The 138,356-nt window shown below is 43.8% G+C and overlaps 8 protein-coding genes across 14 annotated transcripts; 4 read left to right on the top strand and 4 right to left on the bottom strand.

Moving 5' to 3' along the window:
* Nucleotides 1–10,748: 10,748 nt before the first annotated feature.
* On the bottom strand, nucleotides 10,749–16,866 carry c8a (complement component 8, alpha polypeptide). Its single transcript, XM_029643005.2, has 11 exons — nucleotides 16,675–16,866; nucleotides 15,238–15,352; nucleotides 14,951–15,098; nucleotides 14,629–14,776; nucleotides 14,273–14,462; nucleotides 13,971–14,153; nucleotides 13,449–13,692; nucleotides 13,078–13,215; nucleotides 12,069–12,226; nucleotides 11,223–11,448; nucleotides 10,749–11,068 (listed from the first exon to the last, which is right to left on the bottom strand). The coding sequence occupies exons 1-11, from the start codon at nucleotides 16,821–16,823 to the stop codon at nucleotides 10,920–10,922; spliced, it is 1,848 nt and encodes a 615-aa protein (XP_029498865.2). The 5' UTR covers nucleotides 16,824–16,866; the 3' UTR covers nucleotides 10,749–10,919.
* A 5,846-nt stretch (nucleotides 16,867–22,712) lies between these two features.
* si:ch211-188c16.1 (uncharacterized protein LOC562677 homolog) lies at nucleotides 22,713–32,322 on the top strand. Of its 3 annotated transcripts, none has more exons than XM_029643004.2 (19): nucleotides 22,713–22,964; nucleotides 23,330–24,344; nucleotides 24,573–24,683; nucleotides 24,864–25,353; nucleotides 25,531–25,634; nucleotides 25,813–25,838; nucleotides 25,940–25,980; nucleotides 27,531–27,663; nucleotides 28,023–28,182; nucleotides 28,475–28,595; nucleotides 28,818–28,852; nucleotides 29,163–29,226; nucleotides 30,359–30,393; nucleotides 30,630–30,693; nucleotides 30,794–30,892; nucleotides 30,991–31,004; nucleotides 31,146–31,176; nucleotides 31,293–31,365; nucleotides 31,484–32,322. In XM_029643004.2, the coding sequence occupies exons 1-18, from the start codon at nucleotides 22,956–22,958 to the stop codon at nucleotides 31,360–31,362; spliced, it is 2,622 nt and encodes an 873-aa protein (XP_029498864.1). In that variant the 5' UTR covers nucleotides 22,713–22,955; the 3' UTR covers nucleotides 31,363–31,365; nucleotides 31,484–32,322. The 3 variants fall into 3 exon arrangements, with proteins under 3 accessions (XP_029498864.1, XP_029498861.1, XP_029498862.1); XM_029643001.2 differs by having other exon boundaries at nucleotides 22,715–22,964; nucleotides 24,483–24,683; XM_029643002.2 differs by lacking the exon at nucleotides 30,991–31,004 and having other exon boundaries at nucleotides 22,716–22,964; nucleotides 24,483–24,683.
* Nucleotides 32,323–34,696: 2,374 nt separating this feature from the next.
* On the top strand, nucleotides 34,697–48,182 carry LOC115114605 (phospholipid phosphatase 3-like). Of its 2 annotated transcripts, none has more exons than XM_029643000.2 (6): nucleotides 34,697–35,171; nucleotides 41,332–41,486; nucleotides 45,473–45,753; nucleotides 46,022–46,079; nucleotides 46,222–46,398; nucleotides 46,569–48,182. In XM_029643000.2, the coding sequence occupies exons 1-6, from the start codon at nucleotides 35,030–35,032 to the stop codon at nucleotides 46,695–46,697; spliced, it is 942 nt and encodes a 313-aa protein (XP_029498860.1). In that variant the 5' UTR covers nucleotides 34,697–35,029; the 3' UTR covers nucleotides 46,698–48,182. The 2 variants fall into 2 exon arrangements, with proteins under 2 accessions (XP_029498860.1, XP_029498859.1); XM_029642999.2 differs by lacking the exon at nucleotides 41,332–41,486 and adding an exon at nucleotides 41,868–42,025 and having other exon boundaries at nucleotides 34,699–35,171.
* A 19,234-nt stretch (nucleotides 48,183–67,416) lies between these two features.
* LOC115114602 (ciliary microtubule-associated protein 2-like) lies at nucleotides 67,417–77,160 on the bottom strand. The gene is made up of 10 exons (XM_065013613.1): nucleotides 77,111–77,160; nucleotides 76,867–76,954; nucleotides 76,458–76,628; nucleotides 75,555–75,698; nucleotides 73,597–73,740; nucleotides 72,977–73,150; nucleotides 72,607–72,738; nucleotides 72,324–72,469; nucleotides 70,545–70,639; nucleotides 67,417–67,581 (listed from the first exon to the last, which is right to left on the bottom strand). Exons 1-10 carry the CDS (start codon nucleotides 77,158–77,160, stop codon nucleotides 67,535–67,537), a joined length of 1,191 nt encoding a protein of 396 aa, XP_064869685.1. The 3' UTR covers nucleotides 67,417–67,534.
* On the bottom strand, nucleotides 76,867–91,256 carry LOC115113984 (tripartite motif-containing protein 75-like). Of its 2 annotated transcripts, XR_010461801.1 has the most exons (7): nucleotides 90,529–91,256; nucleotides 90,268–90,363; nucleotides 83,416–83,649; nucleotides 83,119–83,138; nucleotides 82,738–82,865; nucleotides 81,352–82,533; nucleotides 76,867–76,954 (listed from the first exon to the last, which is right to left on the bottom strand). XR_010461801.1 is itself a non-coding variant. In XM_065013526.1 (6 exons), exons 1-6 carry the CDS (start codon nucleotides 91,123–91,125, stop codon nucleotides 81,950–81,952), a joined length of 1,659 nt encoding a protein of 552 aa, XP_064869598.1. In that variant the 5' UTR covers nucleotides 91,126–91,256; the 3' UTR covers nucleotides 79,863–81,949. The 2 variants fall into 2 exon arrangements, 1 of the variants encoding a protein (XP_064869598.1); XM_065013526.1 differs by lacking the exon at nucleotides 76,867–76,954 and having other exon boundaries at nucleotides 79,863–82,533.
* Nucleotides 77,614–79,559, top strand: LOC115114603 (leucine rich adaptor protein 1-like). The gene is made up of 2 exons (XM_029642998.2): nucleotides 77,614–78,203; nucleotides 78,512–79,559. Exons 1-2 carry the CDS (start codon nucleotides 77,997–77,999, stop codon nucleotides 79,034–79,036), a joined length of 732 nt encoding a protein of 243 aa, XP_029498858.1. The 5' UTR covers nucleotides 77,614–77,996; the 3' UTR covers nucleotides 79,037–79,559.
* Nucleotides 91,257–91,352: 96 nt separating the features above from the next.
* Nucleotides 91,353–114,808, top strand: LOC115114600 (outer dense fiber protein 2-like). 3 transcript variants are annotated; one of them, XM_029642993.2, is made up of 17 exons: nucleotides 91,353–91,659; nucleotides 92,216–92,351; nucleotides 95,722–95,851; nucleotides 95,995–96,126; nucleotides 96,316–96,390; nucleotides 96,826–96,897; nucleotides 97,035–97,151; nucleotides 97,477–97,662; nucleotides 97,807–97,916; nucleotides 98,525–98,660; nucleotides 104,747–104,857; nucleotides 104,985–105,089; nucleotides 105,466–105,624; nucleotides 110,590–110,690; nucleotides 110,988–111,150; nucleotides 114,065–114,190; nucleotides 114,376–114,808. In XM_029642993.2, exons 2-17 carry the CDS (start codon nucleotides 92,218–92,220, stop codon nucleotides 114,553–114,555), a joined length of 2,037 nt encoding a protein of 678 aa, XP_029498853.1. In that variant the 5' UTR covers nucleotides 91,353–91,659; nucleotides 92,216–92,217; the 3' UTR covers nucleotides 114,556–114,808. The 3 variants fall into 3 exon arrangements, with proteins under 3 accessions (XP_029498853.1, XP_029498855.1, XP_029498854.1); XM_029642995.2 differs by lacking the exon at nucleotides 92,216–92,351 and having other exon boundaries at nucleotides 91,354–91,659; XM_029642994.2 differs by lacking the exon at nucleotides 105,466–105,624 and having other exon boundaries at nucleotides 91,354–91,659.
* Nucleotides 114,809–120,381: 5,573 nt separating this feature from the next.
* Nucleotides 120,382–125,867, bottom strand: LOC115114869 (CCN family member 1-like). Its single transcript, XM_065013612.1, has 5 exons — nucleotides 125,679–125,867; nucleotides 122,738–122,951; nucleotides 121,971–122,318; nucleotides 121,549–121,757; nucleotides 120,382–121,361 (listed from the first exon to the last, which is right to left on the bottom strand). Exons 1-5 carry the CDS (start codon nucleotides 125,865–125,867, stop codon nucleotides 121,068–121,070), a joined length of 1,254 nt encoding a protein of 417 aa, XP_064869684.1. The 3' UTR covers nucleotides 120,382–121,067.
* Between the last annotated feature and the right edge of the window lie 12,489 nt (nucleotides 125,868–138,356).

Genomic DNA, 138,356 nt, shown 5'->3' with positions numbered 1-138,356 from the left:
CTCCCTCTCTGTCTCCCTCTGTCTGTCTATCTCCTCTCTCTCTGACTCCCTCCCTCTGTCTCCCTCTGTCTGCCTGTCTCTCTCTCTCTCTCTGTCTCCCTCTCTGTCTATCTCCTCTCTCTTTACCTCCTTCGCTCTGTCTATAGGTGTCCTCTACCTGTCTGTCAGACTCCAGTCCTGAGTTGGTTGTGATGTTGTGGCCTGTGTGACAGACGCGACTGCGATATAAGCTGGTGACCTCCAGAGACTTCTCCCACGATATCTTCCTGAAGAAGAACCTGATGAGACAGCTCCTGCCGCTATGCTAAACACCGTCCCTCCTGCCTGCTTCAAAAACAGATGGGCTTTTCTTAAAAGACTCCCTCCCTCAATCCAACTATACTTTATATTTATAAACTTATGAGAGATGGTGATGATGATGATGCTGAGGATGATGATCATCACAATGATAACAATGTCTTCATCTCTCTCATTAGGCTCTAGATGTGAGTGTGTGTCCATCTGGCTACAGTGGGCTGGAAGGTGAGTTCACCCAACGACCAGGTCAGCCTCTTAATAAAAACACAAAACTACATGAAAATACCTTCACCTGTAGCTTAAACATCTCTATTTAATTTCCACAGTATTGCCATTTCCATGCTATTATGGAGGTTTAACCGTTTAAACTTTGACCCTAACAGATATAGCCATAGCTGGAGCCTGCTGGGGTTCGTGGCCGCCCTGCAAGGAGAGGGCTAAGACAAGGAGCCGCCAGTGTAACAACCCTACAACAGAGGCATGGCCTGCAGAGGACTCCAGGTGGAATTGACTGTTTCTGATATTGTCCCAGACTCTTAATTGAAATAAAGCTAATAGGGGCGGCAGGTAGCCTAGTGGTTAGAGTGTTGGGCCAGTAACCAGCAGGTAGCCTAGTGGTTAAAGTGTTGGGCCAGTAACCAGCAGGTAGCCTAGTGGTTAGAGCGTTGGGCCAGTAACCAGCAGGTAGCCTAGTGGTTAGAGCGTTGGGCCAGTAACCAGCAGGGTGCCTAGTGGTTAAAACGTTGGCCCAGTAACCAGCAGGGTGCCTAGTGGTTAGAGCGTTGGGCCAGTAACCAGCAGGGTGCCTAGTGGTTAAAGTGTTGGGCCAGTAACCAGCAGAGTGCCTAGTGGTTAGAGCGTTGGGCCAGTAACCAGCAGGGTGCCTAGTGGTTAGAGCGTTGGGCCAGTAACCAGCAGGGTGCCTAGTGGTTAGAGCGTTGGGCCAGTAACCAGCAGGGTGCCTAGTGGTTAAAGTGTTGGGCCAGTAACCAGCAGGGTGCCTAGTGGTTAGAGCGTTGGGCCAGTAACCAGCAAGGTGCCTAGTGGTTAAAGTGTTGGGCCAGTAACCAGCAGGTAGCCTAGTGGTTAGAGTGTTGGGCCAGTAACCAGCAAGTAGCCTAGTGGTTAGAGTGTTGGGTCAGTAACCAGCAGGTAGCCTAGTGGTTAGAGCGTTGGGCCAGTAACTAGCAGGTAGCCTAGTGGTTAGAGCGTTGGGCCAATAACCAGCAGGTAGCCTAGTGGTTAGAGCGTTGGACCAGTAACCAGCAGGTAGCCTAGTGGTTAGAGCGATGGACCAGTAACCAGCAGGGTGCCTAGTGGTTAGAGCGTTGGGCCAGTAACCAGCAGGAAGCCCAGTGGTTTGAGCGTTGGGCCAGTAACCAGCAGGGTGCCTAGTGGTTAGAGCGTTGGGCCAGTAACCAGCAAGTAGCCTAGTGGTTAGAGCGTTGGGTCAGTAACCAGCAGGGTGCCTAGTGGTTAGAGCGTTGGGCCGGTAACCAGCAGGTAGCCTAGTGGTTAGAGCGTTGGGTCAGTAACCAGCAGGAAGCCTAGTAGTTAGAGTGTTGGGCCAGTAACCAGCAGGTAGCCTAGTGCTTAAAGTGCTGGGCCAGTAAAAAGCAGGTAGCCTAGTGGTTAAAGTGTTGGGCCAGTAACCAGCAGGGTGCCTAGTGGTTAAAGTGTTGGGCCAGTAACCAGCAGGTAGCCTAGTGGTTAGAGTGTTGGGCCAGTAACCAGCAGGTAGCTTAGTGGTTAGAGTGTTGGGTCAGTAACCAGCAGGGTGTTTAGTGGTTAAAGTGTGTTGGGCCAGTAACCAGCAGGTAGCCTAGTGGTTAGAGTGTTGGGCCAGTAACCAGCAAGTAGCCTAGTGGTTAGAGTGTTGGGCCAGTAACCAGCAGGTAGCCTAGTGGTTAGAGCGTTGGGCCAGTAACTAGCAGGTAGCCTAGTGGTTAGAGCGTTGGGCCAGTAACCCGCAGGTAGCCTGTGGTTAGAGCGTTGGGCCAGTAACCAGCAGGTAGCCTAGTGGTTAGAGTGTTGGGCCAGTAACCAGCAAGTAGCCTAGTGGTTAGAGTGTTGGGTCAGTAACCAGCAGGTAGCCTAGTGGTTAGAGCGTTGGGCCAGTAACTAGCAGGTAGCCTAGTGGTTAGAGCGTTGGGCCAATAACCAGCAGGTAGCCTAGTGATTAGAGCGTTGGGCCAGTAACCAGCAGGTAGCCTAGTGGTTAGAGCGTTGGACCAGTAACCAGCAGGGTGCCTAGTGGTTAGAGCGTTGGGCCAGTAACCAGCAGGAAGCCCAGTGGTTTGAGCGTTGGGCCAGTAACCAGCAGGGTGCCTAGTGGTTAGAGCGTTGGGCCAGTAACCAGCAAGTAGCCTAGTGGTTAGAGCGTTGGGTCAGTAACCAGCAGGGTGCCTAGTGGTTAGAGCGTTGGGCCGGTAACCAGCAGGTAGCCTAGTGGTTAGAGCGTTGGGTCAGTAACCAGCAGGAAGCCTAGTAGTTAGAGTGTTGGGCCAGTAACCAGCAGGTAGCCTAGTGGTTAAAGTGTTGGGCCAGTAAAAAGCAGGTAGCCTAGTGGTTAAAGTGTTGGGCCAGTAACCAGCAGGGTGCCTAGTGGTTAAAGTGTTGGGCCAGTAACCAGCAGGTAGCCTAGTGGTTAGAGTGTTGGGCCAGTAACCAGCAGGTAGCTTAGTGGTTAGAGTGTTGGGTCAGTAACCAGCAGGGTGTTTAGTGGTTAAAGTGTTGGGCCAGTAACCAGCAGGTAGGCTAGTGGTTAGAGTGTTGGGCCAGTAACCAGCAGTAGCCTAGTGGTTAGAGTGTTGGGTCAGTAACCAGCAGGGTGTTTAGTGGTTAAAGTGTTGGGCCAGTAACCAGCAGGTAGGCTAGTGGTTAGAGTGTTGGGCCAGTAACCAGCAGGTAGCCTAGTGCTTAAAGTGCTGGGCCAGTAAAAAGCAGGTAGCCTAGTGGTTAAAGTGTTGGGCCAGTAACCAGCAGGGTGCCTAGTGGTTAAAGTGTTGGGCCAGTAACCAGCAGGTAGCCTAGTGGTTAGAGTGTTGGGCCAGTAACCAGCAGGTAGCTTAGTGGTTAGAGTGTTGGGTCAGTAACCAGCAGGGTGTTTAGTGGTTAAAGTGTTGGGCCAGTAACCAGCAGGTAGCCTAGTGGTTAGAGTGTTGGGCCAGTAACCAGCAAGTAGCCTAGTGGTTAGAGTGTTGGGCCAGTAACCAGCAGGTAGCCTAGTGGTTAGAGCGTTGGGCCAGTAACTAGCAGGTAGCCTAGTGGTTAGAGCGTTGGGCCAGTAACCCGCAGGTAGCCTGTGGTTAGAGCGTTGGGCCAGTAACCAGCAGGTAGCCTAGTGGTTAGAGTGTTGGGCCAGTAACCAGCAAGTAGCCTAGTGGTTAGAGTGTTGGGTCAGTAACCAGCAGGTAGCCTAGTGGTTAGAGCGTTGGGCCAGTAACTAGCAGGTAGCCTAGTGGTTAGAGCGTTGGGCCAATAACCAGCAGGTAGCCTAGTGATTAGAGCGTTGGGCCAGTAACCAGCAGGTAGCCTAGTGGTTAGAGCGTTGGACCAGTAACCAGCAGGGTGCCTAGTGGTTAGAGCGTTGGGCCAGTAACCAGCAGGAAGCCCAGTGGTTTGAGCGTTGGGCCAGTAACCAGCAGGAAGCCCAGTGGTTTGAGCGTTGGGCCAGTAACCAGCAGGGTGCCTAGTGGTTAGAGCGTTGGGCCAGTAACCAGCAAGTAGCCTAGTGGTTAGAGCGTTGGGTCAGTAACCAGCAGGGTGCCTAGTGGTTAGAGCGTTGGGCCGGTAACCAGCAGGTAGCCTAGTGGTTAGAGCGTTGGGTCAGTAACCAGCAGGAAGCCTAGTAGTTAGAGTGTTGGGCCAGTAACCAGCAGGTAGCCTAGTGGTTAAAGTGTTGGGCCAGTAAAAAGCAGGTAGCCTAGTGGTTAAAGTGTTGGGCCAGTAACCAGCAGGGTGCCTAGTGGTTAAAGTGTTGGGCCAGTAACCAGCAGGTAGCCTAGTGGTTAGAGTGTTGGGCCAGTAACCAGCAGGTAGCTTAGTGGTTAGAGTGTTGGGTCAGTAACCAGCAGGGTGTTTAGTGGTTAAAGTGTTGGGCCAGTAACCAGCAGGTAGGCTAGTGGTTAGAGTGTTGGGCCAGTAACCAGCAAGTAGCCTAGTGGTTAGAGTGTTGGGTCAGTAACCAGCAGGGTGTTTAGTGGTTAAAGTGTTGGGCCAGTAACCAGCAGGTAGGCTAGAGGTTAGAGTGTTGGGCCAGTAACCAGCAAGTAGCCTAGTGGTTAGAGTGTTGGGCCAGTAACCAGCAGGTAGCCTAGTGGTTAGAGCGTTGGGCCAGTAACTAGCAGGTAGCCTAGTGGTTAGAGCGTTGGGCCAGTAACCCGCAGGTAGCCTGTGGTTAGAGCGTTGGGCCAGTAACCAGCAGGTAGCCTAGTGGTTAGAGCGTTGGGTCAGTAACCAGCAGGAAGCCTAGTGGTTAGAGCGTTGGGCCAGTAACCAGCAGGTAGCCTAGTGGTTAGAGCGTTGGGTCAGTAACCAGCAGGTAGCCTAGTGGTTAGAGCGTTGGGCCAGTAACCAGCAGGTAGCCTAGTGGTTAGAGCGTTGGGCCAGTAACCAGCAGGTAACCTAGTGGTTAGAGTGTTGGGCCAGTAACCAGCAAGTAGCCTAGTGGTTAGAGTGTTGGGCCAGTAACCAGCAGGTAGCCTAGTGGTTAGAGCGTTGGGCCAGTAACTAGCAGGTAGCCTAGTGGTTAGAGCGTTGGGCCAGTAACCCGCAGGTAGCCTGTGGTTAGAGCGTTGGGCCAGTAACCAGCAGGTAGCCTAGTGGTTAGAGCGTTGGGTCAGTAACCAGCAGGAAGCCTAGTGGTTAGAGCGTTGGGCCAGTAACCAGCAGGTAGCCTAGTGGTTAGAGCGTTGGGTCAGTAACCAGCAGGTAGCCTAGTGGTTAGAGCGTTGGACCAGTAACCAGCAGGGTGCCTAGTGGTTAGAGCGTTGGGCCAGTAACCAGCAGGAAGCCCAGTGGTTTGAGCGTTGGGCCAGTAACCAGCAGGGTGCCTAGTGGTTAGAGCGTTGGGCCAGTAACCAGCAAGTAGCCTAGTGGTTAGAGCGTTGGGTCAGTAACCAGCAGGATGCCTAGTGGTTAGAGCGTTGGGCCGGTAACCAGCAGGTAGCCTAGTGGTTAGAGCGTTGGGTCAGTAACCAGCAGGAAGCCTAGTAGTTAGAGTGTTGGGCCAGTAACCAGCAGGTAGCCTAGTGCTTAAAGTGTTGGGCCAGTAAAAAGCAGGTAGCCTAGTGGTTAAAGTGTTGGGCCAGTAACCAGCAGGGTGCCTAGTGGTTAAAGTGTTGGGCCAGTAACCAGCAGGTAGCCTAGTGGTTAGAGTGTTGGGCCAGTAACCAGCAGGTAGCTTAGTGGTTAGAGTGTTGGGTCAGTAACCAGCAGGGTGTTTAGTGGTTAAAGTGTTGGGCCAGTAACCAGCAGGTAGCCTAGTGGTTAGAGTGTTGGGCCAGTAACCAGCAAGTAGCCTAGTGGTTAGAGTGTTGGGCCAGTAACCAGCAGGTAGCCTAGTGGTTAGAGCGTTGGGCCAGTAACTAGCAGGTAGCCTAGTGGTTAGAGCGTTGGGCCAGTAACCCGCAGGTAGCCTGTGGTTAGAGCGTTGGGCCAGTAACCAGCAGGTAGCCTAGTGGTTAGAGTGTTGGGCCAGTAACCAGCAAGTAGCCTAGTGGTTAGAGTGTTGGGTCAGTAACCAGCAGGTAGCCTAGTGGTTAGAGCGTTGGGCCAGTAACTAGCAGGTAGCCTAGTGGTTAGAGCGTTGGGCCAATAACCAGCAGGTAGCCTAGTGATTAGAGCGTTGGGCCAGTAACCAGCAGGTAGCCTAGTGGTTAGAGCGTTGGACCAGTAACCAGCAGGGTGCCTAGTGGTTAGAGCGTTGGGCCAGTAACCAGCAGGAAGCCCAGTGGTTTGAGCGTTGGGCCAGTAACCAGCAGGGTGCCTAGTGGTTAGAGCGTTGGGCCAGTAACCAGCAAGTAGCCTAGTGGTTAGAGCGTTGGGTCAGTAACCAGCAGGGTGCCTAGTGGTTAGAGCGTTGGGCCGGTAACCAGCAGGTAGCCTAGTGGTTAGAGCGTTGGGTCAGTAACCAGCAGGAAGCCTAGTAGTTAGAGTGTTGGGCCAGTAACCAGCAGGTAGCCTAGTGGTTAAAGTGTTGGGCCAGTAAAAAGCAGGTAGCCTAGTGGTTAAAGTGTTGGGCCAGTAACCAGCAGGGTGCCTAGTGGTTAAAGTGTTGGGCCAGTAACCAGCAGGTAGCCTAGTGGTTAGAGTGTTGGGCCAGTAACCAGCTGGTAGCTTAGTGGTTAGAGTGTTGGGTCAGTAACCAGCAGGGTGTTTAGTGGTTAAAGTGTTGGGCCAGTAACCAGCAGGTAGGCTAGTGGTTAGAGTGTTGGGCCAGTAACCAGCAAGTAGCCTAGTGGTTAGAGTGTTGGGTCAGTAACCAGCAGGGTGTTTAGTGGTTAAAGTGTTGGGCCAGTAACCAGCAGGTAGGCTAGTGGTTAGAGTGTTGGGCCAGTAACCAGCAGGTAGCCTAGTGCTTAAAGTGCTGGGCCAGTAAAAAGCAGGTAGCCTAGTGGTTAAAGTGTTGGGCCAGTAACCAGCAGGGTGCCTAGTGGTTAAAGTGTTGGGCCAGTAACCAGCAGGTAGCCTAGTGGTTAGAGTGTTGGGCCAGTAACCAGCAGGTAGCTTAGTGGTTAGAGTGTTGGGTCAGTAACCAGCAGGGTGTTTAGTGGTTAAAGTGTTGGGCCAGTAACCAGCAGGTAGCCTAGTGGTTAGAGTGTTGGGCCAGTAACCAGCAAGTAGCCTAGTGGTTAGAGTGTTGGGCCAGTAACCAGCAGGTAGCCTAGTGGTTAGAGCGTTGGGCCAGTAACTAGCAGGTAGCCTAGTGGTTAGAGCGTTGGGCCAGTAACCCGCAGGTAGCCTGTGGTTAGAGCGTTGGGCCAGTAACCAGCAGGTAGCCTAGTGGTTAGAGTGTTGGGCCAGTAACCAGCAAGTAGCCTAGTGGTTAGAGTGTTGGGTCAGTAACCAGCAGGTAGCCTAGTGGTTAGAGTGTTGGGCCAGTAACTAGCAGGTAGCCTAGTGGTTAGAGCGTTGGGCCAATAACCAGCAGGTAGCCTAGTGATTAGAGCGTTGGGCCAGTAACCAGCAGGTAGCCTAGTGGTTAGAGCGTTGGACCAGTAACCAGCAGGGTGCCTAGTGGTTAGAGCGTTGGGCCAGTAACCAGCAGGAAGCCCAGTGGTTTGAGCGTTGGGCCAGTAACCAGCAGGGTGCCTAGTGGTTAGAGCGTTGGGCCAGTAACCAGCAAGTAGCCTAGTGGTTAGAGCGTTGGGTCAGTAACCAGCAGGGTGCCTAGTGGTTAGAGCGTTGGGCCGGTAACCAGCAGGTAGCCTAGTGGTTAGAGCGTTGGGTCAGTAACCAGCAGGAAGCCTAGTAGTTAGAGTGTTGGGCCAGTAACCAGCAGGGTGCCTAGTGGTTAAAGTGTTGGGCCAGTAACCAGCAGGTAGCCTAGTGGTTAGAGTGTTGGGCCAGTAACCAGCAGGTAGCTTAGTGGTTAGAGTGTTGGGTCAGTAACCAGCAGGGTGTTTAGTGGTTAAAGTGTTGGGCCAGTAACCAGCAGGTAGGCTAGTGGTTAGAGTGTTGGGCCAGTAACCAGCAAGTAGCCTAGTGGTTAGAGTGTTGGGTCAGTAACCAGCAGGGTGTTTAGTGGTTAAAGTGTTGGGCCAGTAACCAGCAGGTAGGCTAGTGGTTAGAGTGTTGGGCCAGTAACCAGCAAGTAGCCTAGTGGTTAGAGTGTTGGGCCAGTAACCAGCAGGTAGCCTAGTGGTTAGAGCGTTGGGCCAGTAACTAGCAGGTAGCCTAGTGGTTAGAGCGTTGGGCCAGTAACCCGCAGGTAGCCTGTGGTTAGAGCGTTGGGCCAGTAACCAGCAGGTAGCCTAGTGGTTAGAGCGTTGGGTCAGTAACCAGCAGGAAGCCTAGTGGTTAGAGCGTTGGGCCAGTAACCAGCAGGTAGCCTAGTGGTTAGAGCGTTGGGTCAGTAACCAGCAGGTAGCCTAGTGGTTAGAGCGTTGGGCCAGTAACCAGCAGGTAGCCTAGTGGTTAGAGCGTTGGGCCAGTAACCAGCAGGTAACCTAGTGGTTAGAGTGTTGGGCCAGTAACCAGCAAGTAGCCTAGTGGTTAGAGTGTTGGGCCAGTAACCAGCAGGTAGCCTAGTGGTTAGAGCGTTGGGCCAGTAACTAGCAGGTAGCCTAGTGGTTAGAGCGTTGGGCCAGTAACCCGCAGGTAGCCTGTGGTTAGAGCGTTGGGCCAGTAACCAGCAGGTAGCCTAGTGGTTAGAGCGTTGGGTCAGTAACCAGCAGGAAGCCTAGTGGTTAGAGCGTTGGGCCAGTAACCAGCAGGTAGCCTAGTGGTTAGAGCGTTGGGTCAGTAACCAGCAGGTAGCCTAGTGGTTAGAGCGTTGGACCAGTAACCAGCAGGGTGCCTAGTGGTTAGAGCGTTGGGCCAGTAACCAGCAGGAAGCCCAGTGGTTTGAGCGTTGGGCCAGTAACCAGCAGGGTGCCTAGTGGTTAGAGCGTTGGGCCAGTAACCAGCAAGTAGCCTAGTGGTTAGAGCGTTGGGTCAGTAACCAGCAGGGTGCCTAGTGGTTAGAGCGTTGGGCCGGTAACCAGCAGGTAGCCTAGTGGTTAGAGCGTTGGGTCAGTAACCAGCAGGAAGCCTAGTAGTTAGAGTGTTGGGCCAGTAACCAGCAGGTAGCCTAGTGCTTAAAGTGTTGGGCCAGTAAAAAGCAGGTAGCCTAGTGGTTAAAGTGTTGGGCCAGTAACCAGCAGGGTGCCTAGTGGTTAAAGTGTTGGGCCAGTAACCAGCAGGTAGCCTAGTGGTTAGAGTGTTGGGCCAGTAACCAGCAGGTAGCTTAGTGGTTAGAGTGTTGGGTCAGTAACCAGCAGGGTGTTTAGTGGTTAAAGTGTTGGGCCAGTAACCAGCAGGTAGCCTAGTGGTTAGAGTGTTGGGCCAGTAACCAGCAAGTAGCCTAGTGGTTAGAGTGTTGGGCCAGTAACCAGCAGGTAGCCTAGTGGTTAGAGCGTTGGGCCAGTAACTAGCAGGTAGCCTAGTGGTTAGAGCGTTGGGCCAGTAACCCGCAGGTAGCCTGTGGTTAGAGCGTTGGGCCAGTAACCAGCAGGTAGCCTAGTGGTTAGAGTGTTGGGCCAGTAACCAGCAAGTAGCCTAGTGGTTAGAGTGTTGGGTCAGTAACCAGCAGGTAGCCTAGTGGTTAGAGCGTTGGGCCAGTAACTAGCAGGTAGCCTAGTGGTTAGAGCGTTGGGCCAGTAACCAGCAGGTAGGCTAGTGGTTAGAGCGTTGGGCCAGTAACCAGCAGGTAGGCTAGTGGTTAGAGTGTTGGGCCAGTAACCAGCAAGTAGCCTAGTGGTTAGAGTGTTGGGTCAGTAACCAGCAGGGTGTTTAGTGGTTAAAGTGTTGGGCCAGTAACCAGCAGGTAGGCTAGTGGTTAGAGTGTTGGGCCAGTAACCAGCAAGTAGCCTAGTGGTTAGAGTGTTGGGCCAGTAACCAGCAGGTAGCCTAGTGGTTAGAGCGTTGGGCCAGTAACTAGCAGGTAGCCTAGTGGTTAGAGCGTTGGGCCAGTAACCCGCAGGTAGCCTGTGGTTAGAGCGTTGGGCCAGTAACCAGCAGGTAGCCTAGTGGTTAGAGCGTTGGGTCAGTAACCAGCAGGAAGCCTAGTGGTTAGAGCGTTGGGCCAGTAACCAGCAGGTAGCCTAGTGGTTAGAGCGTTGGGTCAGTAACCAGCAGGTAGCCTAGTGGTTAGAGCGTTGGGCCAGTAACCAGCAGGTAGCCTAGTGGTTAGAGCGTTGGGCCAGTAACCAGCAGGTAACCTAGTGGTTAGAGCGTTGGGCCAGTAACCAGCAGGGTGGTTAGAGCGTTGGGCCAGTAACCAGCAGGGTGCCTAGTGGTTAGAGTGTTGGGCCAGTAACCAGCAGGGTGCCTAGTGGTTAACGTGTTGGGCCAGTAACCAGCAGGGTGCCTAGTGGTTAGAGTGTTGGGCCAGTAACCAGCAGGGTGCCTAGTGGTTAAAGTGTTGGGCCAGTAACCAGCAGGTAGCCTAGTGGTTAGAGTGTTGGGCCAGTAACTGAAAGGTTGTTACATCGAATCCCTGAGCTGACAAAGTATAAATATGTTGTTCTGCCCCTGAACAATGCAGTTAACCCACTGTTCCTAAGCCATCATTGTAAATAAGAATTTGGTCTTAACTGACTTGCCTAGTAAAATAATTGGAAGTGTTGTGCCTGTGTTACAGTATGTTTTCATTGTTGAGTCTTTTATAGTGACAGTGAGATAACTGAGGAGATAAAACATATTCTGCGCATGTGACAAATAAAACAAAATGATTTGATAATCGAGAATATCTTTAACTGTTTTTATTTCTGAACAAACTTTTTGACCCTCATCTTTCTGTCCAGATAAAAATACAGAGTTGGTAACATAATGAACATCATTGGTATTCACTCCTATTTCCTGATGTAGTTTTGAAATCTGTGCCCCCTGCCGCGCTGTGACCCGTCTGGCTGGTGACATCAACAGCGTTGGTTCTGGGAGGAGGAGCCAAGGCAGGCGGCTCCCCCATCTGGCTGGGGGTTGTCACATGACCGTCGGCGCGTCTTACTTCCTGACTGACAGGAAGACCACGTTCCCCAGCAACTCCAGGCCCCGTCCGTCGTGGAACCTTTCAGGCGACAGAATGCCAGGCTGTGTTACCCACTCATCTAAGTCTCTACACATACTAACTGAATAGCATAGTTACTGTAGTAAGGTGTGGCACTTGCTGTCATCTGAGGGCAGATATAAGTAACTGCATATAATAGCACTGTTACGCCCACCTTTCCTGAGGGTTTCCTCGCAGGCTTCCCCTCCGAAACCCTGCTTGCAGATGCAGTGGCAGGAGGTCTGGGAGAGGACAGGGATGCCGTCATGCCTGCAGGGGGCACAGCGACAGGAGTTGAACTGGAGCAGATACTCCTCCCACGCCCTCCTCAGGTGGGCCGGCCGTGCCCCCACGTGGTCCCCCGCTGTGCTCAGACGCACCAGCTCAAATATGGGCAGGGTCTGGGGAGAGGGGGGAGAGGAGGGAAGAGGCGACCATGCTTGATGAGTTACTTAATGTGTTTGTGCATATTGAATGTACTATGTTTGAATGCACTGTAGATAAAGTAAACACGTAAAAGTACCATGTTTCAAGTAGCATGCACAGATGTAATGTCCAGCACCATCTGTGTGCTGAATACACAATGTATATATACACTGGTTGACTGGCACTCCCCCACCATTGTAAAAAATATTCTGGAAGCTATAGAAATGCATTTATGAATGTCTACATTTGTTTTTGTCATGTTTATTTTATTACAGACTTTTAAATAATGTTATGTGAGCTAAACATACAGTATATACACAAACATTTCTTAAAGTAACATTTTCTGAAAGTTCTAATGTTACTGTACCCACTACAACAACAACAACAAATTGTCCTTGAAACATTTAATTGAAATACTGTAGAATTCTATTCATTCCTATGGAGGACTGCTTCTACTGGGGAGTGCCAATATGGCTGACTGCTGGCTTCAAAGCCTCTCAATGGCCAATACATCGCATCAGCAATCCAGGGTTTATATACATCATTGGCTATATACAGTGTGTTTAGGTATATCTGTAAGTAAATGCTATTATACCTCAAACTCGATGAGCGTTGGGTTGTACTTGAGAGAAAGGCCCCACTTCCTGTATGTGTCAGGGTCCTTGATGGCCAGCAGACCCCCACTACTTCCTGTACTGCCCCCCTTCACCAGCGTCACAATGTCCTTGATCATACTGGAGCTGCCATACATCTCTGGGTTACAGAGGGAAATCCTCAATTATCCACCTGGGTCCATCTCAATTCAGTAAACTCTGGAAGTAAACTGCAATTCCAGTATACTTACTGAATGAACTCTTTTGAAATGGAATAGACCCTATCCCTGTTACCCACAATTGCTCTAACTGAATGCTACTACCAGAAAGTCAGAAAGTTGAACAACAATATACATTTGAAATGAGCTAGAAATGTGGTGTTGTTAGAAAAAGTAGGAAATGTTAACCAAGCTGTCCTTTGGTATCTGGTGTTGGTAGAAAAAGTAGGAAATGTTAACTAAGCTGTCCTTTGGTATCTGGTGTTGGTAGAAAAAGTAGGAAATGTTACCCAAGGTGTCCTTTGGTATCTGGTGTTGGTAGAAAATAGGAAATGTTAATTAAGGTGTCCTTTGGTATCTGGTGTTGGTAGAAAAAGTAGGAAATGTTACCCAAGGTGTCCTTTGGTATCTGGTGTTGATAGAAAAAGTAGGAAATGTTAACTAAGCTGTCCTTTGGTATCTGGTGTTGGTAGAAAAAGTAGGAAATGTTACCCAAGGTGTCCTTTGGTATCTGGTGTTGGTAGAAAAAGTAGGAAATGTTAACTAAGCTGTCCTTTGGTATCTGGTGTTGGTAGAAAAAGTAGGAAATGTTACCCAAGGTGTCCTTTGGTATCTGGTGTTGGTAGAAAAAGTAGGAAATGTTAACTAAGGTGTCCTTTGGTATCTGGTGTTGGTAGAAAAAGTAGGAAATGTTACCCAAGGTGTCCTTTGGTATCTGGTGTTGGTAGAAAAAGTAGGAAATGTTACCCAAGGTGTCCTTTGCTAGATAAGGTCGGTTGGGACGATCACACACCTTTTTCATAAGAGCCGGTGCCTTTGCAACCTTTGATTTCAAGTTTGCCTCCAACTTCTACCTGCTTCGTCTTGCCTATAGGACTGCTTATGCCAATGGATCCACCCAAACACCCTTTAAGTTGTTCCGCATCAATCTCTGTTAAAAGTCAAGAGCAAAAACAAGTTTTGGAATAAGCATTAAATTCACACAGAAATGGACTCTTCAAATATACCGTTGACTATAATAACTCACATGATAATATTATATGGTTCCTTCCAAAATATAGAAAGGTCTAAAAATCCTTCACACTTTTTCCACCACTGACCCAGTCTGAAACCTCGCTCACTCATTCAACGACAGCATCACAGAAATAAAAAAAGACACCATACTAGATGTTTTCATGGCGGTTGTGTTGACGACCGCCACATACTCCAGGGTCCCTCCCATGATGCCCTGGGTGACGTAGTGCGTTCCGTATGTGTTGAGGAAGCGGGAGTACAGGCCAAAGTCATACTTCTCCTCAGGAAGCTCCATGAGGGACAGGTACATGTCTTCATGAAGCATCAGCCCCTCGCTCCTCATCTTAAACTGGGCCGTCTGAACCTTAGACTGCAACCTGATGAAGCCAAGTTCCTGAGGGACAAAGGAGAACACATAACCAGAACTATATTTGTATAGCGCTTTTCAGCTTCATACATGCTCAAATGAGAAATATAGGACTCAGGGGTTTCATTTCAGGATGGATGTTTACGTCCCATCTGTTCTCGTTAACTACCCTTCGTGGATCTGAGAAAACAAGGTTGTAGGCAATAGCCTCCTGGAATAAAACGCAGCCAGGGACTAACTACAGTTGTGTTCCCTGGGTATAAAGAGGCTGTTTCGGGGGTATTATTTAAGACGTATTCTCTTACCTGATCGGTGTATTTTGTTAGATTTGTTAGTAACTCAGACTCCACATTCCCTGATACTCCAAACTCCACGTACTGAATCCCAACAGTAACACCCAGATTAAAAGAATCTTCCGTCTTTCTGGCTTTCAGTAATGTGGCCATATCTTCATAATACTCTGAGGAGCCTTCAGAAGTGGCCTGGGCCTAGAATAACGCAAGAATAACAAAACACATATGACTTTTTTCAAATGTCATTGATAAATTGAGCATTGTAAAAAGTGTACATTTTGTGTCATGACGATGCATACAGTACAGTACCGTACCATGAAGCGGTATGTATGGAAGTTGTAGGGTTTACGATAGTTTTTCTCATCCTCGTTATAATGTAAATTCTCACAGAAGGGATCATAGATGAGTTTTCTCCATTCTCCATTGTAGACATATTCACACTGTCCTCCATAGTATTGTGGGTCAAGAACGTGGTCCACAAATTCTCCTGTCAGTATGTTAAAGCTAGGAACATAAAGAGCAATACTTTGTTGTTGTTTCAAATGAGGTGTGTGTGTGTGTGTGTGTGTGTGCAGCACAAACAGCAACATGTCTTTTGTGTGTCAGATGCATCCTGTTGTTCCCACTTATTATGACTGTTGATGACCCCTGTCCTCTGACCCCTGCTTACCCCTGAGTGCCTCGGCCAGCTCCAGGGATGGGTAGCAGTGTGGAACACTTGTCCTGTCTGTCGTCCACCTGCTCACAGTCCGTCTCATCAGACTCGTCGTCACAGTCGACCTCACCGTTACAGCGAAGCGCCTGGCTCACACAACGACCTAAGTACGGATGGATGCACGCACACACGCACACACACACACACACGCTCGTTACAAGCACGTATGCACACACACACCCATATGAAAACCACATGAAACATTTGGAGACAAAAGAAGACTCAACACATTGTACGCTTGGCTTGAGGTTGGAGGTGATGTAAATTGTGTACTTACCTGTGGCATTGCAGGTGAATCTTTCTCCACAGATGTCTGGTTCCCAACACACTGCCTGTGCTGTGGGGCATGCCAGCTCTTCCCACTGACTATCCAAACATGGTCTCCCACCAAACTGGGACGCTTTCTCCATGTAACGGAAACGAAACTGGGCAATATAAATAATGAACACAAATATGAGAATTGTTTTAGTGGAACAACAGATCATTGTGTATCATAGAAACTATAGTTTACTATTTAGTCCCAAGCCTTGAACATGAACCATATAATGAGAAGCAACCCTTTACCTTCTTGTCTGTGCAGGAGTCACAAGGGGTCCATGACGACCACATTTTCATCTTACAGTTGATAGGAGCTGGTTTGTTGACACTTCTGACCCTCCTAATAGCAGATTGCCCTGTTCTTCAGTCAAATACAAATACCATTACAGTTTCAAGCTTCACGGACATTTTAGATTGAAGTAGAGCGATTCCACAACAGCGGGAGCAGAAAATATTTTTGTTATCTTAGAATTTCTGTCAATTCTCCCATAGAAATGTAATTGGGAGGAGGTATGTGTGATATGCTTTACATATTTACATCACAATTTTTTATTTTTTTTATCATGGTGAAAGTTGCCATTATTGGTGTTTTTAGACCTATACATGCCTATACGTGATCTGTGAACCGTACACGATACTGACAACATCTGGGTGTCATTATACCCCTGATAAGTGTGCTCTAACATATGGACTATGTCTAGATTCTGAAATACACATTTTCACACAAATTTATTCTACATAAAAAAAATATTCATATAAATATCTCAAAACTATTATTTTGGATTTTGTTCATTTTAAGTACAAGTAGATCACATTTCCAAAGTGGGCTCTGCTAATTCTGAAATTGTGACCAATTTTATGAACACCAGCAATACTGTAAATGGTAAATGATTTCTAAGGGCACGCCCTCTGCTGGTGATTTGCTGAATATGCAATCCTAAAGGAGGGCTGTGATTGGTTATATGTATAAAATGGGTCATATCATTAAAAGTACCAGAGCCACTCTGGAAATGTGATGGGTTTGAAGAGTGTATTGTTTCAAAAAAAGCTTCATCAAAAAAGGGTAAATAAATTCATGTGAACGTGTATTTCAGTATCTAGACATACTCCATATGATAGAGTACATTATAAGGAGTATAATGACACCCAGATGTTGTCTGTATCATGTACGGGTCACATATTATATGGTCTGACAGGAGGCATAACCCGAAAGGTCGCTGGTTCAAATCGCAGACTAGTCTAACGATGTGCCCATGAGCAAGGCTCTTTACCCTAGTTGCTCTGGATAAGCGTGTCTGTAAAATGCATGCACACCGCATCAAGCCAGCTCTGAAATGTACACAAATACCTGCACTATACTGCATTTAAATATATTCATACTGATAATACACATCAGCTGTATACAGTACCCATTCTCTTATAGCTCTATGCTCATTCTACCTAGTTGTACATAATGTGTGTAAACTGTCTGTATTCTGTCTCTAAATGATCATGATTTTCTCAAAAATGTTTTGTGATACAAATGTAAAAAGTGTTTCAGTCATTCTACCTCCCAATGAAGTTTCAGTGTGAGAATTGCCAGAACAATCTGAGATACCGGTAATAGTTTCTGCTCCTGCTGGAATCACCCAGTAGTAGTAAATAAAAGTAGTAGTATTTGTGGTAAAAACTACAGAAATCTACCTGGTTTCAGCCATATTCCACGAGTACTCCGTTGCATCTACAGTGAGAGATTTGTTTAAAACCAGCAGCAGAAGGCAGGAGCCCAATAATACACATATCAGTCTATTCATATTAGAAATAAAAGAGCTCCTTGATGAAAATGAGCTCATGTTAAGCTTTGTTTAGATGACTGATAGTTGTCATCCTGGGGTAAGTACACTCATGTCATAAGAGGCCACAGTAAATGATTGATCAAGGGTAAACATGCTCCAACAGTTGGGAAATATATTTTTCGTAATATCACACACATAGGCCTACACAAGCACACCACATCCTGGCCCACTCACTTCCAAAATTCGTAGTACAAAACACACACACAGGTCGTTCCATGAATAGAGCATATTTTGAGAAGTGTAACTTGGTCCAACTAACTTCACCTCATTTTAATGTTCTGTCACAAAGAGCACATGTTCAACTTTACACAAAAAAACATGTTTGGGGGAATGTAAGCGTGTTATGTGCAGCGTGGAGGGGAAATTGATGTGTTAAAACATTTGTAGACTTTATGGGTAACAGGGTTGACGTGATATTATGTTGTACACGCTCAGTCAATCAAAAAACAACATTTAAAGAACTATTTCACTTTGTCAAAGCAACAATAACTAGGGCTTTACAATGATGGTGAAAATGTTTGAGGGCATGCATTTCCATTGTTAGAGCGGTCACTCGACTATTTTGTCAATATAATAGGCAACGTTTGAGCCATGGATAACTGCCTGCATAAAGCGTGTCTGAAGTGGGCGTGTCAACAGAAGTGGGAGGCTCAACAGTGGGTGTATGGAACGCAGATCAGCTAACTGTGCAGATTTATTGTCACGCAAGACTATTTTGCATGGCTCTTCTCCAGGTACGCCGACAGTGGCGGACGAACATCTGAGCCCAAGGTATGCTGACTTCCTGCTCTTGTTCTGGGAAGAGTGGAGGCTGATACACATGGAGCACTCGAAAGGGGAGAGTCCCGTGGTCAAACAGGGAAGAGTGTCCAGTCGTACTCCACCCAGACCAGTTGTCAGCTCCAGGTAGTGGGGTTGGTTGAGACGAGGCATATTAAACTTGTTTCCAGAGCTTGGTTCGCTCACTCCGACTGGCCGTTGGATTGGGGATGGAATCCGGAGGACAGGCTGGCCGACGACCCAATAAGGGTGCAGAACGCCTTCCAGAACCGAGACGAGAACTGAGGACCCCGGACGGAGACCATGTCCACCGGGAGTCCATAGATCCGGAAGACATGCTGCACCATGAGCTGGGGTGTCTCTTTGGCAGAGAGTAGTTTGGGGAGAGGAATGAAATGGGCAGCCTTGGAAAACCAATCCACTACCGTCAGAATGACAGTGTTGCCATCAGACGGAGGGAGCCCAGTGACAAAGTCCAGGGAAATATGGGACCAGGGACAGGTAGTGGGTGAAGAAGGCCAGACGGAGCTTGCTGCAATGTCTTATTCTGAGCACAAACAGTGCATGCGGCGTCAAAGGCAGAGGCGTCAGGAACCATGGGCCACCAGAAATGTTGTCGGAGGAAGGCCAGGGTTCGACGGGAACCCGGATGACAGGTAAGCCTGGAGGAATGAGCCCATTCCATACCTGGGACTGGACTGAATTAAGGACGAACAACCGGTTAGCCGGGCCCCCCCAGGGTCAGGCTGGGAACGTTGTGCCTTACAGACCAGGGTCTCAATATCCCAGCCCACTGAAGCCACAAGGCATGAGGTAGGGAGGATGGTGTCGGGGTCAGAGGGTGTGGCAGCAGAACTGTGTAGGCGAGAGAGGGCGTCAGGTTTGACATTCTTGGACCCTGGGCGGTTGGAAATGGTGACGTTGAATCTGGTGAATAACAGAGCCCACCGGGCCTGCCTGGAGTTAAGGCACTTGGCTGTGCGGAGATGTTCCAAATTCTTATTGTCGGTCCAAACCAAAAATGGATGTTCTGCTCCTTCCAGCCAGTGCCTCCACTCTTCCAGTGCCATCTTGACCATCAGGAGTTCTCGGTCACCTACGTTGTAGCTTCTTTCTGCAGAATTGAGACAATGGGACAGGAAGGCACAGGGATGGAGCTTTTGGTCCTGGGCAGACCGATGGGACAGGATGGCCCCCACTCCAACATCAGAAGCATCGACCTCAACCACAAACTAACGGGATGGGTCCGGATGGACGAGGATTGGGGCTGTAGTGAACCGATGCTTCAGGTCCACAAAGGCTCTGTCAAAAGCTGGGGACCATGTGAACGGCACCTTGGGAGAGGTGAGTACAGAGAAGGGGGCCGCCAGGGTGCTGTAGCCTTGAATGAAACAGCGGTAGAAATTGGCAAAGACCAGGAGAAATTGCAGCTGCACCCTGGATGTAGGTTGGGGGCAATCCACTACTGCTTTCACCTTTTCATGGTCCATCTGGACATTTCCTACAGCTATGACATATCCCAGAAAGGAGATTGTAGAACGGTGGAACTCGCACTCCTCTGCTTTCACAAATAACTATTTCTCCAGGAGGCACTGAAGGACTTGTCGAACATGGAGGACGTGTTCTTGGGCAGAATGGGGGGAAAAAACAGGACATCGTCGAGGTAGACGAACACAAAACGATTTAACATGTCCCGGAGCACATCGTTTACCGGGGCCTGGAAGACACCTGGTGAGACCAAAAGGCATGACCAGGTACTCATCATGTCTACTGGCAGTGTTTAAAGCTGCCTTCCACTCATCTCCTTTGCGTATACGAACCAGGTGGTAGGCATTCCCGAAGGTCCAGCTTGGAAAAGATGTTAGCCCCCTGGAGAGGTTCGAAAACCGAGGAGAGGAGTGGTAGGGGGTAACGATTCTTGATAGTTATGTCATTAAGACCCAGGTAGTCAATGCACAGACGCAGGGTCTTGTCCTTTTCCACAAAGAAAAACCGTGTGCTGGCAGGGGATGCAGAAGAATGGATGCTTCCAGCAGCCAGAGTCCTCAATATGCTACGTCACTTTAAGGCAATGGGAATTAAAGAATGGACTAAAACCCAGGCTTAAACTCGTGGTCCAATCAATACCGGGTTTGTGTTTTTGGAACCAGGAAAATCCCAAAACAGGAACATGGAGGGGGGGGGATAATAATAATACATAAATAAATGAAAGCTTTTTTGACTCAATATGAAACCCGCAGATTAACGGGAACAGTGCTGTGGGTAACTCTTCCAATGGAGCGACCATCCAGTGCTCTAGCGTCCATGGGAACAGAGAGGAGTTGAGTGGGGATACCTAATTCAGAAACTAGGGTAGCATCCATAAAGCTCTCATCTGCCCCAGAGTGACTTAGACTGGTCTCCCCACAGGAGTATCACACAAACAAAGGAGTGCGGATGATGGGAATTAGAGAATTCTTGTACTTACTTAAATAGGTCTCTTAACAGGGCAGGTGGCTATATAATGTCCCACAGCCACACAGTACAGACAACAGTTGGAGCTCACACTGTGAGAACATTCCCTAGGTGACAATTTAGCTCTGCCCAGTTGCATAGGCTCAGGAGTAACCGACTCAGCCGTCGCCGGTGATTCGAGGGAACTCAGGTGGCTTTGGCGCTTCTCGGAAATGCACACTTAGGGGATTTCTGGATTCCTTCGGAGGTGAGCAAGCAGCGGATGGACGAATGTTCTCGAGACCTGACCTCCTTTCACGCTAGCATTCTCGTAGACATCCATCAATCCTAATCGTGAGGGCGATGAGGGAATCGAGGTCCAATGGTAACTCCCGAGCTGCGAGCTTGTCCTTTATTTCCTCGGGCAGTCCGTGAAAGAAGGTATCGAACAGAGCCTCCGAATTCCAGGCACTCTCGGCGGCCAATGTGCGAACATATACTGTGTAGTCTGTCACACTACGGAGCTCTGATGTACCTTCAGTCGTTTCCTCCGCCATGAAATCTTCCAAGTTATGGCAAACGGCGGATTGTTGTTCCCAAACCCCAGGAGAGCGCCCTTCCGGACATTAGCATAATTAGATATGCTATCTTCGATCAATCCAAAGGGAATGAATATGGCTGAAGCTCAAAAATGAGGGAGCACTGGGAAAGAAACGCCAGGCAGGTTCCAGGATCGCCAGAATATCGCTCCGGAGGAGGTAGGCGGGGTTCTCGGAGAGCCGGGGTAGGCTGAACAAACCCTCCACTAGTAGGGAAGTTACTTAGTGGCTGGGAGGTCTCAGATGTGGAATGCTGTCTGCGAGCTAATTCACGGAATTGCTCCGTTAATGCCTTGAACCCCTGGACGTGGCGTTCCGCCAGAGATTGGAACGCCTCCATCAGGTTCTGAAGTAGCTCCTCCTGTTTCTTAATGGTAGCTCCCTGCAGGGAGACAGCGTGACGGAGCTGGTCCAAGTCTGCTGGGTCTGTCATGGCCAGTTCGTTTGATAACGACACATTGGAGGCAGATGGTTTGAGTTCTGATATTTATTATAATCCAAGGCGTAGGCAAAAGGCAGGTCAGGACAGGCCGCAGGCAGCTTCGAGGTCAGGGGCAGGCAGAATGGTCAGGCAGGCGAGAACAGAGTCAGGACAGGCAAAGGTCAGACCCAGGAGGACGAGAAAAACAGAGACTGGGGAAAACCAGGAGCTAGTAGAAAAATGCTGGTTGACTTGGCAAACAAGACGAACTGGCACAGACAGAAAACACAGGTATAAATACACAGAGGATAATGGGGAAGATGGGCGACACCTGGATGGGGGTGGAGACGAGTACAGGTGAAACAGAACAGGATGTGGCAATATGTTGCACTAAAATACTAAATAAGTCATTGCTAACCAGAATAATGTCATACATCGATACAAATGAATGATTCGATCTAGTTGACATTGATAAAGTGGTCGCTGTCATCTCTGCTTCTTTCGCGGTGCAAAGAGGTTTAGGAGAAAATGCAATAACAAAACAAACAACAAACAGAAAGATTTTCTGTGCAAAATGTTCAAATGATATCAGTTTTACCAGTTGTAAGAAAATACAAACCTGTGAAAACGACCCAAAATCATGTTTTTGATAAGATCTCAGTTCCGCTTGGATGCATGCATATTTTATGTGGTTGAAATAACTCGGCGGTTGAAATAGGCTACTATCAGCTTTTATTACTCAGATAAAGATAGCACCTCTACAGACAGACGTGAGCATTTGCATTCTCTCAAGTTGCTGAAAGAAATAAATCACATTTCTCCACTCTTGTTCCCAAGTAAAACATTTGGTGTATCATTTTATCCTGCTGCAAGAAATGTTGATTTCTGCAGGAGGTAATATTAAGGCTATGTGAGAGGTTATAGACCTACAGTGTCCAGATTTCAGTTTCTATTTAACCCGTCCGAAAATTAGCCTACAGTTCCCTTGACGTGGCATAGGTTTATTTGAAGGTCCGTTCGGTGACTCAACATTTTATAGTGCCTCACAACCATCACGTAGGCTATAACAACCTGCACTGCTATCATCCTTTTACCATTACACCAAATCTTTCCAAAACATTACTTTTCTGGCCCTCCCTTCTCTTTTTTTTCAACTCGACATTTCGCAAGTTAACTTGTTCTGCCCGTTCTCAAAAGCATTTGGCGATAAACGTGTTGGCTATTTGGCACGGTATAGTTTGGCCCTAATGCCACATTGCCTAAAATAATGAAATAAGAGGTATTGTTTCTCTTTATTCAACCCGAACTTTATCCAGACAATATTTCATAACCCTAAACCCACCCTCCCCGCTGGCACTGCGGGTTACGAGTCAACCCGCTGTTGATCTACCCACTTGTTTTGCAATGCACACTTTCTGACACACTCCCAAGTATGCAGTTCCCATACTTCCAAGCTTTGGCTATAAAGGCCCAGATTTCTGTAGAGGAGGTATTGTTCCTATGGCACTAAACCTTGTATTTAGCCTATAATATAACTATAATACCATACAATTGGCATTTATCCTACAATCAATACACTAGATATCATTGCGACTAATTAAAACACAGGTCCTTATAGAACACTAAAATCTGATAAAATCTACGTTTGAAGAAAATTACACTTTCTTCGCGTGCACACGTGACATCATTCAATAAGGTCATGCGCACATCTGCGCAGGATTATTGCGGTATCTCTCTATTTGTTTGCAACTTCAGAGAGTTCAGAAATCAGTTTATCAGAGAATGCGTTCTATTTTTGGCGGCTACGTCGACATAATGAGACAGTGAACTGGAACGTGTCCAATTGCGTAAAATAACTACATTTGGATTGACAGTTGATGAAAGTAACGAGGAACAATGGAACAGGTAATGAAATTCGAGATGATCTATTGCTGCCCCTATTGATCTGTTTGCATATCTGTTGGATGTTGTTATCTTTGCTCTTTGCAAGGTCAACTCGCGATTTATCTGAAACTGATTGCACTTGGTTTTCTGTCTGCACAACAAACAGTATTTTAGTATACTATGAAACAACTGAGTTGTACATGTTATCTGTTGTACCATCCATGAACAACTGGTGCCTTATAATAATTATCCTTGTGTTATCCATATAATTAGTTGAACGCACACACTGTTATATGCTGAGGTAGAAACGATTATTACTTTCAAACAATTGTAGCCTGTTTTTAAGCATTGTTAACTAATCACTATAGTGATCTCATTGATCCTAGGAGGGACCAATCAATGTCAAAGCTCTGAGGGCCAAGTTTCAGGAGGAAGCCAGAGCCCAGGCTCAAGCCCAGGACCAACACCGACCTGCCATTGCTGAGAAGCCCAGACGGCTCCCATCCACTGTTCCTGGGGAGCAGGAACAAACCTGTCATCCCCAGGATGGAGCCCTGATGAGCTCCATCCACTCTGCTGTGGAGAACAAACCTGTCATCCCCAGGGTCATCTTCAGGGATGGGACCAGGGTGTCTGGGGGCAAATGGCCTGTCTCCTTCCCTGCACTTGTACTGCAGGCCATCCCACCAAAACCACCAACACCACCACACCAGAACCGTCTCCACAATGGTGCAAGGGACTGCACAGCGACAGCCAAGAAGTCCTTCAAAGACCGCCACCTGCCTCTCGTACTGCCTGGCCTGCCTTTGAAGGAGCAGAAAACCCATTTGCCACCTCATAAAGAGGTCCCGCCTCCAACAAAATGCAAGAAAAAGGGTTTGCTGCTCCACCACCCCTTCAAGTCAACCAAAGTCTCCAAGGTTGGCGGCGAACCTGCAGACGAGCCTGCATATGCTGGTTTGACCACCAACAGACATTCAGGAGCTCCAGTAGAGGGGCTTGTGATGGACAGGAATAAGGCTGAAGATAGGCTGCCACTCCAGATGGAACATTCTAGCACAGAGTGCCCAACCTCCAGCCCAGACATCACCATCACCACTCCGTTAGAAGGCCCAGGTGAAGACTTATCCTCTATGGTTAGTATCTTCAGCACGTTGGAGAAAGGCAAGAAACGGTTCTCACCTAAGCACCTGTTGGTGTACGCCAGGCCCAAGAGCCTGCGTTCCAATGGGGTCCATCTCTCAGACCATAGCTTTACCATGGACAAGGGAGTTCATCTGCCCTCTACAGATTATGAGAGTCATGCCCCAGAACATGACCTTCCAGCCCCTTTGCCTGTCTGTCTCCCGCACCTCCCTTGTGTTTCAGCTCTGCCGTTCAAGATGAATGACTCTTCCCGCAGTAAGTCATCTCAGATTCAGAACAATTTTGTGATGTGGTCATTTTGTATGGTCATTCTCATGTTCTGCTACAATAGTGTTCGAGTTAATGAGGTATGATTGCATAGTTGAGATACAATTGCTCTCTTCATTTTCTTAGGACTAGAGACTGCATCAGAGAAACAGTTTGGCCGGGATAGAGCAGAGCTTCTGCTTGTAAAATCTGATGGACTTCCCCCTCCTCATCCAGCCAGGAAACTTCTACCTGACCGGGGGTCTCTGGGACCTTTGCCGATGAAACCTCCAAGACCTCCAAGGGTAGATCTCAGATGTTACCACCCAACCACAAAACATCACAGAGGTACTTTCACTTCTATTTTCGACCAGTTGTGGTCAATTCCACTGTAAGTGACACTGACTCAGATTTTTCACTTAAACTTAAAGAATGTATGTTGATGTAATGCAATTTACTTCAAAGATCATTTGATGTGTGCTGTTTATTGAGCTTAAGTCAAAGTCTGTTTTGTTGTTTTGCTTGCAGAGTTGACTTCAGCGGTTGAACCTGAGACATGTGAGGATCCACACTCTGAGCCTCCATCCATTGCTAATCCTGAACTGGTTGTTCCAGAGTTTCCAGACTTTGAGTTGAATTCAGAACTGGAAACTGCAGAAGGCAATGCATTTGACCTTGCAGCTCTAGAACTAGAAGCTACAGAATTTGGAACCCCTGAATATCCAGTAGATCTAGACTTGGGGGTTCCAGATTTTCTATCCCCTGAATGCGAGTTACCATCTTGTGAGCCTCCAAAAATTCCCAGCTTTGACCAACGAGCCCTGACCCTCAGCAGTCATCATGATCTAGTTATTTCAGAGTTCTTGGCTCAAACATGGGAGTTTCCAGCTTCAGTTCTAAAACCTCAAGTTGTTTCTGAGCTATCTGCTGAAATGGTGCCTGTTGAACCCTCATTCACAGAGGACACTGACCATGACTCCGCTTCGGTTGAATTTCCTCATTCAGGACTGACGTTGAGGTGAACTGCTTGAAAACTATCTTATTTTTGCAAAATACTATAGTCTGCTGAAGTGTCTCACCAGGGATTGTGTGGGGACAGAAACTACTGAGTATTTGGTGTAGTGAACTTAAGTTTAGCTCTGGGAAGTCCGTTACTCCTCTTTACACCTAACCTCTGAAATGTCCTCTCTTCTAGTGTCTGTCAACAGGAGAACTATTATGAAACCTGTGATAATGTGTATGAAGTTGTTGAGAACACTGTCAGTCAAAACTCACACAAACGTAAAGGCCCACCAAAGAGTAAGACACTACATATGTTTAATTTATTTAATTGAGAGCCCATATCATTATACCAGTATCTATAACATTTAGCCATTTTTTTGATGAGCTATTTACCCTTTGTCAAGGCCTACTCTAATTCAAAGAGGGTGTGTTTATGATTTGTTCCAAACGTTATGTTTTTCAAATTCTCTTCTAGATCCTTATGGGGACCCCCATCCAGTGGTAAGTGACACAATTTTACTGCAGAGTTTATTTCGGTAACTGAATGGTTGGTGCTGTTGTGTATAAAAAAATGTTTCTTTGTTTTCTGTTTGTATCTGAAGAAGGAGGAGCCTCGAATGCACATATGGCCCCGGAATCCATGGTATGTCGGCTCTAAACGATGGCCCAATTATTCAAATATTGTAGTTGTTGCACAGGCAAATTAACCATAAGTAAGCCAAAAAGAGATTGTATTTGAAAATACCAATTTCATACCTTAGTTACATTGATACACAATGACGCATCTCTTTTTATTTGTGGGTATACTTGGGAACAAATTTCCTTCACAATAATTTTAGCTGAATTCCTGGTGATTTAAAAAAATATATATATTCTCTTTTTTTTTGTGAGTTTACTTAACTTTGGGGGCCAAATCGCTAGTGGGTTGATTTTTGCCAAATCACTAGCGGGCCTGTTGCTGACCCCTGGTGTACATCCCCTCCATATGTATTTGGACAGTGAAGCAACCTTTTTGGGGGGGGGGGGGCTCTATACTCCAGCATTTAAAACATACACATGTTTTAAATGCTGCAGCTAACCGATCGCTGCAGCTGTACATAGTCCATCTGTAAATAGCCCACCCAATCTACCTACCTCATCCCCATATTGTTTTTATTTACTTTGCTGCTCTTTTGCACACCAGTATCACTACTTGCACACCATCATCTGCTCATCTATCACTCCAGTGTTAATCTGCTAAATTGTAATTACTTTGCTACTATGGCCTATTTATTGCCACACCTCCTCATGCCATTTGCACACACTGTATATAGACTTTCTTTTTTTCTATTGTGTTATTGACTGTACGCTTGTTTATTCCATGTAACTCTGTTGTTTCTGTCGCACTGCTTTGCTTTATCTTGGTCAGGTCGCAGTTGTAAATGAGAACTTGTTCTCAACTAGCTTACCTGGTTAAATAAAGGTGAAATATTTTTTAAGAATATGGAGGATCATGAGTAAGTTGTGAAAAGGTTATGGAGGCACAAAGATCATAATGCCCATAAAATCCTAAACTCCCCTCCCCATTATTGGTAATGGTTAGAGGTTCGCATGATTTGTTGTAACCTTCTCACACATCAGACATTATTCATGATTTTTCTTAATTTAGGAGTGTTTAGAATCATCCCATCTACTCACTTGTAAAGAAAGTTGTTGGTCATCGCCGTTCAGTTATTATTGGGCAAAATATAACACAACCAACACAAACTGAAAATGCATCAATGAGTTTGTAGTCACAAACTTGATGTAATATTGGTCCAAACATTAAACCTTTGACTACTTTAACACCATATAAGTGAATTTGTACAAATACTTATGACACCTTCAAATGGGGGAACTAGATACATAAAGTGCTTTAATTTCGAAATGGTAAAACAGATGTATGAAAACACCCTCAAATAAAAGGTGACATTCTGTACTGTCGCCTCATAGGAAACTTCATCTAAAAGTATAGAGCCACATTAAAATGTTGGCTTCACTGTCCAAATGCATCTGGAGGAGAGTGTACATCATGTGCACAGGTGTTTTTGTCATCTCATGTCTCACTGTTGCTTCAATTAAAGGGATTCATCAATACCTCTAATATTTGGTTCCACTTCATAGCATGTTGTCAGTTAGATTCATGTTAATAGAATAATTATATATTGTTCTCAGTAAGGAAAAACAGAGCCCTGAGAACCACGAGGACAAAGATCAGAAGAAGAGGGAGAAGCACCGCCTCGAGAAGGAGAAGAAAGAGCAAAAGGAGAGAGAGAAAAAGGAGAATGAAATGAAGAAAAAATTCAAAGTAATTCTGAGCTTGTCACATGTAGCCTTACTGAGAAATTATCTTACTAGCTATCAGTTTAAAAGTTGCTGTGTCATGGGTATCAGGCTCATAGGTCAGTCTTGTTTTGGTATTTTGAGGGTCCAGCTTTATTTTCCCATAGATCAACACGTTGACAAAACAATATTTCAACAAGCCATCTACCATGTTGACCTAAAATGTTCCAGGATAATAGCATTCAAATTTGCATTCCAACTACTCAATTGTGAAATTTGAACTTTTGGATCCAATATGGCACCCATTAACATTCCCAAAACACTCCACACCAAACAAAGTTTGCCAAACTATGGCTGTGGTTACTGTGTAATGTCTGTGTTCAGGTGACAGGCCAGGAGGAGGCGATGTACCATGCCAGGGTGACAGTGGCCAGTAAAGTGCGTAAGAATGACCTGCCAGTGAAGAGTGGTGACACGGTTAGCATCATCCGAACCACCAACTGCCCCAAAGGAAAATGGCTGGCCCGTGACGCCAACCACAAATGTGAGTTTATCAATGTTGTGTTTAATGGCCTTGGGGGTCAGAAAGAGTCTCAGAGTAGGAGTTCTGAATTTTTTTATAAATACATTTTTTAAGAAGAATACAAAAATGAGGGAATGCTGATATAACATTAGAATTAGTTTTTCCCTTAAGGTCATCAGAGTAGATGCTTTTTGAATATGTCACAGGTCAGGAAAAACTCTGGCTAAACTGTGGCCCAAGTTATTATCAAGCTTCAATTCTTCACTGCTCTGTTGCTGAGTGTTTTTCCCTGTTTGATTGTTGACTTTTCCAGATGGCTATATCTCTGTAATGAATGTGGAGCTGAATATCAAAGAGATGCTGGAGCTCGGGAAGAAGGCTCAGGCTGCTGGCCGAGGAGGCACAGAGGGAGATACCATCAGCATTGGGAGCAGGTACACAACAGAATGCAACAGTCTATTGTTCAGTACTATACATCAATTCCAAACATATTTTGTTGTACAGATAAATATTCACTGTTCTTAGGAATAAATAAAAAAAGGGAATGCAAAATGAACATTTAAGCATGTTGCCATAATCAGGGTATTTGTATATTTTATTTACTCACTCCCTTTGGGTCCGTGCCCTTCCTATTCTGTCTCCATTCTATTTTACAGATCATCTAATCATCATCCCATGCTACACAGCAGCTGTAAGTCATCTTCAACATGCTTACAGCCAGTTCTGTGTAAAAACTGCATGATTGATAATCAACTGACACATTGATAAAGTATCGTCTGAGGCACGTTGAAAAATCTGCCTACATCTACAGAGGCTTGGAGTTCTGCAGAAGCACACCTGATTGATATAACCCAGAGTATTTTTATCAGTTGGCTTTATGATAGTAAAGGAATTCCATGCATTTTAGGCAGCAGGCCTGCAGTGTGGTGTTGTGCCAAAGCCCTTCCCATTGGCTATGGTGGTTTTGGTGGTTTTGCAGCCTATCATGCTCTCTCTCTCAGTCACAGATGACGATGAGGAGTGGACATTAGACGAAGATACCCTGTCCCCCTACATGGAGAACCGGTGAGACTTTCTACACTGTTTGGGAAGCAGTCAAGCAAATCCCATTTGTATTTGTAAAGCCCTTTTTTTTAATTGTCAAGTGCTTAACAGCAGTGGTTCTTCATTGATTTTGCCTCGGGATGTGTGTGATACATATATATGTGTGTGTGTGTGTGTGTGTGTGTGTGTGTGTGTACACACACAACATTTTTGTCAAAATGCAATCTGGAAAACAATTGACATTCAAATATGGCATTCAATGTAGCAATTAAATGGCCAGAGAAGAACATTTCCACCTTTTTTTTTCATTGTCAATAATTCCATTTTGCCCATATTCTTGTAAAATAATGTTAGTAAGCTCACTTGTTTGACTACAAAATCAACCAAATCCACTAAATAGTGCTGCTAATAACTTGTATATTGAAAATACTGTGATTTGAAGAAACCTTTCTCAGAGATTTAAATGACTTTCTACCTGGTCTTTGTCATTTTAAATTCAGGCGAGTATTTTATTCATCCCCCCCCCCAAAAAAAAAATTCACACACTAAAATAACTGCTGTAGGGCCTGCCGAGTGGCTCAGTGGTCTAAGGCACTGCATCGTAGTGTTAGCTGTACCACTAGAGATCCTGGTTCCAGTCCAGGCTCTGTCGCAGCCGGCCGCGACTGGAAGACCCATGGGGCGGCGCACTGTTTGCCCAGCATCGTCCGTGTTAGGGGAGGGTTTGGCCGGCAAGGATGTTCCTGTCCCATCGCACATTAGCAATTAGTGTTTACTCCGACACATTGGTGTGGCTGGCTTCGGGGTTAAGCAGGCGTTGTCAAGAAGCAGTGCGGCTTGGCTGGTTTGTTTCGGAGGATGCACGGCTCTCAACCTTTGCCTGGGACAAGACTGTAACTACCAATTGGATACTACAAAATTGGGGAGGGAAAAAAAACTCCTGCGACCCCACCAGTTAAATCGCTGCTTTACAGTTCACATTTGATTCGGCTCAACCATGTTATCTCCACAGAATTTTTGTATAGATAATTGATGAAAAACTTTTGAAGACTCCAATGTACTGTGTATATAAATTAAATAATAAGTTTGTTTTTCTAGGAAAAGCTGAGCGAAGGACTGATATATTTAATCTGTTTTCTTATGTATTCTTTAGCGTTCACAATCGGACTGTCTCAATGCCTGATATGCGTGAGTAGGATTTTATATGGTATATATCTATATCTTTGAAGTTATAGATTCAATTTTTGTTTGACGTCTGGATTAGAGAGTGTACCTCAGGTCTTCATTCTACTGCCCATATACTTATGGCAGACCATTTCAATCACGCCTTCAAAGACGACCATAAAATGACCCTCTCCCCCCATTTCTACTACCCCCTTCACCCTCTTTTCATCCCTCTCTCTCCTGTCCCCTCTCACTGGCAGTCTGCAGCCATGCTAGTGCCCACCACACCCTTAGTGATGGCAGCATAGAGGACCGCCACACACAGTAAGGCTCTACTTTGTCTTTACTGTGATGCCAAATTCAAATGTTATTTAATGTATCACAAAGTTCCCCTAACTTAGTAGTTAACGGTTTCTGTCTTCAGAACCAGACATGAGGCTCTTCAGAAGTTAGCCATCTTCTTTCAGAACAACAAATCTGGCATCAGTGACACAGCAGAAGACCGAGTGCCAACCCCTACAAAGTACAGTACAGTATTTACAAATTGCATTACAAATCCTCACTGCCATCTTTCTATTCCATTATTCTAATTTTAAAACTCTTTCGCTTTGTCTTCTGAAGTGCTGAAGCGCCAAGTAAGTAGCTGGATACTGACTTCTCTATGGCTGGGTTTGCTATCGCCTCGCATGTCACTGTCATTGATTGTGGTGAGTTTGAAAAGTAAACTCTCACTCCAGCCAATGTTTGTGGGACTTTATGTTTATGTCCATCTGCAGGCTTCCTATGTGTTGTGGAGCCTCCATACTCGTAAGTGAAGATTGTGTGTGTGTGTATATTTCATGCATTATCCTCATTGGTCTTAATAGCCCTTGAGGTAGTAGTCTAGCTTGGACCAAAATGTATGTACCTGTTTTCTATGGCAGAGACCAGGAAGTGGTTTTTGCAGATTTTGAACTACTTCCCCCTCCAGTTCTATATGCAGATTTCCTGTGACAGGTCAGTACAGACTAACACTAATGGCACAGGGGTTTTCCCTGGTCAGATCATTATGGCCAGGAAAAACTGCACTGGTCCTAAATTCTGAGCATTAACAAACTATTTCTCTGCTCTCTAGCTTCACTGACTGAGAGAACTAAAGGGGAGCACAACAGTTTCTTCTCCCATGATTGGCTGAGTAACCTGACCGTTACTGATGCAGGCAGCCAGCTGACCAACCCCACACCTATCACTCTGCCTTGGGCCTGGAGAACATACCATGAACTCCAGATGAACCACTGTCGTTCTAGATCTACCGTTTAGATCCAGATGAACCACAGTCATTATAGATGTATAAAACTAGCTCGATAAACCATTGTCATATCTCAGATCTGTAGGATTAAAAGCATAGAAATAAAATTAATAGAACTGTCTGTATTATATTTGAATGGGGATGTCCATTCTATTGATATGCCTTTAATCATATCCAATTGCTGAAATCCGATAACTTTTGAAAACTGGGCCCTGAATATCAAGTAGCCTCTAGGGTTTTTCCCAAGGGGGGGGGGTGTATTATTATTAGTGAAGTATGTTTGACCTGATGCCTTTATTTCTCTCGATCACATTTGTTTTGATAGTTGTGTGGCTGCTTAATGCTTTATCCATTGCATGTGTACTGTTATACAATTGTTTTTGTTCTTGTTGCCTTTGACTATGAACACTAAGTAATTCACTTATTTCTGTTCATTGATCATTTTGGCACTACTGAATGGGAAACGATGAAGTAGGTCCTCAAGTCTGCACTTTCCATAACACAATGGTGAAATGGTGCATTGTTTTGGGTACAATGCCTTGGTCAAGAGTATGTATCATTATTTTTTGGCTCTTCACACTTGTTTTGGTCTGTTTGTTCAAAATATCTGATTATGATGTCCAATGTATCACCTTTATGTAAAGCATCAAATAAATGGTCATATATTCTAACAGAGTAACACTTTTTTTCAGAAGAGGGCACACTACACTGTTGCAGAAACTGACCGATAAAACTTAAAATCAACTGAGTGACTTCACTTCTCACAATGTATCCAATCCAAATAATGGTAACAATGGCTGTACTGAATTTAAAGATGATAGTTGAAGTAAGGCAGCTGCTTTCAGCCAGTTGAAGATTATAAAGAGAAAAACCCCTGGTTTGTTAGACACTGGCCAGAGTTTCTGACCGGGCTGGGGTAGTTGCCGTTAGTGATGGGTCGTTCGCGAAGAGCCAACTCCATACCAGAAGAGCCGAATCTATATATTTAAAAAAATTAAGATCTGAATAATCAAAAGATTTAAATTAATATAATGAAATGAAAAAAGAAAGAAAATAGCCCTAAATGCTCAAATGCACATTCGCTCTGTCTGCTCAGACTAACAGCCTCACCTGTTCCTGTCAACCAAAGATGTGTGAGGGAGGGCCGAGCCAACTCACTCAGTCACACACTTAGCAGCTGATGAGAGAGAGGAAGGACAGCTGTGAAAACAGCTGGAAAATGAGTCTGAATCACAGTAGCATTTGGATGCATTTTAATAATGTAGACAATGTTAGAGCACAAAACAAAATCTCATATAAAGCCGGTTCTACGCACAACCTACACCGGCATATGTGAACTGTGCACCCAACTGTGAAGCTAGCTGGAGCGGAGCTTTGAGAAACTAGCGGGCCTGCTAGTGATAGTGGTGGAGCCAGCACCTCCACATGTGGAGATGTATCCACTTCGTCAAGCAGGCCTGCTCCATGACCCACAGCATTGTAGTCTTCTATGGGCCAGTTTATGCCAAAGTCTATGTCTGTAGGAAAACAAGGCCATATTGATATTGCACTGGCTAAAATGATCACTACCGATTTCCAGCCATTTTCGATCGTGGAGGACAGCTGTTTTTAGAAATTATAGCAATAGTCTAAATCCAATGTACACAATTCCAAGCAGGAACATCCTTTCAAAATCACTTCTTCCACAACTGTACAAGAGCACAGGCTTCAGTGTGGGAAAGAGTCCAAAAAGCTACTGCAGTTTGTCTTACCACTGACTGCTGGACATCAAGAATAACCACTTCTTACATGTCAGTTACATGTCACTTCATTGAAGATTTTACGATGTCTAGCTGACTGCTTTGAGTTCAGTGACAGAAAACCTCAGAGACCTTGGCAGAGGAACTGTTGAGTGGCCAGAGAATGGCACGTAGATGAAAAAGTGGTCTGTTGTGTTAGCAACAATGCAGCTAACATAACCAAAGCCATGAACATGTTTAAATGGACCCATCATCCATGTCTTGCCCACACAATCAACCTGATTGTAGGAGATGTTCTGAAGGAGATGAAGCCCACTGTGGACAAAGTGAAATCAGCTGTGGAATACTTCCACAGGAGCACAGTAGGTGCTGAAAACCTAAAGTCTACACAACGCCAGATGGGGATGCCTGAGCTGAGGCCTAAACAAGACTGCACTACAAGGTGGAATTCAACATTTTATATGTTGAAGCGGTTTCTTGAGTCAAAGGATGCTATAATCTCTACCCTGGCCATTGTCAATGCACCTGTTGATGCTCTGACCCAAGAGGAATGGCAGGTGGTGGAGGAGGAGTCCTGGAACCCTTTGAGCAGGTTACTGTGGAGATCAGTGGAGAGAAGTACAGTAAGCAGTTATTACTACATCATTATTTAATCCAGTATTATATATGTATATGAGCAGTAGATGAGAATGTAGTATCAGTAGACAAAACATGAACCTGAGTTACTGTACTGTTCTGTCTTTTCAGCTATGTGACAGCCTCAAATGATACTCCTGTGTAAGGGTCTGCAGCGAATCACAGCCAGCCGCCAGAGAGAAGCAAATGTAACTACAGGACATGTGACAGAGTTGATGGACACACTATGTTCATCAATGGACAGAAAGTTTCATGTTGGGATGCTGCAGTTTTGCACATTGTTATTTATTTTTCTTTGATGTGGTGCAATATTCTATTATTATGCTGTTCAGATTGTTTTCGTTTTGAATTGTTACATTTATATGCACTTTGTTTATATACATTAAAAAGGTATACTTTAAATGCAAATGTTTAATAGCATTTTTAAATACATTGTGGTTAAGGTAGAGTATGATTTTATTTAATTAGAATTTTGACACCAATCATAGTCAAACTTTGGCAAACTGTTTGACTTGAAAAAATACAAAAAACATTTTTTTTAAAGATCCGTTTGGGAGTCAAAAGAGACGGCTCTTTTTGGTGAGGTGAGCCGAACGAGCCGGCTCACTGAAAAGAGCCGGAATGCCCATCATTACTGGCTGTAGGGGGAGGTCCGTTGGTCTTGTAGGAGGCGGTCGCCGGAGGTGGGAGCGCAACTAAACCTTCGGTGGTCCTCAAGGATTATTAGAAGCTGGCTCAACAACGAAAGAACACAGAACGAGCAGAATAAACGATAAAGAAATAAACCTTTGCAGTTAACTTGAAGGTCAACATTACTATCAGAAAAACCGACACATCTCATTTGAATTTATCAGCACAATATATGGAAAACTATTTAAAATCATCTCTCAGCTGATGGTAACTCAATAACTGACTAGGAGAAGTTAGCGGGACTGCAGGCTGCAACTTTGCCACGCTTTCTTTCTTTAATTTGGAAAACCATTCAAGGGGCCTATAAATGCAACGCTGTTTAATTTATGAGAAGACAATGGCACCAGAGACAAGGAATGGAGGAAGCTCTTCCCGGAATAACAACAACTGTAAAGACAACAGCAGGAGAAAGTTGCTCGTCGGTATGGATCTCGTCTGCTTGTTTTTAGGTGAGATTTTCTGCCTTTCATTTCTATAGATGTTTAATGATTTTCGGATGTGAAGTGAGTCAACATGTTTTTTATTTGCATAAAACCTGGTTATGCGAATTATCATATGTTGTATTGTTTTCATTAATGATGTTATTTATGTTAATAAGCAGCATAGTGTTCTGGGACAATGTTAGTTTGTCATCATAGTCGAGCTAGAGTGTTAATCCCATAATTATGTCAAGTCCAGAAACTGTCAGTCTATAATAATAATAATTAATCCAAGCAATCTCTGAGCAACATCATTCTTTATCCAAGATACAGATATATTTTTTTATATAAATATATATAAATATTTGAAACGTTTTTCTCCCCTTTAGAAAGGCAATGATTTCTCATGACAATATGTTATTTGAATGCCATTGCCCACAATGCAAATGGGAAAGGGTCATTGATAAATTGCTACAAGAGGGTTGTATTTTTACTTGTTGCACTCATTTGGCCTGTTTTGATATTTTACAGAATGTCTCACATGCCACAAGCCAGGAATTCTATTGAAGTGACATCTGGTGTGTGTGTGTGTGTGTGTGACAAGGTCAGCCATATGTTCAGCTAATGTTCTGGGTGCCATATATTTCTCTCTCTCTCTCTCTCTCTCTCTCTCTCTCTCTCTCTCTTTCTGAGCTAGGAGTGAATGATTCCTTACCAGGCTCAAAAACACTAAGGTGGGGAAGTGCCAAACAGCTCAAAGGTGAATGAATCAGTCATTCCAAGAAAGACCCTAATAAGTCTTCTGATCCAAGCCCTAGTAGTCTTTGATCTGCTGGTGACTTGACACAACGCCTACATTACAAGGTGTTGTGAAATGCATTTCAGAGACCAGTCATTTTTACCCCTTGACAGTTTGACAGTATTATTCCTTTGGTGGGTTGAGATGTATAATACATGGAGGTTGAATGTATTACTCTGTGGTGAAGATGTAGTATTCAACTTCTACAGGGTTACTGACTGAGTTGACTGTGTCCCATGAGACATCTATGGCCACTTCTTACCCCACAACTGTTCAGTAGAAATAGTCTCTGATAAGGTTATCTCAGGTCAGTAGAGGTTCTCCTGTCAACAAACTTCTCTGTCTCTCTATTGCCCTGCAAATGCAGAAATGCAGCGCCTTGTTATATTACAGCCTTATTCTAAATTGGATTAAATAAAATAAAATCAGCAATCTACACACAATACCCCATAATGACAAAGCGAAAACAGGTTTTTAGAAATGTTTGCAAAAACAAAACTAGAGTCCACCTGTGGTAAATTCAATTGATTGGACATGATTTAAGTTCCCACCGTTGACAGTGCAGGTCAGAGCACAAATCAAGCCATAAAGTCAAAGGAATTGTTCATACAGCTCTGAGACAGGATTGTGTCGAGACACAGATCTGGGGAAGGGTACCAACACATGTCTGCACCATTGAAGGTCCCCAAGAGCACAGTGGCCTCCATCATTCTTAAATGGAAGATGTTTGGAACCACCAAGACTTTTCCTAGAGCTGGCCGCCCGGCCAAACTAAGCAATCGGGGGAGAAGGGCCTTGGTCAGGGAGGTGACCAAGAACCCGATGGTCACTGACAGAGCTCTAGAGTTCCTCTGTGGATATGGGAGAACCTTCCAGAAAAACAACCATCTCTGCAGCAATCCACCAATCAGGCCTTTACGGTAGAGTGGAAGGATGGAAGCCATTTCTCAGTATAAGGCACAAGACAGCCCGCTTGGAGTTTGCCAAAAGGCACCTAAAGACTCTCAGACCATGAGAAACAAGATTATCTGGTCTGATGAAACTAAGATTGAACTCTTTGGTCTAAACGCCAAGCGTCACGTTTGGAGAAAACTTGGCACCATCCCTACGGTGAAGCATTGTGGTGGAAGCATCATGCTGTGGGGATGTTTTTCAGTGGCAGGGACTGGGAGACTAGTCAGGATCGGGGCAAAGATGAACAGAGCAAAGTATAGAGAGATCCTTAATGAAAACCTGCTCCAGAGCGCTCAGGACCTCGGACTGGGGTGAAGGTTCACTTTCCAACAGGACAACGACCCTAAGCACACAGCCAAGACAACGCAGAAGTGACTTCGGGACAAGTCTCAAAGTCATTGAGTGGCCCAGCCAGGGCCCGGACTCAAACCCAATCTAACATCTCTGGAGAGACCTGAAAATAGCTGTGCAGCAACACTCCCCATCCAACCTGACAAAGCTTGAGTAGATCTGCAGTGAAGAATGGGAGAAACTCTCCAATTACAGGTGTGCCAAGCTTGTAGCGTCATACCCAAGAAGACTCAAGGCTATAATCACTGCCAAGGGTGCTTTAACAAAGTACTGACTAAAGGGTCTGAAATACTTTTGAATATGTCATATTTTATTTGATACATTTTCATTAATTTCTAAAACCTGTTTTTGCTTTGTCATTATGGGATATTGTGTGTAGATTGATAAGGGGAAAAAGTGATTTAATCTATTTTAGAATTAGGCTGTAACGTAACAAAATGTGGAAAAAGTCAAGTGGTCTGAACACTTACCGAATGCACTGAATGTGTTTTTATTTTTGAAGAATATAACTTGTAAATGCCTCATTAGCTTAGTTCAACTGTCACACTCCGTGAGAACCCAAAATATACAGATGTTTTTCTCCAATGTTTGTAAACAAAGTAAATGTAAATAAACACTGTATAGTCTCAAAACATGATTAAAACTATAATTTTGAAATCATGGATAGTCAGTCCTTGCATCAATAGCACTGGCTATGAATTTGAGAGTGGTTACATTTCTCCAGTCCCATCCCCCAGCTTTTTACCAAAACAGTGGCTGGGAGAGCCTTTGTTATTGTTTCAGCTGCTGATTGCCACATTAAGCATTCATCACAAATATTTTTGGCAACCACAATTCAACACAAATGTGATCGTTTCCCCTCCGTTCCTCTCTCCCAGCAGTCTGTGGAATTCTGAGAGTATAAGAACAGGGTTTGCCCGCCGCACCACGACCAGACAGACAGGGAGTAGTTTCTGTGGGGGTACTGCCTGCCATGCACACAATGGTACAAGTAAAAACAAGGGCATCTGTATATACTCTATCATACATGTAGTATACACTAAGTATGTCAGTGGGACGAGCATTGGCAGCAAGTGGAAAATGTGTCTGTTTATTTTAGCTTCAGCAACTGGTGTTATGGTAAATGCCCCCAAATATGGTGGAATTTAATACATTCAATGCAAGCCTCTATTTGCCTGTTCCAAACATTGATTGTAGTTTCCATAGTGGAATTGACGCCACAAACTGTAATTTTAAAAAGTCCCATGGGCGTGCTTAAGAATTCTTATAACCCAATAAGCTCAAGGTAAATGTTTCTCGCTTCCAATTTTCCATGAGAGAAAATAAAGCAAAGTTTGAGTACTAAGTCATCACTTTGAGGAAGTTGTTTGGTTATACCTTACTGGGGCTTTAAAGTAATCCGCTACGATGATAGAAAAGCCAAATAATAAATAGACCACCATTTTGATTTTGGTAAAAGAAGATTCTACCTGCTCACTCATGCTAGCTAATGCATTAGACATGCACCTCTCGGCTGGTGTTGTTCTTGGCAACCAGCGGGGCACTAGTTTTCCCTCGCTTGTGTGAAGCGAGTAAAACGGGAAATCCCAAGATGTCTTGCAGAATGCTGATGCTGCACTGTCTGGTGGCATGGGATGTCAGGTTTGGGGGCCTCGGGGCAAGACAACACAGCTGAATCATGGGAAAAACAGACTTTGTAACATCTCAATTTCCTTTTATTTAACTTGCTCTCATTTTTACTCGCCAGCCTACTCTGTGAGTCTTGGATCTGATCATGTGTTTAAAGGTGGTCAGTGAGATCAAGACACCACGATTAACGCCTTGCACATTCATAGCTGTGACCAGGGCTTTTTTTCTTTCCACTGCCCTACATCCAGTGGCGTAAAGTACTTAAGTAGTACTTTAAAGTATTTTTACTTAAGTATTTTTTGGGGGGGTACTCATACACATACTATTTATTTTTTGACAACTATTACATTTACTACTACATTCCTAAAGAAAATCATTTACTTTTTAGTCCATACATTTTCCTTGACACCCAAAAGTAGTCCTTAGCAGGACAGAAAATTGTCCAATTCACACACTTATCAAGAGAACAACCCTGGTCATCCCTGCTGCCTCTGATCTGGCGCACTCACTAAGCACAAATGCTTCATTTGTAAAATATGTCTCAGTGTTGGAGTGTTCTCCTGGCAATATGTACATTTTTAAAAACAAGAAAATTGTGCTGTCTGGTTTGCTTAATATAAGGATTTTATTTATTATTCATACATTTACTTTTACTTTTGATACTTAAGTATATTTTAGCAATTACATTTACTTTGATACTTAAGTATATTTAAAACCAAATACTTTAGACTTTTACTCAAGTAGTATTTGACTGGGTGACTTTCACTTTTACTTGAGTCATTTTCTATTATGGAATCTTAACTTTGACTCAAGTATGACAGTTGGGTACTTTTTCCACCACTGCCTACATCATCAGCAAGCAGCGGTCCCAAGCTGCCAAGCCAAGCACTGTGCTGTGAGAGGAATGCCTGCTGATTCCCTTCCATCACAAGGGCCATGAAAAAGGCCCAGCGGATTAGACAGTCAAGATCGGATGGTACTTAAAGTAGGTTTTCTCTCTGCTACAGCTCTAACACCTCTGAAAACACCTACAGTAGCTTAAAATGGTCTTCTGGTTTATTGTTGCTCCTGTCAGGGTATTTGTTTGAATAGTAATAGTAAAAACAGTAACAGTAATAATGTGAATCATGTTGATTCTTGGACGTGAGGGAGGGAGGCCAGTGGAGGAGTGGTTAGGGTCTGGGGTTCCCATCAGGCAGAGAGACTGGCCTGTAACATGAGCTGTTTCCAGCTGGGACTTCAAAGCTCAGGCAGCTTGGAGCAGGGCAAGTGGAGACAAGCATACTGAGGTGTGTGTTGACATTTTGGGTTGGAAGACATCAAGCCCCCTGCCTCAGCTCTGCAGCACCCAGGCCAGCACCCCCAGTTTGACCTTCCCTCCCAACCTGGCCTCAGCCTATACCCAGAGAGAGAGCCAATGTTTGTTTTTCTTTGTATTCATACATTTCAGAATTATTCAAGAGGTTCACTTCAAAGCGTCAAACATCAGTAAAGGTCCACTTTGATGTGATCGAGAGAGAGAGTATGTTTTCTTTCAGGGGGTTGGACTCTCCTGGGTACCACTTTTCCCCTTTAGTCCTCTTGGCCTACATTTTATTTTCTCATCCAATATGTTTGTTATTTGTTTGTTGTAAAATAAATGTATAAGCTCTTTTACCTCTAAAAGTGGCCAAAGACACTAATTAGATTTAACAAAAACACCCTTCAGGCACCTTTAAGTCTCATCCTTGAAAGGCTGTTTTCTGGTAGAGGAAGGAAGAGGTTGAAGGCTGATAGCGCCCCCATTTTTTCCACTTTAGTTATCTGTGATGGATACCATCCAACCCTTTTAGTACTAGCTGCCTCTGTTTGATGTTGGTTATTCATGGTGTGATGGGTGCTACAGATTCTAACAATGACAGATCTTTCCCTTTCTTGACTGCCATGTCAGTAAATGTCATTTTGTTTATTACATTTTCCAGGAGTTGCTGTTATTAAGTTAATATTGTCAATGGCCGGGTCATTTCAGTACACAGAGATAGCAACAACAGGATGTTCATGGGTTATCTGGTGGTAGAACGAGAGGCTCTATCACTTAAACGGATATTTGGTCGATTATTTGCTGTAGCCGACATGTCCCCTTGATATTTTCCTCAAATCGAACATGGTACAGGTCCAATTCTGATCACTGTATCATTTTATATTACACAAATGTACAACGTTATCAGCTGAGGTTTGTGTGAAGAAAACGTTGATCAATGTTATGATGACAACTGCATAACAACAGTTCCCTTCCAGAGCCCATGCAAGTGTATTTGTCCGCTCCTGGTAAGTGTGTGGGTGTGTCTTTCTGTGTTTGCTGTGTGAGTGTTGTGGGTTAACTGCAGAAATACAGGTGTGTGTGTGTGTGTGGTGTGTTTGTATGCCAGTTACAATACATGGGCTGACCCCAGCTCTCGTGTGTCTGTCTGTGTGCAGTGATTCTCTTTGCTGCCTTTCTGCACAAGTTTCCCATCGTGCCCCACCGGAGGGGCTTGTTCTGCAATGCCAGCAGCATCAGTCTGTCCTATAAGAGCAGCACGGTGCCCACCGCTGCCCTGGTAGCTGTCGGGTTCACTGTGCCCGTCACCTCCGTAAGTCTTTAGCATGGCGCAGCAGCAGGAGGGACAGGGAACACATACAGGGGACTCACTCCAACTTCACCCAGGCACCAAATGGCTATCTAAACATGTCCGTACACTCTTATAGCATCCTGACATTTACGAGTTGGGGATCACCTTTCTAGTCATGCCAGTTGGCAATAGCAGAAACAGACCAAGGTCAGTAGGGGATTCCATTGGGCCAAAATACATTTAGAGTGAGAAGTGAGACCCCCATATTCCCTGTCTGTCCATCGCTGTGCCATCTACCTGTGGACACTCCTCTGGGAGCCCCTTATTGACCCTCTCGTTCTCTGTCTCTCTCTTCCTCTCCTTCTTTTCTCTCTCTGCGTCACCGCTGCTGTGTGTACATAGCCGGCCTGCCTTTCCTGATCATAGAGACTAGTGCTGTACAGCCCTACCACCGAGGCTTTTACTGCAACGATGAGTCCATCAAGTACGCGGCCAAACACGGAGACACCATAAGCGACGCTGTGCTTTCTGCTGCTGGCATTCTTATCACCATCCTTTCTGTAAGTCACCCTAACTCGCTAATTAGCCCCAGTCCCAGTTCAGTTTGTTCTGTGTTGGCCAACTCTTATGTATAAGAGTTTGCATTGGAGTTGTCAAGACAGCACAAACAGATCTGGGATTCAGGCTACTCACTAATGTATGTTCACCCGACTTTTCACCTCATTGTCTCAGCAGTGTACACCTACTCACTGTACTGTGTGTCTACCGGGCCACCCACTCACTGTGTGTCCCAGTCACTGTACTATGCGTCAACTAAATGTTACCACAGATCGAGTCACTTTTGAACTATCATGTCTAGTGGATGTTTTTCAAGGATCAAGTTTGTTCGTTTTTTGACCACCATGCCAATACACTTCATTCAAAGTTGAACTTTCTCTGAGTGCCTACATGCTCACTGACAGATTGCGGAATTAGTATCTTATGGTGCATTTCCATACAGGATTTACCTTAGTCTTTTACCCAAAAGGCTCAGACTTTTCTGTTTCCATCTATGTGGGCCGGCACCCGTTTCTAAATGGGCCACTGGTACTTTCAAGCTTTCATTTGCATAACAATGGCGAACTGTGAACTTTAACATCTTCTCACAAAGCAACGGTTTTGATTATGCACAGGTTGTTGATTCTGCCCTTCACTGCCAGACCTAGCTACAGAAACAATTTCCCTAGTATATCATAAGGGTGTATACACTAGTGTAACACTCGTGTTACAGTCGAAAAACAGCATGATTGACCATGGTTTTCCAGACCTGTCAGGCCTTTTAGTGTTGTGAGTAGCACTAGATAAGAGCAAATCAGAATCGACCTTCGCCAGTTGGTTTTGCTGTTATCTTGATTGGTGTGATTAAGATGGTTCCAGTGTTGAACGTGTTATAAAAGAGTTTAGAGGGTTGAAGTGTTAAATGGATCAGGCTGTTTACTATAAGATGACTGAAGATCTGTTGCTGGTGTAGGGCTCCCTCTCACTGAAGAGAAGTCTAACCTCAGGGTTGCATTCTTTGGAGTGCAACGTTCAAGAACTTTCAGATAGTCATAGATTATCTAGAACAGACATGCTTCTCTGTCCTCTAGAATAGGGTCAGATGATCATGTATGCTGCTCTATTCAAGACATTTCTGTCCTCAACCTTCTGTAAGGTTGCATTCCACTGAACAGACCCAGTCTGAGGCGATTGGATTGGTTTGCATGGTGAGAAGGATCTCCCTGGGCCTGTGTAATTATGGTTGACGCAATGGTTGTTCGGTCAAACGCTGTAATTCACGGGCCTGGAAATGTGGTGGATGGCACAGGAGAAGAGCTGTAGGCTCATTCTGAACGTGACGTTAAATTCCATGTTCCCCAGAGGCCCAGAGCCTTTTGGCTGGCCTTAGACTTTCTTGAACTCTTGGAAAACTCTTAGCATTAGGTCATTTAATGCTTCGTTGCCCCTCGGATAAAGCGGAGAGAGAAGCTGCCTGTCTTAAATTAAAGGCATAGAGGCTGTGTCCCTTGAAATTGGCACGGCGTAAAAAACATCTCTGGAAAGAAAAACAACTCTGGGAGTGTACGAGTCTACTTTTTATCATTTGTGAGACGACTAGACATTTATGAGACAAGCCACGAGACAACCTCTTACCCCCTTTGAATATCTCTGAGGTTACAACTGTAACAGTTACATAAAGTTACTACAAAGCCATAGTTGATCTTCTCTCAGTTGTCACACAATGAGAACCAGATGTATTATTTTCTCTCCCATGAAGCAGCTGAGTTGGATCAGCCAGGCTCTGAAGGGCTCCAAGGTGGAGAGAAAGAAAGAAGAAAGAAAAAAGAAAAACATACATGTTATCAGCTAGTAAAATCTCCCTATAGGACTTTTTCCCCAAGGAATGTGTTTTTTCGCCTAGACAAGAATTTTGCGATGAAACCGAGATACTAACAAGAAAACACCCAGACATCCACTAGTGAAATCAGAGCCCTGCGAAAACAAGTCAGTTGGTGAGGTGGAAGACTAACTAGCCCCTGATGTGAGCCTGCTCTGGCCAAATCTGGACACCATGTCGCCTAGCTCAGCGTTTCTCCTGATTAAAACCAGAAGTGCTGCCCCCGCCCTCCCTCTCTCTCCCTACTTCCCTTTTTCTCATTCCCTTCTCAATTCCTCTACCTTTTCCCTCCTTTTCTCCCTCCCTCCCTCTCCCTCTCTCTCCCTACTTCCCTTTCTCATTCCCTTCTCAATTCCTCTACCTTTTCCCTCCTTGTCTCCCTCCCTCCCTCTCCCTCTCTCTCCCTACTTCCCTTTCTCATTTCCTTCTAAATTCCTCTACCTTTTCTCCTTCCCTCTCTCTCCCCCTCTTTTCTTCTCTCCCCACTCAATCCTTCTCGCCCCTCCCTCTTTATCTCCCTCGCTCTCTCCCTCTCTCTCTCCCCCGCTCTTCTTCCCTCACTGTTCTCTCCCTCTCCCCCTTCCTCTCTCTAATCTTCTCTACCCCTCTGTCAGTCCCTCCTGTCTCACTCTCTTTCTCCCTCCCTCTCTCTCACGCCTCTCCTCACTCCCTCCCTCTCTAATTCTCCATCTCTCTCTCCTTCTATCCCCACTCACTCCCTCTCTCTCATTTGTTAGTGGCCAGGAGGTGGATTAGACTGGTGTGGGGAAGGGAAAGGCATTTGAACTTGAACAGCTTTAGTGAATTATTGGAGTCCAGTCCACGTCCTCTAGTCCAGTCTACGTTTGTTTATTTACCCACTCAAAACCTCTGCATGTGCTGTCCACAACTCACATACTTACTCACCCTCACATACTGTAGCTATACTGAAAATTATGCATTTAGTTTTTGATGTTAATGGTACAGACCAAGGGTTTGATCTGTAGTGTTTTTATGGATGTTTTCCTCAAGAACAAACAGAAACATTTGCATGTCTTAGATGTAAAGCTTTTTGTCCTCACACAAGACAAGTTCACAGTATTGATGTCACTGTTCATATCGCATTCTGATTACTCCTAATATTGTCCCTCTCTACTCTCTGATCTGTCTCACCTGTTTTACCCTCTGTGATTTACTGAATTCCAAGTGTGTATTGGATGTCTGATACTCTATCACATGGTATATTTAGGAAATGAATACGCGGTTCAGTTTTGTTGACATAGGAAAAGTGTCTTCATAACTACTAAGGAACAGAGAACATACAGTAACTGTATGCTATACTAACAGTCATTTGACTGCCCCAGGTCTACAGCAGCCATCTTTGTAGATGACCTGACTGATAAGCCATATATACATGCAGAGTTATGTGTATTTCTGTATCCTCTCCTTGATCCCTCCTGTCAGATCATCACTGGTGAGAGATAAAGTCATGTAATCTACAAAGATGGCCGCCATAGACTCCGGGTCCATTAACTACCATTTCACTGCCACAGCGGCCATCTTGTACTGTCGATTACATGACCATATCCTCTCCTTGTTCCTTCCCCATCAGATCATCATTGGGGAGAGCTATAGGATTCACTACCTGAACGAGGGCTCCAAGTCCTTCGTAGGGAACCCCTACATCTCCGCCCTCTACAAGCAGGTGGGCGTGTTCATCTTTGGCTGCGCAGTCAGCCAATCGTTCACTGACATTGCCAAGGTGTCGGTGGGCCGCATGCGTCCCCACTTCCTGGACGTGTGCAAGCCCGATTGGTCCACCATTAACTGTTCCCTGGGCTACATCACAGACTACCAGTGTCATGCGCCCGAGAGCAAAGTCCAGGAGGCCAGGTACATTACTCTGACATGACTCTGACGTGATTGTGAAACATCTATGTAGTGCTTATGAAGACTTTATGAATGCTCTATAAAGAAATGTATAAGTTATGCTTAGTTTAAAGTGATACTGGTTATATTTCATGCAAAGTGAATGCTTAGTTCAATACCCAGGAGAAAGACATACCTGGAGAGTAACAACAACACTGTATTACCATGATGATGAGTATGTCACAGTGATACACTGTAATAATATAGACCATGTTTATTCTCTCCTTTTCAGGAAGTCGTTCTTCTCTGGCCATGCATCCTTTTCCATGTACACCATGCTGTATCTGGTGGTGAGTTACTGTTATGTGTCTTAGCCAAATACACACACACACACACACACACACACACACACACACACACACACACACACACACACACACCTCTACTTGTCCCCCTGTGTTGATTCATTTCCCCTCTGTCCGGTCCTCCCAGTTCTACCTGCAGTCCAGGTTCACCTGGCGTGGAGCCCGTCTCCTGCGCCCCCTGACCCAGTTCACCCTCATCATGATGTCTTTCTACACCGGCCTGTCCCGCGTCTCCGACCACAAGCACCACCCCACAGACGTCCTGGCTGGCTTTGCACAGGGAGCCTTGGTGTCTTACTGCATAGTAAGTACTATAACTATGACTTACTACATAGGATGATATAGTACTGAATATACAAATTACTATATACATAATGCAGTTATGCAGTCTGTATCAATAACATGTCTGTTTTTACTATATAATTGATTATTGACAATATTCCAAAATAAATCTCGTTTTTTCCTATCCTCCAGGTGTTTTTTGTATCTGACCTGTTCAAGCCCAGAGGCAGGAGTTCAGCTCTACCAGTGACCCCAGTAAAGAACCCAACCAACCCAATGACAGACATCAGAGAGAGGAGCAACCACCTCACCATGGCATAGTACAGACCACTAGAGTACAGCTACCTACCGCTGTAGGCTTTAAAGATCACTTACTTCATCTACTGGTCTGTACTGGATACATTCCTACAACAAGCCAAAGAAACCAGACTGAAAACTGACATGTCTGTAAGGCACAGAGAAATAATAAACTGGAAAACATTTGAAAAAAGAGGAGAGTTGTGTACACACACACAGACACACACAGACACACACACACACACGTGCCTTTTGAACAGCCAGCAACGCCCATGTTGCTCACCATCTCATCTGACATGTGAATGTGGAAGAACGTGGGGAGCACGGCTCTCAATTCCTATCCGGAGAACTCTGTTTCTCTATCGTGCTTTCATTAGTGAAGGTCTCCATGGAACCTGCTGCTCTACAGATTGACTTGGTCTGGTAACTTCAGGCAACATGGATTCAGGCTCATAATTCTGCCTATGACGGAAACGCATGAACAGAAACAAATTCCTTGATTACAGGAAGGATGTTTATTTTACAAATAATCTTTGTTATATAGTCGAGCTATAGCACTATATCCAAACTCGATATTTGATTTGAGTGTCACCACTTGAATGAACTGAAGTGAAGCTTTTTTTGTAAAGCTTTGTATTAAAATCAGCTTTTAGGTCTCCTGACATGTAGTTTGTATAGAAGTGTAGTTATAGGTAATGGAGGTGTAATAGTGTGTACAGTAGATAGACAGGTGGGTCTCTTTCTGCTGGTTGGGACGAGCCTCCACTGAGCCCTGTAATTAAATAACTGTGTGTGTGCCAGATGGCTACTCACAAGTGTTAGGACAGAGTGACTGTGAGTGTGTGTGTGTGCACTGCCATGAGTGTGTGTGTGTATGTGTGTGTCTGTCATGTGCCAGTATATGAATGTCATGTCCATATTTGAGTGAGTTGGTGTGTCTTGTCATAAATGCTTCAGGTTGAAGATCGGGACCATGAGGCTGTTTCAACAGACGTTTATATTAAAAACAGGAAAACTGTGGAATTATACTTTCTTATAGCTTTGTGATACATTTTGTAATGATTCACATATACTGTGCCAACTGCACCAACAACAAAAATAACCCCATCTCTGTGACAACGCAGTATATCCTGTCCTTTCATGTCATTTCAACCACACAGCAATATCTGTTTTATTTTTTTAGATAATTTATGTATCAGAGAATTGTACAATATCATTTATCTACCTTTTCATTAAATATCCACTATGTTTTTTGATGTGTCGATGCCTGTGTAATTGTGCTGCTTAAACAAGCAATGATTGCCAGAAGTAATTTAGTGAAATTACAACTTTTGTGACTATTCAAACTTTGTAAAATTGCTTTTTTTAAAGACAGCTTCAATACATGTATATTAAAATAACCTTTTAATATTTTTGTATTGTCCTTTTTGTATTTTCTTCAATAAGAATACAAGCCATATGTGTGTATCAAATATGTGCAGTGTAATAAAAAAAACATTGTTATGTTAAGAGTGTTTGTGCTATTTTTTCATGTCTTTCTTCACTTTGACTGCGACAAAGGCATACAAAACTTACAGGGGAGTTGATAGTGGAGCGGAGCAGCTCTCTCCAACTGCGTGCGAGGGTGAGATCTGGGCGTAGGTTCCAGAGTCTATGGTAGAGTTCCGTTCTGTGCTTCACATCCTGAAAGGGAAATAGTGTGCATTCCAGCTTTTAACCCATGTCCCCAGTGGTACACTGCAATAATATAGACCATGCTGGTGAGTATGCCACAGTGGTCAACTGTAATAATAAAGACCATGCGGATGAGTATGCCACAGTGAACACTTTAAAATGACAGACCATTATGGTGAGTATGTTACAGTGATACACTCTAATAATATAGACCATGATGGTGAGTATGTTACAGTGATACACTGTAATAATATAGACAATGATTGTGAGTTTGCCACAGAGATACACTGTAATAATATAGACCATGATGGTGAGTATGTTACAGTGATACACTGTAATAATATAGACAATGATTGTGGGTTTGTCACAGTGATACACTGTAATAATATAGACAATGATGATGAGTATGTTACAGTGATACACTGTAATAATATAGACAATGATTGTGAGTTTGCCACAGAGATACACTGTAATAATATAGACCATGATGGTGAGTATGTCACAGTGATACACTGTAATAATATAGACAATGATTGTGAGTTTGTCACAGTGATACACTGTAATAATATAGACAATGATTGTGAGTTTGCCACAGAGATACACTGTAATAATATAGACAATGATTGTGAGTTTGCCACAGAGATACACTGTAATAATATAGACAATGATTGTGAGTTTGTCACAGTGATACACTGTAATAATATAGACAATGATGATGAGTATGTTACAGTGATACACTGTAATAATATAGACAATGATTGTGAGTTTGCCACAGAGATACACTGTAATAATATAGACCATGATGGTGAGTATGTCACAGTGATACACTGTAATAATATAGACAATGATTGTGAGTGTGCCACAGTGACACACTGTAATAATATAGACAATGATTGTGAGTATGTCACATTGTAAAATGTGTACATTCCCATAAGAGAATGTGAATCTTGGAAGACGAGAGCTGAAAGAGATCCTAAAAGCGTACAATAATAGTATTGTTACAACTTCAATCCCTATTGTCGTTCCATAGGCTACTATTCAATCTCTGAAGAATCCATTCTCAAATGTATGAGCAACATAACTATACTGTAGATCTGGCAGTGCCAGCAAGGAGCTTATATGTGATTATGGCTATAAGCTGGAAAGCTTTCTTACATACCTTAAGGGAACATTTTGACACTCGCCACATGGTTAGTGAGACCGACCACATTGCAAATGTACGGTCCCTTACTAGACGTCCGAAAACGTTTGTAGAATTCGCGGACGGCGTCGGGCCATGCGGCAGGGCCGGATCTTCCGGGAAGTCATCAAACGAACTCTCTCGGACATTCGTTTCCGTTTAATAAAATAATACAATTTTGGTCATTTTTCCTCTGTCCCGGTAAATCCCACAAGAGGGCATAAGCAATCATATTGCAAATGTACAAAACATCACAAATCACGACGTGGCCTTATCTCCTAAATGGAAAATATTTCAAAGCCGAAACTTGGTGAGCATAGGTTTGGCATAATGGGCAGTTGGCCCCGAACAAGATGGCGTCTAGGCCTCAACGGTTTTTGAGTTATGGCCATTTGTCTGGGATTAAAGGTCCAAAATGAAAATAGAGCAATAATTTTTCCTCTTCGCGTCAAAGTCAAGGAACCTCCGGTGTCAATAAAAAAACCTGCCTTTTCGTCATTTAAGAGAAATCATACAATGTCAAATTGGTGATGTTCAAAAATAGTTTTTTTTTTTAAACAGTTACCGATCCAGTTGCAACGTGTTCATACAAATCTTTTTAAAGTGTGCTTCGGAGCTCTGCGAGATTTCTGTGATTTTCTGTGATTTTCTGAAATAAAACACACTCACTAAACCATCCGTAAATAAGTCAGTTCTTAACATAAAGACTTAAAACTCAAAATTCTATAATTGCCTACACCAAGGAGGATATGTGTTCACTTTCAGCTTTCTGTGTGAACCGGAAGTGCCTTAAAATGGTGTCATAGGTGCTGTTTCCAAGGGTTAAAAAGGTCAGGTCTTTTCAAAAATTCATATGTGTGATTAGGCAACCCCCATGAACTGTAAGTCAGTCATTTGAGCAGCTATCTGAGCAGCTAACCGATCGCTGCAGCTGTACATAGTCTATTGGTAAATAGCCCACCCATTTTCACCTACCTCATCCCCATACTGTTTTTATTTATTTACTTTTCTGCTCTTTTGCACACCAATATCTCTACCTGTACACGACCATCTGATCATGTATCACTCCAGTGTTAATTTGCAAAATTGTAATTATTCGCCTACCTCCTCATGCCTTTTGCACACATTGTATATAGACTCCCCCTTTTTTTCTACTGTGTTATTGACTTGTTAATTGTTTACTCCATGTGTAACTCTGTGTTGTCTGTTCACACTGCTTTGCTTTATCTTGGCCAGGTTGCAGTTGCAAATGAGAACTTGTTCTCAACTAGCCTACCTGGTTAAATAAAGGTGAAATAAATAAAATAAAAATGTCTCCCAACAGATGTCAAAGAAAAGCTCTCTCACACACACACACACACACACACACACACACACACACACACACACACACACACACACACACACACACACACACACACACACACACACACACACACACACAGCAAGGATGGAGTGACAAAGTGCGGTGCTTAAAGACACACAGAGCCTGCAATGGCATTTCCATATTCTCTAGGCCGTGCCGAGTTCAACGAGATGCCCTGCTTGACCGTAGCTCACTCTGAGTGCAGCGACCGTGAAAAAAAGTAGGCCCAAAAGGAAGCCTGGCCCTAAATGTCATTTGCTTTTGGGTGACAGTGAGAGAACCGTTACGGTGAGAAGCACAATTCGACCTCGGGTACGATCTCGAGGTCCTCCCGATCTGTGCAAGCCTAACCTTGACCGTGTGGCATTAACCCTTAACAGTAAAACAGGGTTTTTTGATCTCACAGATTACAATGACATCTCTCCCCATAGGAATACATTGCCTGCTCCTCTAAAGTCAACCTGAAGCCTATGTGGGTTATGAATGCCTTATGAACCTGTCTTCAATGACAGTCCGTCAGGACACTATGAGGTCTACCTGTGTCGATTCTAAGCTTCCTGAAGCAACCGGAAGTGGTTAAAATCACCCTAAACGTGTTCTTCCATACCCAACCAGCAGTTTGTGATAAATAGTGCATTCATCCCTGTGTAAATCGGTCAGTTCTTAACGTAAACACTTAAAACTCAGGATTCTGTAAAGGCATACCCCAATGAGGATATGTGTTTACTTATAGCTTCCTGTGCCAACCGGAAGTGCCATAATTGGTGTCACAGGGGCTGTTTCGAAGGGTTAAAAAAGTCAGATCTTAAACTTCATATGTGTGATTAGGCAACCCCCATGAACTGTAAATCAGTCATTTCTCCCATAAAATTTCAAAGAAAAACTAAATCACACACACACAGCTTGGAAGGAGGGACACATTGGGGTGCGTAGAGACAGACAGTGCCTGCATTAGTTGACCTTGTTGGAACTATTAAAGAACCGTCAGACCTAGAGTTCCGAAACTTTAGAAACCTGTTCTAGACCTCAGGTCGATAGTGCGTGGTGAGTTACGTGGCTCTAGAAGGTTCTCGGACCGAGAAACAGCCTCGTACATTTGCAATAACTTCAATTCATTTTTGCATCACGAAAATCACGACATTTAGAAATGTCCCAGAGTCGCAAGACTAGGTGCATTGCGACCATCTCGGCCCATATAGATGGACCCCAACGTTTCTGTCCGATAGCTCATTCAAGGACCCCGTAGCAAGTCATGGAAAAAAAGTGAATTTTTCAGCACCAATTAGGGTTTTGCTCGGGCACCAAATGACCTATCGAGCCGAAACTTGGGATTCGGGGTCGCCTCAGCTAGGCCTACACATAACATCAGAACTGGACCCGCAGCTGGAACGTAACTACGTGTTTTACGTTTTTATTATGGTTTGAATAGAAGGAGTCGTGAATTTTGGGCCAGCTCTGTAGTATGTGATAGTTGGCTACTAAACGAGTTGGAAAAAGTGGGTTTGGTGTCAGTTTGTATCAGTTTGGTGTCAGAATGATATCTAATTGACTGATGGACAGTGACTTGCTGGTGACTATTGTCCATTTGCAATATGTTTAAACAGTGAGGTACCATCACCAAAGTGACATTCTGAAATCAACCCTAACGAGCGATGGAGAGGAACCAGAATCACTGCCCAGCCATCCCGAGTTCATCGGGCCAGTCAATTTAGCATTTCTGCAGGATTTTTGAGCATGCCAAATTTGTGATGGTACATGCCCATTGAAACATATTGCAAATGCACATGCATTTGCAATATGATTCAATAGTGAAAAAACATCACCAAATGGACATGATGAAATCAACACAACGAGCGATGGAAAGGAACAACTATCACTGCCCGGCCATCCCGAGTTCATCAGGCCAGTCAATTTTGCATTTCTGCAGTATTTTTGAGCATGTCAAATTCGTGATGGTAAATAGCAAATGGACATAACATCCTGATTTGGACATTTCTTATGGCATTTGGCCCCAAAAAAGTGACCTCTGACTTTGACTTTTGACTTCCTATGAAATCATATTGCAAATGGACAAAACATATTCCTTATGCACAAGTTTAAAAAAAAATATGATAATAAAGTTTTACAAAAGTATATTCATACAGTTCTTACACATGATTAATTGACAAAAAAATGAAAGAATGTTTCGAAAAACAGTCCAGAAAACACTTTTTTACGGGGGTGATACGTTTTTGAAAAATAGTTCACATTTTCGACTTTTGACTTCCTATGAAATCATATTGCAAATGGACAAAACCAATGCCTTATGCACAAGTAAAAAAAAAAAAAATAATATGATAATAAAATATGACTAAAGTATGTTGATACAGTTCTTATACATGTGTAATTGACACAAAATTCGAAAGAATTTCAAAAAACGGTCCAGAAAGCACTTTTTTAACTTCTTGCTCCTACCCTCTACTTTTTTGAACATTTTGTTAAAAATCGCGCAACATTTCAGCGCCCTGCTACTCATGCCAGGAATATAGTACGTTCATATGGTTAGAATGTGTGTATAGGAAACCCTCGGACGTTTTTAAAACTGGTTAAATCACGACTGTGGCTATTACATAACGTGCGTTACATCGGAAAGTGCAGGAAAACCTGATCACAGAAAATGGAAATAAATATCCTTGCGCCACTTCCAGCAATTGTTAACAGTGAGCCGAATTAGATAAGACCGAGCATTCAACTCCCACAGCATCCCCATGTAGTCGAGTATCTTGTGAATTTAATCCTCTTTGATTCTTGGTTGAACCGAAAGAGGGGCACGACGTACCTCCGGTCTCCGCCCAGATCATTCCGGAAGAGCTCTCTCCTGAAATTTTTTCCAAGAAGACAGCTAATGATATGTACATCGCCTACGGATGAATTTTATCGCTTATTAACGTTTACTAATACCTAAAGTAGCATTACAAACGTATTTCGAAGTGTTTTGTGAAAGTTTATCGTCTACTTTTTGAATTTTAAAAATGACGTTACGTTGTGAAATCGCTGTTTTTTTCGTTTATCACAGTCTACATATAACGATATCTTGGCTTTATATGGCCCGATTTAATCGAAATAAAGACCCAATAGTGTTTATGGGACATCTAGGAGTGCCAACAAAGAAGATGGTGAAAGGTAATGACTGTTTTCTATTTTATTGTGCGGTTTGTGTAACGCCGAAATGCTAATTATTTTGTTTACGTCCCCTGCTGTGCTTTTCTGTTGTAGTGTATTGGTGCATGCTATCAGATAATAGCTTCTCATGCTGTCGCCGAAAAGCATTTTAAAAATCTGACTTGTTGCCTGGATTCACAACGAGTGTAGCTTTAATTTGATACCCTGCATGTGTATTTTAATGAACTTTTGAGTTTTAACTAATACTATTAGCATTTAGCGTAGCACATTTGCATTTCCAGAGCTCTAGTTGGGACGCAAGCGTCCCAGGTAGAGGTAAGAGGTTAAGGGTGTGTGAAGTTTTTTCAAAATTTCTGCTATTTTTGACTTTTGCCTTGCTATGAAATCATATTGCAAATGGACAAAACATATGCCTTATGCACAAGTAAAAAAATAAAATAATAATAATGATAATAAAATTGGACAAAAGCATATTCATACAGTTCTTACACATGTGTAATTGACAAAAAAAATCGAAAGAATTTCGAAAAATGGTCCAGAAAGCACTTTTTTTAGGGGGTGCTAAGTTTTTGAATTTTTTTTCACTTTTTCAACATTTTACTTTTGGATGTTGACTTGTGTTGCATTTGCAATATGAAAAACCACGGTGGAGCGCACTCGCCACCTGTTGGATTTTTAAAGTGTTACACCTGGCATTTGCCATATGGCATTTGCAATCAACTTTGAACGAAACGACGCCGAATTGAGTGGTATTGGACACCGTGTATATGGTTTGTCCAGTGCCAATGACTTCCCATTCATTTTTGTCCATTTCAGGGGGGTGTTCCCTTACTCTAGTTGTGACTCACAACCATTTCCTGATGTCCCTAAAGAAGTGTGTTCTACATAGTTATTGCTATCTATTCTCTTGCCAGTTATGGTATTTTCCCACCATCGTCTTCCTGAGTAGATACTTGGCACAATTGAGGACTGAGAGGCCTGAGCAGTAACAGTGCCTTAAAACCTCAAAGTCAGTTTTGTCTCTCTCTGTTTCTATAAACAACACTAGTGAAAGTTACACAAACCAAACATGGAGCTTTTTTGCTATTGACGCACAACTTTTTATTGCTACCAAACATGGCTGTCTCTTTAATCTATTTTTTTTAACTACTGCCATAGAAGTCATAATAGTTAAAGGAAGATTAAGAAAGCATTTACAGTGAAATAAATGTCGTTGTCTGATGAAGACAGTGGCCAAGAGTCTAATAGATATTCAGAAATGTGATGTGAAGCCTTCTTGAACCCCTTCGTTATGCTCAGATTTATTACTAGTCCAACTATGATGGGAACTACAGGTTCAAGGGCTTCATAAACCCTTCATAAGGCCTTTATAGATGCTTCAGAAATCCCTCTGTGTGCCAGTTCGACCTATATGTGTTGCAATGATTTGAAGTGAAATGTTTGACTTAAAGGTTTTCTCTTTGTTTTGACCAAACGTGTTTTATTGTTTCAGTTAGGGTCACTAAAAGGCTTTTTTTTTCTTCTTATAAACATTTATGTGTTGCAATTATTGGGAATGAAATGTTTGGCTTGAGGTTGTATACACAGTACTTTTTAAACATATGGCCACAACAGACATGCCATTTCTGGGAATTCTCCTCATGGTTTTCTTTCATTGAGAGAAAGAACCATTTCTTCATCAACAGTCCTAAGCATACTAATAATGGAATCTCTTAGATGTGGTTTTATAACAAAGAGGCTCATTTGTTGTTAGTGTTTTCCCACAGTCATTTAACGCCTATTATGTGTGCGGTCGCATTTTTGTGTTGAGTGTTGCCCTGACAGCATTCTTCACATGCAGTTAGCTCTGTGGAACTGTTGTGGTCACCTCTGAAGTCACATTTCAAGATTATATTTTTCTTGTTTGGTTATTCAAAAGCCCCCCTTCTGCTCTTGAAATGTGAAACTTGAAGCAGAGCACAAATGTTATCAATTAAAACGGATGAAGTGGTTTATTTCTATCACACAAACAAATTAGGAGATTTGCTGAGGGGGCTCTGCCACATTCTCTGAGCTGCATTTTACAATGTGTGAGCTGTTATTTTGATGTGAGGTCTTATAAATGTGGAAAGTGAAACAACATACACTAACCATTAGAAGTTACATGTGATATTAAACTCCACTGATAGCGAGCATAACAAATGAGCTAAAGGGATAAGAGAAGAAGAACAACAGCAGCCAGTGTACATTGTTTGAAGAGTGCAGACCTAAGTGAGGAAGATCATTTTCTCCATTCGAGATCTCTCATATGGTCTGTCAGTTGTTGATGTTGCTGAAATCATCCCTCCCTCCATCCCTCCCTCTGACAGATTGGGGGTTGGCACCCATTGCCTCGGCTGATAACTGCCCCCCCCACCCCCACCCCACACACACACACGGATGCACACAGCTGATAGGTGACCTCATTACAACGTGGGTCTCTACTCAACATGTTCTGCACGAATCACAGGCCTTCACCCATGAGACACCAACCAGCACCAGACTACGAGAGGGTAGTCAGTGTACGTCATCACACACATAAACACATCCACGAGCACACACACACACACACACACACACACACACACACACACACACACACACACACACTTTATACCTCTTTCCATCTCCCTACATAACCTTCCTTTTTAACTAGAGTATTTGTTGCCCATTAATGTTTTATGTGAAAGGTCTGGAATAAACGCTGGGCACTTGGGTGAGAAAAAAGGAGTTAAGTATCAAAGACTTATGTACAAGGAGAGTTAACATCAATAGCATGCATGTCAATCTATCCTGGCTCAAAGTAGAGGAGATATTGACTGCACCACTCCTTGTCTTTGAGAGAGGTATTGACATGTTGAAAGCACCGAACTGTCTGTTCAAATAACTAGCACACAGTTCGAACACCCATGTATACCCTACAAGTCATGATGTCTTTTCACAGCCCCCGACACCAGAAAAGACTATGGGAAACGCACAGTACTACATAGAGCCATGACTACATGAAACTCTATTCCACATGAAGTAACTCAAGCAATGAGATTAAAACATTTAAAAATATATAAAACGACACCTTACTGAACAACACGGACTGTGAGGAGACATAAACAGGCACACACACACACACACACACACACACACTATACAGTATATTGTAATGCTGTGATTGGGATTGTATTGGGATATTAAACATTTTGTATTACAGATATCTATTGGAAGAGTAGTGGCGTAATAATGTATGATGTACTGTTTCATTTAAAAAATGGTGATGTAATTGTCTTAATCTTGTTTGGACCCCAGGAGGAGTAGCTGCTCCCTTGGCAGGAAATAATGGGGATCTAAAAACTAATACAAATACATGGGCAATGAAGTGAAATATTCTGAATGTGCAGATAGAGATGTAATAAATAGAGTTGACACAATTCCCTATTCTACTTGACAGATAATCACATCTGTTCTACACCATACACAACCGCTCAAAAAGTTGGGGTCAATAAGAAATGTCCTTGTTTTTGAAAGAAAAGCTTCTTTTTTTTGTCCATTAAAAGAACATTAAATTGAGCAGAAATACAGTGTAGACATTGTTAATGTTGTAAATGACTATTGTAGTTGGAAATGGCTGATTTTGAATGGAATATCTACATAGGCGTACAGAGGCACATTATCAGCAACCATCATTCCTGTGTTCCAATGTTGTGTTAGCTAATCCAAGTTTATCATTTTAAAAGGCTATTTGATCATTAGAAAACCCTTTTGCAATTATGTTAGCACAGCTGAATTAAGACTGATTAAAGAAGCAATAAATCTGGCCTTCTTTAGACTAGTTGAGTATCTGGAGCATCAGCATTTGTGGGTTAAATTACAGGCTCAAAATGTCCAGAAACAAAGGACTTTCTTCTAAAACTCGTCAGTCTATTCTTGTTCTGAGAAATGAAGGCTATTCCATGCGAGAAATTGCCAAGAAACTGAAGATTTCGTACAACGCTATGTACTACTCCCTTCACAGAACAGAGCAAACTGGCTCTAACCAGAATAGAAAGAGGAGTGGGAGGCTGCGGTGCACAACTGAGTAAGAGGACAAATACATTAGAGTGTCTAGTTTGAGAAACAGAGGCCTCACAAGTCCTCAAATGGCAGCTTCATTAAATAGTACCCGCAAAACACCAGTCTCAACGTCAACAGTGAAGTGGTGACTCCAGGATGCTGGCCTTTGAGGCAGAGTTATTCTGTTCAGGTTCTGTGTCCAGGTTCTGCTCTGCCTAGAATGCCAGCATCCCGAAGTCGCCTCATCACTGTTGACGTTGAGACTGGTGTTTTGCGGGTACTATTTAATGAATGTCTTCATGACTGTATACATGTCAGTATAGATACATTACTATATGTGCTGTACTTTTCACTTCATTGGATGACACAGTCTAGTCATATACAGTACCAGTCAAAAGTTTGGACAGACCTACTCATTCAAGTGTTTTTTTTTTTTTTTTATGGTGTTGAACGCTGAGCTGTAGTCAATGAACAGCCTTCTCACATAGGTACTCTTACCTACAGTACCAGTCAAAAGTTTAAGAACACCTACTCATTCAAGGGTTTTTCTTTATTTGTTCTATTTTCTACATTGTAGAATAATAGTGAAGACATCAAAACTATGAAATAACACAGATGGAATCATGTAGTAAGCAAAAAAGTGTTTAACAAATAGTTTAAACAAGTTGCCACCCTTTGCCTTGATGACAGTTTTGCACACTCTTGGCATTCTCTCAACCAGCTTCACCTGGAATGCTTTTACAACAGTCTTGAAGAGGTTCCCACATATGCTGAGCACTTGTTGAATACGTTTCCTTCACGCCACGTTCCAACTCATCCCAAACCATCTCAATTGGGTTTAGGTCAAGTGATTGCGGAGGCCAGGTCATCTAATGCAGCACTCCATCACTCTCCTTCTTGGTCAAATAGCCCTTACACAGTCTGGAGATGTGTTGCCCTTTTGAAAAACAAATGATAGTCCCCCTAAGCCCAAACCAGATGGGGTGGCTTATTGCTGCAGAATGCTGTGGTAGCCATACTGCTTAAGTGTGCCTTGAATTCTAAATAATCACGACAGTGTCACCAGCAATGCACCCCCACACCATCACACCTCCTCCTCCATGCTTCACTGTGGGAACCACACATGCGAAGTTCACCTAGTCCGCGTCTCACAAAGACACAGCGGTTGGAACCAAAAATCTCACATTTGGACTCATCAGAGCAATGGACAGATTTCCACCGGTCTAATGTCCATTGTTCGTGTTTCTTGGCCCAAGAAAGTCTCTTCTTCTTATTGGTGTCCTTTCGTAGTAGTTTCTTTGCAGCAATTCGACCATGAAAGCCTGACGCAGGAGAGGATGGCTGATGTTTTATTGGCTCTTAACCAACTGTGCTATTTTGTTTGTTTTTCGCATTGTTTGTAATTTATTTTGTACATAATATTGCTGCTACCGTCTCTTATGACCAAAAATAACTTCTGGACATCAGAACAGCGATTACTCACCTTGAATTGGACAAATAATTTTTCTTTAATGAGTCTGACGAGTGGGATTTACTCCAGACACCCAAACAGGCCCTCATCCCCGTCATTAGCTGGAGAAAGAGACAGAGGTTTTGCGGAAGGAGATCGGGGTGCCTTGTGAGGATTAGGCGACGAGTGGCTAATCTGCCTTTGCCATCCGTACTATTGGCAAACGTACAATTGCTGGAAAATAAAATTGAGTAACTAAAAGCATGTGTATCATACCAACAGGACATTAAAATCTGAAATATCTTATGTTTCACAGAGATGTGGCTGAACGACGACATGAATAACATACAGCTGGCGGGTTATACATTGTATCGGCAGGATAGAACAGCAGCCTCTGTAAGCAAAGGTATGGCGGTCTTTGTAAATTTGTAAACAAGAGCTGGTGAACGATATTTAATGAAGTCTCAAGGTTTTGCTCGCCTGAGGTAGAGTATCTCACGATAAGCTGTAGACCACACTATCTACCTAAAGAGTTTTCATCTGTATTTTTCGTAGCTGTCTACATACCATCACAGACCGATGCTGGCACTAAGACCGCACTCAATGAGCTGTATACAGCCAAAAGCAAACAGGAAAACGCTCATCCAGCTCCTAGTGGCCGTGGACTTTAATGCAAGGAAACTTAAATCAGTTTTACCTCATTTATATCAGCATGTTAAATGTGCAAACAGAGGAGGAAAAAACTCTTGACCACCTTACTCCACATACAGAGACGCGTACAAAGTGCATCGATTACTTCGTCCCCACAGTGACTGTACATACCCAAACCAAAAGCCATGGATTACAGGCAACATCTGCACTGAGCTAAAGGGTAGAGCTGCCGCTTTCAAGGAACGGGACTCTAACCCGGAAGTGTATAAAAAATCCCACTATGCCCTCCGACAAACCATCAAACAGGCAAAGCGTCAATACAGGACTAAGATTGAATCATATTACACCGTTTCTTACGCTGGTCGGATGTGGCAGGGCTTGCAAACTATTACAGACTACAAAGGGAAGCACAGCTGAGAGCTGCCCAGTGACACGAGCTTAACAGACGAGCTATATTACTTCTATGCTCGTTTCGAGGCAAGTAACACTGAAACATACATTAGAGCACCAGCTGTTCCAGACGACTGTGTGATCACGCTCTCCGCAGCCGATGTGAGTAAGACCTTTAAACAGGTCAACATTCACAAGGCCACAGGGCCAGACAGATTACAAGGACCTCTACTCAGAGCATGCGCTGACCAACTGGCAAGTGTCTTCACTGACATTTTCAACCTCTCCCTGTCGGAGTCTGTAATACCAACATGTTTCAAGCAGACCACCATAGTCCCTGTGCCCAATAACACCAAGGTAACTTGTTTAAATGACTACCAACCCGTAGCATGCACACCTGTAGCCATGTAGTGCTTTGAAAGGCTGGTCATGTCTCACATCAGCACCATTCTCCCAGAAACCCTAGACCCACTCCAATTTGCATACCGCCCCAACAGATCCACAGATGATGCAATCTCTATTGCACTCCACACTAACCTTTCACACCTGGACAAAAGGAACACATATGTGAGAATGCTATTCATTGACTACAGCTCAGCATTCTACACCATAGTGCCCTCAAAGCTCATCACTAAGCTAAGGACCCTGGGACTAAACACCTCCATCTGCAACTGGATCCTGGACTTCCTGATGGGCCAACCCCAGATGGTAAGGGTAGGTAACAACACATCTGCCACACTGATCCTCAACATGGGGTGCGTGCTCAGTCCCCTCCTGTACTCCCTGTTCACTCATGTTTGCACAGCCAGGCACGACTCCAACACCATCATTAGGTTTATCGATGACACAACAGTGGTAGGCCTGATCACCGACAACAACGATACAGCCTACAGGGAGTAGGTCAGAGACCTGACAGTGTGGTGCAAGGACAACAACCTCTTACTCAACATGATCAAGACAAAGGAGATGATTGTGGACCACAGTAAAAGGAGGGCTGAGCACGCCCCCCAACAAACTAACATTGTCCAAGCACACCAAGACAGTCGTGAATAGGGCACGACAAGACCTATTCCCCCTCAGGAGACTGAAAAGACCTGGCATGGGTCCTCAGATCCTCAAAAGGTTCTACAGCTGCACCATTGAGAGCATCCTGACGGGTTGCATTGCTGCCTGCTATGGCAACTGGTCCGACCGCAAGGCACTACAGAGGGTAGTGTGTACAGCCCAGTATATCACTGGGGCCAAGCTTCCTGCCATCCAGGACCTCTCTACCAGGCGGTGTCAGAGGAAGCCCCTAAAAATTGTCAAAGACTCCAGCCACCCTAGTCATAGACTGTTCTCTCTGGTACCGCACGGCAAGCAGTATCAGAGTGTCAAGTCTAGGTCCAAAAGCCTTCTAAACAGCTTCTACCCGCGGACCATAAGACTCCTGAACATCCCCCCCTTCTACGCTTCTGCTACTCTATTATTATCGATGCATAGTCACTTTAGTAACTATACCTACATGTACATATTACCTCAATTACCCCGACTAACCGGTGCCGCCGTACATTGACTCTGTACCGGTACCCCCTGTATATAGCCTCAATATTTGTTTTGCTGCTGCTCTTTAATTATTTGTTACTTTTATTTGTAACTTTTTTTGTATTTTTAGTAAAACTGCAATGTTGGTTAACGGCTTGTAAGTAAGCATTTCACTGTAAGGTCTACCTGTTGTGTGTTCAGGGCATGTCTCTAAACAATTGATGTTGAGATATGTCTGATAACTCTTATGAACTTATCCTCTGCAGCAGAGGTAATTCTTGGTCTTCCATTCCTGTGGTGGTCCACATGATAGCCAGTTTCATCATAGCGCTTAATGGTTATTGCAACTGCACAAAGTTCTTGATATTTTCCAGATTGACTGACCTTCATGTCTTAAAGTAATGGACTGTCATTACTCTTGCCTTATTTGACATGTTCTTGCCATAATATGGACTTGGTCTTTTACCAAACAGGGCTAGCTTCTGTATTCCACCCCTACCTTACAACACAACTGATTGGCACAAATGCATTAAGGGAAGATATTCCACAAATGAACCTATAACAAGGAACACCTGTTAATTGAAATGCATTCCAGGTGACTACCTCAAGTTGGTTGAGAGAATGCCAAGAGTGTGCAAAGCTGTCATCAAGGAAAAGGGTACGTGTTACATACGCCTCTAAGAAGAGGGAACGCAACACCCTGCTACAACTCAACTCCCCGTGGAGTGAAAGAGGTATGGGACTGTAGGTGCGAGTAAGGATGAAAAAAGGCAGAGAATTTACCGTTTACTAGGAATTTGCTTCCTTCACACTGTAAATTTGGGGAAAAGGGGCTGGATGGAACCAAAGCAAAGAAAGTAAATGTCAAAACTTACCTAATTTAGCACCACCTGGTGCTCTAACCAAAATACAGGGTGTGGTCCGCCCAGGTCTTACCTAGTGTGTATAGACAGTAAATACTACGGTTATGTATGCCCACGGGCCTCTTGCCTAAGCACTTCCTAGGTGCCTTCCCCCCAGGAACAAATGAAACAGAATATTAAACAACTTTACAAAAAAACAACTGAGAAACACAGGACATAAAATAGGCTCTGACTGAGCAACAAACGAACACAGAACATAACCATTAACACTCTCAGCAACAACCAACATAGGACATACCAATTCTCTCTTAACAACCAACACATGATATAACCCTCAGCTCTCTTCTGAGCAACAGAACACTGGCTTATATAGCTGGAAGAAGGAGTCTAATGGGATACAGCTGTATCCTGACGAGGGGGCGGGGTCAGCTCTCCAATCATCGATGTGGTCGACCAATCAGCTGCTTGGGGGGAATTTCAGGAAGCCACCCTGAAACACACACATACAAAACCACAACACAGAAACTGGGCATGTAACAGTGGGTACTTTGAAGAATCTCAAATATATTTTTATTTGTTTAACACTTTTTTGGTTAGTACATTTTTTGGTTAGTACATGATTCCATATGTGTTATTTCATAGTTTTGATGTCTTCACTATTATTCTACAATGTAGAAAATATTAAAAACAAAGAAAAACCCTTGAATTAGTAGGTGTGTCCAAACTTTTTACTGGTTCTGTACAGTAACAGCTAATTACATTGTGACATTTCGATCTTTGACACTGTTTCACACAGTACCCCCTGTCCCAACCCACTTACCCCACCCCCTCCCTCTTCCAGAGACAGAAATCCTCTCCCAGCCCCTTTAGTCGACTTCCAACCCCGAATCCCAAGGCCCCCCCATTTATTTTTCTTGCCAAAGAATTTGAACAAATTACCTCCATGTGTGTGTGTGTGAAGGAGCCCCATGGGAAGGAGCCAAGAAGAATATATTGCTGACTGAACACAAACATTGACTTCATCAAAAAGCAAACTCTGATGTTCTCCATATGGTCACCTGGTACTGGCCTGCCATTCACTGCCACTAACAGCAGGGACTGCTACATACGTATGTCGCTTCACTGGTGGGTTTAACTAACCATCCCAGTCACCCATCCCACATATGTAGCCTACATACAGCATCTGACATAGAAAGACTGGTGTGTGTTGTCAGTGACACCGGTTACACAACTCACGATATGTCTGTGTGGGTTTCTTTGGAACGTTACGGGGGAGCTTCTTTAAGGAGAAAACTACAGGAGAGTAAAACAATAACAGGTGTATAATTCCATACACAACAAGGTTTGAATGTTAGAAAAGTCTGAGCCGTAGGTTGAGAAAATTCGAAACAACATCCTCGACTGAATAATGATGACTGGTAGACGCTAAATATTTGGAGACCATGAGCCTTGGTTTGTCCCCTCGTGTTTTGAACCCAAAACCAGAGCAGAGGGAGGGGTGAAGCAAGAGACAAGAGACAAGAGACAGACAAATTGGAAAATGAAAAAATAGCAAAGAGAAAAAATCCCCAGTGTTTGGTTTACTTTTAGTTTCAGGTACCACTCTCATTCTCAACTGAAATATTGGTTTTTCTTGGCGAACGGCCAGAGGTATTTGACCTCATTCACTTTTCACTGCAGGATCATTCAGTGAGCGGTAACCCCGCTCCCTAGGCGATGAACCCTGGGAGTATTATATTATAAATGATTGAAAAACTCCAACACACCAACCAAGGCGTAAGGGGAAAAAACAATCATTTACAGCCATATTTCATCTGATCATCATTCAGCTCTTCTATGAAACATGAGTGGTCCCATGACACTGACCTGCACCACCAGGAATGTGTGATTCACAGGAAGTTGGGTGGATTTGGCTGCTGAAAGAAGAGAGATGTCGCCCTATCTAGATTGGACCAAGCTGGAGAACCAATCTGTACTAGCAGATCTAGAAGAATTCTGCCAACACTCTCCTATGCATGTCAAATGGAACATGGCAGAGTTTGGAGAACTTTTGGCAATAACAACATATCTCCATCAGAAAATGTACAAACAAAGATCTCGAATTGCAGGGGTTTGCTAATGATATTATCTAACGGTCCAGAGAAAATAGGGATCTTCTTACCCTCTGTGTCCTGCTATATCACGGTGATTAGCTAACGATGTTCATCCAGGGACACAGAGTACAAAATGCAAGAGAGAAATAACCATCTGGCTGGTCCTGGCTGTGGCATGCAGCGCTGAGAGACCTGGGGCCTGTTCAGGAGATTGCAATGTTACAGAACATTCAGATGTGTTATGTAGAACATAGAGTGCATTCAGAAAGTATTCAGAAAGTATTCAGAAAGTATTCAGACCCCTCGACCCTCGATGTTTCCTCATCAATCTACACATAATACCCCATAATGACAAAGCAAAAACAGGTTTTTAGAAATGTTTACAAATGTAAAAAAAAAAATGAAATATCACATTTACACAAGTATTCAAACCCTTTACTCAATACTTTGTTGAAGCACCTTTGGGAGCGATGACAGCCTCGAGTCTTCTTGGGTATGACGCTACAAGCTTGGAACACCTGTATTTGGGAAGTTTCTCCCATTCTTCTCTGCAGATCCACTCAAGCTCTGTCAGGTTGGATGGGGATTATTGCTGCACAGCTATTTTCAGGTCTCTCCAGAGATATTTGATCGGGTTCAAGTCCGGGCTCTGGCTAGACCATTCAAGGACATTCAGAGACTTATCTCGAAGCCACTCCTGCGGTGTCTTGGCTGTGTGCTTAGGGTTGTTGTCCTGTTGGAAGGTGAACCTTCGGCCCATTCTGAGGTCCCAAGGGCTCTGGAGCAGGTTTTCATCAAGGATCTCTCTGTACTTTGCTCAGTTCAACTTTCCCTCGATCCTGACTAGTGTCCCAGTCCTCGCCGCTGAAAAATATCCACAAAACATGATGCTGCCACCACCATGCTTCACCGTAAGGATGGTGCCAGGTTTCCTCCAGACGTGACGCTTGGCATTCAGGCCAAAGAGTTCAATCTTGGTTTCATCAGACCAGAGTATCTTGTTTAAGTACCTTTTGGCAAACTCCAAGTGGGTTGTCATGTGCCTTTTACTGAGGAGTAGCTTCCATCTGGCCGCTCTACCATAAAAGCCTGATTGGTGGAGTGCTGCAGCAATGGTTGTCCTTCTGGAAGGTTCTCCCATCTCCACAGACGAAGTCTGGACCTCTGTCAGAGTGACCATTGGGTTCTTGGTCACCTCCCTGACCTTGGCCCTTCTCCCCCAGTTTGGCCGGGCGGGAAAGCTCTAGGAAGAGTCTTGGGGGTTCCAAACTTTTTCCATTTATGATTGATGGAGGAAACTGTTGTCTTGGGGACCTTCAATGCTGTCTCGGAGCTCTACGTACATTTCCTTCGATCTCAAGGCTTGGTATTTGCTCTGACATGCACTGTCAACTGTGAGACCTTATATAGACAGGTGTGTACCTTTCCAAATCATGTCCACAATTGAATTTACCACAGATGGACTCCAGTCAAGTTGTAAAAACATCTCAAGGATGATCAATGGAAGCATGATTCAACTGTGCTCAATTTCGAGTCTCATAGCAAAGGGTCTGAATACTTATGTAAATAAGGTATTTCTGTTTTTTGTTTTTAATACATTTACCAAAATTTCAAAAAAACTGTTTTTCTGTCATTATGGGTTATTGTGTGTAGATTGATGAGAAAAATATATATTTTAGACATTTTAGAATAAGGCTGTAATGTAACAAAATGTGGATAGTTTCCGAATGCACTGTATATGGTTGTCTGTGAAGAACAATAGGATATCATGAGTTGACTCTATTTGTTACATTTCTATCTGCAGTTTTGCGAATATTTTGCCTCATGGAATTCACCCCTGGTCCTAGCTCCTAATCTGGGGCTGTGGACTGGACTGGAGGTATCCCATCCTACTCATTATTCTCTTCTGGGCATTAAAAGGAAAATCCTGCTGAATGTCTCCAGAGTAACATTCCCTGGGGTTATTTATTCAGGAATGTTAATGTGCTTAGAATCTGCATGTATGGCCCTTAATGTGGCCCCTATCAGGCAGCCGATCAGACGTACCGTCTCTCTGGTTGCGGTCCTTCTAGTTAACCAACAACACTGATGCAAAAGGAATCCGTTGACGATGTCATCTATCTGAATGATGGGTGCTTTAGAGGAGCATGGCCATTATAGATGTCTTTATGTCCATCAGATCCTATCAGAAGCTCTAGAGTAGATGGAAGGCAAACATTAAAGTTGTAGGAATTAGCTGACGGTATGACCATTTTGGGGTAATTCTTGGCTTCATGTTTTCCCTGTTGCACTTGCTCTCATGTCTTGTTAGAGATTCAGGAGGACTTGAGTACATCCTGGGTATGATCCACTGTAAATATTTACATGTGCATGTCTTCTTCTTATTCCGTCTCCAGTGAAGAGGTCGTAGGGTCCTCGTTTGCTGATGTGGCGACTGAGGAGCACCTCAGTGAAGGTCGGTAAATTGTAGGCACCAGGACACAGACCAGAGTCCTGAACACAGAGAAGGAAACATCAAACACCCATAAGCATCTGTCTGTGTTGTCTCTGTCTGTGTTGCTGCTGGTGAAAAACTAAATGTCCCCCTTATTCCCCAAATAAACTTTGTTCATTCATTCATATATTCCGTTTCCCCTATACAGTAGAAGTCTGAAATGTTTGGTTGGAGTCATTAAAACTCGTTTTTCAACCACTCCACAGTTTCTTGTTAACAAACTATAGTTTTGGCAAGTCGGTTAGGACATCTACTTTGTGCACGACACAAGTCATTTTTCCAACAATTGTTTACAGACAGATTATTTCACTTATAATTCACTGTATCACAATGTCTTCTTCTTCAGTCTCCATTCTCCTCTCAATGATCTTGTTAGTCTATCAACTGGCTCCACTGCTCTTCATGGCATTATAAAGCATAAATACCCAAAATGCAACACAATTACAAATCTGAGAGAGGTTCTCTCTACACGTACGATCCATGACGTTTTACAATCACTTCATCTCTCTGTAGGCTCCTAACTGAAACCAGCTGTATGGTCCTGGCCTGGGCCATGTAAATAAATATGCATGAGGCAGAGCTATCTATTAACAATGCTTTTCCTTTTGCTGATTTCCCCTCTTTTCCCATTCTCCGTCAGTTAAAGCTGTGTACCAAACTTCCCCTGAGGAGAATTTGAGCAATTGTCAAATTCCTTGTGGATAGTGTATTTTCTGACATGGATATGTTGAGACCTCAACACTTGAGTGTTTATATTTTCTTCAAGAAAAGTAAACTGCCTGTTGAGTTCATTGAGTGTTTTCTTGCGTAATTGCGCAATAAAAGTCCATAAAGCTCCCCACCCAACCCAACTGGTTTTTGTTTGCTAGTCGAGGCCCTTCCAAAAATCATGTGACCCAGGAGGATTTCCTTCCTGGCCCAGTGGCCTCGTTTGTAACACCGTGTTTTTCTGACCCCCGACCCGACCCGTCGCATGCAAACCCATACGCCACGCTTTGCTATCATCATCATCATGGACTCAACGGGACAAGGACTGAAATATATCAAATCAAATCAAATTTTATTTGTCACATACACATGGTTAGCAGATGTTAATGCGAGTGTAGCGAAATGCTTGTGCTTCTAGTTCCGACAATGCAGTGATAACCAACAAGTCATCTAACTAACAATTCCAAAACTACTGTCTTATACACAGTGTAAGGGGATAAGGAATATGTACATAAGGATATATGAATGAGTGATGGTACAGAGCAGCATACAGTAGATGGTATCGAGTACAGTATATACATATGAGATGAGTATGTAGACAAAGTAAACAAAGTGGCATAGTTAAAGTGGCTAGTGACATAAGAATGCAGTCGATGATCTAGAGTACAGTATATACATATGCATATGAGATGAATAGTGTAGGGTAAGTAACATTATATAAGGTAGCATTGTTTAAAGTGGCTAGTGATATATTTACATCATTTCCCATCAATTCCCATTATTAAAGTGGCTGGAGTTGGGTCAGTGTCAATGACAGTGTGTTGGCAGCAGCCACTCAATGTTAGTGATTGCTGTTTAACAGTCTGATGGCCTTGAGATAGAAGCTGTTTTTCAGTCTCTCGGTCCCAGCTTTGATGCACCTGTACTGACCTCGCCTTCTGGATGATAGCGGGGTGAACAGGCAGTGGTTTGGGTGGTTGATGTCCTTGATGATCTTTATGGCCTTCCTGTAACATCGGGTGGTGTAGGTGTATGCGTTGTGCAGACCTCACTACCTCTGGAGAGCCTTACGGTTGAGGGCGGAGCAGTTGCCGTACCAGGCGGTGATACAGCCCGCCAGGATGCTCTCGATTGTGCATCTGTAGAAGTTTGTGAGTGCTTTTGGTGACAAGCCGAATTTCTTCAGCCTCCTGAGGTTGAAGAGGCGCTGCTGCGCCTTCTTCACGACGCTGTCAGTGTGAGTGGACCAATTCAGTTTGTCTGTGATGTGTATGCCGAGGAACTTAAAACTTGCTACCCTCTCCATATGCTCCTCTATCTATTTAAACAAACATAGATGTGTGTGTGTGTCCTGGTCTGGTCCAGTCAGGTCTAGGACAAACAGATCCTCTCCCTACTGGTGTGAGTCTCTCTGGTTGTGGTTTTATATCCACTTCTCAGCGCCCTTCAATACTTCAAGCCTCAACTGGTTTGGCAGAAAACCAGGGTTACTCCACAAATAACCCACAAACCCATTTTATGATTCATAAATAATAAATCACAGCTAATTTCACTGACAGCTGTAGTAAAACCTAATCTGCTTATAATGGTGGCCTTCAATGACATCCACATCTAGACCCCATTTCTGCTGTTTGTTTCATTTAACGATTTCCCTGAAACTGGAAGACAGAAGCCGGAGTTGTAAAACATCAACATAACACTTTCAAAGCCAACTTTGAATGGACAGCCTACCTCATGTAACGCTGAACCCTCCGGTCATCAGACTGAAAACATTCACCTGGAGACTAATATTTCACTATCCCCTGTGGCATTAGTAATCTCATTTTTATATTCACTAACTTTACTATTGACTAACCTCTCAATCTTTGAGGAAATGTTGTGCCAACAAGTTGCTGTGCAACTGCAAATAGTGATCTAACTTATGTTTTCCTCATATCAAATCAGAGAGACTGCCATAAGCCAACTTTGACAGTGAAGGGCAAAACATGTTTCATATTTCAGGCTTGACATGGAATACAAACGTACAAACACTTCTATCTCTGATTGGACTGTGATTTCGTTGGTTTCCCTAGCAGTGAAGTCATGAAGTTATAGTGCCCTCTATAGACCTTCTTCACACATAACAAGTAACTGTGAATCAGGTTACAGGATCTTTCATTTTATTTTCTCAAAGTGTGTGTGTGTGTGTGTGTGTGTGTGTGTGTGTGTTGATGTTGTGTTCAAGATTGAGCTGGTGCTTAAGTCTTTTCTCAACCTGAGGAGTGTAGAGCTGCAGCGGCCGAAACCTCATCTGGCGGCCGATAATAGGGCATCCTATGTGGGGGAATGTTGATGGGTTTCAGCCTCTCCCTGGAAAATCAAACTGGGATTTAACATGTTTCAGCATGGGTCTACTGGTCACAGATGATGTCGAGTGTGGTATGATCCGTGAGCCAAAGGTCAACAAATAAGTATAAAAAGTTATAATACTTTGACGAGAGAGATCCATAACTATGTTACATAACATTCCCTATTTTGGTGTGTATAACTCCAATAACAGAAGACTGTTCACAGAAAGTATTCATACCCCCTTATTATTTTGCTGTGTTTTACAGCCTGAATTCAACGTGTATTAAATAAATAAAAATCTCACCAATCTACACACAATACCCCATCATGACAAAGTGAAAACATGTTTTTAGATTTTTTTGCAAAGTATTGAAAATGAAATACAGAAATATATAATTTATGTAAGTATTCACACCGCTGAGTCACATTTGGCAGTGATTACAGCTGTGAGTCTTTCTGCGTAAGTCTCTTAGAGCTTTTGCACACCTGGATTGTACAATATTTGCACATTATTTAGTCAATTGAGTTGTTGGTCATTGCTAGACAGCCATTTTCAGGTCTTGCCATAGATTTTCAAGCTGATTTAAGTCAAAACTGTAACTAGGCCATTCAGGAACATTGTCGTCTTGGTAAACAACTCCAATGTATATTTGGCCTTGTTTTTTAGGTTATTGTCCTGTTGAAAGGTGCATTTGTCTCCCACTGTATGTTTGAAAGCAGACTCTAGGATTTTGCATACCCATAACATGATGCAGCCACCACCATGCTTGAAAATATGAAGAGTGGTACTCTGTGTTGTGTTGGATTTTCCCCAAACATAACACTTTATATTCAGTACATACAATTCATTTATTTGCCACATTTGCAAAAAGGATGCATGTTTTGGAATAGTTTTATTCTGTTATGTAGGTTAGTATTGTGGAGTAACTACAATGTTGTTGATCAATCCTCAGTTTTCTTCTATCACAGCCATTAAACTCGAACTGTTTTAAAGTCACCATTGGCCTCATGGTAAAATCCCTGAGTGGTTTCCTTCCTCTCCGACTCCTGAGTTAGGAAGGACGTCTGTATCTTTGTAGTGACTGGTTGTATTTATACACCATCCAAAGTGTAATTAATAACTTCACCATACTCAAAGGGATATATATATATTTTTACCCATCTACCAATAGGTGCCCTTCTTTGCAAGGCTTTGGAAAACCTACCTGGTCTTTGTGGTTCAACCTGTGTTTGAAATTCACTGCTCGACTGAGGAACCGTACAGATAATTGTATGTGTGGGGTACAGAGATGAGGTAGTCATCAAAAATCATATTAAACACTATTATTGCACACAGAGTGACTTGTTAAAGCAATGTTTTACTCTTGAATTTCAGCTTGCCGTAAAAAAGGGCTTAAATATTTATTGACTGTAGACATTTCAGCTTTTCATTGCACTTTGACATTATGGGGTATTGTGTGTAGGCCAGTGACACACGAATCTTAATTTAAAATGTGGAAAAAGTCAAGGGGTGTGAATACTTTCTGAAGTCACTGTATTACTGTAGCTTTCCCATCACATTGTTACTAAGCAGATGTGAACTTATAAATATAAATGATTCTGTGAATGTATTCTGTGAGTTTCATAAATAACACACATCAGTATTAACTAACCTCTTCCCAGCCACAACGTAAAACTAAGCCCTCAGAAGAAAGGTTGACCTTACTGGTTGAAGTTGTCCTTGTGCAGGTCATGTAGATATCTGGGCATGCGGGACTTGAAGACGTAGCGATAGCCAGCGTTAACGCTTTTCTTTAGACTTTTCCTCGTTCGCTTCTTAGCCAGGTTGTAACGGCCCACTCCTACTGTGGTCTGGTTGAGGTGAAGAGAAGTGGGTGTCAAGATAAGATTGAAGGTCTTTCCTCAACTTAAAACAGGTCTATTTGGTCAGTATAAAGAAAAAGAAAAGTAAAAACAAGATGAAGATTGATGATGTCAACATCACTCACATAGTTCCCCTGCATCAGCCTCTCGGCCCTCAGGGTGATACGAGGAGAGGAGGAGAGGAAGGGAGGAGGGTTGCGGTTCTCCACTTTGGGCAGACCAACATCTTCATAGAATCCATGACCAGAGTGTCTCTGCTGTTATTGTTTGATGTGAGTTTGAGGTATAAGACTGGAGGTGAGCCAGGTAACTACATCTGATTACTACATCTATGCTGCTAAAAGAGCAGGAACATATTCTGAATATCACTCTAATTGCATGGATATGATCACTTGTAAACTACTTGATATTTTAACTATGTTAGTCTACAATACAATGTGTTTACATTGTAGAATACTCATTTACATGAGTCGACTATGACAGGGCTGTACTGACCGCTGGCCGTGGGTACTGGGGCAGGGAACCCAGGTAGATGCGTTCTGTAGGGAGGGAAGGGTACTGCTCTAGGGTGCCAAACTTGCCGTGGTGTCTTTTCTCTGGTCGCAGAACGTCCTCACATAAGACCTTTGCTGGCTTGGCGACCGTAGCCAGATTCAGATTGGCTTTTTTCTAGGGCAGGAAGGAGGCAAAATAACCCAATTATTCAGAAATAGCATGTGAAGGTATGTCCTCAAGACAAGCAACATTCAAGCAGGGTTTTAGGTTGAAATACACATCAAACATGAGGTTTCCTTTTCAACTGCTTATCACAACGGAAAGAAAATTATGAAACATAATGTAGTACGAAAAATTATAATTTAATCAGTTCACGATGGAATGGATCAATTATCAATCTTCACAGAGGATCATGATGACATATCATGAGATATCAATTCTCCATTTTGTCTGTCAATTCCTCTACATGCACTTTAACAGCTCTCTTAACACTCAATGGCGCTCCCTTCACCCTTTTGAATATGTAATTCTTATAATTGTTCTTAAATATATATTTTTTATTGAACCTTTTATACAGGTTATTCTAATTGAGATCAAATCTAATTGAAGGGCCTAGTTACCGGGGCAGCAACATATCCACAGGTGATTGGCTTGTCTCGTCGGCCAGTGAAGAGGTCGTAGGGACCTCGTTTGCTGATGTGGCGACTAAGGAGCACCTCAGTGAAGGTCGGTAAGTTGTAGGTACCAGGACACAGACCAGAGTCCTGAACACAGAGAGAAGGAAACATCAAACACCCATAAGCATCTGTCTGTGTTGTCTGTGTTGCTGCTGGTGAAAAACTACATCTCCCCCTTATTCTCCCAATAAACCTTGTTCATTCATTAATATATTCTGTTTCCCCTATACAGTTGAAGTCGGAAGTTTACATACACTTAGGTTGGAGACATTAAAACTCGTTTTTCAACCACTCCACAAATTTCTTGTTAACAAACTAGTTTTATCAAGTCGGTTAGGACATCTACTTTGTGCATGACACAAGTAATTTTTCCAACAATTGTTTCCAGACAGATTATTTCACTGTATCACAATTCCAGTGGGTCAGAAGTTTACATACACTAAGTTGACTGTGCCTTCAAACAGTTTGGAAAATTCCAGGAAATGATGTCATGGCTTTAGAAGCTTCTCATGGGCTAACTGACATAATTTGAGTCAATTGAAGGTGTACCTGTGGATGTATCTCAAGGCCTACCTTCAAACTCAGTGCCTCTTTGCTTGACATCATGGGAAAATCTAAATGAATCAGCCAAGACCTCAGGAAAAAAAATGTAGACCACCACAAGTCTGGTTCATCCTTGGGAGCAATTTCCAAACACCAGAATGTACCACGTTCATCTGTACAAACAATAGTTTGCAAGTATAAACACCATGGGACCACGCAGCCGTCATACCGCTCAGGAAGGAGACGTGTTCTGTCTCCTAGAGATGAACGTACTTTGGTGGGAAAAGTGCAAATCAATCCAAGAAAAACAGCAAAGGACATTGTGAAGATGCTGGAGGAAATGGGTACAAAAGTATCTATATCCACAGTTAAACGAGTCATATATCGACAGAACCTGAAAGGCCGCTCAGCAAGGAAGAAGGCACTGCTCCAAAACTGCCATAAAAAAGCCAGACTGCGGTTTGCAACTGCACAAGGGGACAAAGATGGTACTTTTTGGAGAAATGTCCTCTGGTCTGATGAAACAAAAATAGAACTGTTTGGCCATAATGACCATCATTATATTGGAGGAAAAAGGGGGAGGCTTGCAAGCCGAAGAACACCATCCCAACCGTGAAGCACGGGGGTGGCAGCAACATGTTGTGGGATAGATGGCATCATGAGGTAGGAAAATGATGTGGATATATTGAAGCAACATCTCAAGACATCAGTCAGGAAGTTAAAGCTTGGTTGCAAATTGGTCTTCCAAATGGACAATGACCCCAAGCATACTTCCAAAGTTGTGGCAAAATGGCTTAAGGACAACAAAGTCAAGGTATTGGAGAGGCCATCACAAAGCCCTGACCTCAACCCTATAGAAAATTTGTGGACAGGACTGGAAAAGCGTGTGCGAGCAAGGAGGCCTACAAACCTGACTTAGTTACACCAGCTCTGTCAGGAGGAATGGGACAAAATTCACCCAACTTATTGTGGGAAGCTTGTGTAAGGCTACCCGAAATGTTTGACCCAAGTTAAATAATTTAAAGGCAATGCTACCAAATAGTAATTGAGTGTATGTAAACTTCTGACTCACTGGGAATGTGATGAAAGAAATCAAATCTGAAATAAATCATTCTCTCTACTATTATTCTAACATTTCACATTCTTAAAATAAAGTGGTGATCCTAACTGACCTAAGACAGGGACTTTTTTACTAGGATTAAATGTCAAGAATTGTGAAAACTGAGTTTAAATGTGTTTGGCTAAGGTATACGTAAACTTCCGACTTCAACTGTATTTTCATATCTGATACATCTGATCTTTTCTCCAATATATACACAGCAAAAAATCACATTCACATTTAAGGACTACTAACTCACCACTATGAGGTCTGGGAAGCGTTCCACTCCAGCACTGAAGTCCATCATGGGACAGGAGCCAATCGGCTTCCTCCTCCTCTCATCCAGCAGCCCAGATGGGATGCCCCCCTTCCCATAAGTCCCTGGGCCTGGAGTAGTTTGCTTCTGTCACATGACAAGGAGAAATTACAATAATACCATTAATCAGTTATCTTCTACCCAGTGGAGAAAAAGGAAACCGGTTCCTCTAAAGATTTCTTCCTTCTAGGGATTTTTCCCATGCCACTGTTCTGCTGCTCGTTCCTGAGTAGTCTAGGCTGAGTTACTGTAAAGCACTTGACCAATGTTATAGTACCACAGTGACATACTTGTATGTGAGTTTCGGTATGTGAGTATTTGTCTCTCTCTAGTGACAGGTTACTGCATTACCTTCATTAAGTCTTTAAACCTCTCCTCCCTGCTGTCACACACTCCTCTCACACTGTACGGCTTCTTACAGAGCTCTGTGAAGTCCTGGATGTTATACCTCCCTGGGCCTACCCTGCTTCTCTAGGTTGTGGAACAGCTTAGCATTAGTTACACTGGAACCTTCCACCAATATAATTATTATGTTTCATCAGTTTAGATCACATTTTTGATTGTTTGGTGGTAATATTAATTTCACACAGCTACATTTGTGTACAGAATCAAAATATAATTAGCCTTCATACTGGCTTCGACTGGAGCTGAAAAGTCCCTAAACCGTTGCCCTCATTACAGAAGCATCAATGCATCTATATAGGACATGACAGACCAAACAAAAATAACAGGGTCTATTTCAGTGTCGGTTCTGTGATGTCGTGAAGTGATAGATGCTGTATGAAACAGAAATAATTCCCCAACAGATACAAGTCATCATCATTATGATGGATGCTGCTCCCTCACCAGGAAGCGGTTGGTCAACCATGTGTCTCTATACAGCAGGTGGGGCATCTGAGCCTGCTGGGCCATCTCCTGCCCCCTCTTCCATCCTGGTCCCATGGCCCTGCTCTGGACTACCTGGGGGCTGAAGTCCCCTGTGTCCACCTCATACCGACCTGGACCCAGGTTACGCTTCTGACACAGACAGAGAGATACACAAACAGGAGTGGAATAAAATAGAATTGAATAGAAAATAAAATATCACTTTATTATTTCAGCTGTAGTTTATTAGTTCAGCTCAACACATGCATTGCACACACACACATTTAGGAGGAGAGTCATGCAACGCCTTGACACATACTGTATCTTCCAAGTAAATTGTTTTGAAAATCACATCAAATCGAATGAGATACTGTAATGTGCTTTTATTTACCAAGTCACTTATCAGTCTCTTGCAGTGGTTGATCTCTGTGAACGTGCCAATCTTCTTTTTGGATGGGTAGACTCCTGAAACATCAAACCTTATTGAGAAAAATAAGATTGAAAGAGTTTATGATTGTTATTTATTTGGTGCTATAGACCTACAATATTATAATAGATATTTACAAGAGGTGTTTACAATCATTATTGTCATGTTTCATAGAGGTCATTTCATGGAAATATTAGAAGCAAAGAACCTTGCAGACTGTGTTCCAAATGGAGCCCCTGTGAACTTTTTGTTGCTCATCTTTGATCATAACCTATTCCCAGGCATTTCCAATCAATTACAGCAAATGTCAGATGGCTATTGTTTACCTGTCCCAGAAGTGACGTTAGTGCCAACTCTGACGTCATGTGACATGTAATTAAGTCGTTATCTGGATCCATAATGTAAGCCAGCATAAGCTTGTCAATTGTTTTATTATAGTTGGCTATACTAGACATGTGTTCATAAGTAAATTAAATAAATACATCTAACAATCGAAAAAAAAATGTATTCGTATGAAATTGATTTTTAAGTATCAAAACGTATTTTACACATGCTCGCATATTCTGCAGGTGCCCACTATCTCTCAGTTGAGCACGGGTTAACTACTTGCCGACTGCAGTTCATATTCAGGTTCTCCTAAATTACATTCCTGGTGTTTTTGTGTCGACGAGTGGCTTTGCCTCGGCACATATTAGGTTACCTGTTGTTGGCTGTCCACATCTGTCCGTCTCTGACAGTGATTGCGTAACAATATCGACGGCCTTTGAGAATAATTCATTAAACTATCGACGCATCCAGTTATTTCTCACGTTTTTGCAATGGCTCACGCTGCATTTGAAACCCGTCAGTGGAAAAGTTTGCTCCAATCTCTGAATGGAATCCTAGGTCATTATGGAGCGTTCATGAACACAATGTGCACGTGAGGTCTTTTTTTCAAGTTGACTATGCCTGCGGGCAAGCTAACATGTTTTGTGTCACAGGTAACTTGTCGGGGCTGATTTCTAATATACTGTTTGCTTGGATCGTTGCGCGTAAGCTACCCCTAAAGTTCTCTAACAATTGTATATTCAAGTAGGATTTCATAATATTTTATTATGGAAGAAGAGAGTGTGTACGACTCATTTCCAGATTTGAAAGAGCTGGAAAATAAAATTGTGATGAAAACTCCGGAGAGCCTGTTGAGGTGGAGGCAGGGGGATGCTTCGCTCCGTGCTGAGTGGAGTTCTAATCGTCCGGAGGTGAGAGACAACCGCACCAGCGATAGTCTGACCGACAAGATCAGAAACTTGAAACTGGAGATGGTAAGGATTCCTTTGCAGAATGCAATTTTGAATAGTTCTGTACGATTTGATTATACAAACTGTGTGTGTGCATTCATTTATTCTGTTCAGTTGTTCTATGATTGAGTCTATTTTTCAAAGCTATACAAATGCTGAAAAGAACTCTCCCACCAGACCATGTTTGGCTGGCATTAGTGACAACCACTTCACCTTTATTAATGACAGTTCTGTCACCACCTCACCCAACTGAGGCCCTCATTCAATTCAAAACATTTGAAGTCTAAATTCCTCTGCTCACTACTGTCATCTCACATTCCCTCCTTCCACAGGGCTGTCTGCGTGCTACAGACGTGCGGATCCTGCACCAGCTGGTGACGGTGCATGAGGCTATGGAGGCTGTGCGCTGGCTGCTTGAGGAGCGTGGCACTCTGGTCAGCAGCCTGACAAGCAGCCAGTGTAGCCTGGCTGAGGGGCCTGGGTCTGGCTTGTCCCCTTGCAGGGAGGGCCTGAGTCTGGCCCTAACTAGCTGGCAAAGTCCTCTAAATGATGCCAATGAAGAACCAGAAGAGTTGAAAGTACCGGATAGCATCTCTGGGGACAGCTTCTTCCATATGCTCACAAATGCAGTTTCTTGTAATGACACAGGGTTGACACTAGATGGCGATGTTAGCCCTCTTGAAAGAACAGGAGAAACTGGGACACCGCACTGTGGTCTCCCAGAGGAGAGACAAGGGGCCTCGGACGGTGAAATCGTGGGGGTGGAGGAACAGACCATTCCCAGTTGTGAGGTTCTGTTGGGGTATGACACTCAGTGGTGCTGGGTGGAGTCTCAAGACGATGTGACGTTTCTCTGACGTTATAAGCGCAATTCAAAAGATGCTTTATGATATGAAACCTTCCCTCTTCGCCTACCAAAATTAGATGCAATGGTGCCAGTTGGACATGAAGTGCCGTCCTGGACTAGAGGCGACATTTAAATTGACATTAGTGTCCATGGTGGACTGGATGAATGCTAGTAGCATTGTTCTCTAGAGGAGCAAAATCAAGGCGTACTCATATTTAGATTTAGCTACTTTGGTTTGTCAGTTGTTGCCCTTTTGCTTTTCAATGAGTCACCGTTGCCACTTTCAACTAGATGTAAATCAGATCGATGTCAATCATGTTCTCACTATCACATGTTTTGCTAGAGAAAGCTCATGTAGAGGGCTCAGCAGAAAATGCATTGACGTTGTGACATATCATAAATGGACGCAGACATTTGACATCTAAAAGGCCATTAAGCCCATCACAACTCCAGTATGATACTATAATGAACCCTTATCTTCTGGATGCAAATGTGTTACTCAGAATATTAATCTGTTGAATAAAATAAAAAAATTGCCCAACCATACAGTCTCCAGCTGCACATTTTCATTTAATAGGCCTAAGAATGCATATCATTGGGTGACTTCAAGACAGCGCGTAGACCTTTGTGTGCCCTGTTCCTGTCCGTTGGAAGTTGGTGAGCCCGACATTGTCCAGCAGCTTGGTGGGCTGATGACGTGTGAGAATGCCAGCTATGTCAGGAGATAACAGTAACCTACTGCTGTTTAATAATTATAGGACTGTGACCAGAACCAGGACTTAAGTCCCAGATACACACACATTATTTTAAAAACAATTATCACAACAATACAATCGTAATAGGACAAAGTTATTTTAATGCAGTGTTAAGAGGAACAATCCAACAGAGGACCACAAGAAATAGAAACTAAACACCTGTCAATAAGCATTTGTAGATTTGGTAGTCTAGTCTGGCAGGAAGCATGTAGAAAAAGACAATACATTGCTGATGCTCAGATGCTATGCACTAGAGGTCGACCGATTATGATTTCTCAACACCGATACAGATTATTGGAGGACCCCAAAAAAAAAAAGCTGATACCGATTAATTGGCCGATTTTTATTTATTTATAATAACAATACTGAACACTTATTTTAACTTAATATAATACATCAATAAAATCAATTTAGCCTCAAATAAATAATGAAACGTGTTCAATTTGGTTTAAATAATGCAAAAACAAAGTGTTGGAGAAGAAAGTAAAAGTGCAATATGTGCCATGTAAGAAAGCTAACGTTTAAGTTCCTTGCTCAGAACATATGAAAGCTGGTGGTTCCTTTTAACACTTCAATAATCCCAGGTAAGAAGTTTTAGGTTGTAGTTATTATAGTACCATTTCTCTCTATACCATTTGTATTTCATTAGCCTTTGACTATTGGATGTTCTTATAGGTACTTTAGTATTGCCAGTGTAACAGTATAGCTTCCGTCCCTCTCCTCGAACCAGGAACAACGACAACAGTTACCCTCGAAGCAGTGTTACCCTTGCAGAGCAAGGGGAACAACTACTCCATGTCTCAGAGCGAGTGACGTTTGAAACGCAATTAGCGCGCACCCCGCTAACTAGCTAGCCATTTCACATCACATCGTTACACACATCGTCGGGAGTTGATAGGCTTGAAGTCATAAACAGCGAGCTGCTGGCAAAATGCACAAAAGTGCTGTTTGAATGAATGCTTATGAGCCTGCTGCTGCCTACCATCGCTCAGTCACACTGCTCTATCAAATCAGACTTAAATATAACACAACACAGAAATGTGAGCCGTAGGTCATTAATATGGTCGAATCCGGAAACTATCATCTCAAAAACAAGACATTCATTCAGTGGAATACGGAACCATTCCGTATTTTATCTAACAGGTGGCATCCATCAGTCTAAATATTCCTGTTACATTGCACAAAAGTCAATGTTATGTCATAATTACGTAAAATTCTGGCAAATTAGTTTGCAATGAGCCAGGCAGCCTAAACTGTTGCACATACCCTGACTGTGTGCAATGAACGCAAGAGAAGTGACACAATTTCACCTGGTTAATATTGCCTGCTAACCTGGATTTATTTTAGTAATATGCAGGTTTAAAAATACATATTTGTGTATTGATTTTAAGAAAGGCATTGGTGTTTATGGTTAGGTACACAGAGCAACGACAGTCCTTTTTCGCGAATGCGCACTGCATCTATTATATGCAACGCAGGACACGCTAGATAAATTAGTAATATCATCAACCATGTGTAGTTATAACTAGTGATTATGATTGATTAAGTTTAATGCTAGCTAGCAACTTACCATGGCTTCTTACTGCATTCGCGTAACAGGCGGGCTCCTTGTGAGGCAGGTGGTTAGAGTGTTGGACTAGTTAACCGTAAGGTTGCAAGATTGAATCCCTGAGCTGAAAAGGTAAAAATCTGTCGTTCTGCCCCTGAACAAGGCAGTTAACCCACCGTTCCTAGGCCGTCATTGAAAATAAGAATGTGTTCTTAACTGACTTGCCTCGTTTCATAAAGTTGTAAAAAAAAAAAAAAAATTAAATACCGACTGTTGTGAAAACTTGACAAATTGGCCCTAATTCAAATCAGCCATTCCGATTAAATCGGTCAACCTCTACGATGCACACTGTATATATTTATCTAATTAGTTCACTTACAAGACATTCAAAGGCTCAGACAATTTACTAGATTTTGGGATTTTGCCAAACTGTAGGGTCATTTTAAGCTGTGTAACAGTTTGAGTGGATTTACAAAAACAGGTTCTCCATATTTTCTTAAATTTCAAACAATTCAATGGTCAGTGTTTCAAACTAAGCATTTGGAACAAAAAGAAAAAGTATGCTAGCTAGCTGCTAGTGCAAGTATTAGTGTGAAGGATACCGTGTTGGTTGTAGTGCCTAAAAGTTTGAGACTGGGCGCAGCACCCTCATTGGCTTAGTCGACAGTGGCTGGTCATCCTCCTTCAGCCTAGGGCAGAAGGCTGGTCTGAGGTAAGTTTGGCTGGCTGAATCCTGATCCAGGGTACAGTAGAAAGTGTAGAGACACGCCATCCTCACTGCATCATAGAAGCTCAGGATTCCACTGTCCACATCCAGAAAGACCCCAATCCGTCTGGGTGGGTTGGAGTCCGGTGCATGGAACGCAAATGCCAGCCAGTCATGCTGGGCAGAGAACTGCTGCTTGCTCTTGCTGTAACTCAGACTCCATGACTGGTCATCAGTGCCGAGCTTGCAGGTCACCGCTATCTGGGATGGGCCAAGGAAAGCTACACCGACAGCCCAAGAGGAGAGCCCCTCTACTTCCACCTCCCAATTGTGCACACCCTTGGAGGAGATAATGACTCCCATCACACAGTAAGGCCGATCAAGGTAACATGGTTCCTCATGTCGCTGGTCCTCCTCAGTCACCCACACAGAGCCAGAGTCAGGGTCCAACTTCAGTTTAGGGTGGGCACTTAATTCAGAAAAGAAAATGACATCTCCTACAGAGACATAATATTAGAGATACGAGCAAAAACGTTACTTTAAAATGGCTGACAGGAACAATTAGCTGGCCAAAAACACAATAGGCTTCTAATATACTATAGTTGTGTGAACGCTTAGATAGCCGAATATTGAACTAATCAGTCTAATAATTATATATATTTTTTAACTTGTGTTAACTGCGCTTCATGGAGACGGAGTACCTTGAAATGTTTTCTGGAGAGTCTGGAATAGGGGGGAGATTCTAGATGAAGCCACAAGCTTGGTTCCACTCCAATTACTAAGCTTCTGCATCTGACGGGAACAAATGTCCTTTTGAAGCAGGTCTGCCCTGCAACAGGGAAATTTAAGATCACTAATGTTCAGAATTTAGCAAGATGAACATAATGTGTAGCATATGTACAGTCTGTTGCACCAATTATTTACATACTTGTAAAGACTATTGTCAATGAAATACTGTGGTGCTGGTCATTTTTTTTTTTTTTTTTTTTAAAGGAATGACATTTAATTATTCTACTTTGAGGGAATTGTTTGTGGGTGGTGTCTTCAGCTATAATTCAGTCATAAAAATAATTTCAACTTACCACTCCTCATTCTTCAAGAGCTGTTTAATGAAATTGAACAGTTAAAATAAATCCTTATGAAAAGTAGCCATACTCTTAATGAATTGATAATTAGCATAAGTGGCACTGGGTGCACTGCCTACTGTTTTTTTTTTTTTGTGGTGGTGCCAAATCTCAACTCTCATTTAGACTTACGTCCCAGTACACTCCTAACCTGGACAAACCAGACAATGCTGTGCTCACCATTGTTTCAAATCAGCGTTCAGTCTTTCTTTAAAAAAAAACATGCATTATGCCCAAATCATGCTTTTGCTCTACCTGGAGCAGCACCAGGGGGTCACTGATGGTCTGAGTCTTCAGCAGGGTGTCCTGTGCCTGTGTCAGCCTGTCCTGCAGCCTCCTCAGCCCCTCTGTCCGCTGCTTCCCGTTCCTGCTCTCCTGCACCATGTCCACAGAGAACCTCTTCTGCCATGCCTGCTCCTCAAACTCCAGGAACAGCTTGATTCTGCGCAGGAAGGCTGTGCACTCACTTTGCTGCCTTTCCAGACTGGCCTGTTAAATAAATGGGTGACCGTCAGGAGTGTAGCCTGATTAAACCAGACAAACACTGCATTCACGCTGGGGCCAGACAAACACTGCATTCACGCCGGGGCCAGACAAACACTGCATTCACGCCGGGGCCAGACAAACACTGCATTCACGCCGGGGCCAGACAAACACTGCATTCACGCCGGGGCCAGACAAACACTGCATTCACGCCGGGGCCAGACAAACACTGCATTCACGCCGGGGCCAGACAAACACTGCATTCACGCTGGGGCCAGACAAACACTGCATTCACGCTGGGGCCAGACAAACACTGCATTCACGCTGGGGCCAGACAAACACTGCATTCACGCTGGGGCCAGACAAACACTGCATTCACGCTGGGGCCAGACAAACACTGCATTCACGCTGGGGCCAGACAAACACTGCATTCACGCTGGGGCGGAGTTGACTTGGAGGCCCCAGGCAGAAGCCAGTCTTAGTTAAATAGACATGGGCGGGGGCCTATCAAGGCTACTGAACAAAGAGCTGTTCGGAGCCAGCTCTTCTAGGTGAAATAATTAAAATGCCCCTTACTACTAAAAAGGTATTTGCGTTGCCACAGAACAAGGGTGGGCAATAATTGACTCGAGGGCTACGTCAGGATTTCAAAGTTCAACGGAGTACCGCACAGATTTAAACATTTTGACTGATTTGTTCACCAAAAGCAATTTGCAGGCAAGAAAAAAAAGGCAGTATTAAAAAAAAATGCCGCACCCATGTTTCATGAGGAAATAAAAGATCCCAGAAACGTTCCATATACACAAAAAGCTTATTTCTCAAAGATGGTAAACAAATGGTTTACATCCCTGTTCGTAAGTATTTCTCCTTTGCCAAGGTAATCCATACACCTGACAGGTGTGGAATATGAAGCTGATTCAACAGCCTGATCGTTACAGGTGCACCGAGGACAATCAAATGTGCAGGTCTGTCATAACACAATGCCACAGATGTTTCAAGTTGAGGGAGCATGCAATTGTCTTGCTGACTGCAGGAATGTCCACCAGATCCGTTGGCAGAGAATTTAATGTTTGTTTCTCTACCAACAACCACATCCAACATGTTTTAGAGAACGTCAGTACATACAAATGGCCTCAACCACCCACATCCAGCTTCTTAACCTGCGGGATCATCCGAGACCAGCCACCCCGGACAGTTGATGAAACTGAACTGAAGCATTTCTGCACAAACTGTCAGAAACCGTCTCAGGGAAGCGCATCTGCATGCTTGTTGTACTCACCAGGGTCTTGACCTAACTGCAGTTCGGCGTCGTACCCGAATTCAGTGGGGTACACGCTCACCTTCGATGGCCACTGGCATGCTGGAGAAGTGTGCTCTTCACAGATTAATCCAGATTTCAACTGTACCAGGCAGATGGCAGACAGAGTGTATGGCGTTGTGCTGATGTCAGCGTTGTGAACAAAGTGTCCCATGGCGGTAGGGATATTATGGGCAAGCATAAGCTATGGCCAACGAACACAATTGCATTTTATCGATGGCAATTTGAATGCAGAGATTGCGTGAGGAGATCCTGAGGCCCATTGTCGTGCCAGTCATTTGCCGCCATCATTTCATGTTTCAGCATGATAATGCACAGCCCCATGTCGCAAGGGTCTGTACAGAATTCCTGGATGCTGAAAGTGTCCATGTTCTTCCATGGCCGACATACTCCCCTGTCCTGTAACCCATGGAAAATGAGTGTGACAACATGCCACAATCAACAGCCTGGTCAACTCTATGCAAAAGAGATGTCGCGCTGCACGAGGTAAATGGTGGTCACACCAGATACGGACTGGTTTTCTGATCTACGGCATGACCTTTTATTTAAGGTATCTGTGACCAACAGATGCATATCTATTCCTTCACGTGAAATCCATAGATTAGGGCCTAAAACCGGTGAATTGACAGATTCTCATATGAACTGTAACTCAGAAAACTCTTACATTTTTGCATTTATATTTTTGTTCAGTGTACATATCGTCTGTTTTACACTTTCAAGTTAGGGATTCATAAATTGTGGGCCAATACCTATATCTGTTATTTTCCTAAGCAATATTGACAATACTGATATATTTTATGGACTTCAACAATTCTAGCACAGAAACAAACTGCAACCAAGTTATGTTCATGAGGCTAAAAAGGAAAATATGGCAAATGTCTTGAAGATGGGAAAGGAGAAAAACAAAAATTTAACCACAACATGAGTGAAATGCATCAGGGAAGAGCATAGTTAATAATTGTATGCAAAGTTGTCAAAACCACAATTGAAAATAATGCACAGTAACATGCTGACCAGACCGCACGCGTTGATTTTGTCCACACACACCAGACACGATCAAGACACGCAGGTTGAAAAATCAGAACCAACTAAATTAATTTGGGGACAGGTCAAAAAGCAAACAATTATGGCAATTTAGCTAGCTTGCTGTTGCTAGCTAATTTGTCCTGGGATATGAACATTGGATTGTTATTTTACCTGAACTGCACAAGGTTAACATCGACAATTAATCCACAGATAAAAGGGTAAACCGAGGTGGTTTCTAGTAATTTCTACCGCTTCTTCTTTTTGGACTTTATATGGCAGTTGGCAAAGAACTTTAAGGTGCATTACCACCACCAACTGGACTGTGGACCTCAGTTCATCTTTCAATCACCCACATGGGTATATGCTCCTAAAAACCAATGAGATAGGAGAGGTGGGACTTGCAGTGCATCAAGCATCACAAATAGAACCAAGTTCTATTTTAGAGCCTGGCTATGCAAACGCTCTTGAGCAGTATAGTGCAATGATTGACGCTCGCATGCCGCGCAGAGGGAAGCGGAAGACACATAGGCCTGTGTCTCAAAAACAGTCAGCTTTCAGGCATGGGGTCGTAATAGTGAAGTCGACTTCCGGGTTGGAGCGAGCAGTCGCATCCGCACTTCGGTCTGCACTTCGGTCTGCAGGTAGTATAACTTTTCATTACATTTCATTATAGTACAACGGTTTGATTTGTCTAATCTTAGCGATTTCTTCTTAGCTAGCTACATAGCCGTCTTTGTATCAAAGATAATTGCGTAATTATCGTATTTCGTCGTCCTAACGTATCTGCCCAGCAGCTAGCCAGCTAGCTAACGCCCACCGTCTACATAGCTAGCTACATAGCCGTCTCTGTATCAAAGATAATTGTGTAGATAATTGTGAATTCCATGCTGTCACAGTTACCAGCCCTTTCAAGCTTAACATCCTTATCATTTATCGCCCTCCAGGTTCCCTCGGAGAGTTCATCAATGAGCTTGATAAGCTCCTTTCCTGAGGACGGCTCACCTCTCACAGTTCTGGGCGACTTTAACCTCCCCACGTCTACCTTTGACTCTTTCCTCTCTGCCTCCTTCTTTCCACTCCTCTCCTCTTTTGACCTCTCCCTCTCACCTTCCCCCCCTACTCACAAGGCAGGCAATACGCTCGACCTCATCTTTACTAGATGCTGTTCTTCCACTAACCTCATTGCAACTCCCCTCCAAGTCTCCGACCACTACCTTGTATCCTTTTCCCTCTCGCTCTCATCCAACACTTCCCACACTGCCCCTACTCGGATGGTATCGCGCCGTCCCAACCTTCGCTCTCTCTCCCCCGCTACTCTCTCCTCTTCCATCCTATCATCTCTTCCCTCTGCTCAAACCTTCTCCAACCTATCTCCTGATTCTGCCTCCTCAACCCTCCTCTCCTCCCTTTCTGCATCCTCTGACTCTCTATGTCCCCTATCCTCCCGGCTCGGTCCTCCCCTCCCGCTCCGTGGCTCGACTGACTCTGCAGCTCCAGGGCTCTTTCCCCTGCGGACCTGGCATCCTTTCACTCCCTCCTCTCTACATTTTCCTCTTCTGCTCTAAAGCCACTTTCTACCACTCTAAATTCCAAGCATCTGCCTCTAACCCTAGGAAGCTCTTTGCCACCTTCTCCTCCCTCCTGAATCCCCCCTCCTCCCTCTCTGCAGATGAAATCTCAACCATTTTGACATCCGATCCTCGTTTGCTAAGTCAAACGACACCGCTGGTTCTGCTCACACTGCCCTACCCTGTGCTCTGACCTCTTTCTCCCCTCTCTCTCCAGATGAAATCTCGCGTCTTGTGACGGCCGGCCGCCCAACAACCTTCCCGCTTGACCCTATCCCCTCCTCTCTTCTCCAGACCATTTCCGGAGACCTTCTCCCTTACCTCACCTCGCTCATCAACTCATCCCTGACCGCTGGCTACGTCCCTTCCGTCTTCAAGAGAGCGAGAGTTGCACCCCTTCTGAAAAAACCTACACTCGATCCCTCCGATGTCAACAACTACAGACCAGTATCCCTTCTTTATTTTCTCTCCAAAACCCTTGAACGTGCCGTCCTTGGCCAGCTCTCCCGCTATCTCTCTCAGAATGACCTTCTTGATCCAAATCAGTCAGGTTTCAAGACTAGTCATTCAACTGAGACTGCTCTTCTCTGTATCACGGAGGCGCTCCGCACTGCTAAAGCTAACTCTCTCTCCTCTGCTCTCATCCTTCTAGACCTATCGGCTGCCTTCGATACTGTGAACCATCAGATCCTCCTCTCCACCCTCTCCGAGTTGGGCATCTCCGGCGCGACCCACGCTTGGATTGCGTCCTACCTGACAGGTCGCTCCTACCAGGTGGCGTGGCGAGAATCCGTCTCCTCACCACATGCTCTCACCACTGGTGTCCCCCAGGGCTCTGTTCTAGGCCCTCTCCTATTCTCGCTATACACCAAGTCACTTGGCTCTGTCATAACCTCACATGGTCTCTCCTATCATTGCTATGCAGACGACACACAATTAATCTTCTCCTTTCCCCCTTCTGATGACCAGGTGGCGAATCGCATCTCTGCATGTCTGGCAGACATATCAGTGTGGATGACGGATCACCACCTCAAGCTGAACCTCGGCAAGACGGAGCTGCTCTTCCTCCCGGGGAAGGACTGCCCGTTCCATGATCTCGCCATCACGGTTGACAACTCCACTGTGTCCTCCTCCCAGAGCGCTAAGAACCTTGGCGTGATCCTGGACAACACCCTGTCGTTCTCAACTAACATCAAGGCGCTGGCCCGTTCCTGTAGGTCCATGCTCTACAACATCCGCAGAGTACGACCCTGCCTCACACAGGAAGCGGCGCAGGTCCTAATCCAGGCACTTGTCATCTCTCGTCTGGATTACTGCAACTCGCTGTTGGCTGGGCTCCCTGCCTGTGCCATTAAACCCCTACAACTCATCCAGAACGCCGCAGCCCGTCTGGTGTTCAACCTTCCCAAGTCACCCCGCTCCTCCGCTCTCTCCACTGGCTTCCAGTTGAAGCTCGCATCCGCTACAAGACCATGGTGCTTGCCTACGGAGCTGTGAGGGGAACGGCACCTCAGTACCTCCAGGCTCTGATCAGGCCCTACACCCAAACAAGGGCACTGCGTTCATCCACCTCTGGCCTGCTCGCCTCCCTACCACTGAGGAAGTACAGTTCCCGCTCAGCCCAGTCAAAACTGTTCGCTGCTCTGGCCCCCCAATGGTGGAACAAGAGCGTCTGCTAAATGACTTAAATGTAAATGTAAGTCGTTCAAAACTGTTCAATATCTAGAGACAAATTCGAAGGAGGAAAACAGATACCAATCCATTTGTCACAAGCACTATAATAGCGTACATGGGAGATTATTCACGAGCGAAGTAGGACCTCAAGTGGAGTAGGATGGCAAGATAATTTAGTTTAATACATTAGTTATGCCAAGTTCACGAGGCTGCCTGATGATGTCAGGCCCCAGGCATGAGCCATCGTGCATAAATTTATTTTGTCCCCCTACACCAAACGCAGGTTAAAATATCAAAACAAACTCTGAACCAATTACATTAATTTGGGGACAAGTCAAAAAGCATTAAACATGCATGGCAATTTAGCTAGTTAGCTTGCACTTGTTAGCTAATTTGACCTATTTAGCTAGCTTGCTGTTGCTGGCTAATTTGTCCCATTTAGCTAGCTTGCTGTTGCTAGCCAATTTGTCCTGGGATATAAACATTGAGTTGTTATTTTACCTGAAATGCACAAGGTCTTCTACTCCGACAATTAATCCACACATAAAACAGCCAACCAAATTATTTCTAGTCATCTCTCCTCCTTCCAGGCTTTCATCTTTGAACTTATATGGTGATTGGCATCTACACCTTTACCACGACATCCGGTAAAAAAAAATGTAGTCTTTCAATCACCCACGTGGATATAACCAATGAGGAGATGGCGTGGGTACCTGTTTCTATAAACCAATGAGGAGATGGGAGAGGCAGGACTTGCAGCGCAATCTGCTTCAGAAATAGAAAGAGTTCTATTTTAGCCCTTGGCAACGCAGGCGAGGAATGTGGGTGCAATAATTGAATAACATGGATTTCTAAATTTATTTTGCGACGCTCGCGCACGCGACGTGTCCGGTCTGGTCAGCATGTAAATCTGCCACTACATGCACTCACTATTCAGACTAGTTTAAAACAGAAGTGGTGAGAGGAGCCTCAACATTTCATGTGGGGTTTGGGTTCATTTTCTTGCTGACATAGTCAACATGATAGGCTCGGTGTTACCTTGGAACGCGAAGCAGCTTCATCAATTTTTGCCAGGCCATTCTTTACTTCAGTCAGCCTCTCTTTAATACCCTGAAGTTTGACGTGACAGTTCCCCTATCAAAACAATTAAAGACATACCATTGATTAATTGTACAATTAGTGATTTACCAATTAACAAGACACATTCTAATAGATTTTCTGAAAATAGCGCAAACCCAAAGTATCTTCCATGCATGCTTATGCACAAGTGGCCAAAATGAAAATGAGACACCACCTCACCCTTAAAGTATCCAGCGCATCTGCCAGTTTCACGACGTTGTGCCCATCCAGGTGCTTGGCCTCGGCAGGTAGCATGCAGTAGGCACACAGGGGGGTCTGGTCTGTCTCGCAGTAAAGTTCCAGTTCCTTCCCGTGCTCTTTGCAGAGTCTGCCAGTGTCACCCATCGGGCTCACCAGAACGTGTTGGCGCAGTACAGCGTTCTCCAAGTGTGGTATGATGTGGACGGTGCAATATGACTCTTTGCAGCTGACACAACTCTTTTCTGCGAACATCCTCTGATCACCTTTGCAAACAGTGCAGTAGACACCGCTTGCACGTTTACTGTGGTACTTTTCAATTATGTTGTTAAGTACCACGTTATTTTTCAAGTTTAACGTTGAATCGCACGGTGCAAGGCAAAGAGGACAGGTGTAACATATACACCGTCTCTCGAATCCACCTTCGGCATTGATGTTTTCGACTTTCACCGCAGATCTTTTCAACTCCTTCACACAGCCTTCACAATAATTATGACCGCAGGGCAAAGTCACAGGCTCGACAAATATGTCACGGCAGACGGCGCAAATAAGCTCCTCGTCAAGAGATATGACCTCCATGCCAAACAAATGTACTGTTCAGAATATAACCAAAACGAGTGGGTTCTCTTCAATAACTAGGTAAGTTGGTTGTGATGAAATCGAAAATTGAGAAGAGAAATTTATAAGTGCTTCGTCCAATCAAAACGGTCCGTTCCAAATGTGAATGTCACGTGACTTTACTGTACAGCTTTTGAATCCGGTGCAGTTTCATTTACACATGTTCATTACTTTGTTGTTCCAGTTGAATTACTTTGCTGTTTATTTTTTTTTTCACTTCGGTTTCACTCAAAATATTTTGTTTATGACATAATACTTATTTCATATAGAAAATGCAAGTGGATGGGTTAAACCCCGAACAACCATTGTTTGGTTAATTTAGCTAATAACCACGCTCTAGTAGGATTTGTTTACCTTAAGTCTTTACGCCCAATGCCTCAGCCAATCACTTATCGCGAGTAAAAAGGCGGGACTCAAATCAACCAATGGATGTAACGAACGTCAAGCATCTTACAGTACAGTAGCACAAGACAAGAGGCACGAAAGTGAATGAAGGTAAAAATACATTTAATTTGAAATCTCACCTTGCCAATTTAGCTAGATACGTCTTGGTTATAGATGTTTCTTACCTAATGCAAACTCGGTTTGATTTTGCGTTTCATCTTAGTAATTCTAACTAACTGGCCTTTGCTAGCTAACTCAGCTAGCATACTGTATCCAGATACCAAAGCTTGTGTAGCTAGCTAACTACTGTTCCTTGGCTCTGAAGGGCAAAATGGATCATCTCAGCTAATAGCTAATGGTGGAAAGAACAAGCACTGGTTGTAGCCTAATAATCAGTGACAGTACAGGGTCGTTTGTAGAGGAGATAGTAATTGATTGAGAAGTAGAACAGGTAAATGTTGCCTAGGACAATTTCCATGTATGACACCTGTAAGTTAGCTACAATTCTAGCTATACTTGCAATACATTGTACACATGTCTGGTATTGTCTGTTTTCATAATCTCCTTGTCATTACAGTTGTCTAGTGTCTTTTATTAGAACATGGAAATGTGATTATGGGAAAACTGTAAGACTAACACCTATAGTCCTCTTTCATCCCCCCTGCAGAAATGAGAGCCATGTCTCCTGAGGAACCCTTCCAGGACTCTTTAGACGAGGATGTAGATGGCTTCTCAGAGCCTGGGAGAGGGAGCAGGATACGCAACAGCGTCTACACTAAAACCCCTGAGATGGAGAGCAACTAGTGAGATCTATGGGCCACAGTTTTGTTTAGGGGATAGTTAGCTCTCGAAATCTCTAGGCGGCATTCTGCCTTCTCCCTACAGTTCTCAGCCATTATCTTCGCCTACCGCTGCCTTATCTGAACTTCAAATCAAACTTTATTTGTCACATGCTTAATCCTGTATTGACGCTTTGCTCGTTTGATGGTTCATCTGAGGGCCTAGCGGGATTTCTTTTAAGTGTCCGGATTTGTGTCCCGCTCCTTGAAAGCAGTAGTTCTAGCCTTTAGCTCGATGCGGATGTTGCCTGTAATCCATGGCTTCTTGTTGGGATATGTACGTATGGTCACTGTCGGGACGGCGTCGTTGATATACTTATTGATGAAGCCGGTGACTGAGGTGGTATGCTCCTCAATGCCATTGGATGAATCCCGGAACATATTTCAGTCTGTGCTAGCAAAACAGTCCTGTAGCGTAGCATCCGCGTCATCTGAACACTTTTTTTATTGACCGAGACACTGGTGCTTCCTGCTTTAGTTTTTGCTTGTAAGCAGCAATCAGGAAGATATAATTATGGTCAGGTTTGCCAAAGGGAGGGCGGTGGAGAGCTTTGTATGCGTCTCTGTGTGTGGAGTAAAGATGGTCTAGAGTTATTTTTCCTCTGGTTGCACACGTGACATGCTGGTGGAAATGAGGTAAAACGGATTTAAGTTTGCCTGCATTAAGGTCTCCGGCCGCTAGGAGCGCCACTTCTGGATGATCATTTTCTTGTTTGCTTATGGCCTTATAGAGTTGGTTGAGTGCGGTCTTAGTGCCAGCATCGGTTTGTGGTGGTAAATAGACGGCTTCGAATAATATAGATGAGAACTCTCTTGGTAGATAGTTTGGTCTACAGCTTATCATGAGGTACTCTACCACAGGCGAGCAATACCTTGAGACTTCTTTAATATTAGACATCACGCACCAGCTGTTATTGACAAATACTCACACCCCCACCTAGGGTTGCCAACTTTCTCACTCCCAAATAAGGGACAAAAGGTCGCATGCCAGTGCACGGTGGTATGGGTATGGTGTTGTGTGAACAGCGTATATTCTTATTCAATTGGAAAGGCAAAACATTTGTATGGTAATGAAACAGCAGGGAGCAGGTCTCGAACCCTCAACCTTCTAGCCCGAAGTCCAGTGCGCTATCGACTGTGCTGCAAATGCATGCTTGAGTGGCAGAGTCGATATTCGCGCTTATAAACCCAGGGTCATTACAGAATCCTCTCTACAAAGACATTTGAGTCTGGCACACTGAGGACAAATGAGACAATCCTGAACATGTTGATCAAGTTGGCTTTCCCGAGGTTTTGGAAAACTGCCACGACTTCTCACTGGCGGATTTTGTGGTATCCTTGTCTGGCTTTCTGTATTTCCTCCCGGATAGCACAACACTCTTCATAGAGTTGGTCCATACTGACTGTCTCTGTCATTTTGAGGGCCACCACCACCTGCTCCAGGTCAGTGAAGGAGAGCTCCTCATAGAGGCTGATCAGTTTCACCATTACAATGTTCTGGTGAGGAATCAAACCACTTGTCAATGTATGTAGTGACAGTGTCATAGAACTTCACAGTCATGTTGCTGCTTGGACCTTTGTGCTTACAATTGTTTGTCCATCAGCTGCTTGGTCTGGTATCCAAAAATCTGTCCTGTTTCAGCTGAAGCATCTTCATTTTGAACTTTTGGACTTCCTCGTAAACATCTGTGATGCAGAGCGATGTTTCCTCCAGCTTTTTTACGAGTTGGTCAAAAAGACACCCACGTTGTGGAAAAAGCACAGATACATCTCAGCATCTTCTGTTTTTTCTTCAGCCTCAAAAATACTCTTCAGTGCCACAGGACAGGTCTTGCCAAGGGACTTGAAGTTTGATGTAAGAGCTAGCCAGCTTCGCAGGAGACTATCGACAGCTGGATGAAGAGAGAGCCATCGTGTGCAAACATGTCGCAGAATTTCACGCCACTGAAATGTCAACAAAGGCAAAAAATGCACGCAGTTCTTCTCTTCGGGAAGCAGATACTGATAAGTGGCTGTAGATCTGTAAAACAATTGTCTCAATATCAACTGACAGCTGATCGCAGGCGTGCTTGCAGGCATTATGAGCTATGTGAGCTGGGCAATTAGCTTTCAGAATGCGATTGTCGGCACTGCTCAATAACTGGTAAACGGAGAGGTGTTTTCCAATTTGGTCAGTTTCCGCAGTAGACGCCACGAATAATGCACTGATATTGCTAGCACCTTTAGCTAGCGTGGTCTTGTGCATTTCTGTGGATGCATGCTGAGTTAGGTCAATCTCCCCTCCATGGCCAATTGAGAATTCCCGACGCATAAAGTGCAGAACGCTTTCGTCTAGTCACCACTGACGGGCTTAACCCACGTCTTTTTTGCTTCACATTGTTTGTTGTAGCTGCACAGTCTTTTCTTTTTTGCAGGTTTATCCATATATTCTTGATATGCCAAACTGACCGAACAATAACAGAAATTACTTGCAGGAATTGTCGAGTTTACGCTTTACTGTGATTGGATGAATTTACGGGACAAGGGAGGTCCCGTATGGGACAAACCAAATTAGCCAAATATAAGAGACATCCTGACTAATACGGGACAGTTGGCAACCCTACCCCCACCGCTTGTCTTACCAGATGTAGCTTCTCTGTTCTGCCGGTGCATGGAAAATCCCGCCAGCTCTATATTATCCGTGTCGTCTTTTAGCCATGGCTCTGTGAAACATAAGATATTACAGTTTTTAATGTCCCGTTGGTAGGATAATCTCGATCAACTAACAAAAAACTAACAAAATAACACAGTTGGTTAGGAGCCTGTAAAACGGCAGCCATCCTCTCGGGTGCCATTCCTTCCATCCTGATGCTGTGTTTTAACATTTAGAAACGTCAATAATCATTGCTTGCGATACGGCTTTCAAAACATATTGATCATCAAGAAAGAATCTTTCAAATAAAAGAGATACACTTACTCTAGCAGTTTTGCACAGATCCATACAGCTAGATAACTAATTAGCACAGGTGGTCGCCTCCTGTCTTCCGTCTGTTGTCCCTAAACAAGCGCTGTAACATGGAGATATGGCCGTGTGGGAACACTAACCTATCAAGTTGTGTATTAATTTAACATTGTTATTTGAAAATTATTTCTAGCTGATATGAAAGATAAGGTCCTTATGCTTCCAAATACCGCAAGTGATGCATGTTAATGTTCAGACCGAGCGTCGGGGATCACAAAAATACACTATACATCTACATTATAAAACGATTTGTGAGAAACACTGCACAGGCACAGCTCTAAGTGTGGATCCAACTGATTTCTAACCCTCTCTCTGTCTTTTCTTTATATGTAGTTATGGAGACTATGGTGCAACCGTGGACAAAAGTCCCCTGTTGAAGACATTGATGAATGCCGAAGCAGCGGCCAATTCTGCAGCCATACAGCTCATGTCATTCAAGGAGACACTGGAGGATGATTTTGCCGTACGTGAAGTCCTTTGCAGTTGATGTGCAGACAGTGCACCTGTCTTTATTTTGAGAGGCATAACATATCATTAATTCGGTTACTATGTTTAAGGTGTCAAAGGTGTCAAAAGCAGAATTGAATTAATCCTTCTGTTACAAAGGACTCGAGACACTCTGCTTCTGATAACCTGCGGATGTCAAGGCAGAGAGGCCTTCTGCTGGAGAAGTTGGAGGTTTTTAAACGGATAAACAAGTCTGTTCGACAGCAACTCCAAGACCTGAAGGATGCAGAGGTTGGCAGTTCTAATCTGATGGCTAATCATTACTACTTTGAAGGACTGTCAGCTAGCAGCTTATAAGGGGGTCATGCTTATGACAAGTTTTTAGAATGCATTAAACCTGTGCACTAAAGTAAAGGGTTATTGCAACGTTGTCTTCTTAAATGAACATGATTTGACTACCCTTTTTGTCTCCTGTATTAGGCATCTCGAATGGAGACAGACAAACACATCGATCTCTTAATAAAGAAGCTTACACAGGCTGAGTGTGATAATCTGGTAAATTGCTTCTTCCTTGGTGAAAAAAATTAAACTTCACACATTACTCCAGACCTGTATTGAAACGTTTTGAAATGTTGACATAGCGGTGCCAAGGCTTAAGATTTTATAAGGTCTGCCAGTTTGTTAAGCTCCCCTTGGCAGATAATAGGGTCATTCAGTGCAGTATGGCTCAGTGGGTTGAAACATGATGCCAGCTACATTAAAGTTGGGGATTTGATTCAATCCCACATGGGCCACATATACTAAACTAAAACGTTTAGTATATGTGGCCCATGTACTAAAAAGACATATACTAAAAAGACACTTTGGATAGAAAAGCATTTGCTACTGTTTACTATACACATTTGTCATTTGAAATGAAAATTGTACTGTGAGAAAGATCAATTATTTTTATTTTTATTATATTTTTTATTGTTATTTTGTTTCCACCAGCATTTGAAAGGAGATTTGAATGATAAAGAAAAAATGGCTGAAGAACTGATGGGTTTGCGGAAGAAAGAAATGGTTAGTACTGGCCTTTAATTTCACATGAAATACACAAGCGATGACCACAATTTGTACATGGTAAAACATTGACAAAGGTACAAATGAAATGAAGGCATTGTCCTCACACCATCTCTTTCTGCTTTGATGCTCCACAGGAGAACACAGAGAATGCGGTCCATGCCACCAAGTCTGTGGAGACCACACGTGCTCACCTGCAGGGCCAGCTACGCAGCAGGGAGGCCGACAACAACCGTCTCACCGTGCAGCTCCGGGTAACACACATTTTCAGGCATCAGTCTATGAATATATCAATCACTTTATTGTCCCATTAAAATGGCTTGTCCTTACTATCTGTAGAGTAAGACACAGAGCAAAATACACCATTTCCAGTGAATATGAAGCTTCCAGCCTGTGTCTGGGAGGGTTGGGAAGAAAGTCAGCAAAAAATAGATGCTTTTCTGTTTCACAAAGAATGGTGGACAATATTAATTTACGACCCATCCAAGATGGACGTCGTCTGTAAGTGAAAGGCAAGGAATTAGTGTGTAGATATGTTTATAGCTTAAACACTGTGCGTGTTCCCTCACTTTTTTCCAGGGTTTGGAGACGCAGTTGACGGCACAGAAGCTGGAGATAGATGGTCTGAGGGGGGAGATCTCTGGTGTTTCGGAGAAGGCAGCGCAGGAGAAAGGAGTCCTGAAGAAGGCCACCCGCGCCCAGAAACAGAGGGCCCAGAGGTTCGAAGCTGCTGTGGATAAATGCTACACGAAGCTGAGGGAAAAAGTACGCATGGGTAATGTTGGGAACCAATAAGAACACAGTTTTTACTTTAGCTACGGTGTCCCCTACTTTACACGACTTCCCGTTCGTGGTGAGTTCATTGCCACTGACAGTAAGGTGCGTTATGTTATGTTCTATGACATGTAGGATGTTCAGCTGGCTGAGGTTCATTCAGAGAGGGACACATGGAGGAGACAACAGGAGCAGAAGACAGATGAGAGAATACAGCTTGATGCACAGATAGGACTGCTAAAACGGTATGTCATTTCAAGCCTTAGTATTCATTTTTTGTCATGGACACAAAGTCTGGCATATTGTCAATCCAGGTCCTTGAGGCAATAAATAATGTTCTTGAATTTTTTTAAACTTTTCAGATCTTCTCCTCACAGAAAGTATTTGGGCAAGCGACAATTGCTTATTTCTTAATTCCTTTATTTTTTATTTTGGGGATTTGTGTGTATTGTGGGGCAGCAGGTAGCCTAGTGGTTAGAGCGTTGGACTTGTAACCGAAAGGTTGCAAGATCGAATCCCCGATCTGACAAGGTAAAAATCTGTCGTTCTGCCCCTGAACAAGGCCGTCATTGAAAATAAGAATTTGTTATTTTTTTATTTATTTTTATTTCACCTTTTTTCAAACAGGTAGGCTAGTTGAGAACAATTTCTCATTTACAACCTCGACCTGGCCAAGATAAAGCTTCTTAACTGACTTGCCAAGTTAAATAAATAAAACATTGTTAGGTATTACTGCACTGTTGGAGCTAAAAACATCAGCAGTTCACTACCCCTGCGATAACATCTGCAAAATATGTGTACATGACCAATAAAATGGTATTTTATTGAGATTTGTATTGTTGTTTCATTACAGCCAAATAGCAGACATTACTGTGAAGCTGCAGAAAGAGAGGGATGAATTTGCTGCTGCAAATGAGGTCTTATTGCTAAAAGTGGAAAAACTCAACGCTGAAAACAGAAACATTGGTCTTGAGAACGCAACCCTCAAGGTAGGAAAATAAAACGCCAATATATACCTTGAAGTTGTGTGTGCACCACCCCACAATTATTGATTTTTTTATTTAGTTTGACCAAAATGTTACCTTGAGCCATAGAGTAGCCCCTATATAATCTAAAGTAAACTAACTATCTAAGATAACAAACTTACTGTAGCTCTACTGCTTTCTAATTCGAATACCTTCTCTGTATATTCTAGCATGTCATTTATTCCCACCATAATTCAGGATGATATAATTATATATATACAGTACCAGTCAAAAGTCTGGACACACCTCATTCCAGATCATTTTTTACTATTTTCTGCATTGCAGAGTAATAGTGAAGGCATCAAAACGATGAAATAACATATATGGAATCATGTATTAACCAAAAAAGTGTTAAACAAATAAATGTTTATATTTGAGATTCTTCAAAGTAGCCACCCTTTGCCTTGATGACAGCTTTGCACACGCTTGGCATTCTCTCAACAAGGTAGTCACCTGGAATGCATTTAAATTAACAGGTGTGCCTTTTTAAAAGTTTATTTCTGTCATTTCTTTCCTTCTTAATGCGTTGAGCCAACCAGTTGTGTTGTGACAAGGTAGGGATGGTATACAGACAAAATCCCTATTTGGTAAAAGACCAAGTGCATATTATGTCAAGAAAAGCTCAAATAAACACTTGAAGACATGAAGGTCAGTCAATTTGGAAATTTCAAGAACTTTGAAAGTTTCTTCAAGTGCAGTCGCAAAAACCATCAAGTGCTATGATGAAAATGGCTCTCATGAGGACAGCCACAGGAAAGGAAGACACAGAGTTACCTCTGCTGCAGAGGATATGTTCATTAGAAATAACTGCACCTCAGATTGCTGCCTGAATAAATGCTTCACAGAGTTCAAGTAACAGACACATCTCATTTACATTTAAGTCATTTAGCAGACGCTCTTATCCAGAGCGACTTACAAATTGGTGCGTTCACCTTATGACATCCAGTGGAACAGCCACTTTACAATAGTGCATCTAAATCTTTTAAGGGGGGTGAGAAGGATTACTTATCCTATCCTAGGTATTCCTTAAAGAGGTGGGGTTTCAGGTGTCTCCGGAAGGTGGTGATTGACTCCGCTGTCCTGGCGTCGTGAGGGAGTTTGTTCCACCATTGGGGGGCCAGAGCAGCGAACAGTTTTGACTGGGCTGAGCGGGAACTGTACTTCCTCAGTGGTAGGGAGGTGAGCAGGCCAGAGGTGGATGAACGCAGTGCCCTTGTTTGGGTGTAGGGCCTGATCAGAGCCTGGAGGTACTGAGGTGCCGTTCCCCTCACAGCTCCGTAGGCAAGCACCATGGTCTTGTAGCGGATGCAAGCTTCAACTGGAAGCCAGTGGAGGGAGCGGAGGAGCGGGGTGACGTGAGAGAACTTGGGAAGGTTGAACACCAGACGGGCTGCGGCGTTCTGGATGAGTTGTAGGGGTTTAATGGCACAGGCAGGGAGCCCAGCCAACAGCGAGTTGCAGTAATCCAGACGGGAGATGACAAGTGCCTGGATTAGGACCTGCGCCGCTTCCTGTGTGAGGCAGGGTCGTACTCTGCGGATGTTGTAGAGCATGAACCTACAGGAACGGGCCACCGCCTTGATGTTATTTGAGAACGACAGGGTGTTGTCCAGGATCACGCCAAGGTTCTTAGCGCTCTGGGAGGAGGACACAATGGAGTTGTCAACCGTGATGGCGAGATCATGGAACAGGCAGTCCTTCCCGGGAGGAAGAGCAGCTCCGTCTTGCCGAGGTTCAGCTTGAGGTGGTGATCCGTCATCCACACTGATATGTCTGCCAGACATGCAGAGATGCGATTCGCCACCTGGTCATCAGAGGGGGAAAGGAGAAGATTAATTGTGTGTCGTCTGCATAGCAATGATAGGAGAGACCATGTGAGGTTATGACAGAGCCAAGTGACTTGGTGTATAGCGAGAATAGGAGAGGGCCTAGAACAGAGCCCTGGGGGACGCCAGTGGTGAGAGCGCGTGGTGAGGAGACAGATTCTCGCCACGCCACCTGGTAGGAGCGACCTGTCAGGTAGGACGCAATCCAAGCGTGGGCCGCGCCGGAGATGCCCAACTCGGAGAGGGTGGAGAGGAGGATCTGATGGTTCACAGTATCGAAGGCAGCCGATAGGTCTAGAAGGATGAGAGCAGAGAGAGAGAGTTAGCTTTAGCAGTGCGGAGCGCCTCCGTGATACAGAGAAGAGCAGTCTCAGTTGAATGACTAGTCTTGAAACCTGACTGATTTGGATCAAGAAGGTCATTCTGAGAGAGATAGCGGGAGAGCTGGCCAAGGACGGCACGTTCAAGAGTTTTGGAGAGAAAAGAAAGAAGGGATACTGGTCTGTAGTTGTTGACATCGGAGGGATCGAGTGTAGGTTTTTTCAGAAGGGGTGCAACTCTCGCTCTCTTGAAGACGGAAAGGACGTAGCCAGCGGTCAGGGATGAGTTGATGAGCGAGGTGAGGTAAGGGAGAAGGTCTCCGGAAATGGTCTGGAGAAGAGAGGAGGGGATAGGGTCAAGCGGGCAGGTTGTTGGGCGGCCGGCCGTCACAAGACGCGAGATTTCATCTGGAGAGAGAGGGGAGAAAGAGGTCAGAGCACAGGGTAGGGCAGTGTGAGCAGAACCAGCGGTGTCGTTTGACTTAGCAAACGAGGATCGGATGTCGTCGACCTTCTTTTCAAAATGGTTGACGAAGTCATCTGCAGAGAGGGAGGAGGGGGGGGAGGGGGAGGAGGATTCAGGAGGGAGGAGAAGGTGGCAAAGAGCTTCCTAGGGTTAGAGGCAGATGCTTGGAATTTAGAGTGGTAGAAAGTGGCTTTAGCAGCAGAGACAGAAGAGGAAAATGTAGAGAGGAGGGAGTGAAAGGATGCCAGGTCCGCAGGGAGGCGAGTTTTCCTCCATTTCAGAGGAGACTGCGTGAATCAGGCCTTCATGGTCAAATTTCTGCAAGGAAACCACTACTAAAGGACACCAATAAGAAGAAGAGATTTGCTTGGGCAAGGATAACAGGAGCATTAGACCGGTGGAAATCTGTCCTTTGGTCTGATGAGTCCAAATTTGAGATTTTTGGTTCCAACCGCCTAGTCTTTGTGAGACGCGGAATAGGTGAACGGATGATCTCCGCATTTGTGGTTCCCACCGTGAAGCACGGAGGAGGAGGTGTGATGGTGTGGAGGTGTTTTACTGGTGACACTGTCTGTAATTTATTTAGAATTCAAGGCAAACTTATCCAGCATGGATACCACAGCATTCTGTAGCGATATGCCTTCCCATTTTGGTTTGCGCTTGGGACTATAATTTGTTTTTCAACAGGATAATGACACATAACATACTTCTAGGCTGTGTAAGGGATATTTGACCAAGGAGATTGATGGAGTGCTGCATCAGATAACTTGGCCTCTACAATCACCCGACCTCAACCCAGTTGAAATGGTTTGGGGTTAGTTGGACTGCAGGAATGGAAAAGCAGCCAACAAGTGCTCAGCATATGTGGGAACGCCTTCAAGACGGTTGGAAATGCATTCCTCATTAAGCTGGTTGAGAGAATGCCAAGAGTGTGCAAAGCTGTCATCAATGCAATTAAAAAATGTTGTTAAATACAACCTTTATTTAACTAGGTTAAAAACAAATTCTTATTTACAATGAGGCCTACTGGGGAACAGTGGGTTAACTGCCTTGTTCAGGGGTGGAACGACAGATTTGTACCTTGTCAGCTCTGGGATTAGATCCAGCCACATTTCAGTTACTGGCCCAACGCTCTAACCACTAGGCTACCTGCCGCCCCAAAGGGTGACTACTTTGAAGAATTTGATTTGTTTAAAACCTATTTGGGATAGGGGGCAGTATTTTCACGTCCGGATGAAAAGCGTGCCCAAAGTAAACTGCCTGCTACTCAGGTCCAGAAGCTAGGATATTCATATAATTGGTGGATTCGGATAGAAAACACTCTAAAGTTTCTAAAACTGTTAAAATAATGTCTGTGAGTTTAACAAAACTTATTTGGCAGGCGAAACCCCGAGGACAAACCATCCAGGAAAAACAATTTTTGAATTCACTGTATTTTCTATTGATTTTCTATGGGGAAGTAGATTTATAAGGCACCTGGTTGCAGTTCCTATGGCTTCCACTAGATGTCAACAGTCTTTAGAAATTGGTTGATGTTTTTTAAGAAGTACGGCTATTCAGAATGAGTGTCAAGCCAAGTGGACTCTTTTGTTTGGGGCGCGCACACAGTATATTCCGTCTTAAATTTGATCGATTATTTACGTTTTAGGATACCTAAGGATGGATTAGGAAAGTTGTTTGAAATGTTTGGACCAAGTTTACAGGTAATGTATTAGATCATTTATAGTCATGTTGGGCGAGTTGGAACCGGTGTTTTTCTGAATCAAACGCGCCAAATAAATGGACATTTTGGGGATATAAAGGAGTTTATCGAGCAAAAGGACCATTTGTGATGTTTCTGGGACATTTTGGAATGCCAACAGAAGAAGATCTTCAAAGGTAAGGCATGAATTATATCGTTATTTCTGACTTTCGTGTCGCACCTCCCTGGTTGAAATGTTTGTCATGCATTTTTATGCCGGGTGCTGTCCTCAGATAATCGCATGGTTTGCTTTCGCCGTAAAGCCTTTTTGAAATCTGACATGGTGGCTGGATTAACCTGTTGCGACGAGCAATCCCGTATCCGAGAGTGTAATTATAGCCTCAAGCTCATTACCATAACGCAACGTTAACTATTCATGAAAATCGCAAATGAAATGAAATAAATATATTGGCTCTCAAGCTTAGCCTTTTGTTAACAACACTGTCATCTCAGATTTTCAAAATATGCTTTTCAACCCTAGCAAAATAAGCATTTGTGTAAGAGTATTGATAGCTAGCATAGCATTAAGCCTAGCATTCAACAGGCAACATTTTCACAAAAACAAGAAAAGCATTCAAATAAAATAATTTACCTTTGAAGAACTTCGGATGTTTTCAATGAGGAGACTCTCAGTTAGATAGCAAATGTTCAGTTTTTCCAAAAAGATTATTTGTGTAGGAGAAATCGCTCCATTTTGTTCATCACGTTTGACTAAGAAAAAACCCCGAAAATTCAGTCATCAAAACGCCGAACTTTTTTCCAAATTAACTCCATAATATCGACAGAAACATGGCAAACGTTGTTTAGAATCAATCCTCAAGGTGTTTTTCACATATCTATTCGATGATAAGTCATTCGTGGCAGTTTGGTTTCTCCTCTGAATCACATGGAAAAATACATGCAGCTGGAGATTACGCACCAATTTCGACGGAGGACACCAGGCGGACACCTGGTAAATGTAGTCTCTTATGGTCAATCTTCCAATGATATGCCTACAAATACGTCACAATGCTGCAGACACCTTGGGGAAACGACAGAAAGTGTAGGCTCGTTCCTGGCGCATTCACAGCCATATAAGGAGACATTGGAACACAGAGCCTCAAAAATCTGGCTCACTTCCTGTTTGAAGTTTCATCTTGGTTTCGCCTGTAGCATTAGTTCTGTGGCACTCACAGACAATATCTTTGCCGTTTTGGAAACGTCAGAGTGTTTTCTTTCCAAAGCTGTCAATTATATGCCTAGTCGAGCATCTTTTCGTGACAAAATATCTTGTTTAAAACGGGAACGTTTTTCATCCAAAAATGAAATACTGCCCCCAGAGGTTCAAGAGGTTAACAAGAAGTTAAGCTTTATTTTTATGAATTACACTCGTGATTTCATGAAAGTTAAATATTTATAGTACATTAATTTAAATTTGGCTCTTTGCCATTTCACCGGATGTTGTCAAATCCATCCCGCTAAAGGGATTTGATCCCTAAGAAGTTTTGAACACTTTTTTGGTTACTACATGATTCCATATGTGTTATTTCATAGTTTTTATGTCTTCACTATTATTCTACAATTTAGAAAATAGTAAAGAATAAAGAAAAACCATTGAATGAGTAGGTGTGTCTTAACTTTTAACTGGTACTGTATATTATTATTACGTGATTTGTTCCTGTCGTGTTCAAGATTATATTGGTTTATGTATGTTCCAGGCGTCCATCGCTGGGCTGGAACTGCAGCTGGTCCAATCTGAAGCAGCACTGAAAGAGGAGAGCACTATCTTACAGGAGAGGAAAGATCAAGCAGAACAGGATCAGAGTCAGGCAGGGATCCCACATCCCCCCATATCCAAGTTTCAATACTTACTAATCCTATAAAAATGCATTGAGAGATTCATAGGTAAGGTAGAAGTTGTCTGTTTTTATTGACCTGTTATTGCACACCTCTCAGGTAGCAGAGCTTCAAATGGAGGTGGATGATCTGAGAATAAAGTTGGAGAGTGTTCTCAGGGAAACAGAGAACATTAGAGAAGGAAGAGAGGCAGAAGTGGAGAAGGTGTAGTCTTCTGTTGGCTACATTCAATGTAAAGAGCTTTGTCTTAAATTGGTTTTCATCCTTCAAAATTGAAGCAAAAAGATAGCCTATTCAACATGTGTAAGAATCAAATCAAATTGCTTGAAATAGTTTTACACGAACCATATTTGATTCAATTAAATCAAAATGAGTGTGACATCCTGTGTTTTTGATATTTGTTTGCTGAAAGCCTTTAAAAGATCAGTGGTGAATGGGAGTGTCCAGCTTCCTATGCGTGTATTGTCAGTTGTGGTCCAGTCAGTGAGAGCTACTTAGAGAGGTGTGGCCAATCAGTAATTAACATTTCTCTGTGCCCCTGCCCTGCTGGCCGGCGCGCCCCTCCCCCCATGGACCCCAGGTGAGACTGGAACTGGAGGGGTGTGTAAGGGAGCTGGAAGAGTACCCAGAGGTACTGAGTGCCACAGAGCAGAGACTTGCGGAGTGCCAGGACAACCTGAAGTGCTCCGAGAAGACATGTGCAGACAAGGCAGAGGCCATTAGACAACTGCAGGTCAAGGTGTGCATTTTAGCAGTAAGACTATGGTAACCTGTAGATGGGCTAGTAAGTGCTGTTGGAGTACAGTACAGTATGTAGAATGTGGCCGTTTACCACTGCCAACCACCAGATGGCAGTCAAACCCTATATGTGGTTTCCTTTTATAGTGTTATAATCACATACATTTACATTTAAGTCATTTAGCAGACGCTCTTATCCAGAGCGACTTACAAATTGGTGCATTCACCTTATGACATCCAGTGGAACAGCCACTTTACAATAGTGCATCTAAATCTTTTAAGGGGGGGGAGAAGGATTACTTTATCCTATCCTAGGTATTCCTTAAAGAGGTGGGGTTTCAGGTGTCTCCGGAAGGTGGTGATTGACTCCGCTGTCCTGGCGTCGTGAGGGAGTTTGTTCCACCATTGGGGGGCCAGAGCAGCGAACAGTTTTGACTGGGCTGAGCGGGAACTGTACTTCCTCAGTGGTAGGGAGGCGAGCAGGCCAGAGGTGGATGAACGCAGTGCCCTTGTTTGGGTGTAGGGCCTGATCAGAGCCTGGAGGTACTGAGGTGCCGTTCCCTCACAGCTCCGTAGGCAAGCACCATGGTCTTGTAGCGGATGCGAGCTTCAACTGGAAGCCAGTGGAGAGAGCGGAGGAGCGGGGTGACGTGAGAGAACTTGGGAAGGTTGAACACCAGACGGGCTGTGGCGTTCTGGATGAGTTGTAGGGGTTTAATGGCACAGGCAGGGAGCCCAGCCAACAGCGAGTTGCAGTAATCCAGACGGGAGATGACAAGTGCCTGGATTAGGACCTGCGCCGCTTCCTGTGTGAGGCAGGGTCGTACTCTGCGGATGTTGTAGAGCATGAACCTACAGGAACGGGCCACCGCCTTGATGTTATTTGAGAACGACAGGGTGTTGTCCAGGATCACGCCAAGGTTCTTAGCGCTCTGGGAGGAGGACACAATGGAGTTGTCAACCGTGATGGCGAGATCATGGAACGGGCAGTCCTTCCCGGGAGGAAGAGCAGCTCCGTCTTGCCGAGGTTCAGATTGAGGTGGTGATCCGTCATCCACACTGATATGTCTGCCAGACATGCAGAGATGCGATTCGCCACCTGGTCATCAGAAGGGGAAAGGAGAAGATTAATTGTGTGTCGTCTGCATAGCAATGATAGGAGAGACCATGTGAGGTTATGACAGAGCCAAGTGACTTGGTGTATAGCGAGAATAGGAGAGGGCCTAGAACAGAGCCCTGGGGGACACCAGTGGTGAGAGCGCGTGGTGAGGAGACAGATTCTCGCCACGCCACCTGGTAGGAGCGACCTGTCAGGTAGGACGCAATCCAAGCGTGGGCCGCGCCGGAGATGCCCAACTCGGAGAGGGTGGAGAGGAGGATCTGATGGTTCACAGTATCGAAGGCAGCCGATAGGTATAGAAGGATGAGAGCAGAGGAGAGAGAGTTAGCTTTAGCAGTGCGGAGCGCCTCCGTGATACAGAGAAGAGCAGTCTCAGTTGAATGACTAGTCTTGAAACCTGACTGATTTGGATCAAGAAGGTCATTCTGAGAGAGATAGCGGGAGAGCTGGCCAAGGACGGCACGTTCAAGAGTTTTGGAGAGAAAAGAAAGAAGGGATACTGGTCTGTAGTTGTTGACATCGGAGGGATCGAGTGTAGGTTTTTTCAGAAGGGGTGCAACTCTCGCTCTCTTGAAGACGGAAGGGACGTAGCCAGCGGTCAGGGATGAGTTGATGAGCGAGGTGAGGTAAGGGAGAAGGTCTCCGGAAATGTTCTGGAGAAGAGGAGAGGATAGGGTCAAGCGGGCAGGTTGTTGGGCGGCCGGCCGTCACAAGACGCGAGATTTCATCTGGAGAGAGAGGGGAGAAAGAGGTCAGAGCACAGGGTAGGGCAGTGTGAGCAGAACCAGCGGTGTCGTTTGACTTAGCAAACGAGGATCGGATGTCGTCGACCTTCTTTTCAAAATGGTTGACGAAGTCATCTGCAGAGAGGGAGGAGGGGGAGGGGGAGGAGGATTCAGGAGGGAGGAGAAGGTGGCAAAGAGCTTCCTAGGGTTAGAGGCAGATGCTTGGAATTTAGAGTGGTAGAAAGTGGCTTTAGCAGCAGAGACAGAATAGGAAAATGTAGAGAGGAGGGAGTGAAGGATGCCAGGTCCGCAGGGAGGCGAGTTTTCCTCCATTTCCGCTCGGCTGCCCGGAGCCCTGTTCTGTGAGCTCGCAATGAGTCGTCGAGCCACGGAGCGGGAGGGGAGGACCGAGCCGGCCTGGAGGATAGGGGACATAGAGAGTCAAAGGATGCAGAAAGGGAGGAGAGGAGGGTTGAGGAGGCAGAATCAGGAGATAGGTTGGAGAAGGTTTGAGCAGAGGGAAGAGATGATAAGATGGAAGAGGAGAGAGTAGCGGGGGAGAGAGAGCGAAGGTTGGGACGGCGCGATACCATCCGAGTAGGGGCAGTGTGGGAAGTGTTGGATGAGAGCGAGAGGGAAAAGGATACAAGGTAGTGGTCGGAGACTTGGAGGGGAGTTGCAATGAGGTTAGTGGAAGAACAGCATCTAGTAAAGATGAGGTCGAGCGTATTGCCTGCCTTGTGAGTAGGGGGAAGGTGAGAGGGTGAGGTCAAAGAGGAGAGGAGTGGAAAGGAGGAGGCAGAGAGGAATGAGTCAAAGGTAGACGTGGGGAGGTTAAAGTCGCCCAGAACTGTGAGAGGTGAGCCGTCCTCAGGAAAGGAGCTTATCAAGGCATCAAGCTCATTGATGAACTCTCCGAGGAACCTGGAGGGCGATAAATGATAAGGATGTTAAGCTTGAAAGGGCTGGTAACTGTGACAGCATGGAATTCAAAGGAGGCGATAGACAGATGGGTAAGGGGAGAAAGAGAGAATGACCACTTGGGAGAGATGAGGATCCCGGTGCCACCACCCCGCTGACCAGAAGCTCTCGGGGTGTGCGAGAACACGTGGGCGGACGAAGAGAGAGCAGTAGGAGTAGCAGTGTTATCTGTGGTGATCCATGTTTCCGTCAGTGCCAAGAAGTCGAGGGACTGGAGGGAGGCATAGGCTGAGATGAACTCTGCCTTGTTGGCCGCAGATCGGCAGTTCCAGAGGCTACCGGAGACCTGGAACTCCACGTGGGTCATGCGCGCTGGGACCACCAGATTAGGGTGGCCGCGGCCACGCGGTGTGGAGCGTTTGTATGGTCTGTGCAGAGAGGAGAGAACAGGGATAGACAGACACATAGTTGACAGGCTACAGAAGAGGCTACGCTAATGCAAAGGAGATTGGAATGACAAGTGGACTACACGTCTCGAATGTTCAGAAAGTTAAGCTTACGTAGCAGGAATCTTATTGACTAAAATGATTAAAATGATACAGTACTGCTGAAGTAGGCTAGCTGGCAGTGGCTGCGTTGTTGACTTTGTAGGCTAGCTGGCAGTGGCTGCGTTGTTGACACTACACTAATCAAGTCGTTCCGTTGAGTGTAATAGTTTCTACAGTGCTGCTATTCGGGGGCTAGCTGGCTAGCTAGCAGTGTTGATTACGTTACGTTGCGTTAAAAGAACGACAATAGCTGGCTAGCTAACCTAGGAAATCGCTCTAGACTACACAATTATCTTTGATACAAAGACGGCTATGTAGCTAGCTATGTAGCTAGCTACGATCAAACAAATCAAACCGTTGTACTGTAATGAAATGAAATGAAAATGTGATACTACCTGTGGAGCGAGCGGAATGCGACCGGAGTTGTTGAGTGCGGAAGTTCTATTCGGTAGACGTTGGCTAGCTGTTGGCTAGCTAGCAGTGTCTCCTACGTTAAGGACGACAAATAGCTGGCTAGCTAACCTCGGTAAATTAAGATAATCACTCTAAAACTACACACTCTAAACTACACAATTATCTTGGATACGAAGACAGCAAAGACAACTATGTAGCTAGCTAACACTACACTAATCAAGTCGTTCAGTTGAGTGTAATAGTTTCTACAGTGCTGCTATTCGGTAGACGGTGGACGTTTGCTAGCTGGCTAGCTGCTGGGCAGATAGCAGTGTAGACTACGTTAGGACGACGAAATACGATAATTACGCAATTATCTTTGATACAATGACGGCTATGTAGCTAGCTAAGAAGAAATTGCTAAGATTAGACAAATCAAACCGTTGTACTATAATGAAATGTAATGAAAAGTTATACTACCTGCGGACCGAAGTGCGGATGCGACCGCTCGCTCCAACCCGGAAGTTGAAAAGTAGTCACAATGGTTATAATGATGTATCCCAACCCGGTCCTGCTTTGACTTGGTGTTAAGGTCTGTGACTGAATGTGCTCAGATTGCAGTGGGAAGAAAGTAAGGTCGCAACCCTGTGTGCCCCTGTTAGTTGTATATAGAGCCTTGATGGTCACCTTAAACTGATTTAAGATGTGTGTCTACTACGGTTTCAGCACTGTTCAATCAATCCTTGCCTTTGAATGTTGCTCATGTTACCTTTGTGCAGTGTTGAGGGTGCTGTGTTGATAAACCAATGTAATTCCAGTCATTGCATGGTACAGATCTACTATCTTAATTTGTTCACTCGGTTGTCGCAGAGAATATTCTTGAGCAGCAGGACATTTACATTGTAGTGTATTCAAGGTTTAAAAAGGCTTCTAAAGTTTGTAATTTCCACTTTAACATTTCTGACTTGATTTCTGCAATCAAAAAATGGATCAACCCCTACAAAAATGTCCATTCATTATAATCCACATAATAATTCACATTTCCTGTTGCTGCAGGATTATTTTCCTGCTGTGAGAAGCAGTCAAATTAAGTGCATCTGTACAACTCTTTGTGTTGTTGTACTGTATGTGCTTGAACCCCAATTCATGTCCCCATGTTCAATACTAATTGAAAATGCATGCAGCATGTAAGATATTCAGTCAAAGAGTACATTCTTTGACCAACCCCAATTCTGAAAATATGATTATTCTCCATCCAGGTGGAGAGCCAAGGGGAGAAGATGAGATCGTCATTGGACACGAAAGAGTCTATCCACGAGGCTAACTCACATCTACAGCAGAAATTGGATGCTCTTCAAAAGTAAGTTTATCTTTCTCTCATTAGACATAATTCATACATACTCCCATTTTATTACGAGTGGTATTTTCAAATGAGATTCTTCTATATTTCTCATGTCAAAGTACATTACTGACATTGAAGAAATATTGTATTGTTTTTAATTTAAAAAAGTTTCAAGCCTGTCCAGGGTGAATTCTGAAATGTTCTGAAATGTGTATACAATGCTGATGACTGTTTTATGTGTAGGTTATGAATGTGTTATGAAGTCCTTATGTAGCTAAATAGGTGCCCTTCAAGTATCGTTGTGTATTCCTCAAGGCAGATGGAAGAGCTGCAAGGGGAGAACCAGGGGCTGGTCCGTAGGCTGGCAGGTCAGGAGGACACTTTACACTATAGCAGCAGTTACCTAGAACAGCGCTCAGCAGACTGCCATGCTCTCAACAGAGAACTGGAGGCCGCTCTGGCTGACGTCAGGCATCAGGTACTGTATGTTAGCAGCTGCTGGATTATATAGAGTGTGGACAGTATTTCATGCTCATATGCTCAGCATATGGTTTTACTCAAACCTATCATGTGTATAGTAGCAAATGTAAATGCTCAGAATAAATATATATGTATATAGTACCAGTCAATAGTTTGGACACACCTAGTTCCCACATATGCTGAGCATTTGTTGGCTGCTTTTCCTTCACTCTATGGTCCAAATCATCCCAACCATCTCAATTGGGTTGAGGTCAGGTGATTGTGGGGGCCAGGTCATCTAATGCAGAACTCCATCACAATCCTTCTTGGTCAAATAGCCCTGGAGGTGTGTTGGGTCATTGTCCTGTTGAAAACAAATGATAGTTCCACTAAGCGCAAACCAGATGGGATGGTAGCCATGCTGGTTAAGTGTGCCTTGAATTCTAAATAAATCACAGACCGTGTCACCAGCAAAGCAATATCACACCACCTCCTCCATGCTTCATGGTAGGAACCACACATGGGGAGATCATCTCTTCTCCTGCTCTGCGTCTCACAAAGACATGGCGGTTGGAACCAGAAATGTCAAATTTGGACTCATATCTAATGTCCATTGCTCGTGTTTCTTGGCCCAAGCAAGTCTCTTCTTCTTATTGGTGTCCTTTAGTAGTTGTCGTGTCTTTGGCTATGCCGGATTAAGTGATATGCTATTCTATAAAATAATTTCTCCGTAATTAATATCACCTGATTGAGCTAATCATGTAATTAACTAGAGAGTCGGGCACCACAAAATAATATTTATAGAGCGGTTATCTTCCGAATAAACTCTTAAAGACCTAGTAATATTTTACATCAATAGCAGTCAATATCAATCGTCATCTTAATTCAGTCTCATATGAAAGTTGTAAATTATTGGTTATCTGCACGAACCCTGGCTAACAATTTGAATCAGCAATACAAAATTGGGTTTAATTATTTATTTACTAAATACCTAACTAATCACACAGAATTACACATACACATAATTAAATAATAACTTGATTACAAATGACGTCATAAAGGAAAACGTCCCTAGCGGGTGGAACAGATATGACAGCTTGTTACACAAAGGAAAAGGGGCTTGGTTTGAGTGAAGGAGCGGGAAGACTGAGGAACAAAGGGAAAAGCTGTGCTATCGTAAATACAGTATCTTATGCATTCTAAATTACCGCCCATTTGGAAAAGGAAAATGCAATAAATATTTACTCTGAGCTGCGCTTCGGTAGGTTGGTGGTAGATGGAAGGCCGTGTTGCCCAACTGAGTCCTTTGTCCCTTGAAGAATGTCTCTGGTGGTCAATTGGATACATTGTTGTAACGTCGTTGTGTGGTAGATGGGACACTCTGTCTGTTCCTTCCTAACCCTCGTTTGCATCTGCTGTTGCTAACTCAACGGCTAGGAGATATCACTTCTGTAGTGAATAAGAGTTCAAAGTTCATACCATTCGCAACCAAAGCTCACACTCATGTTGGCTTCGTTCTGTAGTTATTATCTGAACCATTCTGACATAGGACCTTCGTCCTCACATCATCGGAACAGGAAGTTATATTGTCGTCAAGGGCTTATATAGGAAGGGAGCGGAGGGGGTGTTTGAAAAGTTTTATGTCCCTTCACAGGGGAGGGCCACTGATTGAGCAGAGCCGTATCTTAAGAAGACCCAAATCTCACATTTTAGAAGCTAAAATCACATTTCATCCCATCACGAATAATTTCATATTCAAACATTTAAATTGAACAATTCCATGCGAATCCGATAACTCTGATGTGTAGACTTTCCACTGTAGAGTTTATGTCATCTTATCATTGATGAGAATGTCTCAGATGACAACCGAACTGACATCATATTCATTAATCATTAAGTACCACCGCATATGTTCAATTGTTCGGATTACCAGAATATAGTTAATTTCCCCCCACCTACTGATTTTCCCAGAATCTCTATGTTAACCAAGGGTTTTGCAAATGTAACCTCAGTAGGGTAGAGAGAGGAAAAAAGGGGGGAAGAGGTATTTATGACTGTCATAAACCTACCCCCCCAGGCCAACGTCATGACATAGTGGTTTCTTTGCAGCAATTCGACCATGAAGGCCTGATCCATGCAGTCTCCTCTGAACAGTTGATTTTGAGATGTGTCTGTTACTTGAACTCTATGAAGCATTTATTTGGGCTGCAATTTCTGAGGCTGGTAACTAATGAACTTATCCTCTGCAGCAGAGGTAACTCTGGGTCTTCCTTTTCTGTGGCTGTCCTCATGAGTGCCAATTTAATCATAGCATTTGATGGTTTTTGCGACTGCACTTTAATAAACTTTCATAGTTCTTGAAATGTGCCGGATTGACTGACCTTCATGTCTTAAAGTAATGATGGACTGTCATTTCTTTTTGCTTATTTGAGCTTTTCTTGCCATAATGTGGACTTGGTCTTTTGCCAAATAGGGCTATCTTTTGTATACCAACCCTACCTTGTCACAACCCAACTGATTGGCTCAAACGCATTAAGAAGGAAAGAAATTCCACAAATGAACAAAGCACACCTGTTAATTGAAATGCATTCCAGGTGACTAGCTCATGAAGCTGGTTGAGAGAATGCCAACAGTGTCGTCAAGGCAAATGGTGGCTACTTTGAAGAATCTTAAATATATATAAAAAAAAATTGGTTACTACATGATTCCATATGTGTTATTTCATAGTTTTGATGTCTTCACTATTATTCTATAAAAACAAAGAAAAACCCTTGAATGAGTAGGTGTGTCCAAACTTTTGACTGGTTCTCAGAAGGAAATGGAAAGGCACAGAAACCATTTGAAGATAGTGTTTTTTAGGAGTTGAGTTTGTATCAAGAGGTCGAGGTTGACTTTTTGATACATCTCATCATCTCTATTTCTTTAATGCCAAGGTGTCCAAAGTGAAAGACAAAGCTGTTTCCAGAGAAAGTTCCTTTCAGACTAAAATCCTGGAACTGGAGGGTGAGAAGAGCAGGAGAGAGAATGAGCTGAAACAGATTAAACAAAGCAATCAGTTGGTGAGTATCAGACACGATCACCTATGATCACCTACTGCATACCATAGGATGTTTCTCATATCCCTTAAAGCTAATGATAATACAGTACAGTACTTTTTGATGCCATAGCCAATCAGACCATTTTTTATTTTAAAGAATAAAAATACATACATTTTTCAGTTCAATGGATTGATTCCTTTGTGTAGGCTGAGAAGAAGTTTGAGGTGCGTCTGAAGGACCTGCAGCTCAGCCTGAACCAATCAGAGAGCCACAAGCAGAGCATTCAGAACTACGTAGACTTCCTCAAGAACTCTTACTCCACCATGTTTGATGAAGGACTACCACCGGCAACGTCTAGCTTTGGATCATCCTACTTTTTAAAATGATAATTACTCAGATATGTGTGTTTGTGGTGTGCTATGTGTAACTTGTGTTGTTGTGGAAGTCATATGAGCCTTACTGACAATGTATGAACCTTACTTACGAATGTTTTTAATAATGTACGTGTTTTGGAAAACGTATGAGTTTGCACGTTGATTCATGTTCGATGAAGAAGTCCATGTTTGTTTTTATATCGATCAGTAACTACTTTTTTCCATTATAAATAGAATTTCAATAAAGTTGATAATGGATATTGTACACAGACAGAGTTTTTACTCAGTGTACTGATCCAAATGGTTTTTCTTAAATCTTAAAGGGATAGGTCGAGATTTTGCCATATAGACTTCCGCTAGTTAGCAATCGCATCACAAACAACCTTTAACTTCCTTCAAACTGCATGCGGAGACAAAAATGGTATCCTTGAGTTCATCTGACTCTTGTTAAGTAGAAAAAAATTGCTTCATTGACAAAATCTCGAACTATCCCTTTATTTAAGGAAGGTAAGTCTTAAGCCTGTATATCACTCAGCGGTGCTGTGCAGGATATGCGAACCTCGGAGAGCCAGTTTCATGACCTGTTTGGGATCTCACTGTCTCCAGGGTGTTGTTCAGGAGTAGTCAGTCAACACTTTGCATAACATTTGGAGGGAAACAATCTGATTGAATGCCAACATCTGAAAACAATGTACAGTTGCTTTAGCTGTCAGGCTTGGTTTCATCACAGGATCTCCAGATATCCAAAGCAGAGCTAACACAGTCTCAGTTATGTAAAATACAAAAACAATTCAACTGATAGGTTGTGAACAAACAGGATGAACTCAGAAGGACAACTAGAAAAAACTCTAACCAAGTTTATTCAACCCACTGGATGCTTCAGCTGCAAACACACTTGTACAGTGATCAAACAGGCATTTATACTGTATGTCAAGATGAGATGTGTGTGACTTCTCAGAACTGTCCATCTGTTTTCCAAACTGCCTCGATGTTGCGCGGTTAAGCGGTCTGGTAGCGGTTCCCCTTCATCAGGTCACTTCTCCGTGATGTTTACAAGGGACCTTCTGTTCAACTTACTCAACATACTTGGGGCGGCAGAGTAGCCTAGTGGTTAGAGTGTTGGACTAGTAACCGGAAGGTTGCAAGTTCAAACCCCCGAGCTGTCAAGGTACAAACCTGTCGTTCTGCCCCTGAACAGGCAGTTAACCCACTGTTCCTAGGCTGTCATTGAAAATAAGAAATTGTTCTTAACTGACTTGCCTAGTAAAATAAACACTTTGCTGTTCCCCTTTTCTGTCACAGTAACTTTCCATATAAAAAGTTAATCTTCTCCATTCATTGACATACCATATACATTTATTAATCAGGTAACATAAGGTCAAATATAGTGACAGGAGTAAGTATATTTCAAGTTGGAACACAACAAACGAGCAGCAACGTGAACCACATGTCCACTTCCTTACTTCCCCTCTTGGCCTCTTTGTGTTTCGCTGTTGATGTGTTTATGTAAACTGGGATATTGAGTTTTAGAGGTTGTTTGGGTATACAGGCCTCCAGTCGAACTAAGGTACACTCCATAGCCTGGCCTACCAACAGGAACCTTGGCATCTCTCACAATGCTTTGTTACATAAGCTTGTCTTGACACATCTGATGACATCCAGGAACAGTTGTTACTCCCTGTGACAGCCAGAGATGGACAGTGTTGTTTCCATTGGACCTAATCAACACAAATGACTGTTGTACTGTGTTTCCCCTTCACTGACCATAAGATAACCATACAACCATACATTCTATGTGAGGGTATATTAGCTGGTTGCCATGAGTTGGACCAAAGAGTGTGACAATGTGATGATGACTTCATTCTGACTTCATTCTGTTTTCTTTGCCTCTAAATTACAGCCAAAGACTGAAGAGGCTGTAATTTAGACGTTTCAAACCTCTGTTACAGCGTTCACAGAAGGGAAGGTTTGACCTCAAATGATTAGTTGTCCAGAATACCCAGTGTACTGGACCACCATTGATTATGGTATGATTATGGGGCTATTGGTTGAGTCAAAATCCTGCCTGCATTTGTCTGGTGGTGAGCTGCTATTATGTAAACTCATCAAACCCTAGGGCCCTCAAACTCAAATCTGGACCTCGAAGCGAGTTCCACTGCGTTTTTTAAATTGTTCCCCTCTCATCAGGGACTGACTTAGACCTGAGACACCAGCTGTGTGCAATGAATTATTAGGTAGGACAGAAAACCAGCAGGCTCCGGCCTCGTAGAGTAAGGGTTGAATACCCCTGCCCTGGGGTATAGGCCATAGCCTAATAATGTCAGTCAAGTTCTCTGCCTCCCATGGTTAGCGACAGGGTCAGTTCCATTTAAATTCGGGAAGTAAACTGAAGGAGGAATCTAGGATTTTTAAAGCTCATATATGGACTTGTTCCACTCCTCTCAAGTGTTCAAAGACAAAACTCCTTGGTTGTCGGATGTGTGTGTACTGGTAGAGAAGTCAGGTGCAGGAGAGCAGAGATTTGTGAACAGGCGCACACTTTATTTAGGCAAAAGTGCAAAACAGTCACAAGAATTATGTTTAACAATAAACATCTTCGTGAAAAATAACACGGAAAAAACAAGCCAGTCTGGTGCATCAACAATACACACGTAACACAAACAATCTTACACAAAGACATGATGGGGAACAGAGGAATAAATACATGTAGATTGATGGGGGAATGAAAACCAGGTGTGCAGGGAACAAGACAAAACAAATGGCTACATGAAAAATGGAGCGGCGATGGCTAGAAAGCCGGTGATGTCGACCGCCGAACGCCGCCCGAACAGGGAGAGGAGCCGACTTCGGCGGAAGTCGTGACATTGGTACTCCTCAGACACACGATGGACGCATTTTACTTCTGTGTGCGTCAATGCCCTCATTTCCCCCCCTGTCCAAGTCTGCTTACGTAGTACTGTCAGTGATGCATCTCTGTCTCTCTCTCTTTCTCTTTCATTCTTCTTTCATGCTGATGCCTGACATGTTAAGCAAATGAGAAGGTATAACACACTTTTTTTTATTACAGACACAAATACACACACGTGCATGAGGGCCACTGCTGACCCAGGGGACTGGGTAATCTCACTCTCCAAGGCCGACGTGAGTAATGTTTTTAATCCGGTTGACACTCGTAAGGCCGCGGGGACGGTATTCCAGGGCGTGTTCTCAGAGCATGTGCAGAACAGCTGGCAGGCATATTCATTTTCAACCTTGTACCAGTCTGTAATCCCCACATCTCTCAAGCTGACCTCCATCATTCCTGTTCCCAAGACCTCTAAGGCTACCTGCAACAATGACTAGCAATCTATAGCACTCACATCTGTAGTCTGGTTATGGCACACATCAACTCTATCATTCCAGATGCCCTAGAGTCCCACTCCAATTTGCATACCGTCCCAACAGATCCATAGACGATGCAATTTCACTCCATACTGCGCTCACCCACCTACAGTACCAGTCAAAAGTTTGGACACACCTACTCATTCAAGGGTTTTTCTTTACTTTAACTATTTTCTACATTGTAGAATAATAGTGAAGACATCACAACTATGTAATAACACATTTGGAACCATGTAGTAACCAAAAACGTGTTAAACATTTCAAAATAGATTCTTCAAAGTAGCCACCTTCGCCTTAATGACAGCTTTGCACACTTGGCATTCTCTCAACTAGCATCACCTGGAATGCTTTTCCAACAGTCTTGAGGGAGTTCCCACATATGCTGAGCACTTGTTGGCTGCTTTTCCTTCCCTCTGCGGTCCAACTCATCCTAAACCATCTCAATTGAGTTGAGGTCGGGTGATTGTGGAGGCCAGGTCATCTGATGCAGCACTCCATCACAATCCTTCTTGGTCAAATAGCCCTTACACATCCTGGAGGTGTGTTGGGTCATTGTCCTGTTGAAAAACAATGGATAGTCCCACTAAGCGCAAACCAGATGGAATGGCGTATCGCCGCAGAATACTGTGGTAGCCATGCTGGTTAAATGTGCCTTGAATTCTAAATAAATCACTGACAGTGTCACCAGCAAAGCATCCCCACACCATCACACCACCTTCTCCATGCTTCACGGTGGGAACCACACATGCTGAGATCATCTCACAAAGACACGGCGGTTGGAACCAAAAATTAGATCAAAGGACAGATTTCCACCGGGCTAATGTCTATTGCTCGTGTGTTTTGGCCCAAGCAAGTCTCTTCTTATTATTGTTGTCCTTTAGTAGTGGTTTATTTTCAGCAATTCAACCATAAAGACTTGATTCACGCAGTCTCCTCTGAACAGTTGATGATGAGATGTGTCTGTTACTTGAACTCTGTGAAGCATTTATTTGGGCTGCAATCTGAGGTGCAGTTAACTCTAATGACTTTATCCTCTACTGCAGAGGTATCTCTGGGTCTTCCTTTCTTGTGGCGGTCCTCATGAGAGCCAGTTTCATCATAGCACTTGATGGTTTTTGCGACTGCACTTGAAGAAACTTTAAAAGTTCTTGATATTTCCGAATTGACTGACCTTGATGTCTTCAAGTAATGATGGACTGTCATTTATCTTTGCTTATTCTCTTCGCTTATTGGCTCCCGAGTGGTGCAGCGGTCTAAGGCATTGCATTGCAGTGCTAGAGGCATCACTACAGACCCTGGTTTGATACCTGGCTGTATCACAACTGCCCGTGATCGGGAGTCCCATAGGGCGGCGCACAAATGGTGGCGCACAATTGGCCCAGCGTCGTCAGGGTTAGGGAAGGGTTTGGCCAGGGTAGGCCGTCATTGTAAATAAGAATTTGTTCTTTACTGACTTGCCTAGTTAAATATGGACTTGGTCTTTTACCAAATGGGGCTATCTTCTGTATACCACCCCTACATTGTCACAACACAACTGATTGTTTCATATGTATTAAGAAGGAAATAAATTCCATAAATGAACTTTTAACAAGACAAACCTGTTATGAAGCTAGTTGAGGGAATGCCAAGAGTGTGCAAAGCTGTCAAGGCAAAGGGTGGCTACTTTGAAGAATCTCAAATATAACATATATGTTGATTTGTTTAACACTTTTTTGGTTACATGATTCTATACGTGTTATGTCATAGTTTTGACATCTCCACTATTATTCTACAATGTAAAAAATAGAACAAATAAAGAAAAACCCTTGAATGAGTAGGTGTTCTTAAACTTTTGACTGGTACTGTAGGTAAGAGTACCTATGTGAGAAGGCTGTTCATTGACTACAGCTCAGCGTTCAACACCATAGGCCACTCCAAGCTCAGGACCCTGGGACTGAACACCTCCCTTTGCAACTGGATCCTGGACTTCCTGATGGGCCGACCCCAGGTGGTGAGGGTAGGCAACATGCTTTGTATGGCAAATGCACCGCCCACAATCGCATGGCGCTACAGAAGGTAGTGTGGACAGCCAAATACGTCACTGGGGCTGAGCTCCCTGCCATCCAGGACCTCTATATCAGGTGACAGGTGCAGAGATGCATCTTTTAAATGCAAACATTAGCTAGCCAAAACAGACAAGCCAACCCACCAACTGTCCTGCAACTAAGTGGGTAAAAACAACCAGGCATATCCAATCAACAACTCAATGACTTATCAAAAACCACATAAAAACCTCTATTATATGTACAACATTAACAGAGATCTCCACTACCGTTGCAGATCATGGCCCACAGATCAGGTTAAAGACACTTACTGTATGAAAATAGACTTGGATGTATTTAGAGGTTTTATGATGAGTTGATGTTTGTGCATACTGAATGAAATGTAGGAGCTGGATTAGATGACCCACAAACACAATGAACTACTAGATTTTATATATATATATATACACATTTGAGCCATCCATTCAACTCTAGATCCCCTCAGAAGTGGGTCAGCCAGAAACATAGCAGGTATCCCTTACTCTAAAATAACTATGGGCGGAGGATAGATTAAACTAGAGAACGCAATGCCAATAAAACTAGGTTAAATATCAACTGTCCATACTGTGATATCTAGTCATTCACAACAGAGCATCAGGTTCCATAAATACATACATTTTATAAATAACATTAAAAAACAAATGGTCGAAAACATGATTTTCCAATATGGCCTATCATATCTTTAGAAAACGTCAAGATTTGAGAATAAATACAAATAATGTTGTGGTATTAAAAACAATGGCACTTGTTTGACAAATCTACTCGTGATTAAATCATTCTAGTAGCTGCCACGAAGCAGATGTTTTCATATTTACAAATAAACACAAAAAGATAGCCATGCATACAAAACAAGTTGTCATTGAACAGAAATATTACAACATAAAACGCTCCATATCGAAGCAGCCAATAACTCCAATTTTACGAAGCAATTCATTTGAAAAAATCCTCAAAATAAATGTCTCCAGCATAGCAGTGCACATATGGAGTTATCCTTACTCCCCGTCATCTCACCCCTTTGTAATCCTAGTTTACATACAGGGTGTGGAACCCTAAACCTTCCCCTCAGACTCTGGATTCGCGGATATCATTGGAGAGCCCAGAGAGCTTCTCGTTGTTATGGGAACAGCTAAAGTCACATGAACAGGACTCTATGACCATGACGTCTTTGCTGAAAGTGTCTCCGTCCTCACAGCGGAAGCGAACGGCCACAGTTTGGGTCTGCTGAGGGGTGCAGCAGCGCCCGTCCAGGCAAGAACCACAGTACCTGGAGTGGAACTTCTTCACGCTGCTGCAGCCTGCATAGGTCAGCGTCACTGGACGGCTGGCCTTCGCAATGCGACTACACTTCTTACCCTTCTGTTGGTGAGAGCAGAACAAGAACAATATGAAACAAAATATTGATGTACTGGACATGCATGCGTTTCATCAAGTGATATCAGCATTGCTCCTGCCGGTTCGATTCCCACATATACTCAATATATCTGTAGAAGTAATTTAGGATAAAAGCATCTGAAAAATGACCGTATAATGTATAGACGCATACCTTCAGGAATGAGTAGGATGACTGGGAGCATGGGCGGACCTCACAGAGACGAGTCACCTTCACCAGCTTGCACTGGCTGTTGTTGTTGGAGACCCTGGAGGAAACTCCTGTACCACAGGACTTAGAGCAGGGGGACCAGGCTGTGGTCTGAGCCACACACCTCCTGTTCCCCTTGGACATCAAGCGACTCTCAGTTTTACTCCTGAAAGCTGTGGGGAAAGATGGCAAGACGATTAGTCAATGTGCATTGGATGGGTCTCACAAAACTTGGACATGAGTTGAAATCTACATACAGATGGGGATAATAAATCGCTTTTCCATTTAAACTCTCTGTCTGGATGTATACCAACGTTTTTTATCAATAGGAGCTCCATAATTTCACAAACTGAACCATTGGAAAAAACAGAGTTCCATTGACTCACCAGCTAAAGACTTGAGTCCTCCTCTGATGAAAGACACCAGCTCGTTTCTCTTTGTGAAGTCATCATCAGAATGCTTATCCTTGCGGCCATCTTTGCTGACCTTCTTGTCCAATGAGGCTTTCCCCCTCTCCTCAGGTAAGACCAGCTCCTCAAAGCAGTGACCGGGCACTTTGACCAGCTTGGATATGGCACAGCCCAGTTTGGGCAGGGAGAGCTGCTGGGGGCACAGGGACACACACCCCAAGGCACCATCCATGCATGTACACTGGTGCTTGCAGTTGGCAGTGAAGCTCTCTCCATTCTGGTAGATCTTGCTGTTGTACTCACAGGGTCTTCCATCTGATTTGGCTGTTTGGAGAAGCAGACAGGGAGACTGTTACAATGTGAGTCAAGTGTAATATTCTAATTATATAGAATGAACTGTAAATAAACCAAAAGCATAATTCCTCATTTGTAATTAACAAGTTCATAACCGTAAATTCCTACAGGCAAACCCATTGGAGTCTGTACTAATTTGTAGAAGTTAGTGACCACAGCAGGGTATCAGTATTTCCAATACACTCTTATCATTTTTTAAAATTTAACCAGGCAAGTCAGTTAAGAACAAATTCTTATTTTCAATGAAGGCCTACCCTGGAACAGTGGGTTAAGTGCCTTGTTCAGAACGACAGATTTTTACTTTGTCACCTCTGGGATTCGATCTAGCAACACTTTCCATTACTGGGCCAACGCTCTAACCACTAGGCTACCTGCCGCCCCAATCATACCTCGACAGATGCCTTTAGCTGTGCCATAACCAGCCCCAAAGTTGCACTCCAGTCCCTTGATGTGGTCGCATGGCTCTGTCTTGCTGCAGTCCTCATTGAGCTGCCTCTTGCAAGCTTTGCAGCATCCACAGCCGTCTGGCACGAGGCTGATTCCTGGAGCGCACCTGGCTAACTCAGGAGGACACGCACATTCGGAGGGACAAGATGCAGATACCTAAAATAACAAAAACATGTTATAAGATAAATTAATGTTCACTTCATTCATGTTATTACTTCTACAAATATTCACTTCATTCATGTTATTACTTCTACAAATATTCACTTCATTTATGTTATTTATTCTACAAATACTGTACTGTAAAATGGAGTGAGGACTATCTGAATTAATCACCATCACCCACCCTCGGCATTGACAATCAAGCACGGATTTTAATTTTAGGTTACGATTAATTAATTAATATATATTTTCTTACCGAAGTAAAACTCCCATAAAGGAAAAAAACAAAGGAAAGCATCAACATATTCATGTCTATTGAAATAGTGTTCTTATCTTCCTTAGTAAAGAAAAGCCTCCTTAAGATGGATTATTCCAGACACGGAGCCCCCAATGTAGGCTTAACTACAGCGTGAATTACAAGGTATATATAGTCTTCTGTTTCGCTGATGTAGCCTCTCATTTTTTATATCCGAAAGAGATCTGACGTAGCCTATGGGGTGAATTGTTCCAAAACTATGTGAGGAATGTCTCCCAATGTTCCATTCAAGCCAAGTACCACCCTGTCTACATTATTTTTTACAGGGATTATTTTATTTTATATTCCTTTCTTTTTTAGGCTATTTAATGTTGGAAACTGAAGTCAAACACGTATTTAAAGTATTTCTTTTATATGTTGGCTGTTATGTTCTGTCCTAGAGTGCAGCTAAGAAAATCTGGAAGAAGTTTATTATATTATATTAAGTTATATTCTCTTCTATTGTAGTTACCCTTTTTAATATCTATACCTGTATGATAATTGTTCTATTATGTGCTACTTTGGGGTGGCAGGCAGCCTAGTGGTTAGGCAGGCCTGGGCAATTCCAGTCCTCAGGGCCTGATTGGTGTCACGCTTATCCACCATCCCTAGCAAACACACCGGATTTAAACTAATTGCATTTTTAACTGAAGATTGTGATTAGTTGATTATTGGAGACGGGTGTGTTAGCAGGGGCTGAGGCAAAAGTGGGACACCAATCAGGACCCAAAGACTGGAGTTGCCTAGGCCTGGGTTACAGTGTTGGGCCAGTAATCTGAAAGGTATCTGGATCGAATCCCAGAGCTGACAAGGTAAAAAGCTGTTGTTCTGACCCTGAACAAGGCAGTTAACCCACTGTTCCCTGGTAGACTGTCATTGTAAATAAGAATTTGTTCTTAACTGATTTGCCTAGTTAAATAAAGGTTTTTAAAAATACTTTTGTTACTTTTTCACAATGACACTATGTGACTATTTTGCCCAGCCATGTGATGGACTGGTCTAAATGTGATGGCTCAGCACTAGGGTTGCAAAGGGTCAGAAACTATCTGGAAATTTTCCATAGGAAGTTAAGCCCAGGAATTTGGGGAATTTTGCTTAAATTCACCAAAAAAGTTAGCTTACAACAATGAGCCTTTTTTGTGTGATACACAAGGCAGTTCTAGGTCTTGTGGCATATTTTGGTTGAACTATCCCCAATTCAATGGAATTGCAACCCTCTGCATGCACAGTGCATTCTTCCATCACATGTACAGTGCATAAAATTCCCTCAGTGCTCACAACAAGCAACCTCTGACAAAAGTCACTCTACTTCTATTCAAGGTTAAAATTATGAATCTGACACCTTATCGATAGCAACAGCTCATGGTCCTCCTGGAATCAGAAGTTTTTTGGAATGGAGTAACGTAGTCAGAGAAATGCTGATGAATGTCTTGCTCGAGCTGTGTATGCAACTGGTTCACCTCTGATTCTCACAGGCAATGTGTTTTGGAAGAGATTTCTGAATGTTCTTTGCCCAACATACAACCCTCCAATGCTTTATCTACTCATTTGCTAGATGCAGAGTTCAACAGAGTTCAAGTGAAGGTCAAACAAATCATAGAGAAAGCAGACTGAATTGCAATCATCTCTGATGGGTGGTCAAATGTTTGTGGGCAAAGGAATAATTAACTACATACTTTTCACCCCTCAACTAGTATTCTACAAGAGCACAGACACAAGGGACAACAGACACACTGGTCTCTATATTGCAGATGAGCTGAAGGAAGTCATCAATGACCTTGGACCACAGAAGGTATTTGCACTAGTGACAGACAATGCTGCGAACATGAAGGCTGCTTGGTCTAAAGTGGAGGAGTCCTACCCTCACATCACACCAATTGGCTGTGTTGTTCATGCATTGAATCTGCTGCTCAAGGACATCATGGCACTGAAAACAATGGATACACTCGACAAGTGAGCCAAGGAAATGGTTAGCTATGTGAAGGGTCCTCAAGTTATAGCAGCAATCTACCTCACCAAGCAAAGTGAGAAGAATAAGAGCACCACATTGAAGCTGCCCAGCAACACCTGTTGAGGTGGTGTTGTTATGTTTGACTGTCTCCTGGAGGTGAAGGAGTCTCTCCAAGAAATGGTCATATCACAGTCTGCCAAAATGGGCAGCACCATCAAGAGGATCCTCCTGAATTATGTATTTTGGGAGAGCGTTGTAAGCAGCCTGAAACTCCTGAAACCTATAGCAGTAGCCATTGCACGGATTGAGGGAGACAATACCATCCCTGTCTGATGTTCAGACTCTGCTTGCAGATGTAAGAGAAATCCGTAATGCCCTGCCCACTTCACTGTTCCTCCAAGCAGAGGAAACTGCAGTTCTGAAATACATCAAAAAGTGTGAAGATTTCTGCTTGAAGCCCATACCCACCGCATCGTACATGTTGGACCCCAAGTACGCTGGAAAGAGCATCTTGTCTGGTGCAGAGATCAACAAGGCCTATGGTGTCATCACTACCATGTCTTGCCACCTTGGCCTGGATGAGGGCAAGGTTCTTGACAGTCTGGCGAAGTACACTTCCAAGCAAGGGCTTTGGGATGTCGATGCAATAGGGCAGTCGTATCAACATATCTCATCAGCCACCTGGTGGAAGGGACTTTGTGGATCTGAGTCTGTTTCCCCTGTTGCCTCCATCCTCCAAATCCCACCAACATCAGCCGCCTCAGAGCGCAACTGGTCCTTGTTTGGGAACACACACCAAAGCACGCATCACATATCTAACCATTTCCTTGGCTCTGTTGTCGAGTGTATCCAATACAAGGGTTGAAAAATTGATGGCCATCCGGGCAAATTTTAGGCTTTTTGAGACTGACAACGAGCCATCCTCAACAAGGTTGGAAAGTGACAGTGAAGATGAGGCCTAAAATTTGCCCGGATGGCCATCAATCAATGAGACCAAGGTGCAGCGTGGTATGCGTACATTCTCTTTATTAAAAGAATGAACACCGAACAAAATAACAAACAAAACGTGAAGCTATACAATAGAGTGCTGACAACTACACATAGTCAAGATCCCACACCAGAAAGTGGGAAAAAAATATATATAAAAAAATAAATAAAAAAAATAAATCGCCGTTCCGCTTTCGTTGCCTCTATCTCCTCCTTAGGTCGGTGATACTCCCTGGCCTGCGTCCAGGGTCCTTTTCCATCCAGAATCTCCTCCCAGGTCCATTCCTCCTGAACACGTTGCTTGGTCCTTTTGTGGTGGGATCTTCTGTCACGTCCGTCTTATGAAGGAGACCAAGGCGCAGCATGGTATGCGTACATTCTCTTTATTAAAAGAATGAACACCGAACAAACTAACAAATGAAACGTGAAGCTATACAATAGAGTGCTGACAGGCAACTACACATAGTCAAGATCCCACGCCAGAAAGTGGGGAAAAAAAGGCCTGCCTAAATATGATCCCCAATCAGAGACAACGATAAACAGCTGTCTCTGATTGGGAACCATATCAGGCCAACATAGACATACAAAAATACTAGACATACAAAAACCTAGAGTACCCACCCTAGTCACACCCTGACCTAACCAAAATATATAGAAAACAAAGATATCTAAGGTCAGGGCGTGACACTTACTCAGCACAAATGTATTATAGCCGAAATATTAAAAGATGAGCTACATATTTATATCGATAAATGTGTCTCCTTCGGATGCAGGCCAGCCCAAGTGTTTAGAACCCATAATCTATGGTCAGTGTTTGTATTTTTTTATTTTTTTATCCTGTGCTCTGTAGTTTCTTCAATTCCATATTTTGTCATATTTGAATTGCCTGTCAGTCACCCATCTGGATGTGAGTGGATTAGTGTTTGTCTAACCCAAATATCTTTAAAAAGACAAGTAGAGAGAGCTTGGAATGTTTGACCCCTCCTGGAATTCTTTGTTCAGCCAGAATAAGTGAGTTAGGATTGAGAGAAGACAAAGAGATTCCAGAATGTGCTTGAGGAATGCCTGAAGGAACATCCATTCAAGATGAAACAGGAGAGTGCTTTTGGAAAATATAATTTTATAACCACATCAAAGAACAACAATTATGAAATAACAAAAGGACTTTCCACCCTTCATCCCTGTTCTTTACTTCAGGATGACTTGTGTGAATAGGAAACCTAGCCAACCAGATTGGCATATCTTTTCATTTAGTCCTTGTTTAACTTGAGTGTGCACATAGCCCAGACAGTTGAGTTAAATCCAGGCAAATTTACACAGCTGAACAGCAGACCTCATATTTGAGGAGCATGCGTCACAATGCTCTGTCCTGGAAAATTGCTGACTTAGTTTTATTTTTTTATTTTTTTAAAACTTTTTCCTTCATAGCCCCAAGGCCCACACATTGTTGAGCAATTTTACTAAAAGTACATATACTCTGGGTTCTAAACTGTGGATTCAAGATACATGTTTTACATATAATTAAAGATACACTGGTTCTTAATGCAACCGCTGTGTCAGATTATTTATAAATGTTACGAAAAAAGCATACCATGCAATAATCTAAAACGGCGCTAAAACGTAAATATATTTCTCCGCCATGTTGGAGTCAACAGAAATACGAAATTACATCATAAATATTCCCTGACATTTGATGATCTTTCATCAGAATGCAGTGCAAGAAGTCCTAGTTCCACAATAAATTGTTGTTTTGTTCCATAACGTCCATTACTAGTGTCCAATTAGCTGCATTTGCTACCATTTTCAGCTCACGTGCCCAAAAGCTGACACTGGTCCAGGCGAACTCAGACGAAAACTTCAAAAATATATATTCCAGGTCGAATAAACTGGTCAAACTAAGTAGAGAATCAATCTTCAGGATGTTATTTTCATATATATCCAATAACGTTCCAACCGGAGCATTCGTTTTCGTCTGCAGTCAAATGGAATGAAGGTGATATCAACAGACAATTGCGCAACCAGGAAATGGCATTCTGCCAGAACAGTGACTCATTCCCCTCCCATTCGGTCTAAATTCACACTAGGATATTCATTCCACATTCTACTGAATGCTGACATCTAGTGGAAGGTGTAGGAAGTGCTAACAGATCCATATCTTGTTTGGAAGTGAATAGGCGATGACTTAAAATTAGACCCACCTACAGAATTTCCACGTCCTGTTTGGAAGATTGCTTGCCCTATTAGTTCTGTTATACTCACAGACATAATTCAAACAGTTTTAGAAACTTCAGAGTGTTTTCTATCCAATAGTAATAATAATATGCATATATTAGCAATCTAGAACAGAGTAGGATGCAGTTCACTATGGGCACGCAATTCATCCAAAGTGAAAATGCTGCCCCCTATCCCTAACAGGTTTTAACTAGAAATTTGTGGAGTGGTTGAAAAATGAGTTTTAATGACTCCAACCTAAGTGTATGTGAACTTCCAACTTCAACTGTATATATACAGTACCAGTCAAAAGTTTGGACACATCTACTCATTCAAGGGTTTTTCTATATTTGTACTATTTTCTACATTGTAGAATAATCCCAAGAGTGTTCAAAGCTGTCATCAAAGCAAGGGTGGCTATTTTGAAGAACCTCAAATATAAAATATATTTAGATTTGTTTAACATTTTTTTGGTTACTACATGATTCCATATATGTTATAGTAAAAATAAAGAAAAACCCTGTAATAAGTAGGTGTCCAAACTTTTGACTGGTACTGTATATTTGTTTTCACTTTCACTTACTTAGCTTGCAAATGCAGCTAACTAGTTTAGCTTGCTCAAACAGAGAGGGATGCTATGTTACCTAGCTGGCTATGGCTATCCAACATTTTGGTTTTATTAATTTATTGGCACCGGGGCCCGCCAGTGTAGCTGCTAAACTGGTTGCCAACTGTACACTGTACTGCATGATTGTAGCAGGTTTACTAACGTGCTAGTTCTAATAGCGATGCTGACATAACGTGACTTAATGTGGTGACAATGATGTAGGCTGTGTGTAGTGGTTATGATATGAAGGTTTGGCTTGGAAAGGTGTTTCCGCCAGGTCACAGTCAGCTGACGTGTTGTGCACTGAAGTCCACAAGCGAAGGGAGGAGAGCGCATTGATGTGAGAAGGAATTATCCAGCAATTAAAGGGATTTAAGCTGTTTGTATGTGGCTGCTATGAAAGTGAGCTGTGTTTACATGTGATCAGGGGTGTATTCATTCCGCCGATTTTGTTGAAAAACATTTATTAAACTGAAGCAAACGGAACGAAACGGGGATCAACATACCTGAATTAGTCCAATAGAAACTCTTGTTTGCAACTGTGGACTAATGACACACTAGATCAGCTAGATCCAGGCCAGATTGTGCAAGGTGTTATTGAATGTGTCAATGTCTGTCACCTTGATTACTTAAATTTCTCTCAACCTGTGCACCTACATTGTAAACTTTCATTCATAGGCTAGGTTGTAGCAACCTCATTATGGGTATAGGGAACATGTGAGTATCATGTGGTAGCTTAAACCTATCGATGTTACATTAAGTTGGGTGAATGGAAAATAAATGACCGTCATCCAATACGCTGTAATAGAAATAAGGGCATGCTCATCAAAAAATAAATAATCCTCCCTCATCTTATATGTCACCGACCGCCACTGGACCGGAGGTAGTGAGGTGGCTTGAAAATACTGAACATTTTTATGGGTCTGACTGACACCTTTTATAAGGTACACAGGAACGTCTGTAGTGGCTTTGCGTCCGTTTTCATGATGTGATTGCAAATCCAGTTTTAGTACATCTTTTCTATAAATGAGTTTCTCGTTTTGGGTCCCTTTCCTACCGCTGCATGCAATGGGCACTCAGAACAGGAACATAGTGTTCATCTGGTCTGACATTCCCGATTGCTGACTCGTCAGTAAACATGGTCTGCCGCTGAACACATGCTGCTAATCACAATACAGTCTGGTCTCTAGGCTGTTTCCTAACACAGAGAAGAGAGCTAGTTGTGTTTTGAGGGAGTTTATTTTGTTCACTATTTTATAACCCTTGCCTGGCTTGTTCCTGTCAGGACTGTAAATTGTACTGCTCTCATGTCATGGAGGAACACATTTTCACACCAAGCCTGTACTGTACTTGTATTTTTTTATTAGGATCCCCATAAGCTAATGCCGTAATGCTAGCTAATCTTTCTGGGGTCCAACACCAATTAACAAGACATAACAAACAACCACAATCAAGACTTCAAACATTCAATAATTAGACAATACAGATAATTGAAATACCTGACAGGAAACACATTTAACATTCAGTTGATGCTTTCTATTCGCAGTCCAGTCATATGGTCTATCGCATATGGTCTATCGGCTCCATATAAAACTGTAGATTTAAGGCGATTTGTCCTTGGCTTGGGTTGTTGTAGCTGCCCTGAATTTGCCTGTCTGGTTTGGTGGTTATGTGTGTTGCAAGAATGTACTAACTGGACTTGAAAATACTTATTTTTTATTTTTTAAATATAACATTCTTAAAGAAAATCAGAAGACTAGATAGTAATTTGTATTTGACATGAAGCCATGAGCCATAACCAACTTCCTGTAATCCATACTCTTTAACCAATCATCTGTCATTTGTGCCAAGGCCATACTCGTAGAATGCCCTTCTTTGTATGCATGCTGGAAACCCGTTATCAGACCATTTCATGCTAAATAATCCTTGATTTGTACAGATATAAAATGTACTTAACACAGGCAGCAAGCTTATAGCACGACTATTAGGACCAGTAAATGCAAATGTTTTATCCTTAGGTAGTGGAATAACCTTTTGACTCTTTCCAGACTTCTGGGCACACTCCATATATCAAGCACTTATTACAAATATGAGCGATTGGGGTAGATATTTGGTTAGCTGTAACTCTAAGCAATTTGGCGTCAAGATTATCTGTACCAGGCGATTTGTCATCCAAAAGAGACAACATCCTTTCTATCTCTTCCCGTTCTACTTGATGAAATTCAAACATGCATTGCCTCTCCTTCATGATATACTTTTTTATAAGGGTATATGGCATGGAGCCATTAGTTGGAAGTCATATCAACTTGTCCACTTTGCCTGTAAAATATTCATTAAAGTAGCCCGACTACCCTCCAGAAGGTGAACGGCTGCTCCAACTTAGGCAGGAGACGAGGAGAGTGCAGAACTTCGCGCTGGAGTTCCGGACCTTGGCCACTGGGGCGGTGTGGAATGACAGGGCCCTGATGGACCACTACCGGTGCAGCCTCCTGGAGGACGTGCACAGGGGGCTAGCTTGTCGGGACGCCACGCTCTCACTCGATGAGCTCATAGACATGTCGATCCGACTGGACAATCTGCTAGCTGCCCGCGGGCGTTCAGAAAGGGCCCTGTCAGTTCCACCTTCTGGCCCTCCTGCTCCCATACCTATGGAGTTTGGGGGGGCCGCATCGAGGGGGACCAGGAGGAGGAGGCTGTGGTCGGAGAGGACACACTTCTGACCGGTGCAGGAGGAGCTCGTCTGGGAGTCGAGAGGGCAGGCTGAACACTTCTCGGTCACCCCAGGTGAGTCAGCACCAAACTCACCCAGAGCTCCCTGTTGGTCACATGTTTTTATTAATGTATTTTTCTGAGTTTTCTCCCTCTCTCCAGCATAAGGCGCTAGTCGATTCAGGCGCAGCTGGGAACTTTATGGATCGCGGACTCGCCAGTAGGTTGGGGAATCCGCGGGTGCCGATAGATCCACCCTTCCCCGTGCTCTCCCTAGATAGCCGACCGTTAGGCTCAGGGCTGGTCAGGGAGGCCACGGTTCCACTGGACATGGTAACGCAAGGGGATCATAGGGAACGGATTAGTCTCTTCCTTATCAATTCACCTGCGTTTCCAGTGGTACTGGGGGTTCCCTGGCTGGGGGCTCTCCAGGGGTGGTCAGGAGTGTTCAGGTAGGTGTATAGGAGTTTCCATCGGTGCCACGTCGGTGGAGAGTTCAGACCAGGTTTACACTGTGTGCATTCCCTCAGAATATGCCAATTTGGCTATCGCCTTCTGTAAGAAGAGGGCGACCAAATTACCACCTCATCAACGGGGGGATTGCGCGATAAACCAGGTAAACGCTGCACCTCCCAGGAGTCATGTGTACCCATTGTCACAGGAGGAGACGTTGGCTATGGAGACATATGTCACAGAATATCTGGGACAGGGGTACATTCGGCCCTCCACGTCACCCGTCTGCATCCTTGCATTGATTATCGAGGTCTCAATTCCATCACAGTGGGGTTTGGTTACCGCTACCTCTCATCGCTACAAAGGTAGAATCATTTCACGGAGCGTGTTTTTTCATGAAACTGGACCTCAGGAGCGTGTATAATCTGGTGCGTATTCGGGAGGGAGATGAGTGGAAAACCATGTTTAGTACCACATCTGGCCATTATGAGTACCATGTCATGCCGTATGGGTTAAAGAATGCGCCAGCCGTCTTTCAATCCTTTGTAGATGAGATTCTCTCAAGGGCAGGGTGTGGTGGTGTATATTGATGATATCCTGATCTATTCCGCCACACACGCTGTGCATGTGTCTCTGGTGCGCAAGGTACTTGGGAGACTGCTGGAGCATGACCTGTACGTTAAGGCTGAGAAATGTGTGTTCTCCAAACGAGGCGTTTCCTTCCTGGGTTATCGCATTTCCAGCTCGGGGGTGGTGATGGAGTGTGACCGCGTTAAGGCCGTGCGTAATTGGCCGACTCAGCCCACGGTAAAGGAGGTGCAGCGGTTTTTAGGGTTTGCCAATTACTACCGGAGGTTTATCCGGTTACGGTGGTCGGAAGAGGTGGACAGGGCTTTCAATCGTTTGAAGGCACTGTTTACCGACGCTCCCATGTTGGCACATCCGGACCCCTCTTTGACGTTCATAGTAGAGGTGGACGTGTCCGAGGCTGGGGTTGGAGCCGTGCTATCACAGCGCTCGGGCACGCCACCGAAGCTCCGCCCCTGTGCTTTCTTTTCGAAGAAGCTCGGTCTGGCGGAGCGAAACTATGATGTGGGGGAAAAGGCCCTGAAGGTGTGGAGACACTGGCTTGAGGGGGACAAGCACCCTTTCCTCATCTGGACTGACAACCGTAATCTGGAATTTATCCGGGCATCGAGGAGACTGAACGCTCGTCAGACAAGGTGGGCCATGTTTTCACCAGATTTAGGTTCATTATCTCGTATAGACCAGGTTCCCTCAACACGAAGGCCGACGCGCTGTCCCGTCTCTATGACACCGAGGATCGGCCCATCAATCCTACTCCCATCATTCCAGCTTCAAGGCTGGTGGCACCGGTGATATGGGAGATGGACGCGGACATTGAGCGGGCGTTACGGTTGGAACCTGCGCCTCCACAATGTCCAACAGGTCTTAAGTACGTGCTGCTTGGTGTCCGTGATCAATTGATTTGGTGGCCTCACACGCTACCCTCTTCGGGTCATCCTGGTGTGGCGGGACAGTGAGGGGTCGTAGGGGGAAGTACTGGTGGCCCACCTTAGCTGAGGACGTGAGGTTCTATGTCTCCTTCGGTGTGCACTCAGAGTAAGAATCCTAGGCACCTGCCTAGAGGAAAGTTACAGCCCCTCCACGTTACACAACGGCCGTGGTCTCATCTGTCGGTGGTCTTTCTTACCAATCTTCCCCCGTCTCAGTGGAACACTACGATCCTGTTCATTGTGGATCGGTTTTTGAAGTCCTGCCGTCTCCTCCCGTTGCCCTTTCTCCCTACGGCCCTACAGACTGTGGAAGCCCTATTTACCCACGTCTTCCGGCACTACGAGGTGCCTGAGGATATCGTTTCTGATCGGGGTCCCCAGTTCACGTCCCGAGTTTGGAGGGCGTTTATGGAGCGTCTGGGGTCTCGGTCAGCCTGACCTCGGGTTATCACCCCGAGAGTAATGGGCAGGTGGAGAGAGTGAACCAGGAGGTGGGTAGGTTTCTGCAGTCGTATTGCCAGGACCGGCCAGGAAAATGGGCGAGGTACGTCCCATGGGCGGAGGTGGCTCAGAACTCACTCCGCCACTCCTCCACGAACATGTCACCGTTTCAATGCGTTTTGGGCTACCAGCTGGTCCTGGCACTGTGGCATCAGAGTCAGACCGAGGTACCTGCGGTGGAGGAGTGGGTGCAGTGCTCTAAGGAGACCTGGAGGGCCGTCCAGGAATCCCTTAAGCAAGCTGGTGGACGGCAGAAGAGGAGCGCTGACTTCCACCGCAGTGAGGCCCCCATGTTCACACCTGGGGACAGGGTCGGGCTCTCGACCCGAAACCTGCCCCTCCGCCTTCCCTTCCGGAAGCTGGGACTGCAGTGTGTGGGGCCATTTAAAGTCCTGAGGAGGATAAACGAGGTGTGTTATCGATTACAACTCCCGTCTTACTATCGTTTTAAACCCTCGTTTCATGTGTCTCTCCTCAGGCTGGTGGTCTCTCCGCCCCCTCTGGACATCGAGGGGTCCCCGACTACACAGTACGTGCTGTTCTGGACTCTAGACGCCAGGTGAGGGGCCTGCAGTACCTCGTAGACTGGGAGGGGTACGGTCCGGAGGAGAGGTGCTGGGTACCGGTGGGGGAGATCTTGGATCTGTCACTACTGAGGGATTTCCATCGCCTCAATCCGGATTGCCCTGCGCCTCGCCCTCCGGGTCGCCCTCGAGGCCGGTGTTGGTGCGTTGCGGGAGGTACTGTCACGAGTCCCACCGAAGGTGGCTCCTCTTCCTGTTCGGGCGGCACTTGGCAGTCGTCGTCACCGGTCTACTAGCTGCCACCGATCCCCTTTTCCTTTTCTGTTAGTTTTGTCTTATTGGTTACACCTGTATCTTGTTTAGGTTTTGGTTAGGGCTATTTAAGTCGGTTATGCCTGCCTGCTTTTGTGAGGGCTTGTTCCTCTGTTCATTTTTGTGGTTGTGCTATTTTCTTGTTTTCTCCAGACTGTTTGGGTCCTGTTTTTGGGCCAGTCATTTGTATGCGCCTGGTGTTTTGGTGTGACCGTTTTCTGTGCCGGAATAAACACTCTGCACCCACTACTCCTAGAAGTGCGTAACGTAATATTTAGTTAGGTCGTCCGGTTTGTTGGTCAAAAACGTTCTGCTTCTCCAAGAGTTCACATACCTGCCCAGCAGAGATGTGATCCTCTTCTTTTTTCGGCGGCATGATAGTAATGATAGTAGGACGAGCCCGCTATTCACTCCGTGAAATGAGAGATGCCAGCAGTAGAAAACCGAGACAAATTGAAGGACGGCCCTAGCCACAAGGGCTAACTGCTTAGCGTTTTTGGTATCCTGCAATAGTAGCCCAGTTTGCCTAGCTTGATAACTAGCAGCTAGGCTAGCTGCTTTGCCAATGTATTACCACCTTATTTGAGCTAGCATTAACGCTAACTGCTTCCCAGGATCCAGATATGAATAAGGAAACTATTGTAAACTATTTTTAGATAACTAGTTAGTTTGTTGTTAAAGTAAAAGAAACCGAGTCTCTAGTCTTGTACTGTGCGTGTTGATGAGAATGAGAGTACATAAACACAGTACTACATGCAGTGAAGCTGCCCACCTATTGTTTTATCTTCATGGATAAAAGTACCAAAAATGGATTGAGGGCAGATTTCCTCAGTCAAATTATTATTTGAAGAGTTGGAGGAACATCAACCTACCCCAACAGTGACAGACAAACATTTAATTTCAGGGCATGAAACAACAAGCCTAACAACAATAACCTCAGGGAAGCAATGGTCCTCAAAGGAGTCCTGTAATATCATGATTAAAGAGAACTGGCAACTGAAAGCTGAGAAGGCGCAAGTTGTGCCATTTTAGAATGTATTTTTTTGCCTTCTGGAATATTATATTTGGCTTCTCATACAAAGCAGTTTACCTGGCAATTAGAGTAAAGGAAACTCCACTGTCCTCTGCCAATACCTGCTCTTGTTGACTTCCTTCAACCTGGTCAGAGCTGTAGCCTTCCCACTCTTTGTGGGCCCTATAGTAAACAATGATATTTGTTTTTTGGTTATGTTCTGTAATACATATATTTCAACACAAATTATATTTTCTACATGACTGCTTAGTCAATTTGGCATGTGTTTTCATGTTACCAAGGCAAATTATTTTTATACCAAGCCTAGACGTGTTATCATTGCCCTAGTACAGCCTCAGACAATTAATAATCTCCTCATATTGTGTTAAGCAGCCTTTTGATATTAGACCTCAGGCACTCTGTGTCATCATAACTAAATACATAAACAGTTATAAAGACAGACACCCTCTCAGCAACTAAGCAACAATAATACATATACATCTACTAAGTAGGCTAATGAATGAATTCTGCATGTATTACGCATTAACATGCATTTTATGAGTTGAAGTATATTATGGCATTATGATGACAATGTTACCTGGTCATATCAAGGTGCAGCAGCTAAACTACTCTCTCTCTATATATATATATATACAGTGGGGCAAAAAAGTAATTAGTCAGCCACCAATTGTGCATGTTCTCCCACTTAAAAAGACGAGAGAGGCCTGTAATTTTCATCATAGGTACACTTCAACTATGACAGACAAAATGAGAAAAAAAATCCAGAAAATCACATTGTAGGATTTTTAATTAATTAATTAGCAAATTATGGCGGAAAATAAGTATTTGGTCACCTACAAACAAGAACAATTTCTGGCTCTCACAGACCTGTAACTTCTTCTTTAAGAGGCTCCTCTGTCCTCCACTCGTTACCTGTATTAATGGCACCTGTTTGAACTTGTTATCAGTATAAAGGACACCTGTCCACAACCTCAAACAGTCACACTCCCAACTCCACTATGGCCAAGACCAAAGAGCTGTCAAAGGACACCAGAAACAAAATTGTAGACCTGCACCAGGCTGGGAAGACTGAATCTGCAATAGGTAAGCAGCTTGGTTTAATGAAATCAACTGTGGGAGCAATTATTAGGAAATGGAAGACATACAAGACCACTGATAATCTCCCTCGATCTGGGGCTCCACGCAAGATCTCACCCCGTGGGGTCAAAATGATCACAAGAGTGAATGACCTGCAGAGAGCTGGGACCAAAGTAACAAAGCCTACCATCAGTAACACACTACGCCGCCAGGGACTCAAATCCTGCAGTGCAAGACGTGTCCCCCTGCTTATGCCAGTACATGTCCAGGCCCGTCTGAAGTTTGCTACAATGTGATTTTCTGGATTTATTTGCTCATTTTGTCTGTCATAGTTGAAGTGTACCTATGATGAAAATTACAGGCCTCTCTCATCTTTTTAAGTGGGAGTACTTGAACAATTGGTGGCTGACTAAATACTTTTTTGCCCCACTGTATATATACACTGAACAAAAATATAAACGCAACATGTAAAGTGTTGGTCCCATGTTTCATGAGCTGAAATAAAAGATCCCAGAAATGTTCTGTACGCACAAAAAGCTTATTTCTCTCAAATTTTGTGCACATATTTGTTTACATCCCTGTTAGTGAGCATTTCTTTTTTGCCAAGATAATCCATCCACTGGTTAGGTGTGGCATATCAAGAAACTGATTAAACAGCATGATCTTTACACAGGTGCACCTTGTGCTGGTGACAATAAAAGGCCACTCTAAAATGTGCAGTTTTGTCACACAACACAATGCCACAGATGTCTCAGGTTTTGAGGGAAAGTGCAATTGACATTCTGACTGCAGGAATGTCCACCATAGCTGTTGCTGGAGAATTGAATGTTCATTTCTCTACCATAAGCTGCATCCAACATCGTTTTAGAGAATTTGGCAGTATGTCTAACCAGCCTCACAACCACAGACCACGTGCAACCACGCCAGCCCAGGACCTCCACATCCAGCCTCATCACCTGTGGGATCGTCTGAGATCAGCCACTCAGCCAGCTGATGAAACGGTGGGTTTGCACAACCTAAACATTTCTGCACAAACGGCCAGAAACCATTTCAGGGAAGCTCATCTGCATCCTCTTCATCTTCACCGGGGTCTTGACCTGAATGCAGTACGGTGTCGTAACCGACATCAGAGGGAAAATTCTCATCTTCGATGGCTACCAGCACACTGGATAATTGTGCTCTTCACCGGATACTGACAGTTTTTCTGATCCACAACCCTACTTTT

Source organism: Oncorhynchus nerka, linkage group LG9b (genome assembly GCF_034236695.1).
Source record: "Oncorhynchus nerka isolate Pitt River linkage group LG9b, Oner_Uvic_2.0, whole genome shotgun sequence".
Lineage (NCBI taxonomy): Eukaryota > Metazoa > Chordata > Actinopteri > Salmoniformes > Salmonidae > Oncorhynchus > Oncorhynchus nerka.
This window is presented reverse-complemented; position numbering and strand designations above follow the sequence as displayed.

Bases quoted from the DNA above. Each gene is read 5' to 3' on its own strand.
- LOC115114600 (XM_029642993.2), top strand. From the start codon at position 92,218: ATGAGAGCCATGTCTCCTGAGGAACCCTTCCAGGACTCTTTAGACGAG. The intron at 95,852-95,994 runs GTACGTGAAGTC...TCTGTTACAAAG, and splicing joins CACTGGAGGATGATTTTGCC to GACTCGAGACACTCTGCTTC. The intron at 96,898-97,034 runs GTTAGTACTGGC...GATGCTCCACAG, and splicing joins GTTTGCGGAAGAAAGAAATG to GAGAACACAGAGAATGCGGT.
- LOC115113984 (XM_065013526.1), bottom strand. From the start codon at position 91,125: ATGGAGGTCATATCTCTTGACGAGGAGCTTATTTGCGCCGTCTGCCGT. The intron at 83,139-83,415 runs GTAGAGCAAAAG...TTCATTAAACAG, and splicing joins ACCCCCTGGTGCTGCTCCAG to CTCTTGAAGAATGAGGAGTG. The intron at 82,866-83,118 runs GTAAGTTGAAAT...TCCCTGTTGCAG, and splicing joins CTCTTGAAGAATGAGGAGTG to GGCAGACCTGCTTCAAAAGG.
- si:ch211-188c16.1 (XM_029643001.2), top strand. The intron at 25,354-25,530 runs GTGAACTGCTTG...CCTCTCTTCTAG, and splicing joins CATTCAGGACTGACGTTGAG to TGTCTGTCAACAGGAGAACT. The intron at 25,981-27,530 runs GTATGTCGGCTC...TATTGTTCTCAG, and splicing joins ATATGGCCCCGGAATCCATG to TAAGGAAAAACAGAGCCCTG.
- c8a (XM_029643005.2), bottom strand. From the start codon at position 16,823: ATGAGCTCATTTTCATCAAGGAGCTCTTTTATTTCTAATATGAATAGA. The intron at 15,353-16,674 runs GTAGATTTCTGT...ATTTGACTGAAG, and splicing joins TGGAATATGGCTGAAACCAG to AACAGGGCAATCTGCTATTA. The intron at 12,227-13,077 runs GTGTGTGATCGT...TCTGTAACCCAG, and splicing joins CACCGGCTCTTATGAAAAAG to AGATGTATGGCAGCTCCAGT.
- LOC115114605 (XM_029642999.2), top strand. From the start codon at position 35,030: ATGCAACGCTGTTTAATTTATGAGAAGACAATGGCACCAGAGACAAGG. The intron at 35,172-41,867 runs GTGAGATTTTCT...GTGTGTACATAG, and splicing joins TCTCGTCTGCTTGTTTTTAG to CCGGCCTGCCTTTCCTGATC. The intron at 46,399-46,568 runs GTAAGTACTATA...CCTATCCTCCAG, and splicing joins CCTTGGTGTCTTACTGCATA to GTGTTTTTTGTATCTGACCT.
- LOC115114602 (XM_065013613.1), bottom strand. From the start codon at position 77,160: ATGAGCAACAAAAAGTTCACAGGGGCTCCATTTGGAACACAGTCTGCA. The intron at 76,955-77,110 runs GTTCTTTGCTTC...TTTCTCAATAAG, and splicing joins TTTGGAACACAGTCTGCAAG to GTTTGATGTTTCAGGAGTCT. The intron at 75,699-76,457 runs GTGAGGGAGCAG...GTCATGTGACAG, and splicing joins GGTTGACCAACCGCTTCCTG to AAGCAAACTACTCCAGGCCC.
- LOC115114869 (XM_065013612.1), bottom strand. From the start codon at position 125,867: ATGTTGATACGACTGCCCTATTGCATCGACATCCCAAAGCCCTTGCTT. The intron at 122,319-122,737 runs GTATGATTGGGG...TTCTCCAAACAG, and splicing joins AGCTAAAGGCATCTGTCGAG to CCAAATCAGATGGAAGACCC. The intron at 121,362-121,548 runs GTATGCGTCTAT...TCTCACCAACAG, and splicing joins CATCCTACTCATTCCTGAAG to AAGGGTAAGAAGTGTAGTCG.
- LOC115114603 (XM_029642998.2), top strand. From the start codon at position 77,997: ATGGAAGAAGAGAGTGTGTACGACTCATTTCCAGATTTGAAAGAGCTG. The intron at 78,204-78,511 runs GTAAGGATTCCT...CTCCTTCCACAG, and splicing joins GAAACTTGAAACTGGAGATG to GGCTGTCTGCGTGCTACAGA.